A 122082-nucleotide genomic window follows, 5' to 3' on the forward strand; every position below is an offset into this window, starting at 1 on the left:
CCCTGATGTATCAACAGCAATTCTATGCAGATCACATGCTTCGTCAAAGCACTCTCATCTATGCGTTGGTCTCCAGGTGGCATCACATGATAAAGGAAGCAGTAAGAGAGGAACTGCGATTTATTTCACCCTTCATTTGTCCTTTCTAGTCTAATGCACCAAGGGAGGGACATATGAATGTCTTCTGAATGCATGAGCTCTAAAGGCATCTGATTCTGAAACATATCCAACTAACCATGAAACTTAAGAATGTTTGCAAATTGTTCGCAAATAGTATAATACAAGACATCAGTTTCACCAATGAGTGCCGGAGGATATCAGCAAAAAGTCTCTAAGCATAAAAATATTGATAAGCAAAAGGTTTACAGCCTAAGGGAGTTTGGCGCATGCATCTGAGAAAGCATGCATTGTAGCTTTCTTTGACTAGAAGGGAATATCAACATGTTGAAGTGTATTGCAACCTGGACTGTTCCATTTTAACATCTATAGTTAGAACATTTGTTCAAAGGCCATTTTATGTGTCCTCTTCGTAGTTTTAACTTCATTAACAGCATGATCCAAATGAATGTTTACCTGGAGCTTACCCGAGGGACTTACTCCTTGGAGAGTATGTACAGAATTGGAGCCTTTGGGTGCTTCCAGATGGAGGTTTAATATTACAAATGGTTCACTGAGATATTGCAAATGGGTCACTGACAACATTTAAAAAAAATAATTGGATTGTCTGTGGCAGTTAAATGTGGCCTGGTGCTGGGACTGTTGGCTATACCCTCACCACTGTATAGCCAGCAAGGTTACCAACAGCCTTATTATTGGGATTCTCAGCAGTCTACTGAGAAAAGCAGTTGGTAACCTTTACCATAGCGAGGGAGGAACACAAAACAGCAAACAGACTCAGCAAAGTGGGAGAGAAGTAATATCAGGGCTGTGAGAGACACAACTTCAAAGTTCTGGAAAGCAGTGAGGATGGAGAGAGAGGAAGTAGAGGAGGCTTAATATGCAAATAGGCTGGAAAGGGGAAACAACACTATTTAAGCTTGTGGGTTTTAGAAAGGTGAAGAGTAATTGACTTTCTACAGAAAGGAATAAAGAACTCTAAATCAGAGATTGAAACATGGAGTACAGAAGAAACCTGAAAATCACTGATTACCTCTTTAAGGGGAAAAATGCAACACATGAGTTTTTCTCTTATTAAAAAGAACTTGCCAAACTACAGAATTTCATAACTACTTGGGACACATTGCACTTTAATAACAAAAAAAGTGAAGGCTAGTGAAAAGCTGAAAGCCAGAAAGTAAGTGGTAAGTTATCATGATATAAAAAAGTCAGCATGACATAACACAATGTTAGGTGTGCCTATTTTTCAGAAAAGTGTTCACAGTTGCTGACAGATGAGACTTGAGTCACACTATGTCAGACTGAAATTTCAGTATGTGGCTGCAAAAACACCCACTTAACTCAGAGGGGCTCATATATGCATAAATATGCACAATACAGTAAACATGTTTATGAGATGTGCAATTAAAATAATTTTTACCTTGTCAATATTTTCCATCTCAGGATGTAAATTGTTTCCTTCATTGCCTGTAAATGGCACAGCAGGTTTCTCACTGCCAAGAATATTGTCTACCATCTGAACACTGGGTGTCAGGAAGGCAAACTCATTCTTCCTGGTCTCAGAAGACAGACACAGCTGGTAGGAATAGGGCAAAGTCCCATCTTCAAAGTTGGGTGGGAAGATGGCACCATTCTTGGAATGGGGAACAGGACCAAAGCACTGTAGGAACCTGGGATGCCCTGATTGACGGAGCTTCATTGTAACGGCCAGAATCACAGTCAAGAGGAACAAGAAGGAGATCACAGCTAAGGCCAGCACCAAGTAGAACTGCAGGTCAGACTGATACTCCGAGCTGATGGGTTGGCTCTTCATTTCCGGAAGGGCCTCCTGAAAGTTCTCAGCAAACACCAGGTTCAGAGTCATGGTGGCCGAGAGAGACGGCTGCCCGTTATCCTTCACCATAATGACCAGTCTCTGTTTCACAGCGTCTCTCTCCACAAAGGCCCTGGCGGTCCTGATCTCTCCAGTATGAGAGCCAACCGTGAAGAGTGCCGGCTCAGTGGCCTGAGTCAGGTGGTAGGAGAGCCAGGCGTTGTGTCCAGAATCTGCATCCACGGCCACCACCTTGGTGACAAGATAATCTGCCTCGGCCGAACGAGGCACCATCTCAAACAAGGCTGAGCCCTTGGCTTCTTGTGAGGGGGACAGGATACGAGGGCTGTTATCATTCCTGTCAAGAACAAACACCCTGACGCTCACATTGCTGCTGAGAGGCGGAGAACCCCCATCTTGGGCCTTCACTTGCAGCCAGAACTCTCTGAATTGTTCATAGTCAAAGGATCTCTGGGCATAGATGGTGCCGGTCTCAGAATTAATGGAGATATAGGAGGAGATGGGAAGCTCCTCGATGTTGCTGTTGAGGATGGAGTATGTGATCCGTGAGTTCTGGTCCATATCGGGATCAGAGGCTTTGATGGTGAAAATGGAGGCACCTGAAGGATTGTTTTCTGGCACGTAGATATTGAAAGATGATTTCTGAAAGGAAGGGGCATTATCATTGATATCAGATATCTGTAGTAAGATGACTTTATGGGTGTTCAGTGGGGGAGTTCCATTGTCAGTGGCTGTGATTGTAATATTATATGCAGGAGTTTTTTCTCTGTCCAAAGGGCTGTCTGTCAGGAGTTTGAAGTAATTGTTAGACGAGGGAACAATCTTGAAGGGCTGATCGTTTTTCAAATAACAACTAACCTTTCCATTCTCACCAGTGTCTTTGTCTTTTACATTGATCAGAGCAATTAAGGTTCCAGACACAGAATCTTCTGGGACTGGACTAAATAAGGAAACCAGAGTTACCTCTGGGAAATTGTCATTCTCATCAATAATCTGTATTTCTACTTTACAGTGTGTTACTAATCCACCTCCATCTTTTGCCGCAACTGTCATAGTATATTCTCTGGTTTCCTCAAAGTCTAATGGGCTCATAAGAGTGATTGTGCCATTACTAGAATGCAAGTTGAATTTCCCCTGAGCACTTTTTTGGATGTTGCTGAAATGGTAACTGATTTTGGCATTTGTACCTTCATCTTTATCAGAGGCTAAAATCTGGAGCACAAGGGAGCCAACAGGAGCATTTTCCTTCAGACTGACCTTGTAAACCTCTTGGGTGAAGATAGGTGGGTTGTCATTGGCATCTGTGACATTAATCCATATCTGGGCAGTTCCAGTCTTCCTAGGTTCACCCCCATCCAAGGCTGTGAGGATCAAGTGAATGGTCTGTTCACTTTCCCGATCTAGTGGTTTCTGAAGCACCAAGTCTGCAAATTTATTTCCATCCTGACTCTCTTTAACATCAAGGCTGAAATATGAATTGGGGCTGAGATGGTAATTCTGAAGAGAATTTGTCCCAATGTCAGGATCTTCAGCTTCTCCGAGGAGAAATCGTGTGCCTGGTACAGTAAGTTCACTTGTCTCCAAGTTGATTTTTCCATTGAAAAACTGTGGTGCATTATCATTAATGTCCTGGATTGCTATAGTTATGTGGAAAATATTCAAGGGGCTTTCAATTACCATCTCAAAATTAATAAAGCAAAGCGGATTTTTGCCACATATTCCCTCCCGATCTATCCTGTCATTTACATAGAGGTTTCCATTCTCTGCATTCATAGTGAAATATTTCATTTCATCCACTGAGACAGCATGCATGTTGCGTTTCCCTAGTTCTTTGGCATTTAGTCCCAAATCCTTGGCAATATTCCCCACAACTGAACCCTTAGCCATTTCCTCAAGAATTGAATAATGAATCTGCTCTGAAGCAGCCCAGCAGGAGGGCAAGAATATTAAGAGAAGCTGTACTTGCCTTGTGATTGCCCTGCCATTCTTGTTGTGTCTTCTCTCCATTTGGCTCTGTGAAAAATCAGCTGTTTCCTTTTTTTAAGAACCAGATCAAATTTTCACCAGTATGCACTAAGTCTCCATAAAAAAGAATAAACTGTCTTTCTCCTTAATTTGTAAAAATCATTTTTGTATTTTCTTTATGTCAGCAGCAATGCCTTCTCTCTGTTCCCTGATCTGCACAGCACTAAAGAAGCAAGCTCACGGTAGAAAGGATCAGTGGATTTCCATCACTGTATGGCCACTAGATTGGCCAACAGCGGCACTGTGAGGTTCAATAGGAGAACTGCAAGGGATATTTTCAACCTTTCAATTTAAGAGAAAATGCAACGTGGATGTAATTATAGTTTTATACAGTAGGAAAAACATGCAACTGGAAGTTTACACAGGAGCTATTTCTACTGAATTTTGACTTGAGCTGAATACTTGGGGATCTTTGTTTTGGTTTTGGAATCAATAACACTTCAAACCTTTCCATTTGCCTGGGTAAATGGCTTGCAATGTAACAAAGGATTCTTTTCTTGGAATCTTGGAAATAATATTATCAAAGTTACAATCTTGAGCGCCAGAATCTCAACAGTCTCAACATTGTCATCTCGGGTTATATATATATATTTAATCTCCTGTTTCCACAATAAAAAATAATAATCTTGGGGAGTTTACTATATTTCCATGATAACGTTGAAACAATAAAAACAATTTCCGCCCAACCACAGATCTCTTGCAGAACTTTCCCACTCCTTCCTTAGGAGAAAGGCTTGACGAGCGAGGGAGAAGAATTCTCCAAAAGGACTCCAAAGATGTCCCATCCCAGCCAATGAAGGGAATCCCTGTGCAGCTGGCAGCACTTGTGCTCTCCCACTCTTTCTGAAGATATTAGAGGCATGATCGGTCCCTGTTGGGGCTATGTAGGATTATTATTATTATTATTATTATTATTATTATTATTATTACCAAGGCTCTCTGACAGGGCAATTTTTATCTACTGCCAAGTTGGGAGTGGCAAGTTAACAATCTGGCTTTGTCGAGGTACTTAGGTCCTAACTAGGTAGTAGAACAGGCAGGATCAGGGCAGAGTGCAGAGAATAGGCTGGTGAACACACTAAGAAATCAAGGTAGTGAAAAGACGTTTCCCCAAACCATTCATTGAAGGGTCACTGATTAAAGGAGAGCTGGGACTGAGAGTATCTTGAGGCCTGGTTGCATGTGCTAGCTTGCTGTCTGGCCTGGAGGTGGGTGACACTAGCAACAAAATATTAATATATAAGGGCAATAAAAAGCCAAGAACACATATTATACTCTTGCTCTTCAGGTCAAAGGGAGGGAGCAGGAGATGGTTTCTTAAAGTCCCATCTAAGTGGAAGAGAACTCCTCACTGGAGGTGCAGAAGGTAAGACAACTAAGTAGGGACGGAAGACACAGATCAGTCGCTAACAATGTTGTGGCTTTAGTTTATCTCATTTATGTGTCTTGCACTTTTATTCTGGGATCCACAGTTCCAAGACAGGAGCCACTACAAAAAGTATAAGACTCAAACTAATTTCAGGAAGAAATGAAGCCATTACTTAGAAAAGAGAATTATTATACTGTTTTACCGCATTGAAGGTTTTTGGTTTCTTTCAGTTTCTGTAATCTAGAGTCAAGATTTTATACGACAAACTTCCATGTATTCATCTATTTTGTTCACTTTCATTTTGTTCATTTGTAATGTGCGGATACTGCATATAGGATGTGGACATTATTGTCTGATTTCAGAAGCTATTAAGACCATTATGGACAGGTGAAACGGCAGTGGTTCTGCTTTTGCTATACTTTGTTATTTAAGTACTATCATCACCATCAACAAAATTATCAGTATTATTGTTATCTTAATGAACTGATTCATATGATTTCACTGAGGGCTCATTTTTTTGCATTTTTAGACTTTTAAATTGCAAGCTGCTTTGAGGGTATAACCATAAATCATAAATAAAATAACCAGGCAGAGGCTTTTCAAAATAGCAAATAGTTTTGCACTATTGTTCTCTCTGGACATGGGATGTATATACCTTTGTGTTGGTAGCCCTACTTTACTTTTACATTGTTCTTAATTTAAATTATTCTTTCCTGTCCTTTCTAAGTTGGTTTTGCCAATGACTATCCAAATTAAGATACACTAGAATTCATATAGGGGCTGAAGTGTGAGCTGTGAGATTCCTAGTTCTTCAGTTACAAATTTACTAGGCAGCTTTAGAACTCTGACTTGCAGCCTCTGACAAAACCTGGGACCACACTTGACAGGCTTGCTCTTGCAACTGAAAGGCAGATAAAAATGTTTAAAACTAAATACATTTCAGACTACAGACTAAGATAATGTATGTGAACATGTTCTAAATACTTGAAGTAATCTCCGGAAATTACTGATACTATGGGAAAAATATATCAGATGTTTTCTCTTTCATAACATCCAGTTAGCGATTTCATTCTAAGGCCCCACATGTTCATAATTTAAGATTACCAAACCCCCTTTCATTTTATTTTGCCTCAAAGAACCACAGGAAAACACCTTGGCCTGATTTCTCCTGGAAAATGTCTCCTCCACTCAACACGTTTTCATAAACACACAAACACAGAAAACACATAGATATTTTCCAGTAAAATGAAATATATATATAATCTTTAAAAGAACCAATTCCAACAGTTTATGAACCAATCAGACTTGAAAGATTATTCAATCAAGTTGAACCAATTAGTTGGTTAAAGGCAGGTTGAAAAACAATAAATTAAAATATATTAGTTGTATAAAAAAAGATTATGGAATCAGCAACAAATATTCTTAAAAATTTCCATGCTCGAAGCAGCAAGAATGTATAAAGTAGGTACTGCTCAGATTAAAACTCACCATATCAGTTCTATCCATCTCAGAAATTAGGATATTGCCTCCATTGGCAGTCAAAGGTGCATCAGACTGAGTGTTGCATGAAATATTCTCTGCGGTTTGAACATTGGGTGTTGGAAAGGTGAACTCCTGTACCCTGGACTCAGAAGATAAGCACAGCTGATAGGAATATGGCAATGTTCCTTCTTCATAGTTTGGTGGGAAAATGACTGTGTTGTTTGAATGGGGAACAGGAGCAAAACACTGCAGGAATTTGGGGTTCCCTGATCGCCGAATCTTCATGAGAATGGCCAGAATCACTGTCAGGAGGAATAAGAATGAAATCAAAGCTAAGGCCAGCACCAAGAAGAACTGTAGATCCGATTGATACTCGGAGTCACTGGGCTGGTGGCTAATTTCCGGAAGTGCCTCCTGGAAGTTCTCAGCAAACACCAGGTTGAGACTCACAGTAGCAGATAGTGGTGGCTGTCCATTATCCTTGACTAAGATGATGAGCTTCTGCTTCACAGCATCTCTTTCCAGAAAAGCCCGTGAGGTCCTGATCTCCCCAGTATGGGAACCAATTGAGAACAGCCCAGGTTCTGTTGCCTGGAGCAGATAGTAGGAGAGCCAAGCGTTGTGTCCAGAATCAGCATCCACAGCCACCACCTTGGTCACCAGATAACCCTCCTCTGCTGAGCGAGGCACCATCTCAAACAAGGAGGAGCCCTCTACTCCTTGAGAAGGGTAAAGAATCTGAGGGCTTTGGTCATTCTGGTCCAGAATGCACACTCTCACGGTGGCATTGCTGCTGAGGCGGGGGGAGCCTCCATCTTCGGCCCTCACCTCCACTTGAAACTCCCTGACTTGCTCATAGTCAAAGGAGCGCTGAGCATAGATAGTGCCAGTCTCAGAATTAATGGAGAGGAAGGACGAGAGAGGCAGCCCCTCAGTGATGCTGTTGCGAATGGAGTAGGTGATTTGAGCATTCTGGTCCACATCTGGGTCGGAGGCTTTGACCCTGAAAATGGAGGAGCCTGAAGGGTTGTTCTCTGGGACGTAGGCAGTATAATAGGGTTTCTCAAAGGCAGGGCAGTTGTCATTGATGTCTGAGATCTGCAGTGTGATGGTTTTGTATGTGGAAAGAGGGGGGTTGCCTTTGTCTGTGGCTGTGACTGTGATATTGTACTCTGGAGTTCTTTCTCTGTCCAAGGGGGCATCTGTGAGAAGCTTATAATAATTATTGGAGGCTGATACCATCTTGAATGGCAAAGCGTGTTGTATGTCACAAGTAATCTTCCCATTATCTCCAGAGTCTCTATCATTTACATTGATAAGGGCTACCAGGGTTCCTACTGCAGAGTCTTCAGGGATGGGGCTGGATAAAGAGGCCAGAATCACTTCTGGGGCATTGTCATTCTCATCTAGGAGTGTTATTTGAACTTTACAGTGAGCCACTAATCCCCCTCCATCTCTTGCTTCCACTGCCATCACATATCCTTCTGTTTCCTCAAAGTCCAGAACCTCCTTAAGTGTTATTGTCCCATCCTGTGAACCCAAGTGGAACTTCTGACGAGCACTTTCAGGGATGTTACTAAAACTATAGTTGATCTGGGCATTTGAACCATCATCTCTATCTGTGGCTTTCACCTGGACCACTGATGATCCTTTGGGGGCATTTTCTTTCAGCTTGACCGTGTATATTTTTTGAGTGAAGACTGGTGGGTTGTCATTTGCATCAATGACGGTGATCCATATTTTGGCTGTTCCAGTTTTGGCAGGCTTCCCTCCATCCAGCGCCGTAAGGATTAATTGGAAACTGTTCTCACTTTCCCGATCCAACTGTTTATTCAATACTAATTCTGCATATTTATTTCCGCCTTCTATTTCTCTCACTTCCAGAATAAAGTATGGATTTGTGCTAAGGTTGTAATCCTGGAGAGAATTCACCCCAAGATCAGGATCTTCAGCTTGTCCAAGGAGAAATGTGGTGCCTTGTAAAGAGGATTCAATTATCTCCAGTTTTATATCCCCATTTACAAAACGTGGTGCATGATCATTAATGTCTTGAATCTCTACAGTTACATGAAAAATATTCATAGGACTCTCAACCACCACTTCAAAATTGATGGTGCAGAATGCAGTTTGACCACATAATTCTTCTCTATCAATCCTTTCCCTTACATACAGATTTCCATTTTCTGCACTAAGAGTAAAGTATTGCTTTTTACCTAGGGAAAGGATATGCAGATTGTAATTTCCTATTTCTCCATTATTCAGGCTCAGGTCTTTGGCCAGGTTTCCTACAATGGATCCCTTTTCCATTTCCTCAGGGATGGAATAATGAATGTGCTCTGAGGCAATCTGACCACACAGAGAGAATAATAGGAGGAGAGGTACTTGCCTTCTTAGGGATCTGCTGCTATCTTTCTGTCTGCCGGCCATCCCTCTTGCAGAGAAATGTGCTTTATCCTTTCTTTCTGTGATTAGTTAAATTGAGGAGTCTTAAATCCCATTCACTCTGTAGAAGTGTTCAATAAAGAATCATGAACGAAGTCAGTAGCTGCTGCTGGATTTCTATACTTTGCAGTGGTTTTGTTCCTGTGTTCTCCTGTTTCCCAGCTCTGTAGTTTGTTCATGAGCAATCAAATTGCAAAAGCATCTGGTAGTGGATTCTCCACTCCTCCATGAGAACTATATTGGCCAACAGTGACACTCTGAGTCTTAGATGGGGAACTGCAAGATGTCTCTTCTCTTTTAAGTAAATAACATACAAGGGAGTTCTTGCCATTTTTAATCTTATGTACAATGATTCTCAGGTAGAGAATCTTTTGCGGTATGGTAAAAAAAAAAAGAGTTTGGTCTCTGTGTTTTGACATTAGGATAAGCAACAACTCAACTTAATTTGACAAAATTGACCTACCGAAAACAAACAAATTATATATTTTAGAAATTATCCCTTTCCCAAGTAATTTATGTCATTTTCCCTACCTTATTACCCCTGAGTACTTAGGAATGATAGCTTCAAAATACCAGAGAAAATTGATTATTTTGTAATAAACATACAAGGGTCCGGAAAATAATTCCAGTCATTTAATTTGCCCCTACGGTGCTTTCACACTTTCATAGCAGCACATTTGGCATTACTCATGGGGGTGCGCTTCAGAAAATTGAACTGACTGATTAGTGTCCTTGTCTGATAGTACAGTTGTGCGATCGTATTTTTCTGACAGTTAGAAACTATTCATCCATATAGGTACGTGTCAACATATTTAACCCCAGGAAGTTGTTCTAAGACCTAATGAATTCTGAGTTTAAAAGTTATTTTCCCAAAATGTGCAATAAGGCCTTTGGAATCTTTGTGTCACACAACATTTCCCCTCTAAGGTACCACAGTTCTACTTTCTATTGCACCAACTGTCTTGCTGGCAATCGTCTCCTCAACTACTTGACAGTTGAGGCACTTAATCAGTCATGTAAGTAGCTGTGTTAGTTGACAGTGATGTAAGTTATTTGGGATACCTGGAGAAATTCCAAATGTTTGGCAAGTTCTTTTTCTTCTCTTAAGGCATTACTTGACTTATGCAACTCAGTCATATAATGAGAACAGCACTAAAAATACAATGCTTACTCAAGATCATGCTACAGTTTTTCTTGGGAACTTGAATCCTCTCTCCCCACCCCTCAGGCTTTCCGTAGGCTTCCCTCCCTCCCCAGATCACACCCCGCAACCCCTCACTGGCCTTCTTCCATGCCCTCCTCAAGAACTTTTGTTGGCTGCAATGTGTCCTTGAACTAGGATATTGCTGCTTGCCTGGCTGGAGGACTCACAGATCTACAGAAGTGGAGATATTGAAACCTCTGAATACCGCATGCTTGAAATGTGGTCTATTGTACAAAGGTAAGAGTCACAGCAATAAAATATCACGGTTAGAATGCTAAAAAGTGGAATGCTAGATTACGTTGTGGAATACTAAAGCAGCACCTGAAAGGCATCATCTAGCACTGCTATGGCTACCTACATGTCTCATAAAATCACTTACTATACTTTTCCCATGATGTAGAGAGAAGGAGGATGTAGTCTAGAAGACTTGTCTCCGATGTAAACACGTTATTATGAGTAGGAGAGGAAAGCATGCAATATATGTTTTAATCCCTTGCATTGTGAAATGGTACACTCAGAGGAGGACTAGAAGATCTGTGTTTATTTTCTGAACTTCCAGATCAGTATTGTATTCTTTTGATGAAATTCTGAACAATATGGTGACATAGTTCAAGTGTGTGTGTCTTCCTCAGAAGTAGAACCTTTACAGTGCATGCATATATTGCTTCGTTCAGTGAATGGGACCTTCATTTAAAAGCTTTCTCAGGATAGAGAGCTGAGCAAAATAATGCAGCTCCTTCTACACTGGAAGAAAGATTAAACACAAAAGTGACTATTTTGGAGCAGCTCTTAGTCTTCACCAAAATCACAGGTGTTTGGGACAAATATGTGCATGCTTGTGTGTGCAGGTGCACACACAAGTCCAATCCTAAACATTTCTCTGTGTGCACATTCATTTCAGACCTCCTGCATTTGGCACACCTCCTTGGCTGAATTCAGCCCCAAACTCTTAGCCTCAGTAACTTGACATCTACACAAAACATAGCTTTGACATAAAATACAGGCAAATCCACAGTCTCTTCACTTTCTAACAGAACTTCTGTAGATAGAATAAATTAGAAGCACTTATCCATCCACACTTTCCATACAACGCATAATTATACACACCTATACCATGTCTTCACTTAATTGCCTTTTCTCTAAGCTGTATCAAAGTAAACTAAAAGGGTGAATGGCTCCATCCCCTTGCCAATTTTGGTTTATATTTTCCAGCTCCACCTTACCTGTCTTTAGGTAAGTTGACCAGAATTATACACAGTATTCCAAAATTTGTTTTCTTTTTTTCACAGCTGCCTCATGCTATGTCAACATCTTCATCAAACTGTTCACTATGACCCCAAGGTCTCATTCCTGTTTAGTCTCCATGAGCATATATGTGAAACAACAGTTGTTTTGGCCCACTTTACACTTGTTCACATTAAATTGCATTTGCCATCTTACTGCCTATTCACTCGGTGTGGTTTGGAGAGATCCTTTGCGAGCTCTTTGCAACCCCTTCTTGTTTTAACCACTCTGAACTATTTAGAATTAGCAAACTTGGCTACATCATGGCTTACTCCTAATTTTAGATCATTTATGAACAAGTTTAAAAGCTCAATACTGATTCTTGGAGGTTATACCTTCTACATCTCTCCATAAGAAGAATCGTCACTTTTTTATTACACTCCACTTAACCAATCTCCTCTTATTCCATAACTGCTAAAAAAAATGTAGGGAAGGGTATCAAAAGTACAATACAAATATTTCCTAACCATAAAGCTTACCTCTTCATCCTTAGCCTTTTCAGAATGAAAATTGTTTCCACTGTTGCCTGTAAAAGGCACATCAGGTTTCTCACCGCTAACAATATTGTCTACCATCTGAACACTGGGTGTCAGGAAGGCAAACTCATTCTTCCTGGTCTCAGAAGACAGACACAGCTGGTAGGAATAGGGCAAAGTCCCATCTTCAAAGTTGGGTGGGAAGATGGCACCATTCTTGGAATGGGGAACAGGACCAAAGCACTGTAGGAACCTGGGATGCCCTGATTGACGGAGCTTCATTGTAACGGCCAGAATCACAGTCAAGAGGAACAAGAAGGAGATCACAGCTAAGGCCAGCACCAAGTAGAACTGCAGGTCAGACTGATACTCCGAGCTGATGGGTTGGCTCTTCATTTCCGGAAGGGCCTCCTGAAAGTTCTCAGCAAACACCAGGTTCAGAGTCATGGTGGCCGAGAGAGACGGCTGCCCGTTATCCTTCACCATAATGACCAGTCTCTGTTTCACAGCGTCTCTCTCCACAAAGGCCCTGGCGGTCCTGATCTCTCCAGTATGAGAGCCAACCGTGAAGAGTGCCGGCTCAGTGGCCTGAGTCAGGTGGTAGGAGAGCCAGGCGTTGTGTCCGGAATCTGCATCCACGGCCACCACCTTGGTGACAAGATAATCTGCCTCGGCCGAACGAGGCACCATCTCAAACAAGGCTGAGCCCTTGGCTTCTTGTGAGGGGGACAGGATACGAGGGCTGTTATCATTCCTGTCAAGAACAAACACCCTGACGCTCACATTGCTGCTGAGAGGCGGAAAACCCCCATCTTGGGCCTTCACTTCCACCCGGAACTCTCTGAATTGTTCATAGTCAAAGGATCTCTGGGCATAGATGGTGCCGGTCTCAGAATTAATGGAGATATAGGAGGAGATGGGAAGCTCCTCAATGTTGCTGTTGAGGATGGAGTATGTGATCCTTGAGTTCTGATCCATATCGGGATCAGAGGCTTTGATGGTGAAAATGGAGGCACCTGAAGGATTGTTTTCTGGCACATAGATGTTGTAGGATGGTTTCTGAAATGTAGGGGCATTATCATTGATATCTGAGATCTGTAGAGAGATTGTTTTGTGTGTGGAAAGAGGTGGAGTTCCTTTGTCAGTGGCTATGATTGTAATATTATATGCAGGAGCTATTTCTCTGTCCAGGAGACTGTCGGTCTGGAGCTTGAAGTAATTGTTAGATGAGGGAAGAATTTTGAAGGGTAATTCATCCTGTAAATAGCAAGTAACCTTCCCATTATCTCCACTATCTTTGTCATTTACATTGATCAGAGCAATGACAGTTCCCGGCAGCGAATCTTCAGGAACAGGGCTGAACATGGAGGCTAACGTCACTTCTGGGGCATTATCATTCCCATCAAGAACATTTATTTCAATGTTGCAGTGTGTCACCAATCCACCTCCATCCTTTGCTGCTGCTGTCATAGTATATCTTCTTGTTTCCTCAAAATCCAACATCTGCAGAAGTGAGATTATGCCATCAACTGGATCCAGGCCAAATTTCTTTTGTCCATTCACTGGAATGTTGCTGAATTCATATCTGATCTGGGCGTTTAAACCATCATCTTTGTCAGAGGCTACAACTTGGAGCACAAAGGACCCAACAGGAGCTTCTTCATGCACACTGACCTTGTACACTTCTTGAGTGAAAACTGGTGGGTTGTCATTGGCATCTGTGACATTAATCCATATCTGGGCAGTCCCCGTTTTTCTGGGTTCCCCCCCATCCAAGGCTGTAAGGATCAAGTGAAGAGAGTGCTCACTTTCCCGATCCAAATATTTCTGCAACACCAGTTCTGCATTTTTACTTCCATCTTCCATTTCTCTAACTTCCAAAGTGAAGTACCGATTGGTGCTCAACTGGTAATTCTGGAGGGAATTCATCCCAATGTCAGGATCTTCAGCTTTCCCAAGGAGAAAGCGGGCCCCAGGTAAAGTGGATTCAATTATATCCAAGTTGATGTTATCATTGGGAAACAGTGGTGCATTATCATTAATGTCCTGAATTGCTATAGTTAAATGGAAGATATTGAGGGGATTTTCAACCACCACTTCAAAATTTACTACGCAAATGGGAGTTATGTCACATAGCTGCTCCCTATCTATTCTGTCACTTACATAGAGGTTTCCATTCTCTGCATTAATACTGAAAAACTGCATTTTGTTCACAGAGACAGCATGCAGATTGCGCTTTGCAAGATCTCTTGTATTCAGTCCCAAATCCTTGGCCAGATTCCCCACAATCGAACCCTTTGCCATCTCCTCAGGGATAGAATAACGAATCTGCTCTGAGGCAGCCCAGCAGGAAGGCGACAAAAGTAAGAGAAGCAGTACTTGCCTTCTGAATGCTCTGCCATTGTCTTCGTGTCTTCTGTCCATCTGGCTTTACAACAAATTAGCTGCTTCCTTTTGCAGATCAGATCAAAGTCCCATCAAGGTGCAGGATCACCATAAGGAAAAATAAGCTGCCTTTCTTCTTAATGTTTATAGAAAGTAGTTGAATTTTCTTTTCCTTTCTAGCAGGATTGCTCTGTCTTTGTGATGTGCTGCTTGTCCAACTTGCACAGCAATGATTAAACAGTTGCTCCTTAGGAAACACATGCGTGGATCTTTTCTCTTATCAGTCTGGCTGCCACACTGGCCAACAGTGACACCCTGAGGCTCAGATTGAGAACTACAAGGGATTTTGTTCTCATTTACTGTAGTTGAAAATAGAACAGCAGTTTGGGTATTATATTTTGGAATGTGAAGGAGAAACATCCCAATGCTAAGAGCTGTTCAGCAACGGAGCTGCTTTGCTGCAGTTATTCAAGCAGAGTCTGGACAGTCATATATTGGGGATTCTCTCTTTCCTGCAGGGCTTGGCACTGGGGTGGGAATCTCCTCTGATATGATTCTGTGTTTCTCCAAGTGCGATTTTCCTGGTATACAAAGATCTGCTTCCACAAATAATGCGCCAGCATTTCTTTTTTCCTTTCTATTTTTGAATTACCTCTTCAGCGGCTTTTACTTTAAGGGGTTTTACTACAGTGACTGTTGCACTGTGTTGTCTGGAAATAATTTGTACTAAAAGAGACACTTGACTAAGCTTCATAGAATGAATGGAAACTAGAACTACGGCACTGATATCCCAGCATTGATATACCATTGATCTTATTTTGCATTTCCCTGATAGAAACATGGGCAATTGTTACTGATATATGTGATTTCTGCTTTGATGCCAAAGATATAATCTCAAAATGTAACAGATACCCAACCACAGATCTCTTGCTTTTTTTCAGTTTTATTAGAAGGGATATTTCCCTCAAATAAATCAGAATAAACCTATGAGTTGACAATGATCTCAGCTGTCCTATAGAACCCAAACATAAACCAAAGTGTGTCAAACGAAAACAAAACAAACACAGATAGGGTTTTTTAGTGTTTGATTAGAAACCAGAGCTTTTGCTCTCCTATTCTTGTTAGTTTCTTCCTTCCTCCTAAACAACAACAACATTGGCTTTGAGAAAGAAAAGGTGTTAGCAGGTGACAGGAGGATTCCTTGACTGTAGAATGCTGGTCACCTGGTCCTCTAGTGACAAATATTGATATAGTAGCACCCCCAGACTATGAACCTGCTCTTTCAGGAGGACCCCATCCAAAGCAAACAACTGACCAGTTATCCAGCCTCAGGGACACCCACTCAAAGCTCCTCTGTCTTGCCAGGATTCAGAGTTTGTTGGCCATCATTCAGCTGAACACTAAGCCTAGGCACTAGTTCAGGGCTTGCACAACCGCTTCTGATTCAGAAGTTACAGAGAAGTAGAGCTCAGCATCATCAGCATGCTGATGACACATTGCCCCAGATTTCCCACTGACTATCTCCAGAGGCTTCATATATACCGGTAGATGTCAAACAGCACTGAAGACAAAATGGTACCCTGCTGTGGCACCCACCAGCACAACTGCCAGCAGGCTCAAAGACAATCACCTAAGGCTGTTTTCAGAAACCAACTCTGGAAATAGAATCAGAACCATTGTTAAACAGTGTCCCCAGTACCCATCCCATTAAGTCAATTCAGAAAGATATAAAGGTAATTGTGTCAAAAGCCACTAAGAAATCAGGTAAGGTTAACAGGATGATACTTCCCCTGTACTTCTCCTAGTAAAGATCACCCACCAGAGTGACAAAGGTCAATTCAGACCCATAACCAAGGCCTGAAAGCAGATTGAAATGGGTCAAGATAATTTGTTTTGTTCAAGAGTACTTTTATCATCACTTCTGACATTGTGGTCTGACATTGTGTCTCCTCGTGATATTCAAGTCAACTAGCAGTTATGTTATCCTAAAGCAAATCTTTGAAAGACAGGTATGTATCCCTCAGTCAGCATTCCTTCTCCTCTTTCCCCACTCCGTCCCAACACCAGAGCACATTAGTTTCCCCCCCACCTATATTTTATGGATAAGAACAAATCAGTGTGCCTTCTTGACATATCATTTCCAGGATTTAATGATCCCCTGTGGAATTATTTCATGGGCAATATTAGATTACCTTACTGGCGTGCTACAAAGGTTTCCCCTTCTCAGACACTAGATACCATGGGTGGTATCCACTGCTCTAGACCCAAGTAGAGCTAAATAGTATCTACATTATACAATTCCACATATTATACAAAATCTATATGCTACACCATGTTAAACAGAGAATTATGTAGATCCTATGAGAAGTAAATTTGCTATAAAGTACATATCAAGAATTGCACCTATTGTACAACTATTTCGGAAGAAATAATACTGAACTAATCCCTGGATTTGTACCCCAAAATGAGTAAATAGTGGGGATAATTATTGATTCATCAAAGATAGATATATCAGTCCCAACTTTCTTTGGTTTTTGTCTTTATCTGTTTGTCTTTATCTGTGATTGAGTCCCCTGAACTTCAAAAAAGCATGTCACATTTATACCAGCTGTAGAAATTACAGTGGTACCTCGGGTTACATACGCTTCAGGTTACATACGCTTCAGGTTACAGACTCCGCTAACCCAGAAATAGTACCTCGGATTAAGAACCTTGCTTCAGGATGAGAACAGAAATCGTGCAGCGGCGGCACAGCGGCAGCAGGATGCCCTATTAGCTAAAGTGGTGCTTCAGGTTAAGAACAGTTTCAGGTTAGGAACAGACCTCCGGAATGAATTATGTTCTCAGCCTGAGGTACCACTGTATAAGGCACAAAAGAAGACATTAGTTGGAAAAGGGAATAATTACACTTATTTGACTGACTGGATTTTAATTTATAGTCCAATGCTCTAGATTATTAATCTTGTATGATTAATTTTGTTGTACTGGTATATCTTATGTTTAAGATTATTTAAATTTCCTTATTGTTTTGTACCATTTCCTATGTCAACTTGGGGTATGTGGGTTTTATAAAGGTAAAGGTACCCCTGCCCATACGGGCCAGTCTTGACAGACTCTAGGGTTGTGCGCCCATCTCACTCAAAGAGGCCGGGGGCCAGCGCTGTCCGAAGACACTTCCGGGTCACGTGGCCAGCGTGACATCGCTGCTCTGGCGAGCCAGAGCCGCACACGGAAACGCCGTTTACCTTCCCGCTAGTAAGCGGTCCCTATTTATCTACTTGCACCCGGGAGTGCTTTCGAACTGCTAGGTTGGCAGGCACTGGGACCGAACAGCGGGAGCGCACCCCGCCGCGGGGATTCGAACCGCCGACCTTTCGATCGGCAAGCCCTAGGCACTGAGGCTTTAACCCACAGCGCCACCCGCGTCCCTTATGTGGGTTTTATATGGAAGTGCTAATTCACTTTGCTTTTCTTTATATTAAAAGTTTCCTTTCACTACTCTCAATACATTGCTATGGTCTGTGACTATCACAATGCATTCATTCATGACAGGCCGAGGCGTGAGCTTTGGGCTAGTGATGTTCCAGTTCAAAAAGCAGAAAGGTCATAGCTCAGTGGTAAAGAATCTGCTTTTCCTTCAAAAGGCTCAAAGATCAATCCTCAGAATCTTGAAGTAGGAAAGCGAAGGTCTTCTGTCTGAAGACCTGGAGAGCTGTTGCTAAGACCTGGAGAGCTGTGTGGACAGTACTGAGCTTGATGGACCAAGAGTGTCAGTAGTCTTGAGGGAACCTCCAGTTTTACAGAAGTACAAAAAAACAAGAGAAGGTGAAACCCAAACTGACCAAAGACAGCATGCTCAGTAGAAACAGAATGCTCAATGCCTGTTGCAGGAGAAAAATATAAAACAGGGGAGGAGGAAGAATGGGATATTATGGAAAAAGCTGGCTGAAACCAGACCCCACTTGTTAATCTGTAACATTCAAAGCACAAAAAATATTCAGTAAAGACCTCCAAAATTTCAGCTAAAGTTCTGAAGCAAGTCTCCAGACTTACAAATTGCACACACCTCATCCCTTACATATGCCAAGAGACCCCACCATTGTGTTGGTTCTATAGGGACATTCAGATGAATTCATGAAGATCAAGATTAGGGAAAAAGGGTAAAGTGAATACAAATATCCAAATGGGAATCAGAGGGAATGAAATAATTAATTAAACTATATTACCTGTATATACGAAGATGAAAGAGTAAACTGATTATTATTATACAGTTTCAAATATTCAATCTCAGTAAAAAAAATATTGCACCAATTGTGTAGTAGCAGATACTGCTCAAAAGAAAACTCTCCGAGATGAGTGAGCTTAAAATATATTAGTACTCTATTGATATGCAGGGAATGCAGAATCTGTTCACTATGTACAGTTGAAAAAAACAACTCACCATATCAGCTCTATCCATCTCAGAAATTAGGATATTGCCTCCATTGGCAGTCAAAGGTGCATCAGACTGAGTGTTGCATGAAACATTCCCTGCAGTTTGAAGATTGGGTGTTGGAAAGGTGAACTCCTGTACCCTGGACTCAGACGATAAGCACAGCTGATAGGAATATGGCAATGTTCCTTCTTCATAGTTTGGTGGGAAAATGACTGTGTTGTTTGAATGGGGAACAGGAGCAAAACACTGCAGGAATTTGGGGTTCCCTGATCGCCGAATCTTCATGAGAATGGCCAGAATCACTGTCAGGAGGAATAAGAATGAAATCAAAGCTAAGGCAAGCACCAAGAAGAACTGTAGATCTGACTGATACTCAGAGTCACTGGGCTGGTGGCTAATTTCCGGAAGTGCCTCCTGGAAGTTCTCAGCAAACACCAGGTTGAGACTCACGGTAGCAGACAGTGGTGGCTGCCCATTATCCTTGACTAAGATGATGAGCTTCTGCTTCACAGCATCTCTTTCCAGAAAAGCCCGTGAGGTCCTGATCTCCCCAGTATGGGAACCAATTGAGAACAGCCCAGGTTCTGTGGCCTGGAGCAGATAGTAGGAGAGCCAAGCGTTGTGTCCAGAGTCAGCATCCACAGCCACCACCTTGGTCACCAGATAACCCTCCTCTGCTGAGCGAGGCACCATCTCAAACAAGGAGGAGCCCTCTACTCCTTGAGAAGGGTAAAGAATCTGAGGGCTTTGGTCATTCTGGTCCAGAATGCACACTCTCACGGTGGCATTGCTGCTGAGGCGGGGGGAGCCTCCATCTTCAGCCCTCACCTCCACTTGAAACTCACTGACTTGCTCATAGTCGAAGGAGCGCTGAGCATAGATAGTGCCAGTCTCAGAATTAATGGAGAGGAAGGATGAGAGAGGCAGCCCCTCAGTGATGCTGTTGCGAATGGAGTAGGTGATTTGAGCATTCTGGTCCACATCTGGGTCGGAGGCTTTGACCCTGAAAATGGAGGAGCCTGAAGGATTGTTCTCTGGGACATAGGCAGTATAATAGGGTTTCTCAAAGGCAGGGCAGTTGTCATTGATGTCTGAGATCTGCAGTGTGATGGTTTTGTATGTGGAAAGAGGGGGGTTGCCTTTGTCTGTGGCTGTGACTGTGATATTGTACTCTGGAGTTCTTTCTCTGTCCAAGGGGGCATCTGTGAGAAGCTTATAATAATTATTGGAGGCTGACACCATCTTGAATGGCAAATTGTGTTGTATGTCACAAGCAATCTTCCCATTATCTCCAGAGTCTCTATCATTTACATTGATAAGGGCTACCAGGGTTCCTACTGCAGAGTCTTCAGGGATGGGGCTGGATAAAGAGGCCAGAATCACTTCCGGTGCATTGTCATTCTCATCTAGAAGTGTTATTTCAACATTGCAGTGAGCTACTAATCCACCTCCATCTCTTGCTTCCACTGCCATTACATATCCTTCTGTTTCCTCAAAGTCCAGAACCTCCTTAACTATAATTGTCCCATCTTGTGGATCTAAGTAGAAATTCCGGCGAGCAATTTCTGGGATGTTACTAAAACTATAGTTGATCTGGGCATTTGAACCATCATCTCTATCTGTGGCTTTCACCTGGACCACTGATGACCCTTTGGGGGCATTTTCTTTCAGCTTGACCACATATACTTTTTGAGTGAAGACTGGTGGGTTGTCATTTGCATCAATGACGGTGATCCATATTTTGGCTGTTCCAGTTTTGGCAGGCTTCCCTCCATCCAGCGCCGTAAGGATTAATTGGAAACTGCTTTCACTTTCCCGATCCAACTGTTTATTCAACACTAATTCTGCATATTTCTTTCCATCCTTTCTTTCTCTCACTTCCAGAATAAAGTATGGATTTGTGCTAAGGTTGTAATTCTGGAGAGAATTCACCCCAAGATCAGGATCTTCAGCTTGTCCAAGGAGAAATGTGGTGCCTTGTAAAGAGGATTCACTTGTCTCCAGCTTGATATCCCCATTTACAAAATGTGGTGCATGATCATTTATGTCTTGAATCTCTACAGTTATATGAAAAATATTCATAGGACTGCCAACCACCACTTCAAAATTGATGGAGCAGATTGCAGTTTGCCCACATAATTCCTCTCTATCAATCCTTTCCCTTACATACAGATTTCCATTTTCTGGACTGAGAGTAAAGTATTGCTTTTTACCTAGGGAAAGGATATGCAGATTGCCATTTCCCATTTCTCCATTATTCAGGCTCAGGTCTTTAGCTAGGTTTCCCACAATGGATCCCTTTTCCATTTCTTCAGGGATGGAATAATGAATGTGCTCTGAGGCAATCTGACCACACAGAGAGAATAATAGGAGGAGAGGTACTTGCCTTCTTAGGGATCTGCTGTTTTCCTTCTGCCTATCTTCCATCACTCTTGCAGGGCTTTGTGGTTTATTCTTGTTTTCTGTAAGCAGCTGAGCTGATGAGGAGTTTCACATTCCCATTAGGATGCAGAAGTGCTCAATAAAAGATGATAAAACAAGGCTACTGGTTGCTGCCGAATTTCTGTATTTTGCAGTGGTTTTTGTTTCTCAGCAAAACACTTTGGAAGTCCCTGTGTTCTGCTGTTTCCCAGCTCTGTGTGACTGAACAATCGCATTGCAAAAAGCAGCAAATCACTGGATTTTCAGCTCCACTGTGAGAACTATGTTGGCCAACAGCGGCACTCTGAGTCTCAGATGAGGAACTGCAAGAGGTTTTGTCACAGATAACATGGAAGAGATTTGTTTTGTCATTTACATATTGATGTGGATCCATTTTCAGGAACATTTGGGTAAATAACATAGCTTTACAAATTTGTTGATGTCTTTTATCTGTAGGATAGGCCACAACTCACCGGCATCCAAAAAGTAGTAGTAGAAAATAACCAGTAACAATACACTACACACACACACACACACACACACTCTTAATGTAGAATTTATCCCACCTCCTCCTCCCATTTTCTTTACTTTTTTTAGAAAGATCAGGTAGGATATAAATGGGGAGAATAAAAGAATTGCAGCATTCACCACATTTTCATATTGAAATCTGTAACTTTCTCATCTCCTTGAGAAATGTTACCATTTGTGTAGTAAAAAAATGTGCCTAGAAATTTATTTTTTTATGTTCCTAGAATAGTTACACATTAAGAGTAGAAAACCTGGATTTGCTGATAAAGTGCGTGTCAGGGGTTCAGGAGCAGAGTCACAGGAGAGGGAGGAAACGGAGAGCGAGGGGGAGGAGTCTGAAGGAAATGTCAGCGACGACAGTAGTCCGAGGTCTCTGAGTCTCTCCAGTGACTCGGAGGATTCACAGAAAGGGGCCCCCATGGTCAGGGCAAGGGGAGTGCCCAGGGGGACACCTCGGGAAGAAGGGGCCAGAGGAGACTCAGAGAGTAGCAGTTGGAAATCAGGGCCCGCGTCCCCCCCAGAGGGCAGTAGGGGGGAGGAGTCCCAGGCATCGGGATCAGGTGGAGCGCTGCCAGCGGGAGAACATGAGGCAGGATTGACCACACCTCCGTCGGGGAGTGAGGAAACGGTCATCTGGAAAGTTAAACGCGCGCGCGCGCCAAGTTCAAATGTACAGGAGGGAGGCACAGTGGGCAGCCCGGGAAGAGAGCCAGGTCCTAAAGCCCGCAGAAGAGAGCGGGAGGAGTCAGGGGGGTCGTCATCGTCAGCCTCAGAGGAATCCAGGGAGACAGGGGCCCCGGAGGGCAACAGGACCCAGAGGAGAAAGAAGAGGTGGAGTAAAGCTAGAGTCTTAAACTGGTGTACAGGGGGCGGGGACTCAGAGGGAGCTTCGCCGGTCTAAAGTTTAGACGTAGGGATGGAGCGCTGCGGCGTGGAAATGGAAACTGTACTTCAGTAAAGACTTTTGTACATAAATACCAGCCAGCGTTGGTCCTCTGTGAGCTGGGACCAGGAGCCAGCCCTGACAGTGCGCTTCACAGAAATTTGCAGCTCAAATCTGACATCTGCTTTGAAATTGAAGTATGACTAACTTACTACCAATATTTACCCTTCTTGTAGTCTGAGTAGAACATAGTCTTCAAAAACCTCATAAATGTCCATTTACTGAGCTGTCCACTTTACAACAAGTTTGTCTATCAGGAACTCCATTTACTGAGCTTTCCACTTTACAACAATTTTGTCTATTTGGAACTCTGCACTTTAGCATTCTGACCATTGTCTATTCAGCTTATTAAGTTGCACTTGTCAGTATTTTAAAGGGGGATCAAGGATGAAATCTAATTCTGTGGAGCGCTGGATAAAGTAGGGTGATATTGAAGTAGTAATTGTCAAGACATCATACCCTGCCACTATGACAATCTACATGTTTAGAAAAAGCAAATACTATGTGGGGGATCAACAGTTCGTAATTTTACAAAATAGTTCAGTTAAAGTTCATCCAAATAGTAACTTTTTAGTTCATAAAATAATCACCTTGGCATTTCCCCCCACCCCTAATATGCAGAATTCTACATGCTGCTTTGCTTGCATGTATCCTAAAAGTAAACCAGCACCACACAAAAAATATGTAAAAGCCATCAGATAGTAACAGAGCTTGGACAGCGTCTCCTAGTCAGGCTTGAGAACACTGGGCTGGATTCATAATTGACCCTTCCAACTCTACAATTCTACAATTCTCTTAAATAGCTCCTTATATAGAGGAAAGATTAATGCAGACACAAAAGCAATGCTCATATTTGGGAAAGCCCTTAGCTTTCCATGGGTGGCGCTGTGGGTTAAATCACAGAGCCTAGGGCTTGCTGATGAAAAGGTCGGCAGTTAGAATCCCCACGACGGGGTGTGCTCCTGTTGCTAGGTCCCTGCTCCTGCCAACCTAGCAGTTTGAAAGCACGTAAAAGTGCCAGTAGATAAATAGATACCACTCTGGTGGGAAGGTAAACGGCGTTTTGGTGCGCTGCTCTGGTTCACCAGAAGCGGCTTAGTCATGCTGGCCACATGACCCAGAAGCTGTATGCCGGCTCCTTTGGCCAATAAAGCGAGATGAGCACCGCAGCCCCAGAGTCATCCACAACTGGACCTAATGGTTAGGGGTCCCTTTACCTTTACCTTAGCTTCCTACAGACATGTTGACATCTAGGCACACCACAGTCTGGGGCACATTTAGATAAAGTGTGCATAGGACTGGAGTCAGAATTCGCTGAATTCTACTCCAACCTATACACCTCCCACAACCCACCCCAACAGGGAATCAAGAACCACCTGACAGGACTGCCCATGCCAACCATAACAGAAGACGAACAAGAGTTCATTGGACAGTCCTATCATCCCAGTGGAAATAGAGATTGTCCTCAAAAACAAAAAAATACATAAAGCCCCAGGCCTAGATGGTTTCACAACAAAATTCTAGAATTATTCTTCCAAAGAGAGGAGTTGGTTACTGACAGTCAAATTGCTTCTCACCGATATTATCATCATAGTCCTAAAAACACATGACTCATACACTTTATTTCTGAAGCTTCACTTCAGAGACGCAAGAATAATTCAGCTGGTCACCACAAGCGCGCTCTCTCTCTCTCTCTCTCTCTCTCTCTCTCTCGTGTGTGTGTGTGTGTGTGAGAGAGAGAGAGAGAGAGAGAGAGAGAGAGAGAGAGACAGACAGAGAGAGAGAGAGACTAAAGACTTCTGCTCTCAGTAATATTATCTACATCAATTACAAGGGAGAGAACTGATACAAATAAAGGCCAATTTACCATCACCACTTCCCTGTACACACACACACACACACACACAAAGAGAGAGAGAGAGAGAGAGAGAGAGAGAGAGAAGAATTGCCATAGAGCTTATGCTATTTTTCTAAAAAAAAATTGTTAGCCTTCCATCCACTAAGAAAAGGTGGAAAAGGTGTTACTGATTTTGTAACAGTATTGTGTGAATGCTGAGTAAAAAGAAGACAAACTATGGCAATTTCGACAAAAGTATGGAGGCATTCTGTCTGGATTTTGCTCATTGAAAAACACCATGGCTTACACAAATAATTCTGGATAACAATTCTTACCTCTTCATCTTTATTCATCTCAGCTTGACAATTATTTTCTCCGTTGCCTGTAAAAGGCACAGCAGGTTTCTCACTGCCAATAATATTGTCTACCATCTGAACACTGGGTGTCAGGAAGGCAAACTCATTCTTCCTGGTCTCAGAAGACAGACACAGCTGGTAGGAATAGGGCAAAGTCCCATCTTCAAAGTTGGGTGGGAAGATGGCACCATTCTTGGAATGGGGAACAGGACCAAAGCACTGTAGGAACCTGGGATGCCCTGATTGACGGAGCTTCATTGTAACAGCCAGAATGACAGTCAAGAGGAACAAGAAGGAGATCACAGCTAAGGCCAGCACCAAGTAGAACTGCAGGTCAGACTGATACTCCGAGCTGCTGGGTTGGCTCTTCATTTCCGGAAGGGCCTCCTGAAAGTTCTCAGCAAACACCAGGTTCAGAGTCATGGTGGCCGAGAGAGACGGCTGCCCGTTATCCTTCACCATAATGACCAGTCTCTGTTTCACAGCGTCTCTCTCCACAAAGGCCCTGGCGGTCCTGATCTCTCCAGTATGAGAACCAACCGTGAAGAGTGCCGGCTCAGTGGCCTGAGTCAGGTGGTAGGAGAGCCAGGCGTTGTGTCCGGAATCTGCATCCACGGCCACCACCTTGGTGACAAGATAATCTGCCTCGGCCGAACGAGGCACCATCTCAAACAAGGCTGAGCCCTTGGCTTCTTGTGAGGGGGACAGGATACGAGGGCTGTTATCATTCCTGTCAAGAACAAACACCCTGACGCTCACATTGCTGCTGAGAGGCGGAGAACCCCCATCTTGGGCCTTCACTTGCAGCCGGAACTCTCTGAATTGTTCATAGTCAAAGGATCTCTGGGCATAGATGGTGCCGGTCTCTGAATTAATGGAGATATAGGAGGAGATGGGAAGCTCCTCGATGTTGCTGTTGAGGATGGAGTATGTGATCCGTGAGTTCTGGTCCATATCGGGATCAGAGGCTTTGATGGTGAAAATGGAGGCACCTGAAGGATTGTTTTCTGGCACGTAGATGTTGTAGGATGGCTTCTGAAATGTAGGGGCATTATCATTGATATCTGAGATCTGTAGAGAGATTGTTTTGTGTGTGGAAAGAGGTGGAGTTCCTTTATCAATTGCTGTGATTGTAATATTATATGCAGGAGTTCTTTCTCTGTCCAGGAGACTGTCTGTCTGGAGCTTGAAGTAATTGTTTGATGACGGAAGAACTTTGAAGGGTAAATCATCTTGTAGGTAGCAAGTAACCTTTCCATTATCTCCACTATCTCTGTCATTTACATTGATCAGAGCAATGACTGTTCCTGACATAGAATCTTCCGGAACTGGGCTAAACATGGAGGCTAAAGTAACCTCTGGGGCATTATCATTCTCATCACGAACGCTAATTTCAACTTTGCAATGTGTCACTAATCCACCACCATCTTTGGCTGCTACTGATATAGTATATTCACTGATATCCTCAAAGTCCAATAACCCTATAAGTAGGATTGAGCCATTCAATGGATCTAGACTGAATTTCTTGTTGGCATTCTGTGGTATATTACTAAAATAATACCTGATTTGGGCGTATGAACCTTCATCATTATCAGAAGCTGTAACCTGGAGCACAAGCGATCCAACTGCAACACTTTCCCTCAAACTGACCTTGTACACCTCTTGAGTGAAAACTGGGGGGTTGTCATTGGCATCAGTAACATTAATCCATATCTGGGCAGTCCCAGTTTTTCTAGGTTCACCCCCATCCAACGCTGTGAGAATCAAGTGAAGGGTCTGTTCGGTCTCTCGATCTAGTGCTTTCTGCAGCACTAAATCTGCAAATTTACTTCCATCATGAGTCTCTTTAACATCCAGAGTAAAATACTGATTCAAGCTAAGGTGGTAATTCTGGAGAGCATTCATCCCAATGTCAGGATCTTCAGCTTTCCCAAGGAAAAACCGTGTTCCTAACAAAGTTAGTTCGCTTGTTTCTAAGTTGATATTGCCACTGAGAAAGAATGGCGCATTGTCATTTATATCTTGAATTGTAATAGTCACATGAAAAATATTAAGGGGATTTTCCATTACCACCTCAAAATTAACAAGACAGAGTGGAGTTGTGCCACATATTTCCTCTCTGTCAATCCTGTCATTTACATAGAGATTTCCATTTTCTGCATTGATACTGAAATACTGCATTTTGTTCACAGAGACAGCATGCAGATTGCGCCTTCCTAGATCTCTGGCATTCAGTCCCAAATCCTCAGCAAGATTCCCCACAACCGAACCCTTTGGCTTCTCCTCAAGGATAGAATAACGAATCTGCTCTGAGGCAGCCCAGCCGGAGAAAGGCAAAAATAAGAGAAGCAGTACTTGCCTTCTGAGTGCCATTCCATTGTTTTTGTTTCTTCTATCCATACAGCTGTCTCCTTTTCTCAGCTTGTAATGATCAAATTGTCATCTGATCACAAGGAATCTCCACAACAAAGACTAAGCTGGATTTCTGCCTAGGTAAATCAGTTCCTTCTTAAATTTTTACTGTCCTTTCCAGCAAGATTGCTTGGTTGTTGTGATCTGCTGTTTCTGTACAGAAATGGTGAAACAATCCCTTTCTAGAAAACTATCCAGGGGTCTCCTGCATCTTCTCTGTGGCTTCCACACTGGCTGACACTGACATCCTGAGGCTCAGACAGAGAACTGCAAGGGATTCTTTCTCATTCAGCTTATAATTGAAAAGCAACCTGGGTGTGTTCATATTTTGGAGTGTCCAGGACAACCACAAATTGGAAGCATCCAGGAGAGTTGTCTTTGGTCCTCCACCGTTTATGTTGTCAAATTACAGCTGCATGTCAACATCCTTTTATCCATGTTATCAACTTTCAAAATAAAAACAGAATTGTCTTGTGGTGTCTTAAAGCAAATGTGGCACAAGTTTTCATGGACTAAAATAATGACTGTGATATTGCTATTAGTTTAGTGTAAAGAATTGGCACCCACTTTTTTATTTTGAAGAATTATTATTATTATTATTATTATTATTATTATTATTATTATTATTTCACCAAAAGAAGTTTAAAGACTCTCTCAAGGCAAATCTTTAAAAATGTAGTATAAACACCGACAACTAGGAAACACTGGCCTGCGAGTGCTCCAATAGGAGAACAGCCTTTACCAAAGGTGTCATGGGCTTTGAAGACACTTGAACTCAGGACAAAAAGGAGAAATGAGCTAAGAGGAAGGCACACTTGGCAAACCCTCACCATGATCAACTCCCGCCCAGAAATCTGTGTCCCCACTGTGGAAGGATGTGTGGATCCATAATGGACCTCCACAGTGACTTACGGACTCACTGCTAAAACTATGTTTTGGAAGACAACCTAACTCAGCTACGAGTGATCGCCAAAAAAGTAGAAGAAGAAAGAAGAAGAAGAAGAAGAAGAAGAAGAAGAAAGATTATTATTATTATTCCACCCACTTGACTAGGTTGCCCCAGCCACTCTGGGTGACTTCTAACAAATTAAAACACAGTAAGACGTCAAACATTAAAACATTCCCTATACAGGGCTACCTTCAGATGTCTTCTAAAAGTTGTTTATTTGCTTAACATCTGATGGGAGGGCATTCCACAGGGCGGGCATAACTACCGAGAAGGCCTTCCGCCTGGTTCCCTGTAATTTCATTTCTTGCAGCAAGGGAACTGCCAGAAGGCCCTTGGAGCTGTATCTATGTCTTGGCTGAATGATAGGGGTGGAGACGCTACTTCAGGTATGCAGAGCCAAAGCTTTAGGGCTTTAAAGGTCAGCATCACACTTTGAATTGTGCTCGGAAACGTAACAATAACATGCACATTTTTACTTATGTCTTATCAATATGGCTTCAATTTCACTTGGATCCCAGATGCAATTTCAAAACATTTCCAGTAATTTTTACCTACTCATAAATCTCCCACTCACCACTGCTTCTTTCTATGTTACACAAATAGCCTTTCTAAGATATCAGAATAATCTTATCCGAAGGCAAATGACTTCCCACCCCAAATCAAAATATTTGTTCCAATGAAACAAGTGCAAAAATTCAAATGTTTTCTTCTTCTTTTCGATGTTCAATGGCACTCAAACATTTCATTTATGTACTGCTCTCCTTATGCCGGAAAAGGCTGTACTAGGTGGCAGTGAGCTTGTTTGCAGGCTGCTAGTTCAAGAGCCTGGGAGACACACCTATGTTGACTATGATTTTTTTTTTTAATTGCCTCAGTGTGGTTCACTTTGCAACAAATGCAAGGGAGCTCCTGGAAGCCTTCCTGATGGAAATAGGTCACCTCAAGTCATTTTGCACAGCTCACAGCTTCGGCAATGCAATGCCATCAAGCCAACATTTCAATAGGGTGCTCCTGAGGATATGGGTCCATTACTCAAGAGACTAACTTTAATCATGTTAACTGAAGTGTGACTATTGCTCTCCATAAAGGACAAACCTGGACCTGCCCCCATCCTGCTATGAACTGCAGAGCCATAGCTGTTAACTTTCAGATTTGAAAATAAGGGATCAGCAGCCCCGAAAATAAGGGATCACCAGCAGACTGTCCCGGGGACAGTCTATGGGATATCTAACAATCCGGGATAGCAGCGGGAAGCAGTGGGAAACGGCACTGGAATAAGGGAATTTCCCACACAAAAAAGGGAAGGTTGACAGTTATGTGCAGAGCTACACTTGGTATAGGAAAGGAAAGGCTGTTCAGAGATGTCACCTTCCTACATACAATCAATTTTGGAATTTGCTGTGAAGCTTTTGTCCAGAAAGAAATAAAACCAGGCTTCCGAGGGCCCAGTTTGCAGTAAGGTTATTTTGAGAAGGTAGCAGGAGAACCTATTGCTTCAAAGGAAGTGGGGGTGTCTTTCCTTGGAGGAGACCCAAGTGAGTGATAGACTGCCTCTGCTTTACTGCAATGGCTAATTGTTATCTTCTAGATTTAGTTAAGGGACACGGGTGGCACTGTGGGTTAAACCACAGAGCCTAGGACTTGCCAATCAGAAGGTCGGCTGTTCGAATCCCCGTGATGGAGTGAGCTCCCATTGCTCGGTCCCTGCTCTTGCCCACCTAGCAGTTCAAAAGCACATCAAAGTGCAAGTAGATAAATAGGTACCGCTCTGGCAGGAAGGTAAGCGGCGTTTCCGTGCGCTGCTCTGGTTTCACCAGAAGCGGCTTAGTCATACTGCCCACATGACCCAGAAGCTGTACGCCAGCTCCCTCGGCCACTAAAGCAAGATGAGCGCCACAACCCCAGAGTCGGTCACGACTGGACCTAATGGTCAGGGGTCCCTTTACCTTTACTAGATTTAGTTAAAAGTTTAAAAGAATTAGTGATGCAGGTATATTCCCGGGCTATCTTGCTCAGAGTGAGGCAGTTCACCTTCCTCATAGGGAGGCATGGTGATGGGGTGGTTGCTCCAGAAAGCCCAACAAGAGCCAGGTGGTGGGTGGCATAGGCAATGAGACAAGTGTGTGCAAGTTGGCAGTACTAATCTGGCTCTCATTTGGCTGACAAAATACATTTGTTTAAACACCTCAAATGCAACCTCAGCCATATTTGCTACCGTTATTTCTCCAATCACAATCTGAGATATAGTGATTATATGAGGAAGTACCTTGGGGGTTATTCAGAAGCAAGGGGAAATAATACTGAGTTACTATTAAAACGTTTGTGATGCACTTTTCACATTTAAAATGAACTAGAAACATAGGGACGCGGGTGGTGCTGTGGGTTAAACCACAGAGCCCAGGGCTTCCTGATCAGAAGGGCGGCGGTTTGAATCCCCGCGACGGGGTGAGCTCCCATTGCTTGGTCCCTGCTCCTGCCAAACTAGCAGTTCGAAAGCATATCAAAGTGCAAGTAGATAAATAGGCGGGAAGGTAAATGGCGTTTCCGTGCGCTGCTCTGGTTTGCCAGAAGCAGCTTAGTCATGCTGGCCTCATGACCTGGAAGCTGTACGCCAGCTCCCTCGGCCAATAAAGCGAGATGAGCACCGTAACCCCAGAGTCGGCCACGACTGGACCTAATGATCAGGGGTCCCTTTACCTTTACCTTTAGAAACATAAAAGTACTATTAAAGCTGGTTCTACCTTTGGTGAATCATTTTAGGTATTTCCTGAAACATTTTATTCTAAAATTAAGCCATGTAGTTGGGACCCTTCCCTCTAATTTTCACTGCCCTAAAGCAGAACAAAATATACAGCTTTCTGATGGTATAAGGTACATCTCTCTCTCTCTGTCTCTCTCTCTCCCTCCCATTCCTCCCCCTCTCTCATCCCACTCCTTATCTCTATCAAACACATTTTTCATTAAAGGTATGAAGTGGAAGAGCAGAAGTTCATCAGTAAAATGAAGTAATGATAAACTAGATAAAGGTTAGATGGCATACATAGCATTTTCTTTATGCCACATCCACATCCGATGAATGTGTTGAGGGGATGAAGAAAGATCATACTCATCTCCACAAATTCAGTTGAAGATCTGAACATCTAAAAATAGGCCTGTACACATAGCAATAGACCCTTCCATTTGCAAGATTTCTGATGACAAAGAAAAGGCCTATTTGAGAACACCTGTACAGCATGTTCTGTACAGACATTCAGCTTCAAGTACACCTGTGAGGTTCAAGAAGAGGGGGTAGCTGCCCCATCTTCATGTGAACTGAATGCTTATATAAAAAACTCAGATAAATCAGCTTAAAATATACTAGTTGCCTATAGACATAAAGAGAATGCTTAAAATGTTAACCATGCACCGCTGAAAATAAACTCACCATATCAGCATTATCCATCTCAGAATTTAGGATATTGCCTCCATTGGCAGTCAAAGTAACATTAGACTTATCTGCGGTTTGAAGATTGGGTGTTGGAAAGGTGAACTCCTGTACCCTGGACTCAGAAGATAAGCACAGCTGATAGGAATACGGCAATGTTCCTTCTTCATAGTTTGGTGGGAAAATGACCGTGTTGTTTGAATGGGGAACAGGAGCAAAACACTGCAGGAATTTGGGGTTCCCTGATCGCCGAATCTTCATGAGAATGGCCAGAATCACTGTCAGGAGGAATAAGAATGAAATCAAAGCTAAGGCCAGCACCAAGAAGAACTGCAGATCCGATTGATACTCGGAGTCATTGGGCTGGTGGCTAATTTCCGGAAGTGCCTCCTGGAAGTTCTCAGCAAACACCAGGTTGAGACTCACGGTAGCAGACAGTGGTGGCTGCCCATTATCCTTGACTAAGATGATGAGCTTCTGCTTCACAGCATCTCTTTCCAGAAAAGCCCGTGAGGTCCTGATCTCCCCAGTATGGGAACCAATTGAGAACAGCCCAGGTTCTGTTGCCTGGAGCAGATAGTAGGAGAGCCAAGCGTTGTGTCCAGAGTCAGCATCCACAGCCACCACCTTGGTCACCAGATAACCCTCCTCTGCTGAGCGAGGCACCATCTCAAACAAGGAGGAGCCCTCTACTCCTTGAGAAGGGTAAAGAATCTGAGGGCTTTGGTCATTCTGGTCCAGAATGCACACTCTCATAGTGGCATTGCTGCTGAGACGGGGGGAGCCTCCATCTTCGGCCCTCACCTCCACTTGAAACTCCCTGACTTGCTCATAGTCAAAGGAGCGCTGAGCATAGATAGTGCCAGTCTCAGAATTAATGGAGAGGAAGGACGAGAGAGGCAGCCCCTCAGTGATGCTGTTGCGAATAGAGTAGGTGATTTGAGCATTCTGGTCCACATCTGGGTCGGAGGCTTTGACCCTGAAAATGGAGGAGCCTGAAGGGTTGTTCTCTGGGACATAGGCAGTATAATAGGGTTTCTCAAAGGCAGGGCAGTTGTCATTGATGTCTGAGATCTGCAGTGTGATGGTTTTGTATGTGGAAAGAGGGGGGTTGCCTTTGTCTGTGGCTGTGACTGTGATATTGTACTCTGGAGTTCTTTCTCTGTCCAAGGGGGCATCTGTGAGAAGCTTATAATAATTATTGGAGGCTGATACCATCTTGAATGGCAAATTGTGTTGTAAATCACAAGCAATCTTCCCATTGTCTCCAGAGTCTCTATCATTTACATTGATAAGGGCTACCAGGGTTCCTACTGCAGAGTCTTCAGGGATTGGGCTGGATAAAGAGGCCAGAATCACTTCTGGCGCATTGTCATTCTCATCTAGGAGTGAAATTTCAACATTGCATTGAGCGACTAATCCTCCCCCATCTCTTGCTTCCACTGCCATTGCATATTCTTCTATTTCCTCAAAGTCCAGAGCCTCCTTAAGTGTTATTGTCCCATCTTGTGGATCCAAGTAGAATTTCTGGTGAGCAATTTCTGGGATGTTACTAAAACTATAGTTTATCTGGGCATTTGAACCATCATCTCTATCTGTGGCTTTCACCTGGACCACTGATGACCCTTTGGGGGCATTTTCTTTCAGATTGACTGTGTATACTTTTTGAGTGAAGACTGGTGGGTTGTCATTTGCATCAATGACGGTGATCCATATTTTGGCTGTTCCAGTTTTGGCAGGCTTCCCTCCATCCAGCGCCGTAAGGATTAATTGGAAACTACTTTCACTTTCCCGATCCAACTGTTTATTCAATATTAATTCTGCATATTTCTTTCCATCCTTTCTTTCTCTCACTTCCAGGATAAAATACTGATTTGTGCTAAGGTTGTAATTCTTGAGAGAATTCACCCCAAGATCAGGATCTTCAGCTTGTCCAAGGAGAAATGTGGTGCCTTTTAAAGAGGATTCAATTATCTCCAGCTTGATATCCCCTTTTACAAAATATGGTGCATTATCATTAATGTCTTGGATTTCTACAGTTATATGAAAAATATTCATAGGGCTGTCAAGCACCACTTCAAAATTGATGGAGCAGATTGCAGTTTGACCACATAATTCCTCTCTATCAATCCTCTCCCTTACATACAAATTCCCATTTTCTGGACTGAGAGTGAAATATTGCTTTTTACCTAGGGAAAGGATATGCAGATTGCCATTTCCCATTTCTCCATTATTCAGTCTCAGGTCTTTAGCTGGATTTCCCACAATGGATCCCTTTTCCATTTCTTCAGGGATGGAATAATGAATGTGCTCTGAGGCAATCTGACCACACAGAGAGAATAATAGGAGGAGAGGTACTTGCCTTCTTACTGATCTGCTGTTTTCCTTCTGCCTATCTTCCATTCCTCTTGCAGGGATATGTGCTTTATCCTTGTTTTCTGTAATCCGTTGAGCTGATGAGGAGTTTCACATTCCCATTAGGATGCAGAAGAGCTCAATGAGGCATGATAAACAAGGCTACTGGTTGCTGCCGAATTTCTGTATTTTGCAGTGGTTTTTGTTTCTCAGCAAAACACTTTGGAAGTCCCTGTGTTCTGCTGTTTCCCAGCTCTGTGTGACTGAACAATCACATTGCAGAAGCAGCAAATCACTGGATTTTCAGCTCCACTGTGAGAACTATGTTGGTCAACAGCGGCACTCTGAGTCTCAGATGAGGAACTGCAAGAGGTGTCTTATGTCTTCAGCAAATAACATATAAGGCATTTCTTGCCGCTTTCTTGTATATGTGGGTGGCAAGCAAAACACATAATGTCTTTTGTGATTTTGCAAAAGCAACAACCCAGAATGTATTTTTTATATTTTGTCATTACAACCCACAGTAACTCCAATTCTTTAGAGTATCAATAACATAGAGGAGAAGCCATCACATCTCCATCTACCTGCTTATTGTGAGAAACTTGAGATAATGTTACAAAAGGCTTCCAGGACTTGCAACCTTTTTCATTTAAAGAAATATAATGTCTTCAATAAAGCTTCCTTGAGTATGGTAGAGCTATGCATTTTAAATACTTGTGATATGGTTCTACTGTAGAATAAGAATATTAATATTTCAGTTTTGTATACAGGCCTCTCCCCTCCCCATTTACGTGATATCAACCTGCACTCAACCATGTATATGTGTGGTTTTGGGAAACAATTAAATAATTCAATTCAAACCTGGAAATGCCAGAAGAGAGCTGAAATGTCCACGTGGCTCGCAAGAAAACCCTCCCTGGAGCCCAAAAGGGAGGCAATGAGGGCAGAGGAAGCCCAGAAGAGACTAGAGGCACAGAGACGCTTTGTTTAGGCTGCTCAGCTTCCTTGCCTAACAGCTGATATGTGGGGTAGCGCAGCAGCAGCCGCTTTCCCATGCATCCTGCAGCCTCCTGCCAGCCCCATAACTTCAATTCTAGTTGTGGATACTTTTGGATACAGTAGGGTGTTTGGAGGGGGGGGGGGGCACTTTATGCGATTTCAGTTATGCCTGCAGGGGTCAAGAACATAACCCCTGTGTAAGTGGAGGGAGACACCTGTATTTTTCAGAACTATTCCAGATGTTACACATCATGAATCTTTGATTTGCTACAGATGTATGTATGACATTCAGTTAAATCTGGTTGATTTGCATGTAGAGTATCTGTTTGACACACACTTACAGATATGTGTTTATTGACAGCTTCTTGCCAATGTTCCCCACATCTTTTTGTCAGTCAGTGACCTTTAGGGACTATGTACCTAGTTACTTTGGCATATGTATCTGCTTACTGCAACATTTATGAAGTGCTAGTGGTGAGTGAATTTAAGAAACCTGAGCTATGTTATTCTGTCAACTTCTTACAATAAGTATTTAGGTAGACTTGCTAGACGCACATGGATTAGTAACGTATTTCCAGCTACTAAGAATGCTGCAGGTTTATTGACCTGCAGTCCTTCAGTGAGAATGAGAATAAGGTCAGGCTTAGCCTAACAGATATATCTGCCCACCAGCCTGTCCATGAACATATAACCTGTCTTCCATCCTTAGCACTTGTTCCTTTATCTGCAGCCCATCTAGGAGACCTTCTGCCGCTGGTCCTTGCTTGCTTGATTTGGCCGAGATTTCACCAAATTTTAATTTACCACTATAGCCCTAACATGTGACATAATTATAATGGTGATTGTCTGGCACCATTTAATTTTGTTAACTAATATAAGCTTCGCTCTACAAAAAGAAAAAGAAAAAAAGTTGTTGATATTGCAAACTTGGCTACAAAATAATCTTTCTGAGAGCAACCTAAAATAAAGAATATTCTACACCCTCTTAATTGCCAAATGCTGAAAGGTATATAGCAGCTAGAGTAAGCTACATGTAAACAATTAAAATTTCCATTATAGTTATGGTTAAAAATTATTGAAAATACAGCACAAATAATTTTTGAAAAGAAAATTTACCTTGTCATTATTAACTTTGTCCAAATGCAAATTGCTTTCATTTCTCCCTGTGAAAGGAACATCGGATTTCTCACCATCTGAACATTGTTCTGCCATCTGAACATTGGGTGTCAGGAAGGCAAACTCATTCTTCCTGGTCTCAGAAGACAGACACAGCTGGTAGGAATAGGGCAAAGTCCCATCTTCAAAGTTGGGTGGGAAGATGGCACCATTCTTGGAATGGGGAACAGGACCAAAGCACTGTAGGAACCTGGGATGCCCCGAGTGACGGAGCTTCATTGTAACGGCCAGAATCACAGTCAAGAGGAACAAGAAGGAGATCACAGCTAAGGCCAGCACCAAGTAGAACTGCAGGTCAGACTGATACTCCGAGCTGATGGGTTGGCTCTTCATTTCCGGAAGGGCCTCCTGAAAGTTCTCAGCAAACACCAGGTTCAGAGTCATGGTGGCCGAGAGAGACGGCTGCCCATTATCCTTCACCATAATGACCAGTCTCTGTTTCACAGCATCTCTCTCCACAAAGGCCCTGGCTGTCCTGATCTCTCCAGTATGAGAACCAACCGTGAAGAGTGCCGGCTCAGTGGCCTGAGTCAGGTGGTAGGAGAGCCAGGCGTTGTGTCCAGAATCTGCATCCACGGCCACCACTTTGGTGACAAGATAATCTGCCTCGGCCGAACGAGGCACCATCTCAAACGAGGCTGAGCCCTTGGCTTCTTGTGAGGGGGACAGGATACGAGGGCTGTTATCATTCCTGTCAAGAACAAACACCCTGACGCTCACATTGCTGCTGAGAGGCGGAGAACCCCCATCTTGGGCCTTCACTTGCAGCCGGAACTCTCTGAATTGTTCATAGTCAAAGGATCTCTGGGCATAGATGGTGCCGGTCTCAGAATTAATGGAGATATAGGAGGAGATGGGAAGCTCCTCAATGTTGCTGTTGAGGATGGAGTATGTGATCCGTGAGTTCTGATCCATATCGGGATCAGAAGCTTTGATGGTGAAAATGGAGGCACCTGAAGGATTGTTTTCTGGCACATAGATGTTGTAGGATGGCTTCTGAAAGGTAGGGGCATTATCATTGATATCAGCAATCAAAAGTGTGATAGATTTATGTGAGGAGAGAGGGGGAGTGCCATTGTCAGAGGCTGTTACTGAGATATTGTACTCTAGAGCTCTTTCTCTGTCAAGTGGACTATCTGTCAGGAGCTTGTAGTAATTGTTAGATGAGGGAAGAATTCTGAAGGGCAAATCATCCTGTAAATAGCAAGTGACCTTTCCATTATCTCCACTATCTTTGTCATTCAAATTGATCAGAGCTATTAAGGTACCAGGCAGAGAATCTTCAGAGACTGGGCTAAACAAGGAAACCAGGGTTACCTCGGGGTAATTGTCATTCTCATCAATAACTCTTATTTCAACTTTACAATGTGTCTCTAACCCACCCCCATCTTTTGCTGCAACTGTCAAAGTGTATTCTTTGGTTTCCTCAAAATCCAGTAGCCCTATAAGTAGGATTGAGCCATTCAAAGGATCTAGACTGAATTTATTGTTGGCATTCAGTGGTATATTGCTAAAATGATACCTGATTTGGGCGTATGAACCTTCATCATTATCAGAAGCTGTAACCTGGAGCACAAGCGATCCAACTGCAACACTTTCCCTCAAACTGACCTTGTACACTTCTTGTGTGAAAACTGGGGGGTTGTCATTGGCATCTGTGACATTAATCCATATCTGGGCAGTCCCAGTTTTTCTAGGTTCACCCCCATCCAACGCTGTGAGGATCAAGTGAAGGGTCTGTTCGGTCTCTCGATCTAATGGTTTCTGCAGCACTAAATCTGCAAATTTATTTCCATCATGAGTCTCCTTAACATCCAAAGTCAAATATTTATTAGAGCTCAGCTGGTAATTCTGGAGCGAATTCATCCCTATGTCAGGATCTTCAGCTTTCCCAAGGAGAAATCTGGTGCCTGGCAAAGTGGATTCCACAATCTCTAAGTTGATATTAATTTTCAAAAAATGCGGAGTATTGTCATTAATATCCTGAATTTCCACAGTTATATGGAAAACATTTAAGGGATTTTCAATCACCACCTCAAAATTAACCAGGCAGAGTGGAGTTTTGTCACATATTTCCTCTCGATCTATTCTGTCATTTACATAGAGGTTTCCATTTTCTGCATTGATATTGAAATACTGCATTTTATTTACAGAGACAGCATGCAGATTGCGCCTTCCTAGATCTCTGGCATTCAGTCCCAAATCCTTGGCAAGATTTCCCACAATCGAACCCTTTGCCATCTCCTCAGGAATGGAATAGCGAATCTGCTCTGAGGCAGCCCAGCCGGAGAAAGGCAAAAATAAGAGAAGCAGTACTTGCCTTCTGAATGCCTTGCCATCCTCTTCCTTCCTTCTGTCCATTCTGTTTTCTGATAAAACACTTTTCCAGCTTGCTTTGAACAGGTTTCTCAGCAGAACAAGAGACAAACCCGTTAGACAGAATAATTTCGCTTTTTCTTAGTGTATTTAAACCAGTAGTATTTTCAGCTTCTCAGCTAGACTGTCCTTCCTTTGTGCTCTGCTGTTTCCATTATCTGTGCAGTTGCTTTGAGGTATCACAGTATAGGAAGTATCTGTGGATCTGCATCTAGACTGGCTAACAGTGACACTACGAGGTTTAGACAGAGAACTGCATGAGATGCAATCCCAGTTAATGTGAATAAATAGAGATTTTGATTTGGATTGCATACCAATATAAGCCATAGTTTATTTTAAGTTAACTGAACAAGGCACCCCCTGAAGTGTGACCTAGTGGTTTTATTCAATATTAATTGTACAGGTGTAGAAATCTTTTGAAAATTGTTTTTGGAGTCACTTAAACTTTGTATTTTTTCTTTCCTTTTTTTTAATACCAGTTCAATAGCGTCAGGCTGGGACAGTGTTTATAAATCTGTATATTAAATAAATAAAACAAATGAACATGCCTCCTAGCTCTACTGCAGCTTTCTCATGTCCTTGCAGGTGCCACACATGGCACAAAGAAGCCATTCTGTGGCGTGTTGTGTTGTATGGATCTGGGATAGCTAAGTTAGTAGAGCATAAGACTCTTAATCTTAGGGTCATGGGTTTGAGCCCCACATTGGGCAAAAAATTACTGCATTGCAGGGGTTTGGACTAGATGACCCTCATTGTCCCTTCCAACTCAACAATTATATGATTCACAGAAGCCATGAGTGGTAAGACAATAACAAGTTTAGAAGATACGTTGGCTTCACACAACAAATCTTACTATGGCTTGCTTGTGCTGCTCATAGTGCCCACAGCGGCAGGAGTAAGCCATGATTTAAAACAAACTATGGCTTAGCATGATGTGCAAAGCAGCATATTATGTAGATATGTATATTTTAGGTCTGGATCAATGGGGCGCAAAACAGATGACTGCCTAGGGCAGTTTGCAATCTAAGACATCTCCTCAACTATCTTCTGAACAGATGAAACAAATAGTACAAGATGTTTGCCACTTTAAAACCTGGCAACGTTGACCTGCGTGCTCAGTATTGTATTAACATTCCTATTGTTGTTGTGTGTTTTTAATTCACATGAAAAATATATAACATAGGTGCCCATTCAACTAATGTTTTAGATGCAAATGATTGTGATTTCAGTCAAATCCATGCATGTGTATTTGTTGTTTTATATGAAAGCAATGAATCTTGCATCCAACCCTTGCATCAGAGTTCTGAGATGGACTACAAATGCAATAAATATACTCAACAACTGAATAAAAGAATAAACAAGAACTGGAAGTGTAAATGTGTTTCCATAGTGAAATATGAAGATGACACAATTTCATTAGAAGCAGATCAAATGAAGATTAGAAATCACAGAATAGTGTAGTGTGGTAAAATAAGGACGGTGTGTTTTTCCTGTTTGTAAGCAAGAGGTTTCCTGCTCATATGGAAGAACTACATGTCACTGTGGAGGGCGGTAAATGCACTTCCATCAGACTCTTTATTCTACACAATGTCTCCCACCAACATTTCCTAGTTGTCTAAAGTAAAGTTTTGATACACATTGGCACTGTCTATAAAACTTCCAAAACCAAATTTGGATACGCTTTCTCATCTTTACAGTCACATTTTTCTTAGAACATCTCTCCTCCACCAAAGACAACAACAAAATTATAGTAAGGGGAAGGGCAAATCACATTACCCTGGTATCTCCCTAATTACAGAACTCTGGTTTTATTCTGAAGATCTTTTGGTCTCATGGCATTTGGTCTCATGGCAATGTCCCTACATTGCATGGTCAGATAATAATGCTTCATAGGGCTTACAGAGCACAAAGGTAAAGAAAAACAAAGCAACTATCTTGTGAAGAGTTGTAAGATTTGAAGATAAGAGTAGAGAATCTGAACATGCCCCAGCATTGTTACTACTGCTACTGTTAATGCACAATTAGATGTCACAGGCTCCAACGAAAAGCAGCAGTCCCCCCCCCCAAATATATTGTTATGAGTTTGTGGGTGCCAGACTCCCCTAAATTCCTGGACCCAACACAGGTTAAAATGTAATACAGGTGAGCTTCCTTATGAAGTAATCACCTGGAAGATGAGCCATTAAGAAAGAACAAAGGAACGGCAATGGGCCATTAAGAAAGCAAAAGCTCTGGGCCAGAGGGCAATTGGGTGGGCACCTCCCCTCCCTCAACTCAGATTTAGAAGACAAAGCCAGAGTTCTACAGTAGAGTTTAGGACTGGAGTGGAATGACACAAGGCAGGGAGGCTGGTATGGATCTTCCCTATTCCATCTAGTTTTGATAGTCTTAAAAAAATTAAAAACCACCTCCTCATTCAGTGTTCAAAATCTGGAAGGAAAGGGGGCCCTTAATTAATCACACGTCACCACTCCTTCACTCCCAGAAAAATTAGTCAGATAACACCCACACCCATAGAACTAAAACAGTACTAACAGAATAACTGAAGAAGTGTGTGCATGCACACGAAAGCGCATACCAATAACAAACTTAGTTGGTCTCTAAGATGCTACTGGAAGGAAATTTTTTTTATTTTGTTTTGACTATGGCGGACCAACACGGCTACCTAACTGTAACTAGTACTAACAGAGCCATCACAAAAGGTAACAAACCTGACTGCAAAATCAGATGCTCAATAAAGAGACATTGTTAGGACTGGCCAATGTATTGATACATAGCCCAGGACGGGTTTGAGAGCCAGAGCACAAAGGTACCTTCACCTGGTGGTATATATGGCACCTTTACCAGATATACTGAGGCAGTTTCACCCCAGTGCCTCACATGGCTAGGCCTAATGCAGCTCGTTCCTCGCTCCGCTTTTCAACATTGCAATGTATCACTATATTGCAATGTCTGGTTGGTGATACATGGCTATGTTGAAAAGCTGGTAACGCCCAACCCTAGACATTGTATCACCTCCACGTAAGCTTTGTACAAGCAAATCAGATTGAAGAAAGGCATGGATTTTTAATCTTTGTTGGAAGCCGCCCAGAGTGGCTGGGAAAACCCAGCCAGGTGGGTGGGGTATGTATAAATAAATAAATAAATAAATAAATAAATAAATTATTATTATTATTATTATTATTATTATTATTATTATTATTATTATGAGACAGTAACAGTTATTAGGAATTTCTGCAGCTGTGAACCTTGAGCGCAAATAACACAAGAGGAAAGTTAAGAACATGAAACAAAGCCCACTCCAATAACCAGGTAGGATAAGGATCAGCAGGAGCTAAGGTGCTGCTCAGATCTGAAAGGGTGGCAGGGATGGTGTCAGCCAGCAACATAGTCACAGGGGCTGAAACAGAGAGAGGTGGCTGCCAGTAGTCTTATCCTAAGATGATTTATTTAAAATATGTCCTAAATTTAAATACAGTATTTATTTGAAACAATAAAGTAATTGCTTCATTATATATTGAACCCAAAACACCCTATTTCTTTACATCTTTGTGATAAAAAGCATAAACAGGCTTTCTCTAGGTTTTGTCATGCAATAATATAATATTGAATATTGAATAGAGGAAACCAAAGTCTTGACATTTATGTACTCACCTGATGGATTGCTGCCTCCTCCGAAACTGTGTTAGAATCACCTATAACTAACAAAGGGCCTGGCTTATCAGGAGCCTGTTGTGGTGTCAGAGTATTGGTACAACTTCCGATTGGAAAAAGGATTTGACTTTTCCGAGAGCCTGAAGTCAGTGAAACCTCATGACAATAAGACTGAAGAAATGCTCGGACTCCATCAATCCCCACAAACTGGGATATGGGAGCACCATCAAAATGCACACTTCCATTGTCACATAGCTGAGAATTTTTCCACCTGCGAAGTTTGAGTGCCAGTAACACAAGGAGGAAGGCAAGGAACAAGCAGGAGACAAAAGCCACTGCAGTCACCAAGTAGAAGGTGAGATCTGACTGTGGGTCTTCAGATACTGGGACACTGCTCAGATCAGTCAGCATGTCAGGGATGCTGTCAGCCAAGACCACAGTGACAGTGACTGACGCCGACATTGGAGGCTGCCCATTGTCCTTGACTAAAACCACCAGGCTTTGCTTGAGGGCATCTTTCTCCAAAAAGAAGCGGGCCGTCCTGATCTCTCCCGTGTGGAGCCCCAGAGTGAAGAGCCCTGGCTCGGTAGCCTTGATCAGCTGGTAGGAGAGCCAGGCATTCTGGCCAGAGTCCGCATCCACGGCCACCACCTTAGTGACCAGGTAGCCTGGCTCTGAGGAGTGAGGGGCAAGCTCTATCCCCGTGGAGCCGTCGGTGGGAGGGGAGGGGTACAGGATTTGGGGAGCGTTGTCATTCTGGTCCAGGATGAAAAGAGTCACTGAGACGTTGGAGCTGAGTGGTGGAGAGCCTCCATCCTGAGCCTTGACTAGGAACTTAATTTCCTGAAACTCTTCATAATCAAAGGAGCTCAAGGCATAAACAACCCCAGTTTCAGAGTTAATGGAGAGGTATGAGGAGAGAGGGGGTGTACTGATCTGACTTTCAGTGATGGAATATACTATTCTGGAATTCTCTTCCCAGTCTGGATCACTTGCTTTCAGAGAAAAGACTGAGGCACCTCTTGGATTATTTTCTAGGAGATAAGAGGTGTAGGCTGACTGTAAAAAGACTGGGGGGTTGTCATTTGTGTCTAACAGCTGCAGTGAAATAATTGCAGAGGTTGATAATGTTGGAGTACCATTATCAGTTGCTGTAATAGTGATATTATAGGTCGCCACTTGTTCTCTATCAAGGGCTCTGTCAGTCACTAAAGTGTAAAAGCTCTCCATTGTTTTCTTTAGTTGGAAAGGCAGATTATTGGGAATTGAGCATATAACCTCCCCATTGACTCCCGAATCTCTGTCTTGGACATTTAAAATGGCAATGACAGTTCCAGTTCGTGAATTCTCAGGGACAGAGTTGAGTTCAAAAGTTATTGTTATTTCAGGTGCGTTGTCATTCATGTCTGTAACAAGGATCACAACCTTTGATCTGTCACTTAGACCGCCCCCATCCATGGCTTGCACCTCAAATTCATATAAGGATGATTCCTCAAAATCAAGATTCCCAGTAAGGATGATTTCGCCAGTTGTGGAATTTAACAGAAACATTTGGGAGTCCCTTTGCGTGATTTTTTGGATAGAGTATTTTATGTCTCCATGGATTCCTTCATCCATATCAGTGGCTTGCACCGTACAAAGTGTGGACCCCTTGGGAATATTCTCACTGACACTCACTTCATAAAGAGGTTGACTGAAAACAGGTGCATTGTCATTTGCATCAAGAACAATGATGTGGATTTGTACTGTGCCAGACCTGATGGGATCACCTCCATCAGTAGCTGTGAGGAGTAGATCGTAATCTGATTGCTCTTCCCTGTCCAGAGGCTTTTCCAATACCAGCTCTGCATGTCTTGCCCCATTTTCTCCCATTTGAACATCCAGAGAAAAATGGCTACTGCCTGTGAGTTGGTAGCTCTGTATAGAATTTATCCCCAGATCTGGATCCTGAGCTTCAGGAAGAGGGAAGTGGGATCCAGGTGTAGACAATTCACTGATTTTTAGTTCCCATCCCTTCAGCAGAAAGAAGGGAGCATTATCATTTATATCCATGATTTCTACTTCAATGACATAAAGCTTTAAGTTGCTCTCAGCAATAACTTGAAACTTTAAGATGCACATTTCTGCCCTTCCACAGATTTTCTCTCTGTCTATTCTCTCAGAGGTTTGTAAATGGCCAGTATTGAAATTCAGTTCAAAATACTGAATCATACCTGTGCTAGTTACAATGCGGAGTCCATGGTCCAAAAGCTGCTTCCGATCTATCCCCAGGTCCTTTGCAATATTCCCCACAAATGAGCTTTTCTGCATCTCCTCTGGAATGGAGTAGTGGATCTGTCCAGAAACTGCCTTCCAAATATTCACCATTACAAGGCATTGTATGATTATTTCTTTGTAACTCCAAGGCCTCTGTTTTTCTTCCATTTCCTTCCACGAAAAAGAATACTACTAGTTCTTGTTCAAAGAGCTTTTATCTGTCCTTTTTTATTTTTAAAGCAAAACCTGCATCATTTTGTTCCCTGAACTGTCAGTTCCATTCCAGCCTATCTGCAAGAATGGGCAGGCTGGATCGCTCCATGTGTTAGTCCGCTGGATTGGTGAACAGCGACACCCAGAGTCACAGTGAGAAAACGCAGGTGCTTCACACTAGAGTTGTAATCATTCTGCTTTTCATCATGACTTTTTTATTGCTGCTTATGCAGAGGTTATTTGATTCAACATTACAGGACTATATTGCTGCTATTCAATTACCATTATTTTCCAGGACAAACAGTTCTGTGTGCAAGGTGTACAGTAATATATATGAATGGTGATGTTGTTTTCTAAGGTTCAGGTGTCCTCAGATGTTGCCAACATTATAGCGGACTAACAAATTAGTGTCTGTTCCTATATTAAAAATGGGAGAAAATTATTTGCATTTGCATTGATGGGGGAAGCGGATTGCTGATTATCTTACACTTAGGAGGCCTAGGGTTTTCTCTTTTTATTCCTGTTTTTGAACTTAAAACAACAACCCCACACTGGTCACAGTGGTGTGAGGCTCTCTCTCTACAGCTTCTCAGCGGCTGCATTTTTTGGGAGTGATGGAATGCAACATAGCATTGTGCCATTCCCAAGGCATTCCAAGAAGTGCCTCCTGCAAGAAGCTGGAGAGTGTGTTGTGACAATTCCCTCCGGCCACACTTCCTGCAGTGCCATAGGTGATACATAGGTGGTGCCTCCCCAAGGCATTCCAGGAAGAGCAGCTGATGGGAAGTGGAAAAAGAGAGCCTTGCACTATTGCTAGCAGTGTGTAGATTTTTTTAAAAAAGTGAAAAAGCAAGAAAAAATGGGGTGAGAACCTTCAACCACCTCATAAAGTTAAGTAAGGTAAATGAAAACTCCTCTAAACACTTTGGTGAAATTTCCATTCCCTCTACCTTAACAAGAGCAATTTTTCTTTTTGTGGGGTGGGGGCATTGCAGTAATTAAAAGTGGTGAGCAATTAAAGAAAAAGCTTCATAAAATTAAGACTTAATTTGGCACTATATATATATGGGCAAGTCTTCAAGGATTTGTGCCTCTTCTAGAAGCCTTTCTCTTCTGTCACAGCTCACCTGTTCTCTGAAGATGAGGGCATCCAGAGGAGAGCCTCAGAAGCAGATGTCAGTGCTCAGTAGGATCATATAGGATTCCTCTAGACTCCTTTCTCTCTCCAACTTGCATCTGTTTCTCGGACACCTCTGCATTCCCATTTGGTCCCCAGGTTCCTACAGTAAGTCTTCACACTGAAGTGTCTTCATTATTTTCAGAGAAGTGGAATTGCTGTGTCTTATTACTGACAGATGATATTCATTAACTGATTTAAGTTGTCTCTCTTCAACCAAAAAAGTAAAGAACCGAATGTCGATTTAAAGAAAGGCCACAACTGTATGTCACATTCACCCCAGCAGTGTAGGTACCTTCTTCTAAACTGAAAGGAGAGTCCATCTTGCCTTGTCTGCCTCCTTTAGGCAGCTCCACTCCGACTTGGATCTTTGGTTCGGTCCTAAGGCTGATCCATTTGCTGCCCATTTGTGGACCAGAAGAGGCTGCTCTTGCCATTGGTTGTCACAGGCCACTGAACATCTGGGATCAAAACCTCCTCCACTCAGGACCCATGGTTCCTTCATTTCCTTGGTGAGTGTCTCCAATAAGCTTTCTTTCATGGAACACTTCAATTTCTTCCCTTCCTTATCCTGTGGTTGCACATTACAACTCGTTATAATCAGTTCAGTATACCACACTACCAAACGGCACCTAATTGAAGCATCTGCCCCACAGTTAAGGCAGTGCCATGCAGGTAACAAAATCCTTCCACTACAATCAATCTGATCAAACGATTATGTACCTTCCAACATTTCTACGATGAAAATAGGGACGTGCCTCCTGGCCATCCAAAAGACTTACCAGCTAATCCTAGGTGGATGGACTCTCTGACGGGACAGGGAGGAAGTCGGTCCAACAGCCTACTTCAGCCAGATCCAAAGAAGGCTTCCCCACAAGACAGAGCTTGGGCCTAGTCTAAACCGCCTCATCTTCATTCACATGTGGGCAAAGATGCCCTTCCCTTCAGCAAGAGGGGGAATTCAACGGGACTTGCTCCTAGGTAAGTGTGAACAATCTTTCATTTATTTAGGGTGCTACTCAAAGCCGCATTGCAAAAACAAGCTGAAGTTGGCTGAGCATTTTCTTGAGCTTTAAATTTGACCTCCTCAGAGTGGCTGTTGGGACTCCAAACGGTGTAACGGCGAATCTCAAGCATGAAGTTAAAAACATATAATCATCTAGTTATTATAAGTTATTACAGGGGGAAAGGTGTTGGTACTCACCATGAAGTTGTTACAATAAGTGCCACACTTTTAACATTTGACAATAAAAAGGTGCCGGTACTGCATACACTTGAGTATCCCCAGAAAAAAAAGCACTGCCTTTATATATAAAAAATTATCATCAGTGGGCCTGCATCTTGGCTACAATTCTAAGAGCAACTTTAAGTGTTTCCAAAGGCACATCCAACGGAAAGTTTGACCTTTTCTTAGCTGAACAGTCATTCCATTCCATGCCTACCCTGCCCCTTGCTCATGCCATAAACTGTTTATGATACTCCTATCAGGTTGTTTTTTAAAAGAAAGCTTGTCATGTGAGTGATGGGGTGCATCAGAAGCACAAATCCAAACCTCCTTTGGACGGGCAGAACTACCCATGCTCTTACCAAATAAATTAAAGTATATAGAATAGAGTGCATTAGTACCATTCACAATCCACAGGAAAAAAAAATTTAATTATACATATCTAAAGGAAGACAACAAAAACTGTCAAGACTTGCGTGAATAGCACTGGTTAGATTAATTCCGTCTTACACTGCGGAATCAATTCACAAGCATACAAATGTGTCTACTTCAGAAGTGTGTTAAATTCTGTCCTCCAGCTTGATGGAACAATGAAAGTTAATTGCCCACTTTTCGTATTTCAAATTAGGTTTCGTTTTCAACTTTACAAGCATATTGCTTACATAAAATGCAATCCTTTTATCTGATTTTGGCACCGGATTTTATTGAGTTTTCCATATGGCACCTGTCATACCTTTTGTTTGTAAAGTGTCATACACATGTTTTACATTTATTATTATTTTGCAGGATTTATATACCACTTAATTGTGAAAAATTCTAAGCAGTTTACAAAAACATAGATAGCACTATATAAAAATAGTAAATAAATTATATTTTCTATAAATACAGTCAGCCTGAAATTTCTTCATTTTAATAAAATAGTTTCACAACATTCCCCCCCCCCCTTTCCTCAAGCTCTGACTTAGAAGTTATTGAGAGATTGACTGCTGCCTGACTTTAAAACTGCTCACAATACCAACAGCATCATAGTACAGAGAGGGAGGTCCACTGCCAAAGATCCCTTGTGCAGTTGGAGACCTGCCAGAGATGCTATGTGCACAGTATAGGACAAAATACAGTGGTACCCCACAAGACGAATGCCTTGCAAGACGGAAAACCCGCTAGACGAAAGGGTTTTCCGTTTTTCAATGCGCTTCGCAGGACGAATTTCCCTATGGGCTTGCTTCGCAAGACGAAAATGTCTTGTGAGTCTTGAGATTTTTTTCCGCTCCCCACCCCCTTTTTCTAAGCCGCTAAACCGCTAATAGCCTTTTAGCAGCTAATCCGCTAATCCCTTAAGCCTTTAATAGCCGCTAATAGCCGCTAAACTGCTAATAGCGCTAATCCGCTAATAGGGTTGCTTGGCAAGACGAAAAAACCGCTAGACGAAGAGACTCGCGGAACGAATTAATTTCGTCTTGCTAGGCACCACTGTAATCATTCCTACATGTTCTGTGTGACAGGGCCCACAATGATAATTAAAATTTGAATTATTTCTATTGGAAGTGAATTCATATGAACATATGTACCACTTACAGCATATATTAAATATAAAAAAGGATATGTAAACACTATATTTTCTAAATAAAGAGTATTCATTCTGTTATCAGGTAATCACTCACCTTTACTTCTCCTAAATATATGAGCCATATAATGCTACTCAAACACAGCAGAGGAAACTGGATAGAAAAACTCTACCAAAAAAAACCCACTGGTGTATGACACTCTTTAAGTCATACTGTGATTTGACAGCATCTGTTATTATAGAATGATGCTTGCTTGAAATATAATATTCTTAAACTTGCAATAACAGCAAATAAATTTAATAAAATAAACTTATTAGATAGGTCAGCTTACTATATAGTGCAGAAAAAAGAACTCACCATGTCAGCATTTTCCTTTTCAGAAATTAAATTACCTCCATTGACCATCAAAGAAATGTCAGAGTTGCCATTGCAAAGGATGTTCTCTGCTATTTGGACAGTGGGCTGCAGGAAAGTCAACTCATTTCTCCGGGATTCAGAGGACAGACAGACCTGGTAGGAATAAGGCAAAGTTCCGTCCTCATAATTGGGTGGGAATATGGCACCAGCCTTTGAGTGGGGGTCAGGAATAAAGCACTGAAGGAAAGTGGGGTTCCTTGACCTTCGCAGCTTCATCAGAATGGTCAGAATCACCGTCACCAGGAACAGAAAGGACACCAAGGTCAAGGCCAATACCAAATAAAACTGTAGATCAGACTGATACTCTGAGTCATTTGGTTGGGAGTTCATTTCTGGAAGAGCCTCCTGGAAGTTCTCAGCAAACACCAGGCTCAAAGTTGTGGTGGCTGAGAGAGGAGGATGCCCATTGTCCTTCACCAGGATGACCAGCCTCTGCTTCACTGCATCTCTCTCAAGTAATGCTCGGACTGTTTGCACCTCTCCTGTGTGGGAGCCAATGCTGAAGAGTGAGGGCTCTGTGGCCTGCAGGAGATGGAAGGAGAGCCAGGCATTGTGTCCCGAATCAGAGTCCACCGCCACCACCTTCGTCACCAGATAACCCGACTCAGCTGACCGAGGCACCATCTCAAAGAAAGGTGAGCCCTCGGTTGATTGTGAGGGGTACAGGATCTGCGGAGCGTTATCATTTCGATCCAAAACACATACTGTCACTGTGGCACTGCTATTGAGTGGTGGAGAACCTCCATCTTGGGCCTTCACTTGAATCTGAAACTCCCTGAACTGCTCATAGTCAAAGGAGCGTTGGGCATAGATGATCCCAGTCTCAGAGTTAATGGAGACATAGGAGGAGAGAGGCAGATCCTTGATGTTGCTGTGAAGGATGGAGTAAGTGATTCTGGCATTGCGATCCAGATCTGGGTCAGAGGCCTTGATGTGGAAAATTGAAGCTCCAGACGGGTTGTTCTCTGGAACATAGGCAGTGTAGGAAGATTTGTCAAAGGCTGGTGGGTTATCATTGATATCTGAGATCTGTATTGATATGGATTTGTGTGTGGAGAGTGGAGGTGTGCCTTTGTCTGTGGCTGTGATTGTAATATTATACTCTGGAGTCCTTTCTCTGTCAAGGGCACCATCTATCAGGAGCTTGAAGTAATTATCTGAAGATGAGACTATCAGGAAAGGTACAAGTTCCTTCAGGTGACAGGTGACTTCTCCATTATCCCCAGAATCCCTGTCCTGAACTTTAATGAGAGCAATCACAGATCCAGAAGTGACATCTTCTGGAACTGGGCTGGACACGGATGTAAGGATCACATCTGGAGCATTGTCATTTTCATCAAGAACCTCAATCTCCACTTTGCAATGTGCTGCCAAGCCTCCTCCATCACTTGCCTGAATTATCATCACATAATACTGACTCTCTTCAAAATCAACACTTTCTATGAGTGCAATGGTTCCGTCTCTGGGATCCAGATGAAATTTCTGCTCAGCTGTTTTGGAGATGTCACTGAATGTATAAGTGATCTCAGCATTGGACCCTTCATCAGTGTCAGATGCTTTGACTTGAAGCACAGAGGTTCCTTTGGGTGCACTCTCCTTCAGACTCACTTTATAGTTTGTCTGGGTGAAAACAGGAGCATTGTCATTAATATCAATAACTGTTACCAATATTTTGGCCGTTCCGGTTTTTGGAGGTTCTCCACCATCCATGGCTGTAAGGACCATGTGATGCATCTGTTCCTTTTCCCTGTCCAGTTGTTTCTGCAATATTAACTCTGCATATTTGCCACCATCATTGCTGTTTTGAATTTCTAGTTTGAAATATGGAGTTGAGCTCAATTGATAATTCTGGAGGGAGTTTATTCCGATATCATCATCTTCAGCATTTCCAAGAGCAAATCGAGTTCCTGGCAGAGTAGATTCACTAAATTTAAGCTCAATATTTTCATTCCGGAAATGTGGGGCATTGTCATTAATGTCCTGGATAAAAATATTTATGTGGAAAATATTCAAAGGATTTTGTGCCACAACTTCTAATTTGAGGACACAAGTAGATGATTCCCCACAAATCTCTTCCCGGTCTATCCTCTCATTCACATACAGGTTGCCATTTTGTTCATTCAGATCAAAGAATTGCTTTTCTGAAGAAATACCAAGCTTGCGCTTTGACAGCTCTCTGGGATCCAACCCCAGATCTTTAACAAGGTTCCCCACAAAGGAGCCCTGCTCTGCTTCCTCTGGAACTGAATACTGAACCTTCTCAGACCCCACCTGGCAGCAGAACACAGACCAGAATATGAACAGAAACAGTACTTGCCTCTTGGTGATCTCCCTTGTTCTCTCTGCCTGCTTTACTTCCATCACATCCATTGCATTTCCTGATTTCTTCCTTCTTTCAGTATAGTTTGCAAGACTCCCAGTACACTTATGTGAGATAGTACCAATACTCTTCTTTTGAGCTGATTCTTGGGAAACTGAGAGCTTTCCTTTCTTGCGCAGCTTTTAAAATAAAAGCTTTTTCTTTCTGCTCAGCTGAAGTGTTGAGAGAGAGAGAGACTGCTCCAAGAGCCTCAGAAATGCTGAGCCATGGCTGCTCCCACGTTGTCCAACAGTGACACTCTGAGTCCACATGGGGAACTGTATTTGCCATTTCAATAATGGTACATAATATATAATTTCTAATGTAGAGAAATGCTTTTAATTTACCCTTTACCATTGTTTTCAAGTTGTACACCCCTCAATGGATTATTGATCAGACCTTATAGTTATTCATTCCATTAATAACTCTTTTCAGTATGCAGGTCAATGAGACCAGAGTTCCAAATTTCTTTCTTCCATGTTTAATGTGCATTTAAAAAATCTAAATAATATTAGGAAATTATCACAAGTGAATTTTTAATATGTATTCCTGTCAGAGGTTCAGCTTGTGATAATTTTAGGTTGACCCACATAGTGATTGTGTTTTCAGCCAGTATATTTAAACAAAATGTATTTGTGAAGAGGAAAATAGGGATGGGCCTTAAACAACAAACAATTTTGTGGGAATCCAAGCATCCTCCCAGCATACTTTTCATTGTCCAATTTACACATTAGTAGAACTACAGGATAGTCCTTCTAGGACATTGTCAGAAATGGTCACACAAACAACTTCCCCAAATTTCAGCAAGTTACCATTCATTGTTTTCCTTACGGGAACAAAAAACAAAAAACAAAACCCCGACATGCCTCATAAAATGTCTCCCAAATGCATCAATTCTTGCCACTGTAGTGTGTTTATAACACCAACCATGACAGCATATTTTTAATAGAAAAATATAAGCCACATGTCACCAAACAGCACTGGAATCAAAACAGCTTACAGTCATGTGGCAGAGGAGTAAATAAACTTGCAGTCACATTTCCAGTGATGCACCCATTGTAGCAGTGTGGAACTACCTAGAAGAATACACCATCCGCTGAAGCTGTTTTCATTCATTTTACAGAGAGAAGGCAACACACGACACTTTCTCTGGGGTTCAAAATTCTACCCCTACCTTACACTGGAAATCTCATTAAAGTAGAAAATACCCCCGCCCCCCCAAAAAAGCCATTTGTGTGTTGCTGCTGTAGTTCAATAATGGGTGAAGGTTGCAAATTACAACGAGCATTATGCAACCAATCTTACACTACAATTGCTTGTAAGTTTCTTCCCAGAGTCCCCTCACCATTGAATCTCCTCATTTTATCATACTAAAATATACAAACAGCCAAAATAACTCAGCCAATAAAATGCTTAAGTAAATTCATTATTACTTTTTAAAAAAGAAATCTTGTAGCAATGAGAATCTCAGTATCAGCTTGCTGGTGGGCAGCTGGGTATGTAGTGGAAAGAAGTTAATTGGTTGAAAGATGGGAATGAGAACTTGTCATAGGATACTAGGCCCTAGTTTTCATTGATGCGGCAAAACTACAACTTATCAGTACCAAGGCAGGTGAGGGCTCACATTTATATACTTATTTATTGATAGAGGTTTTTTAAACCACCCAATATTTGGAAGTGTAATAAAAATATGATATAAAAGCCAAATACAACATACAAAGCTAAAACAATTTAGAATCAATCTCACAGGAACTCACATGCTGCACATGAAAATAGGATGAGCCTAGCCTTCTCCTACACATGATAGTTTCAATATGTAGTGAACTATGTGTTTTTATAGATGCGCACAAGGTTTTGTGAGCCTCCACCAGCAGTCCAAAGTAAGTGAAAAAGACTGATCATCTGATGCATCAAGATAAAGATTTGTTGAAAGAAGATGCTTCACAGAAGGATCACATATAAAGTAATAACTAAAGAAGGCGGAGCTGAAAGTAATAGAAAGAAGACTGACATAGTTCTGAATATAATGAGAAAGCAGAGGTAGACGGGAAATATATTTTAATATTAAGAAAACAAAAAATCATGTTAATCTAAAATTGTTTGCTCACCTGGACTACGATTAAGCCTTCACTGTTCAAGTTCAAATCTTCACCAGGTAGGATTGGATCCTTTGCCTCACAAGCTTCTTTATTGCTCAGAGTATTGGAATAATTTGCCTTTCTAGAGTCTGTAGTGAGAGAAACCTCCTGACAGTACGAGTGCAGAAATGCTCGGACTCCGTCAATCCCCACAAACTGTGAGATAGGAGCGCCACTGAAATTCACACTCCCCGTCTCAAGCAGCTGAGAATTTCTCCACCTGTGCAACTTGATGGCCAGTAAGACAAGGAGGAAGATGAAGAACAAGCAGGAGACAAAAGCCACTGCAAGGACCAGGTAGAAGGTGAGGTCAGACGGAGGCTCTACAGGAGCTGAGATGCTGCTCAGGTCTGACAGGATTGCAGGGATGGTGTCAGCCAGCACCACAGTCAGAGTGGCTGAAGCAGAGAGAGGTGGCTGCCCATTGTCCTTGACTAAAACCACCAGGCTTTGCTTGAGGGCATCTTTCTCCAGAAAGAAGCGGGCCGTCCTGATCTCTCCCGTGTGGAGCCCCAGAGTGAAGAGCCCTGGCTCGGTGGCCTTCATCAGCTGGTAGGAGAGCCAGGCATTCTGGCCAGAGTCCGCATCCACGGCCACCACCTTAGTGACCAGGTAGCCTGGCTCAGAGGAGCGAGGGGCCAGCTCTATCCCCGTGGAGCCGTCGGTGGGAGGGGAGGGGTACAGGATTTGGGGAGCATTGTCATTCTGGTCCAGAATGAAGAGAGTCACTGAGACGTTGGAGCTGAGGGGTGGAGAACCTCCGTCCTGGGCCTTTACACGGAACCGAATGTCTCGAAACTCTTCATAATCAAAGGAGGTCAGAGCATATATAACCCCCGTCTCAGAGTTAATGGAGAGGTAGGAGGAGAGGCGGGAGTCACTTCTTTGGTCGTCAGTGATGGAATATGTTATTCTGGCATTTTCTTCCCAGTCAAGATCATTTGCTCTTAAGGAAGAGACCATGGCTCCTCTTTGGTTATTCTCAACAAAACAGAAAGTATAGTCTGTTTTTTCAAAGAGGGGTGGGTTGTCATTTGTATCTAAAACATGAAGTGTGATAACTGTGACTGTAGAAAGAGGGGGGACTCCATGGTCAGTAACAGTGACAGTAATATTGAAGACTGACACCTGTTCCCTGTCAAGGGCACCATCAGTCACCAAACTGTAAAAGTTATCCATGGACTTCTTTAACTGGAAAGGGAGGTTGCTAGGGATTGAACATGTGATTTCCCCATTGATTCCTGAATCTCGGTCTTGGACATTTAAAATGGCAATTACCGTTTGGGATGGTGAACTTTCAAGTATGGTGTTGGTGGCAAAGTTAACTGATAATTCAGGTGCATTGTCATTCAGATCCGTAACAGATATCACAACTTTTGATCTGTCACTCAGCCTTCCTCCATCTTTGGCTTGTATCTCAAATGCATATAAAGATGATTCTTCATAATCAAGATTCCCAATAAGGATGATTTCACCTGTTGTGGAATTTAACAGAAACATTTGGGAGTCCCGCTTTGTAATTTGTTGGAAAGAGTATTTAATGTCTCCATAGATTCCTTCATCCATATCAGTCGCTCTCACTGTCAAAAGTGTAGACCACTTGGGGATATTCTCATGAACACTCACTTCATAGAGAGGTTGGCTGAAAACTGGTGCATTGTCATTTGCATCAATAACAACGATGTGGATTTGTAATGTGCCAGATCTGATGGGATCACCTCCATCAGTAGCTGTGAGAAGCAGATCGTAAGCTGATTGTTCCTCTCTGTCCAGTGATTTTTCCAACACAAGTTCAGCAAGTCTGACACCATTTTCTTCTGTTTGCACATGCAAAGCAAAATGGCTGCTGCCTGTGAGGTGATACCTCTGCACTGAATTTATCCCCCAATCTGGATCTTGAGCTTTGGGAAGAGGGATCTGGAATCCAGGTATAGATGCCTCACTGATTTCCAGCTCCTGTTCCCTTAGAGGGAAGTGGGGAGCATTATCATTTATATCTGTAATTTCCACTTCAATTCCATAAAGCTTCAATTTGCTTTCAACAAGAACCTGAAACTTCAACAAACATTTCTCTGCCTCTCCACAAATTTCCTCTCTATCTATTCTCTCAGATATCTGCAAATGGCCATTGTTGGCATTCAAAGAGAAGTACTGAATCATACCTACAGGGTAAACAATGCGGAGTCCATAGTTTGGGAGCTGCTTGCCATCCATTCCCAGGTCCTTTGCAACATTCCCCACGGAAGAGCCTTTGTGCATCTCTTCTGGAATGGAGTAGTGGATCTGCCCAGAAACTGCCCTCCAATAAAACATCATGAAAAGGCACTGGAAGATTCCTTTTCTGCAATTCCACAGCCTCTGAGTTCCTTCCATCCTTGCAGCAGGTTAAAGGCTCTTATGGTCTGGTTCAAATGATGCTGTATCCAATTTTTTTCTAAGGAAAATGCACTTCCATTTCTTCTTTACACTGACAAGCAGCTTGTTCCTTCAGATATTTTGTGCTTGTGTTTAACGGAAAGGCAACTTCAATTGGGCAGGATTTCACATTTCTGCTCCGTTCTGGTGAACAGTGACACCCAGAGGATCAAGCCCAAACTGCAAAAACCTCACTTTTGAAAATTAAATAAACACCATTTCACTGTACTACTGCTATTATATGCAGATATAGCTAGGATAACTATTCTTTTTCCTTAGAATTTACCCACTAAGGCTAAATAAGAGTGAGGACTTTTGTTTCTGTAATTGAAAAGGAGCAGGAAAGACTGCCCTTCCCCATTACTGGAAATTCTGGAATAAAAATGAGAGGCACAAATACAAGATGGGTGACACCTGGCTTGAGAGCAGTACATGTGAAAAGGATCTAGGAGTCTTGGTTGACCACAAACTTGACATGAGCCAACAGTGTGACGCGGCAGCTAAAAAAGCCAATGCAATTCTGGGCTGCATCAATAGGAGTATAGCATCTAGATCAAGGGAAGTAATAGTGCCACTGTATTCTGCTCTGGTCAGACCTCACCTGGAGTACTGTGTCCAGTTCTGGGCACCACAGTTCAAGAAGGACACTGACAAACTGGAACGTGTCCAGAGGAGGGCAACCAAAATGGTCAAAGGTCTGGAAACGATGCCTTATGAGGAACGGCTAAGGGAGCTGGGCATGTTTAGCCTGGAGAAGAGGAAGTTAAGGGGTGATATGATAGCCATGTTCAAATATATAAAAGGATGTCACATAGAGGAGGGAGAAAGGTTGTTTTCTGCTGCTCCAGAGAAGCGGACACGGAGCAATGGATCCAAACTACAAGAAAGAAGATTCCACCTAAACATTAGGAAGAACTTCCTGACAGTAAGAGCTGTTCGACAGTGGAATTTGCTGCCAAGGAGTGTGGTGGAGTCTCCTTCTTTGGAGGTCTTTAAGCAGAGGCTTGACAACCATATGTCAGGAGTGCTCTGATGGCGTTTCCTGCTTGGCAGGGGGTTGGACTCGATGGCCCTTGTGGTCTCTTCCAACTCTATGATTCTATGATTCTATGATTCTATGAAATGTTATGGATCTTTCTCAGCAATGTTTTTGGCTGGCTTTTCTAAGGGAATATTCAATAGATTTTTTCTTGATGGGGTAACAACACTAGTAAACCACCAGTACATCCTTGTTACCTCTGGCACTTCACTCCTCTCAGCTCCTATTTGTTCATTCACATCTCTAGGCTGTTTATCTTCAAACTGAATTTTTATTTTTAGGTAAGTGTTACATAAACCCTACTTGGGCATACACTTTCCGTACATGAGCAAACACCTGAGGAGAAATATGGAGTGCTTCTTAGTCCTTTCCTGTCCAGCATTTCATCTGTACACAATCTAGATCCTTCCATGAATTTGAGGACCAAGGTCTGAGGTGGGGAGCTTGCTCTACTTGTAGGGGCCCCACACATGATTTAGAACTTTGCACCATCATGTTTTCTTTGTTTTCACTTGACGAGATTGTTCATATAGGGCTGTATTGGGTAGTAGATGTATATCATGAATGCTCCAGTTCAAATCAAACTTCAACCATGAGTTCATTAGTTGTCCTTGGGCAAGACTCCCTTCCTCCTCTCTCTCTGGTTGAGTTCACACAGCAGTTTCCTCCATTTCCCTAACTATTAATTTCTGCATTATATTCAAGTTTTCACATGGCATGAAAGCCACTTCATTTCCATGTTATTTAATTGCAGAAACAAATCCATTTGATGCTCCCTTAAACCGGAAAATAGTAGGAGTAAAGTGATGAAATTTGGGGCTGTATACATGGGGGAATGAATACATGCACAGCCATGGGTGCAATAGTGGCAATGTTGTCCAATGATGTTCATTGTTGCGTCACACCACACACACTGGAGTGAATGAAATTTAGTGGAACACAATATATTGCTCATATATTGATATGCTGATATTTTGGTCAAAAATATACACATAACACAACTGGTACTGCAGTGTGAAAGGATCACTGGAAAACAAAACAGAAGCACTAGCGTTCAGCACAGGAAAACTAATGCAATATTTGCCACATCTAAATGTATCCTCTCTCCATCTCATCCACAACATGAGGAAAATAATGCTGATCTATCTTTCTGGGTTATTGAAGAGTTACAAGGGAATGTCTATCAACCATTTTCTACACTAAAGTGCTCTATGAACACCAAGTATGACTGTACAGTGCAAAGAAGTCCATGTCCTCCTTAATTTATTGCTCACATTGTGGCTAGAAGAAAATAAAGCCAAGACGAATGCTATTAAAGCCAATTATTATTACTACACCACTTCACATTACAGAGATAAAAAGAAGCAGGAAGAGATTGGTGGCACATGCAATGGGGTGGAGCTGTGGAGCCACCCTCCAACACTAGTGTTGTTGCTGGGGCTTACCTGGTCAGGGCTGGGCTGACACAACTGTGTGGTTGGGGCTGTGCAGGTGCACCAGCAGCCGTGCTAGATGTTCCCACAGTTAAAAGCACATGACTCCAGCCTCACTGCTTCCCCATCCAGGTAGGCAACAGTGTAAGGGGGTGGGGGTGGGGTGAATTCACCAGCTGTCCATCACCATGCATGTCACTACTGCAGGTGGGTAACTTTCAATGGCAGCTTATGAGCTTATGTGTGACAATCAGTTGTCAAGCTCAGAATATTAAAAAGTAGCATGTGACGACCTGTTAAACAGTAGAGGTAGATGCTTTTCAGTCATCTCTCTTGGAGACCTTGATGCTCTTCTGCTTTTTGTTGCACAAAATCAGCAGGACTCCTAAAACTGCTATACTGAATTTGCTGAATGTTTTCCCCCAGAAGACAGAAAATCAAGCATCCGATCCACTAAGCAATGCCATAAAAGTTTCTTTCAAAATTAGTCTTCATCTTTCACTACAGAATATGCACTGGCAACAAACTTTTTGACACATTAGGCATGATCCAGCATTAATGTACATGAAGCAGTAAATACAGGGGTGTGCAGCTGTATGTCCTTACCAGATTGCCTTTCCATGGGAAAGCTTTCCCAGCCAAAGAGGTGAGAGGTCATCTAACATTGTTATGACTCAATAGTCATTTGTCACCTATGTTACTACAGCATGGAAGCATGACTGGCGATGGTATAGGTAGAAATACTAGCCACATGCACACTCACCTACATACATACTGTTTGCCACAACTGTTCCAACTGGTCATAATTTCTAATCATACATTACAAATGCTCTTAGCTGTTCTGACTGTTAAGCAAAGGGGGAAGGAGATTTTGGGTTCATGATGCACACATATTTGGGTCGGCATATAGGTCAGTACAGGGACCACTGTTTTTCCCTATTGCTCATTGCCTGTGTTTTCTCTTTCTAGTATATGGTTTTTGGCGGTGGGGAATTGATGCATTTTATATATTTATTTAAAATAATTATATAGTCCCTGTCCCACACTCAAAGAGTACCTAGGTTGTGTATAATATTAATTTAAGACCATATAAGCACCAGTTCAATGCAATAGTATGAATAATAAAGTACAGTATATAATACTGTTGTCAGCAACTTAGTGGAGTTGAACACCGATGGCCAGCAAATACTTGGTCACATAGATACGTCTTTAAATGTTGATGAAAACAGTGCACTGTACATTACTATTGAATTCAAAAGGGCAGACTGTTCCACCACAGAGAATGCCATCCTCATGGTTGCCAGAACATGTACTGATGCAGATAATGAGACCACCAGGAATGTCTCCACTGAAGATCTTGGTGAACAGATGAATTGATATGAGAACAATCATTATCTTGAAAAATCTTGAGCTAAGTTTTTTTTAGAAAGGATGAGGTAACATGTTGGAGAATTTAGGAGTGGTTCATTAATCTTTTGTGATATATTGGGAAAGTCTCTGGGAAGTTGTGGACTCTCCTTCCTAAGAGGTTTTTTTAGCAGAAGCTGTATGGCCATCTGCCATGGATGCTCTAGCTGAGATTCCTGCATTGCAGGGGGTTGGACCAGATGACCCTTGGGTCCCTTACAACTCTATGATTCCATGAGAGACAGACTACTTGCCCCACTAATTGGTCAAACAAAGGCTGTGCATGAGCTCTATTCATTCTGCAACCAGCATGCAGTCACAGGACCTGAGGAGTGTTTTACAACTGACAGCTTCCATCAGTGCTTCACCATATCATACACTGTGCTTTTCCAATCAGACCCAACAGTGTATGAGTTTTAATTTGTTTTAATCTATTCTGTTGTGATTTAAACTTTATGTGTGCTTTAAATTACGGTTGTCATTTTTAAATATTATTTTATTCATTTTTAATAATATAACAGTTTAACAATGTAGAACATTTATATACTCCCAATCTGAAAAATACAAAACCACAGATCTCCATTGTTCGTTTAAAACTTTCTTCTCTCAAACCACAAAATAGGCATTTTGTTCTGCCTTCAACCCTTTAATGTTCAATTTCCCTTCACTTTTTCTTGAAGCCAAAAGCAGCTCACACACTGAATGTAAATTATCACCAGCTGATGGACAAATCTCCCTCAGTTATAAATTATAACTGTCCCAAAAATAATTATGAAAGGGAGGCTTTTGCAGATCCCATACCCATCATGGCACTTTCATGGCTTTGGGGCAAGATGTAAATTCCTCAGCTCTCAAGTCGCTTAACCCCCATCCGAGTTCCTAGGAGCTGACTGCTTCTTGGTCTCTTGACAATAGAAAACAGCTTTTTCAAAGCACCAGGGATTAATCTCTTGTTCACTCTTTTTTCCAAAATGAATATGGGAACCAAGACTTATGTCTGGCTATCATCAATCACCATGTAATTATCTCTGTTGGCAGAACGCCAACAAAAGATGTTCAACCCGCTATTTCCTTCCCCACAACACATAAAAAACTCCCCACAAACTCTCTAATATTTAGTTTAACAATAAGGAGAAGTTGGCCAATAAATAGAAAATTTTCAAACTTCTTGAAGAATATACAATGTAATATTTTTTGATGTCTCTTTTTCTTGGTTTTTTTAAGACAGAACATTAAAATAGCTACATATTCAATTTTAGTCATACTACGAAGGAAGGAAGGAAGGAAGGAAGGAAGGAAGGAAGGAAGGAAGGAAGGATAAGCACTGTCTCCACTCAAACATGCTATGCCATCCTGTGGTCCGAGATTCTCACCCTAGGTCAGCATGCAAATATGCATCTGCATAATTCTAACTGAGGCTCCCCCCAACCTGCAATTTTGCTCTTCAACAACTGCTAGAATGCCCATTCCATGAGCTTCATCTGCAGCAGTAGCAGCTCAGTACTACCCCCTACCTACTTCCCTGGTGACATGGCATGAATTGTCTGGAGTGCCAGTTAGATAACATCCACTGTTTACAAATAAACTCTCAAACAAGTGATAACACCAAATTCCCTATAAGGAACATGAAATATAACTCACCGTGCTGTCATTTTCCTTTTCAGAAATTAAATTACCTCCACTGACCATCAAAGAAATGTCAGAGTTGCCATTGCAAAGGATGTTCTCTGCTATTTGGACAGTGGGCTGCAGGAATGTCAACTCATTCCTCCTGGATTCAGAGGACAGACAGACCTGGTAGGAATAAGGCAAAGTTCCGTCCTCATAATTGGGTGGGAATATGGCACCAGCCTTTGAATGGGGGTCAGGAATAAAGCACTGAAGGAAAGTGGGGTTCCTTGACCTTCGAAGCTTCATCAGAATGGTCAGTATCACCGTCACCAGGAACAGAAAGGACACCAAGGTCAAGGCCAATACCAAATAAAACTGTAGATCAGACTGATACTCTGAGTCATTTGGTTGGGAGTTCATTTCCGGAAGAGCCTCCTGGAAGTTCTCAGCAAACACCAGGCTCAAAGTTGTGGTGGCTGAGAGAGGAGGATGCCCATTGTCCTTCACCAGGATGACCAGCCTCTGCTTCACTGCATCTCTCTCAAGTAATGCTCGGACTGTTTGCACCTCTCCTGTGTGGGAGCCAATGCTGAAGAGTGAGGGCTCTGTGGCCTGCAGGAGATGGAAGGAGAGCCAGGCATTGTGTCCCGAATCAGAGTCCACCGCCACCACCTTCGTCACCAGATAACCCGACTCAGCTGACCGAGGCACCATCTCAAAGAAAGGTGAGCCCTCGGTTGATTGTGAGGGGTACAGGATCTGCGGAGCGTTATCATTTCGATCCAAAACACATACTGTCACTGTGGCACTGCTATTGAGTGGTGGAGAACCTCCATCTTGGGCCTTCACTTGAATCTGAAACTCCCTGAATTGCTCATAGTCAAAGGAGCGTTGGGCATAGATGATCCCAGTCTCAGAGTTAATGGAGACATAGGAGGAAAGGGGCAGGTCCTTGATGTTGCTGTTAAGGATGGAGTAAGTGATTCGGGCATTGCGATCCAGATCTGGGTCAGAGGCCTTGATGTGGAAAATTGAAGCTCCAGATGGGTTGTTCTCTGGAATGTAGGCAGTGTAAGAAGATTTTTCAAAGGCTGGTGGATTATCATTGATATCTGAGATCTGTATTGATATGGTTTTGTGTGTGGAGAGTGGAGGGGTCCCTTTGTCTGTGGCTGTGATGGTAATATTATACTCTGGAGTCCTTTCTCTGTCAAGGGCACCATCTATGAGGAGCTTGAAGTAATTGTCCGAAGATGAGACTATTAGGAAAGGTGCAAGTTCCTTCAGGTGACAGGTGACTTCTCCATTATCCCCAGAATCCCTGTCCTGAACTTTAATGAGAGCAATCACAGCTCCAGATGTGACATCTTCCGGAACTGGGCTGGACACGGATGTAAGGATCACATCTGGAGCATTGTCATTCTCATCAAGAACCTCAATCTCCACATTGCAATGTGCTGCCAATCCTCCTCCATCACTTGCCTGAATTTTCATAACATATTTCTGTCTGTCCTCAAAGTCAACACTTTCTATGAGTGTAACTGTTCCATCTCTGGGATCCAGATGAAACTTCTGCTTGGCTGTTTTTGGGATGTCACTGAAAGTATAAGTGATCTCAGCATTGGAACCTTCATCAGTGTCAGATGCTTTGACTTGAAGCACAGAGGTTCCTTTGGGTGCACTCTCCTTCAGGCTCACTTTATATGTTGTCTGGGTGAAAACAGGGGCATTGTCATTAATATCAATAACTGTTACCAATATTTTGGCTGTTCCGGTTTTTGGAGGTTCTCCACCATCCATGGCTGTAAGGACCATGTGATGCATCTGTTCCTTTTCCCTGTCCAGTTGTTTCTGCAATATTAATTCTGCATATTTGCCGCCATCATTGCCAGCTTTAATTTCTAGTTTGAAATATGGAGTTGAGCTCAATTGATAATTCTGGAGGGAGTTCATTCCGATATCATCATCTTCAGCATTTCCAAGAGCAAATCGAGTTCCTGGCAGAGTAGATTCACTAAATTTAAGCTCAATATTTTCATTCTGGAAATGTGGGGCATTGTCATTAATGTCCTGGATAAAAATATTTACGTGGAAAATATTCAAAGGATTGTGTGCCACAACTTCTAATTTGAGGACACAAGTAGATGATTCCCCACAAATCTCTTCCCGGTCTATCCTCTCATTCACATACAGGTTGCCATTTTGTTCATTCAGATCAAAGAATTGCTTTTCTGAAGAAATACCAAGCTTGCGCTTTGACAGCTCTCTGACATCCAACCCCAGATCCTTAGCAAGGTTCCCCACAAAGGAGCCCTGCTCTGCTTCCTCTGGAACTGAATACTGAACCTTCTCAGACCCCACCTGGCAGCAGAACACAGACCAGAATATGAACAGAAACAGTACTTGCCTCCTCATGATCTTCCTTGTTCTCTCTGCCTGCTTTACTTCCATCACATCCATTATTGTTTCTGATTTCCTCCTTCCTTCACTTCAATTTTCAAGACTCCCAGTACACATGTGAGATAATAGAAATATTGTTCTTTTCAGCTGATCCTTGGGAAACTGAGAGCTTTCCTTTCTTGAGCAGCTTTTAAAATAAAAGCTTTTCCTTTCTGCTCAGCTGAAGCGTTAGGAGAGAGAGAGGCTGCTCCAAGAGCTCGCAAATGCTGAGCCATGGCTGCTCCCACGTTGTCCAACAGTGACACTCTGAGTCCATACGGTGAACTGCTTTTACTATTTCTACAATTCTACATGGAATTTTATCTCCTAAGTAGGGAATTGCTTGTAATACAAGTACACCTTTAAATGCAATCAGAAACAAATTTCTTCTCCATCACTTGTGTGCAGCCTCTTCGCTTCCCATCCCCTCACCATTCAGCATCATTGCTTTATTTTCTGTCTTTAAAAAGGAGTGGAAAAAACCAAGAAAACCCAGAAAACCCAGGGGATGCCTGTTGGTGAGGAGGGCTCATCAGATATAGAAGGTTTGTTTCCAGAGGCTTCTAAAGAAATTGTGGTCTTCCAGAGTGTAATTGCTTGTCAGGGTACACAGGGTTTGTCAATGTCTCCTTTACTGGATCAGGAGGCAGAGGGAACTACAATTGACATGCTCTCTGGCAGGAAATTCCACTTCTGTGCATGTTCAGGAACATCATTTCTGATTCGAGGTTAGGACTGTATTACCTCTGCCCACTGACAGTTCCCACCAGCACCCCACACCTTTTCAAAGGTGATTTTTTTTACTTGAAAAGGGGAAGAAATGGCAGGGAGTTTTAGCTAACGGTACTGGCAAAACCCATTTTATGCTTGAAATTAATTCAAAGAAAACTGGGTCCTCGCTGAATTACAGTGATTAAAAAAGATGGGAGAGGTTATATTTAAAATCTTCCCATAGGCCCTGGACTAAAGCTAGCTGCACTCTTTATTTGCTGTCTTTCATCCAGTTTAAACATAGCATTAACATCTCTATACTTTTGCATTATTCTGTTTAAAAAGTTTCTGTAAAGGAATAAAATACTGAAAGACCAAACTAACCAATGTGCATTTGATGAATGTGATCAAAATATTTTACCACTTGTATTTACAATAATGCAATGTAACTATTTCTAGCACCTTTTATTCCCATGTGTTCCCAATATTAAATCATTTCCAGTTTCTCCTTAACCGTCATACAATTTTGTGTGAATCAAAGCATTGCCAACCCACACGCTCCAGTGTAATTTTCATTCTGCAATGAATGTACTTCCAGGACATTGTCACAAATGGTCACCCTTACAACATCTCCAAAGTTCAGCCCCTACCACTTACAGCTGTGTCAATAACTTGGCACAAACCATATAATGTTATTTGGGGACTTCTTTCTAACCAAGGACAGTTTTTTTGTGAGTTTCTTAATGGGGTCAGAAACACATCGAACAAATAAGTGTTTTCCAGCTTGGGATGTCTGGACAATGTCAAGCACTCTTCTTCTGACACCACAGACACATATATTTTCTGGGATTCAAAATTCTACCCTCACCTTATATTGGAAATCTCAATGGGGTAGAAATACACCCCCCGAAAAAGTTAGTGTGTTGCTGTTGTTTTCTGACACAGGGTGAAGGTTCCAAGTTATAAGGAGCATGATGCAACCAATCTTACATACAATTGCTTGCATTTTTAATTTGCTTTAATTTGTTTAATCTATTCTGTTGTGATTTTAAATTTCTGTGTGCTTTGAATTATGGTTGTCATTTTTAAAATATTATTTTTATTCATTTTTAATAATATAAAAGTTTAACAATGTAGAACATTGTTCTACATATATATCTCAATCTAAAAAATATAAAAATACAAAAATACAGATTTCCACGGTTAAAACTGGACAAATCTCCCTCAGTTATAGATTTTAACTGTCCCAAAAATAATTAAGAAAGGGAGGCTTTTGCAGATCCCATACCCATCATGGCTCTTATATGGCTTTAGGGCAAGCTGTAAATTCCTCAGCTCTCAAGTCGCTTAACCCCCATCCGAGTTCCTAGGAGCTGACTGCTTCTTGGTCTCTTGACACAGAAAACAGCTTTTTCAAAGCACCAGAGATCTCTTGTTCACTCTTTTTTTCCAAAATGAATATGGGAACCAAGACTTATGTCTGGCTATTATCAATCACCATGTAATTATCCCTGCGGGCAGAATGCCAACAAAAGATGTTCAATCCTCTATTTCCTTCCCCATAACACATAAAAAGCTCTCCACAAACTTCCTAATATTTAGTTTGATAATAAGGAGAATTTTGCCAATAACTAAAAAAATTGCAAACTTCTTGAAGCGTATACTATGTAGGATGTTTTTGTGTTTGTTCTTGCATATACCGTATATTCTTAAAGAGAGAACATTAAAATAGCTACATATTCAATTTTAGTCATGCTGCAAAGAAAGAAAGAAAGAGAACAATTTAGCACTATCTTCACTCAAACATGCTTTGCTGTGGTCCCAGATCATTACCCTAAGTCAGCATGAAGATAGGCATCTAGATAATTCAGACTGAGGCTTCCACAATTTACAATTATGTCCCTCAACAACTGCCGAAAAATCCATACCATTAGGCTGCTTTGCAGCAATAGCAGTTCAGTACTACTCCCTACCTATCTTCCTGGTAACATGGCATGAATTGTCTGGAGTGCCAGTTTGATAACATCCACTGTTTACAAATAAACTCTCAAAGAAGTGATAACACGCCTAATTCCACAAAAAGAAAATGCAATAGAACTCACCGTGCTGTCATTTTCCTTTTCAGAATTTAAATTACCTCCACTGACCATCAAAGAAATGTCAGAGTTGCCATTGCAAAGGAGGTTCTCTGCTATTTGTACAGTGGGCTGCAGGAAAGTCAGCTCATTCCTCCTGGATTCTGAAGACAGACAGACCTGGTAGGAATAAGGCAAAGTTCCATCCTCATAATTGGGTGGGAATATGGCACCAGCCTTTGAATGGGGGTCAGGAATAAAGCACTGAAGGAAAGTAGGGTTCCTTGACCTTCGAAGCTTCATCAGAATGGTCAGTATCACCGTCACCAGGAACAGAAAGGACACCAAGGTCAAGGCCAATACCAAATAAAACTGTAGATCAGACTGATACTCTGAGTCATTTGGTTGGGAGTTCATTTCCGGAAGAGCCTCCTGGAAGTTCTCAGCAAACACCAGGCTCAAAGTTGTGGTGGCTGAGAGAGGAGGATGCCCATTGTCCTTCACCAGGATGACCAGCCTCTGCTTCACTGCATCTCTCTCAAGTAATGCTCGGACTGTTTGCACCTCTCCTGTGTGGGAGCCAATGCTGAAGAGTGAGGGCTCTGTGGCCTGCAGGAGATGGAAGGAGAGCCAGGCATTGTGTCCCGAATCAGAGTCCACCGCCACCACCTTCGTCACCAGATAACCAGACTCAGCTGACCGAGGCACCATCTCAAAGAAAGGTGAGCCCTCTGTTGGTTGTGAGGGGTACAGGATCTGCGGAGCGTTATCATTTCGATCCAAAACACATACTGTCACTGTGGCACTGCTATTGAGTGGTGGAGAACCTCCATCTTGGGCCTTCACTTGAATCTGAAACTCTCTGAATTGCTCATAGTCAAAGGAGCGTTGGGCATAGATGATCCCAGTCTCAGAGTTAATGGAGACATAGGAGGAAAGGGGCAGGTCCTTGATGTTGCTGTGAAGGATGGAGTAAGTGATTCTGGCATTGCGATCCAGATCTGGGTCAGAGGCCTTGACGTGGAAAATTGAAGCTCCAGATGGGTTGTTCTCTGGAACGTAGGCAGTGTAGGATGATTTTTCAAAGGCTGGTGGATTATCATTGATATCTGAGATCTGTATGGATATGGATTTGTGTGTGGAGAGTGGAGGGGTCCCTTTGTCTGTTGCTGTGATTGTAATATTATACTCGGGAGTCCTTTCTCTGTCAAGGGCACCATCTATGAGGAGCTTGAAATAATTGTCCGAAGATGAGACTATCAGGAAAGGTACAAGTTCCTTCAGGTGACAGGTGACTTCTCCATTATCCCCAGAATCCCTGTCCTGAACTTTAATGAGAGCAATCACAGCTCCAAATGTGACATCTTCTGGAACTGGGCTGGACACGGATGTAAGGATCACCTCTGGAGCATTGTCATTCTCATCAAGAACCTCAATCTCCACTTTGCAATGTGCCGCCAATCCTCCTCCATCACTTGCCTGAATTATCATCACATAATATTGACTTTCTTCAAAATCAACACTTTCTATAAGTGCAATGGTTCCATCTCTGGGATCCAGGTGAAACTTCTGCTTGGCTGTTTTCGGGATGTCACTGAAAGTGTAAGTGATCTCAGCATTTGACCCTTCATCACTGTCAGATGCTTTGACTTGAAACACAGAGGTTCCTTTGGGTGAACTCTCTTTCAGGCTCACTTTATAGATTGTCTGAGTGAAAACAGGGGCATTGTCATTAGCATCAATAACTGTTACCAATATTTTGGCTGTTCCAGTTTTTGAAGGTTCTCCACCATCCATGGCTGTAAGGATCATGTGGTGCATCTGTTCCTTTTCCCTGTCCAGTTGTTTCTGCAATATTAACTCTGCATATTTGCCACCATCATTGCCAGCTTGAATTTCTATTCTGAAATATGGAGTTGAGCTCAGCTGATAATTCTGGAGGGAGTTCATTCCGATATCATCATCTTCAGCATTTCCAAGAGCAAATCGAGTTCCTGGCAGAGTAGATTCACTAAATTTAAGCTCAATATTTTCATTTTGGAAATGTGGGGCATTATCATTGATGTCCTGGATAAAAATATTTACGTGGAAGATATTCAAAGGATTGTGTGCCACAACTTCTAATTTGAGGACACAAGTAGATGATTTACCACAAATGTCTTCCCGGTCTATCCTCTCATTCACATACAGATTCCCATTTTGTTCATTCAAATCAAAGAAATGCTTTTCTGAAGAAATACCAAGCTTGCGCTTTGACAGCTCTCTGGGATCCAACCCCAAGTCTTTAGCAAGGTTGCCCACAAAGGAGCCCTGCTCTGCTTCCTCTGGAACTGAATACTGAACCTTCTCAGACCCCACCTGGCAGCAGAACACAGACCAGAATATGAACAGAAACAGTACTTGCCTCTTGGTGATCTCCCTTGTTCTCTCTGCCTGCTTTACTTCCATCACATCCATTGCATTTCCTGATTTTTTCCTTCTTTCAGTATAGTTTGCAAGACTCCCAGTACACTAATGTGAGATAGTACCAATACTGTTCTTTTGAGCTGATTCTTGGGAAACTGAGAGCTTTCCTTTCTTGCGCAGCTTTTAAAATAAAAGCTTTTTCTTTCTGCTCAGCTGAAGTGTTAAGAGAGAGAGAGACTGCTCCAAGAGTCTCAGAAATGCTGAGCCATGGCTGCTCCCACGTTGTCCAACAGTGACACTCTGAGTCCACATGGGGAACTGTATTTGCCTTTCAATAATGGTACATAGTATATAATTTCTAATGTAGAGAAATGCTTTTAATTTACCCTTTACCATTGTTTTCAAGTTGTACTCCCCTCCATGGATTATTGATGAGACCTTATAGTTATTCACTCCATTAAGAGCTCTTTTCAGTATGCGGGTCAATGAGACCAGAATTCCAAACTTCTTTCTTCCATGTTTAATGTGCATTAAAAAAAACCTAAATAATATTAGGAGATTATCACAAGTGAATTTTTAATACGTATTCCTGTCAGAGGTTCAGCTTGTGATAATTTTAGGTTGACCCACACAGTGATGTGTGCATTTAATTCATGTTATCAAGAGGATTTGCCACTTGTATTTACAATAAGGAAAAGCAACTTTTTTTAGCACTATTTTTGTCTGGTGTTCAAATACTGCAATCCCTAAATAAGTCCCACTTTCTCTTAAATATCAAACAATTTTGTGGCAATCCAAGCATCCTCCCAGCATACTTTGCATTGTCCAATTCACACATTAGTAGAACTTCAGGATAGTCCTTCAAGGACATTGCCAGATATGGTCACCCAAACAACTCCCCCAAATTTCAGCACGTTACCATTCATTGTTTCCTTACAGGAACAAAAAAACCCCACAGGCCTCATAAACTGCATCAATTTTTGCAATTGTAGGGTGTTTACAACTCCAGCAATGATAGCATTTTTTAAAATAGAAAAATGCCAGAAAAATTTCACCAAAGAATTCTGGAATCAAACCAGCTTACAGTTACATTACAAAGGAGTAAATAAACTTGCACTCACATTTCCATTGATGTACCCATTGTAGGAGTGTGGAATTACCTAGAAGAATACACCGTCCGCTGAAGCTGTTTTCATTCATTTTACAGAGAAGGCAACACATGACACCTTATCTGGGGTTCAAAATTCTACCTCTACCTTACACTAGAAATCTCAATAGAGTAGAAAATACAACCACCCAAACCATTTGTTTGTTGCTGCTGTAGTTCAGTAGCGGGTGAAGGTTGCAAGTTACAAAGGAGCATTATGCAACCAATCTTACAATACAATTGCTTGTAAATATATTTCCAGAGTCCCCTCACCATTGAATCTTCTCATTTTATCATACTAAAATATACAAACAGCCAAAATATCTCAGCCAATAAAAAAGTAAATTCATTATTACTTTTCTTAAAAAAATAAGTCTTGTGGCAATGAGAATCTCAGTATCAGCTTATTGGTGAGTAGTTGGGTATGTAGTGGAAAGAGGTTATTGGTTGAAAGATGGGAATGAGAACTTGTCATAGGATACTATGCCCTAGTTTTCATTGAGGCGGCATGACTAAAACTTATCAGTGCCAAGGCAGGTGAGGGCTCACATTTATATACTTATTTATTGATAGAGGTTTTTTAAACCACCCACTATTTGTAAGTGTAGTAAAAATATGAAATAAAAGCCAAATACAACACACAAAGCTAAAAGAATTTAGAATCAATCTCACAGGAACTCACCTACTGTACATGAAAATAGGATGAGCCTAGCCTTCTCCCTATCTCCTTTACATGATAGTTTCAATATGTAGTGAACTATGATTTTTTATAGTTGTGCACAAGGTTTTGTGAGCCTCCACCAGCAGTCCAAAGTAAGAGACAAAGACAGATCATCTGATGCATCAAGATGAAGATTTGTTGAAAGAAGATACTTCACAGAAGGATCACATATAAAGTACAGTGGTGCCCCGCAAGACGAAATTAATTCGTTCCACGAGTCTCTTCGTCTAGCGGTTTTTTCATCTTGCGAAGCAACCCTATTAGCGGCTTAGCGGATTAGCGCTATTAGCAGTTTAGCAGCTATTAGTGGCTATTAGCGGCTTAAGGGATTAGCGGATTAGCTGCTAAAAGGCTATTAGCGGTTTAGCGGCTTAGAAAAGGGGGTGGGGAGCGAAAAAAAATCTCAAAACTCGCAAGACATTTTCGTCTTGCGAAGCAAGCCGATAGGGAAATTCGTCCTGCGAAGCGCATTGAAAAACGGAAAACCCTTTCGTCTAGCGGGTTTTCTGTCTTGCGAGGCATTCGTCTTGCGGGGCACCACTGTAATAACTAAAAGAAGGGGGAGCTGAAAGTAATAGAAAGAAGACTGACATAGTTCTGAATATAATGAGAAAGCAGAGGCAGACGGGAAATATAGTCTAATATTAAGAAAACAAAAAATCATGTTAATCTAAAATTGTTTGCTCACCTGGACTACAGTTAAGGCTTCATTGTTCAAGTTTAAATCTTCACCAGGTAGGATTGGATCCTTTGCTTCACAAGCTTCTTTATTGCTCAGAGTATTGGAATAATTTGCCTTTCTAGAGTCTGTAGTGAGAGAAACCTCCTGGCAGTAGGAGTGCAGAAATGCTCGGACTCCATCAATCCCCACAAACTGTGAGATTGGAGCGCCACTGAAATTCACACTCCCTGACTCAAGCAGCTGAGAATTTCTCCACCTGTGCAACTTGATGGCAAGTAAGACAAGGAGGAAGATAAAAAACAAGCAGGAGACAAAAGCCACTGCAAGGACCAGGTAGAAGGTGAGGTCAGACGGAGGCTCTACAGGAACTGAGATGCTGCTCAAGTCTGAGAGAATTGCAGGGATGGCGTCAGGCAGCACCACGGTCAGAGTGGCTGAAGCAGAGAGAGGTGGTTGCCCATTGTCCTTCACTAAAACCACCAGGCTTTGCTTGAGGGCATCTTTCTCCAGAAAGAAGCGGGCCGTCCTGATCTCTCCCGTGTGGAGCCCCAGAGTGAAGAGCCCTGGCTCGGTGGCCTTGATGAGCTGGTAGGAGAGCCAGGCATTCTGGCCAGAGTCCGCATCCACAGCCACCACCTTAGTGACCAGGTAGCCTGGCTCTGAGGAGCGAGGGGCCAGCTCTATCCCTGTGGAGCCATCGGTGGGAGGGGAGGGGTACAGGATTTGGGGAGCATTGTCATTCTGGTCCAGGATGAAGAGAGTCACTGAGACGTTGGAGCTGAGTGGTGGAGAACCTCCATCCTGAGCCTTTACACGGAACCGAATGTCTCGAAACTCTTCATAATCAAAGGAGGTCAGAGCATATATAACCCCCGTCTCAGAGTTAATGGAGAGGTAGGAGGAGAGGCGGGAGTCACTTCCTTGGTCATCAGTGATGGAATATGTTATTCTGGCATTTTCTTCCCAGTCAAGATCATTTGCTCTTAAGGAAGAGACCATGGCTCCTCTTTGGTTATTCTCAACAAAATAGAAAGTATAGTCTGTTTTTTCAAAGAGGGGTGGGTTGTCATTTGTGTCTAAAACATGGAGTGTGATAACTGTCACTGTAGAAAGAGGGGGGACTCCATGGTCAGTAGCAGTGACAGTAATATTGAAGACTGACACCTGTTCCCTGTCAAGGGCACCATCAGTCACCAAACTGTAAAAGTTATCCATGGACTTCTTTAGCTGGAAAGGGAGATTGCTAGGGATTGAACATGTGATTTCCCCATTGATTCCTGAATCTCGGTCTTGGACATTTAAAATGGCAATTACCGTTTGGGATGGTGAACTTTCAAGTATGGTGTTGGTGGCAAAGTTAACTGATAATTCAGGTGCATTGTCATTCAGATCCGTAACAGATATCACAACTTTTGATCTGTCACTGAGGCCTCCTCCATCTTTGGCTTGTATCTCAAATGCATATAAAGATGATTCCTCATAATCAAGATTCCCAATAAGGATGATTTCACCTCTTGTAGAATTTAACAGAAATATTTGGGAGTCTCTCTTTGTGATTTGTTGGAAAGAGTATTTCATGTCTCCATAGATTCCTTCATCCATATCAGTCGCTCTCGCTGTCAAAACTGTGGACCACTTGGGGATATTCTCACTGACACTCACTTCATAGAGAGGTTGGCTGAAAACTGGTGCATTGTCATTTGTATCAAGGACAACGATTTGAATTTGTAATGTGCCAGACCTGATGGGATCACCTCCATCAGTAGCTATGAGGAGCAGATCGTAAGCTGATTGTTCCTCTCTGTCCAGTGACTTTTCCAACACAAGTTCAGCAAGTCTGACACCATTTTCTTCTGTTTCCACATGCAAAGCAAAATGACTACTGCCTGTGAGTTGGTAGCTCTGCACTGAATTTATCCCCCAATCTGGATCTTGAGCTTTGGGAAGAGGAATTCGGAATCCAGGTATAGATGCCTCACTGATTTCCAGCTCCTGTTCCCATAGAGGGAAGTGGGGAGCATTATCATTTATATCTGTAATTTCCACTTCAATTCCATAAAGCTTCAATTTGCTTTCAACAAGAACCTGAAACTTCAACATACATTTCTCTGCTTCTCCACAAATTTCCTCTCTATCTATTCTCTCAGATATCTGCAAATGGCCATTGTTGGCATTCAAAGAAAAGTACTGAATCATACCTACAGGGTAAACAATGCGGAGTCCATGGTCTGGGAGCTGCTTGCCATCCATTCCCAGGTCCTTTGCAACATTCCCCACGGAAGAGCCTTTGTGCATCTCTTCTGGAATGGAGTAGTGGATCTGCCCAGAAACTGCCTTCCAAGAAAACATCATGAAAAGGCACTGGAAGATTCCCTTTCTGCAATTCCACAGCCTCTGAGTTCCTTCCATCCTTGCAGCAGGTTAAAGGCTCTTATGTTCTGATTCAAATGATGCTGTATCCAATTTTTTTCTAATGAAAATGCACTTCCATTTCTTCTTTGCACTGACAAGCAGCTTGTTCCTTCAGATATTTTGTGTTTGTGTTTAACAGAAAGGCAACTTCAATTGGGCAGGATTTCACATTTCTGCTCCGTTCTGGTGAACAGTGACACCCAGAGGATCAAGCCCAAACTGCAAAAACCTCACTTTTGAAAATTAAATAAACACCATTTCACTGTACTACTGCTATTATATGCAGCTATAGCTAGGATAACTTTACTCTTTCCCCTTAGAATTTACCCACTAAGGCTAAATAAGAGTGAAGACTTTTGTTGCTGTATTTGAAAAGCAGCAGGAAAGACAAGTGTGTTCAGGGTTCCTGCCCTACCCCATTACTGGAAATTCTGGAATAAATGTTATGGATCTTTCTCAGCAATGTTTTCTGCTCGCATTTCTAAGGGAATATTCAATAGATTTTTTTCTTGATTGAGAAACAACACTAGTAAACCACCAGTACATCCTTACTACCTCTGGCACTTCACTCCTCTCCTTAATTTATTGCTCACATTGTGCCTAGAAGACAATAAAGCCAAGACGAATCCTATTAAAGCCAATTATTATTACTACACCACTTCACATTACAGAGATAAAAAGAAGCAGGAAGAGATTGGTGGCACATGCAATGGGGTGGAGTTGTGGAGGCACCCTCAAACACTAGTGTTGTTGCTGGGGCTTACCTGGTCAGGGCTGGGCTGACACAACTGTGTGGTTGGGGCTGTGCAGGTGCACCAGCAGCAGTGCTAGATGTTCCCACAGTTAAAAGCACATGACTCCAGCCTCACTGCTGCCCCATCCAGGTAGGCAAAAGTGTGTGGGGGTGGTGGGGTGAATTCACCAGCTGTCCATCACCATGCATGTCACTACTGCAGGTGGGTAACTTTCAATGGCAGCTTATGAGCTTATGTGTGACAATCAGTTGTCAAGCTCAGAATAAGCATTATTAAAAACTAGCATGTGACGACCTGTTAAACAGTAGAGGTAGATGCTTTTCAGTCATCTCTCTTGGAGACCTTGATGCTCTTCTGCTTCTTGTTGCACAAAATCAGCAGGACTCCTAAAACTGCTATACTGAATTTGCTGAATGTTTTCCCCCAGAAGACAGAAAATCAAGCATCCGATCCACTAAGCAATGCCATAAAAGTTTCTTTCAAAATTAGTTTTCATCTCTCGCTACAGAATATGCACTGGCAACAAACTTTCTGACACATTAGGCACGATCCAGCATTAATGTATATGAAGCAGCAAATACAGGGGTATGCCGCTTGTATGTCCTTGCCAGATTGCCTTTCCATGGGAAAACATTCCCAGCCAAAGAGGTGAGAGGTCATCTAACATTGTTATGACTCAATAGTCATTTGTCACCTATATTACTACAGCATGGAAGCATGACTAGAGATGGTATAGGTAGAAATACTAGCCACATGCACACTCACCTACATACATACTGTTGACCACAACTGTTCCAACTGGTCATAATTTCTAATCATACATTACAAATGCTCTTAGCTGTTTTGACTGTTAAGGAAAGGACGAAAGAGATTTTGGGTTCATGATGCACACATATTTGGGTTGGCATATAGGTCAATACAGGGACCACTGTTTTTCCCCATTGCTCATTGCCTGTGTTTTGTCTTTCTAGTATATGGTTTTTGGAGGTGGGGAATTGATGGATTTTATATATTTATTTATTTAAAATAATTATATAGTCCCTGTCCCACACTCAAAGAATATCTAGGTTGTGTATAATATTAATTGCAATAATATGCATAATAAAATACAGTATATAATACTGTTGTCAGCAACTTAGTGGAGTTGAACATCGATTGCCAGCAAATACTTGGTCACATAGATACGTCTTTAAATGTTGATGAAAACACTGCACTGTACATTACTATTGAATTCAAAAGGGCCGACTATTCCACCACAGAGAATGCCATCTTCATGGTTGCCAGAACATGTACTGATGCAGGTAATGAGACCACCGGGAATGTCTCCACTGAAGATCTTGGTGAACAGATGAAATGATATGAGAACAATCATTATCTTGAACAATCGAGCTAAGTTTTTTTTAGAAAGGATGAGGTAACATGTTGTAGAATTTAGGAGTGCTTCATTAATTTGATATATATTGGGACAGTTTTCTTTGGGAAGTTGTGGACTCTCCATCCTTGGAGGTTTTTTTAGCAGAGGTTGTATGGCCATCTGCCATGGATGCTCTAGCTGAGATTCCTGCATTGCAGGTCGCTGGACCAGATGACCCTTGGGTCCCTTGCAACTCTATAATTCCATGAGAGACAGACTACTTGCTCCACTCATTGATCACATACAGGCTGTGCATGAGCTCTTTTCATTCTGCAACCAGCATGCAGTCAAGGATCTGAGGGGTGCTTGTACAATTGACAGCGTCCACCAATACTTCACCATATCATACATTGTGCTTTTCCAATCAGACCCAACTGTGTATGAGTTTTAATTTGTTTTAATCTATTCTGTTGTGTTTTAAACTTTCTGTGTGCTTTAAATTATGGTTGTCATTTTTAAATATTATTTTTATTCATTTTAATAATATAACACTTTAAAAATGTAGAACATTTATATGCTCTCAATCTGAAAAATACAAATATACAGATCTCCATTGTTAAAAGTGGACAAATGACCATCAGTTATAAAATATATCTGTCCCAAAAATAATTAGGAAAGGGAGACTTTTGCAGATCCCATACCCGTCACGGCTCTTACATGGCTCTGCGGCAAGATGTAAATTCCTCAGCTCTCAAGTCGCTTAACCCCCATCCGAGTTCCCAGGAGCTGACTGCTTCTTGGTCTCTTGACACAGAAAACAGTTTTTTCAAAGCACCAGAGATTAATCTCTTGTTCACACTTTTTCCCAAAATGAATATGGGAACCAAGACTTATGTCTGGCTATTATCAATCACCATGTAATTATATCTGTTGGCAGAAAGCCAACAAAATATGTTGATTCTGCTATTTCCTTCCCCACAGCACATAAAAACTTCCTAATATTTAGTTTAATAGTTTAATAATAAGGAGAATTTTGCCAATAACTAAAAAAATTGCAAACTTCTTGAAGAATATACTATGTAGGATGTTTTGGTGTTTGTTCTTCCATATATATTTTTAAAGAGAGAACATTAAAACAGCTACATATTCAATATTAGTTATGTTGCAAAAGAAAGAAAGAAAGAAAGAAAGAAAGAAAGAAAGAAAGAAAGAAAGAAGGAAGGAAGGACGGCCTCCACTCAAACATGCTATGCTGTGTATGAAGAATGGCAGACAAAATTAATGGAGTACGCAGAATTAGAAAAAAATGACGGGAAGGATTCGAAACCTGTGTTGCCAGAGACTCACAGAAGACTGGAAGAAATATAAAAGCTATTTGAAGAGCAACTGTAATAAACAAATTATGCTATACAAGAAGTTTTGTAAGGAGAAATATATGAAACATTGCAAAGTAGAGAAAGAATACAGATATTTTGAGAGTTAAATGTAATAGTGGAAGTAAGTGAATATTAAGTGAATAGATTGGAAAAGTTTCAGATGTGATTGATTGAAGTAAAAAAATGGTGTAAGAAATGAAAGTATGTTTAATTACTGTTAAAATGATATGTTGAAAAATTAATAAAGAATTATATTAAAAAAACAAACAAACATGCTATGCTGTGGTCCCAGCTCATCACCCTAAGTCAGCATGATGATAGGCATCTAGATAATTTTGACAGAGCCTCCTCCATACTGAAATGGTGCCCCTCAACAATTGCTGGAAAGGCCATTCTACTAACACAGTACTACTCCCTACCTACTTCCTTGGTGACATGGCCTAAATAGTCTAGGAAGCCACTTTGATAACATCCACTGTTAACAACTAAACTCTCAAACAAGTGATAACACACCTAAATCCCCCCCTCAAATAAAGCAATATAACTCACCGTGCTGTCATTTTCCTTTTCAGAATTTAAATTACCTCCACTGACCATCAAAGAAATGTCAGAGTTGCCATTGCAAAGGATGTTCTCTGCTATTTGGACAGTGGGCTGCAGGAAAGTCAGCTCATTCCTCCTGGATTCAGAAGACAGACAGACCTGGTAGGAATAAGGCAAAGTTCCATCCTCATAATTGGGTGGGAAGATGGCACCAGCCTTTGAATGGGGGCCAGGAATAAAGCACTGAAGGAAAGTGGGGTTCCTTGACCTTCGAAGCTTCATGAGAATGGTCAGAATCACCGTCACCAGGAACAGAAAGGACACCAAGGTCAAGGCCAATACCAAATAAAACTGTAGATCAGACTGATACTCTGAGTCATTTGGTTGGGAGTTCATTTCCGGAAGAGCCTCCTGGAAGTTCTCAGCAAACACCAGGCTCAAAGTTGTGGTGGCTGAGAGAGGAGGATGCCCATTGTCCTTCACCAGGATGACCAGCCTCTGCTTCACTGCATCTCTCTCAAGTAATGCTCGGACTGTTTGCACCTCTCCTGTGTGGGAGCCAATGCTGAAGAGTGAGGGCTCTGTGGCCTGCAGGAGATGGAAGGAGAGCCAGGCATTGTGTCCCGAATCAGAGTCCACGGCCACCACCTTTGTCACCAGATAACCCGACTCAGCTGACCGAGGCACCATCTCAAAGAAAGGTGAGCCCTCTGTTGATTGTGAGGGGTACAGGATCTGCGGAGCGTTATCATTTCGATCCAAAACACATACTGTCACTGTGGCACTGCTATTGAGTGGTGGAGAACCTCCATCTTGGGCCTTCAGTTGAATCTGAAACACCCTGAATTGCTCATAGTCAAAGGAGCGTTGGGCATAGATGATTCCAGTCTCAGAGTTAATGGAGACATAGGAGGAGAGAGGCAGGTCCTTGATGTTGCTGTGAAGGATGGAGTAAGTAATTCGGGCATTGCGATCCAGATCTGGGTCAGAGGCCTTGATGTGGAAAATTGAAGCTCCAGACGGGTTGTTCTCTGGAACGTAGGCAGTGTAGGAAGATTTTTCAAAGGCTGGTGGGTTATCATTGATATCTGAGATCTGTATTGATATGGTTTTGTGTGTGGAGAGTGGAGGTATGCCTTTGTCTGTGGCTGTGATTGTAATATTATACTCTGGAGTCCTTTCTCTGTCAAGGGCACCATCTATCAGGAGCTTGAAGTAATTATCTGAAGATGAGACTATCAGGAAAGGTACAAGTTCCTTCAGGTGACAGGTGACTTCTCCATTATTCCCAGAATCCCTGTCCTGAACTTTAATGAGAGCAATCACAGCTCCAGAAGTGACATCTTCTGGAACTGGGCTGGACACGGATGTAAGGATCACATCTGGAGCATTGTCATTCTCATCAAGAACCTCAACCTCCACTTTGCAATGTGCCGCCAATCCTCCTCCATCACTTGCCTGAATTATCATCACATAATACTGACTCTCTTCAAAATCAACACTTTCTATGAGTGCAATGGTTCCATCTCTGGGATCCAGATGAAATTTCTGCTCAGCTGTTTTTGATATGTCACTGAATGTATAAGTGATCTCAGCATATGACCCTTCATCACTGTCAGATGCTTTGACTTGAAGCACAGAGGTTCCTTTGGGTGCACTCTCCTTCAGACTCACTTTATATGTTGTCTGGGTGAAAACAGGGACATTGTCATTAATATCAATAACTGTTACCAATATTTTGGCTGTTCCGGTTTTTGGAGGTTCTCCACCATCCATGGCTGTAAGGACCATGTGATGCATCTGTTCCTTTTCCCTGTCCAGTTGTTTCTGCAATATTAATTCTGCATATTTGCCACCATCATTGCCAGCTTGAATTTCTAGTTTGAAATATGGAGTTGAGCTCAATTGATAATTCTGGAGGGAGTTCATTCCGATATCATCATCTTCAGCATTTCCAAGAGCAAATCGAGTTCCTGGCAGAGTAGATTCACTAAATTTAAGCTCAATATTTTCATTCCGGAAATGTGGGGCATTGTCATTAATGTCCTGGATAAAAATATTTACGTGGAAAATATTCAAAGGATTGTGTGCCACAACTTCTAATTTGAGGACACAAGTAGATGATTTACCACAAATGTCTTCCCGGTCTATCCTCCCATTCACATACAGGTTGCCATTTTGTTCATTCAAATCAAAGAAGTGCTTTTCTGATGAAATACCAAGCTTGCGCTTTGACAGCTCTCTGGGATCCAACCCCAGATCTTTAACAAGGTTCCCCACAAAGGAGCCCTGCTCTGCTTCCTCTGGAACTGAATACTGAACCTTCTCAGACCCCACCTGGTAGCAGAACACAGACCAGAATATGAACAGAAACAGTACTTGCCTCTTGGTGATCTCCCTTGTTCTCTCTGCCTGCTTTACTTCCATCACATCCATTGCATTTCCTGATTTCTTCCTTCTTTCAGTATAGTTTGCAAGACTCCCAGTACACTAATGTGAGATAGTACCAATAACGTTCTTTTGAGCTGATTCTTGGGAAACTGAGAGCTTTCCTTCTTGCGCAGCTTTTAAAATAAAAGCTTTTCCTTTCTGCTCAGCTGAAGAAAGAGAGACTGCTCCAAGAGCCTCACAAATGCTGAGCCATGGCTGCTCCCACGTTGTCCAACAGTGACACTCTGAGTCCACATGGGGAACTGTATTTGCCATTTCAATAATGGTACATAGTATATAATTTCTAATGTAGAGAACTGCTTTTAATTTATCCCTTTACCATTGTTTTCAAGTTGTACCCCCCTCAATGGATTATTGATGATACCTTATAGTTATTCACTCCATTAAGAACTCTTTTCAGTATGCAGGGCAATGAGACCAGAGTTCCAAATTTCTTTCTTCCATGTTTAATGTGCATTTAAAAAATCTAAATAATATTAGGAAATTATCACAAGTGAATTTTTAATATGTATTCCTGTCAGAGGTTCAGCTTGTGATAATTTTAGGTTGACCCACATAGTGATTGTGTTTTCAGCCAGTACATTTAAACAAAATGTATTTGTGAACAGGAAAATAGGGATGGGCCTTAAACGTCAAACAATTTTTGGAAATCCAAGCATCCTCCCAGCATACTTTTCATTGTCCAATTCACAAATTAGTAGAACTACAGGATAGTCCTTCTAGGACATTGTCAGAAATGGTCACCCAAACAACTTCCCCAAATTTCAGCAAGTTACCATTCATTGTTTTCCTTACGGGAACAAACAAAAAACAAAAAAAACCCCACATGCCTCATAAAATGTCCCCCAAATGCATCAATTCTTGCCACTGTAGTGTGTTTACAACACCAACCATGACAACATATTTTAAATAGAAAAATATAAGCCACATGTCACCAAACGGCACTGGAATCAAAACAGCTTACAGTCATGTGACAGAGGAGTAAATAAACTTGCAGTCACATTTCCAGTGATGCACCCATTGTAGCAGTGTGGAACTACCTAGAAGAACACACCTTCGGCTGAAACTGTTTTCATTCATATTACAGGGAGAAGGGAACACACAACACCTTCTCCGGGGTTCAAAATTCTACGCATACCTTACACTGGAAATCTCATTAAAGTAGAAAATACCCCCCCCCCCAAAGCCATTTGTGTGTTTGCTGTAGTTCAATAATGGGTGAAGGTTGCAAGTTACAACGAGCATTATGCAACCAATCTTACACTACAATTGCTTGTAAGTTTCTTCCCAGAGTCCCCTCACCATTAAATCTCCTCATTTTATCATGCTAAAATATAACAACAGCCAAAATAACTCAGCCAATAAAAGGGTTAAGTAAATTCATTATTACTTTTTAAAACAGAAATCTTGTAGCAATGAGAATCTCATTATCAGCTTATTGGTGGTCAGCAGGGTGCGTAGTGGAAAGAAGTTATTGGTTGAAAGTTGGGAATGAGCACTTGTCATAGGATACTAGGCCCTAGTTTTCATTGAGGCGGCATAACTACAACATACCAGTACCAAGGCAGGTGAGGGCTCACATTTATATACTTATTTATTGATAGAGGTTTTTTAAACCACCCACTATTTGGAAGTGTAATAAAAATATGAAATAAAAGCCAAATACAACATACAAAGCTAAAACAATTTAGAATCAATCTCACAGGATCTCACCTACTGCACATGAAAATAGGATGAGCCTAGCCTTCTCCCTATCTCCATTACATGATAGTTTCAATATGTAGTGAACTATGTGTTTTTATAGATGTGCACAAGGTTTTGTGAGCCTCCACCAGCAGTCCAAAGTAAGCGAAAAAGACTGATCATCGGATGCATCAAGATAAAGATTTGTTGTAAGAAGATACTTCACAGAAGGATCACATATAAAGTAATAACTAAAAGAAGGCGGAGCTGAAAGTAATAGAAAGAAGACTGACATAGTTCTGAATATAATGAGAAAGCAGAGGTAGACGGGAAATATAGTCTAATATTAAGAAAACAAAAAAGCATGTTAATCTAAAATTGTTTGCTCACCTGGACTACGATTAAGCCTTCATTGTTCAAGTTTAAATCTTCACCAGGTAGGATTGGATCCTTTGCCTCACAAGCTTCTTTATTGCTCAGAGTATTGGAATAATTTGCCTTTCTAGAGTCTGTAGTGAGAGAAACCTCCTGGCAGTAGGAGTGCAGAAATGCTCGGACTCCATCAATCCCCACAAACTGTGAGATAGGAGCGCCACTGAAATTTACACTCCCCGTCTCAAGCAGCTGAGAATTTCTCCACCTGTGCAACTTGATGGCCAGTAACACAAGGAGGAAAGTGAAGAACAAGCAAGAGACAAAAGCCACTGCAAGGACTAGGTAGAAGGTGAGGTCAGACGGAGGCTCTACAGGAGCTGAGATGCTGCTCAGATCCGACAGGATTGCAGGGATGGTGTCAGCCAGCACAACGGTCAGAGTGGCTGAAGCAGAGAGAGGTGGCTGCCCATTGTCCTTCACTAAAACCACCAGGCTTTGCTTGAGGGCATCTTTCTCCAGAAAGAAGCGGGCCGTCCTGATCTCTCCTGTGTGGAGCCCCAGAGTAAAGAGCCCTGGCTCAGTGGCCTTGATCAGCTGGTAGGAAAGCCAGGCATTCTGGCCAGAGTCCGCATCCACCGCCACCACCTTAGTGACCAGGTAGCCTGGCTCTGAGGAGCGAGGGGCCAGCTCTATCCCTGTGGAACCATCAGTGGGAGGGGAGGGGTATAGGATTTGGGGAGCATTGTCATTCTGGTCCAGGATGAAGAGAGTCACTGAGACATTGGAGCTGAGTGATGGAGAACCTCCATCTTGGGCCTTTACATGGAACCGAATGTCTCGAAAGTCTTCATAATCAAAGGAGGTCAGAGCATATATAACCCCCGTCTCAGAGTTAATGGAGAGGTAGGAGGAGAGGCGGGAGTCACTTCCTTGGTCATCAGTGATGGAATATGTTATTCTGGCATTTTCTTCCCAGTCAAGATCATTTGCTCTTAAGGAAGAGACCATGGCTCCTCTTTGGTTATTCTCAACAAAATAGAAAGTATAGTCTGTTTTTTCAAAGAGGGGTGGGTTGTCATTTGTGTCTAAAACATGAAGTGTGATAACTGTGACTGTAGAAAGAGGGGGGACTCCATGGTCGGTAACAGTGACAGTAATATTGAAGACAGACACCTGTTCCCTGTCAAGGACACCATCAGTCACCAAACTGTAAAAGTTATCCATGGACTTCTTCAGCTGAAAAGGGAGATTGCTAGGGATTGAACATGTGATTTCCCCATTGATTCCTGAATCTCGGTCTTGGACATTTAAAATGGCAATTACCGTTTGGGATGGTGAACTTTCAAGTATGGTGTTGGTGGCAAAGGTAACTGATAATTGAGGTGCATTGTCATTCAGATCCGTAACAGATATCACAACTTTTGATCTGTCACTCAGGCCTCCTCCATCTTTGGCTTGTATCTCAAATGCATATAAAGATGATTCTTCATAATCAAGATTCCCAATAAGGATGATTTCACCTCTTGTGGAATTTAACAGAAACATTTGGGAGTCTTTCTTTGTAATTTCTTGGAAAGAGTATTTAATGTCTCCATTGATTCCTTCATCCATATCAGTCGCTCTCACTGTCAAAAGTGTGGACCACTTGGGAATATTCTCATTCACACTTACTTCATAGAGAGGTTGGTTGAAAACTGGTGCATTGTCATTTGCATCAAGGACAACAATGTGGATTTGTAATGTGCCAGACCTGATGGGATCACCTCCATCAGTAGCTGTGAGAAGCAGATCGTATGCTGATTGTTCCTCTCTGTCCAGTGACTTTTCCAACACAAGTTCAACAAGTTTGACACCATTTTCTTTTGTTTGCACATGCAAAGCAAAATGGCTACTGCCTGTGAGTTGATAGCTCTGCACTGAATTTATCCCCCAATCTGGATCTTGAGCTTTGGGAAGAGGCATTCGGAATCCAGGTATAGATGCCTCACTGATTTCCAGCTCCTGTTCCCATAGAGGGAAGTGGGGAGCATTATCATTTATATCTGTAATTTCCACTTCAATTCCATAAAGCTTCAATTTGCTTTCAACAAGAACCTGAAACTTCAACATACATTTCTCTGCCTCTCCACAAATTTCCTCTCTATCTATTCTCTCAGATATCTGCAAATGGCCATTGTTGGCATTCAAAGAAAAGTACTGAATCATACCTACAGGGGAAACAATGCGCAGTCCATAGTTTGGGAGCTGCTTGCCATCCATTCCCAGGTCCTTTGCAACATTCCCCACGGAAGAGCCTTTGTGCATCTCTTCTGGAATGGAGTAGTGGATCTGCCCAGAAACTGCCTTCCAAGAAAACATCATGAAAAGGCACTGGAAGATTCCCTTTCTGCAGTTCCACAGCCTCTGAGTTCCTTCCATCCTTGCAGCAGGTTAAAGGCCCTTAGATTCTGATTCAAATGATGCTGTATCCAATTTTTTTAAAGAAAAATGCACTTCTGTTTCTTCTTTACACTGACAAGCAGCTTGTTCCTTCAGATATTTTTGTTTGTGTTTAACCGAAAGGCAACTTCGATTGGGCAGGATTTCACATTTCTCCTCTGTTCTGGTGAACAGTGACACCCAGAGGATCAAGCCCAAACTGCAAAAACCTCACTTTTGAAAATTAAATAAACACCATTTCACTGTACTACTGCTATTATGTGCAGCTATAGCTAGGATAACTTTATTCTTTTCCCTTAGAATTTACCCACTAAGGATAAATAAGACTTGCTGTAATCAACTTGAAAAGGAGCAGGAAAGACAAGTGTGTTTAGGGTTCCTGCCCTACCCCATTACTGGAAATTCTGGAATAAATGTTATGGATCTTTCTCAGCAATGTTTTCGACTGGCTTTTCTAAGGGAATATTCAATAGATTTTTTTCTTGATGGAGAAACAACACTAGTAAACCACCAGTACATTCTTGTTACCTCTGGCACTTCACTCCTCTCAGCTCCTATTTGTTCATTCACATCTCTACGCTGTTCATCTTCAAACTGAATTTTTATTTTTAGGTACGTGTTACATAAGCCCTACTCGGGCATACACTTTCTGTACATGAGCAAACACCTGAGGAGAAATATGGAGTGCTTCTTAGTCCTTTCCTGGCCAGCATTTCAGCTGTACACAATCTAGATCCTTCCATGAATTTGAGGACCAAGGTCTGAGGTGGGGAGCTTACTCTACTTGTAGGGGCCCCACACAAGATTCAGAACGTTGCACCATCAGGTTTTCTTTGTTTACACTTGAGGAGATTGTTCATATAGGGCTGTCCTGGGTAGTAGATGTATATCAGGAGTGCCCCAGTTCAAATCAAACTTCAACCATGAGCTCATTAGTTGTCCTTGGGAAGACTCCCTCCCTCCTCACTCTCTGGTTGAGTTCACACAGCAGTTTCCTCAGTTTCCCTGATGTTTCCCTAACTATTATTTTCTGCATTATATTCAAGTTTTCACATGGCATGAAAGCCACATCATTTCCATGTTATTTAATTTCAGAAAAAAATCCATTTGCTGCTCCCTTAAACCGGAAAATCGCAGGAGTAAACTGATGAAATTTGGGGCCATATACATGGGGGAATGAATACATGCACAGCCATGGGTGGAATAGTGGCAATGTTGTCCAATGATGTTCATTGTTGCGTCACACCACGCACACTGGTGTGAATGAAATTTAGTGGAACACGATATATTGCTCATATATTGATATGCTGATATATTGGTCAAAAATATACACATAACGCAAATGGTACTGCCGGGTGAAAGGATCACTGGAAAACCAGAATAGAAGCACTAGCGTTCTAGTCAGGAAAACTAATGCAATAACTGCCACATCTAAATGAATCCTCTCTCCATCTCATCCACAACATGAGGAAAATAATGCTGATCTATCTTTCTGGGTTATTGAAGAGTTACAAGGGAATGTATGTCAACCATTTTCTACACTAAAGTGCTATATAAACACCAAGTATGACTGCACAGTGCAAAGAAGTCCATGTCCTCCTTAATTTATTGCTCACATTGTGCCTAGAAGACAATAAAGCCAAGACGAATGCAATTAAAGCCAATTATTATTACTACACCACTTCACATTACAGAGATAAAAAGAAGCAGGAAGAGATTGGTGGCACATGCAATGGGGTGGAGTTGTGGAGCCACCCTCCAACACTAGTGTTGTTGCTGGGGCTTACCTGCTCAGGGCTGGGCTGACACAACTGTGTGGTTGGGGCTGTGCAGGTGCACCAGCAGCCGTGCTAGATGTTCCCACAGTTAAAAGCACATGACTCCAGCCTCACTGCTGCCCCATCCAGGTAGGCAACAGTGCGTGGGGGTGGGGTGGGGTGAATTTACCAGCTGCCCACCACCATGCATGTCACTACTGCAGGTGGGTAACTTTCAATGTCAGCTTATGAGCTTATGTGCGACAATCAGTTGTCAAGCTCAGAACAAACATCATTAAAAACTAGCATGTGATGACCTGTTAAACAGTAGAGGTAGATGGTTCTCAGTCATCTTTCTTGGAGATCTTTATGCTCTTCTGCTTCTTGTTGCACAAAATCAGCAGGACTACTAAAACTGCTATACTGAATTTGCTGAATGCTTTCCCCCAGAAGACAGAAAATCAAGCATCTGATCCACTAAGCAATGCCATAAAAGTTTCTTTCAAAATTAGTCTTCATCTTTCACTACAGAATATGCACTGGCAACAAACTTTTTGACACATTAGGCATGATCCAGCATTAATGTACATGAAGCAGCAAATACAGGGGTGTGCAGCTGTATGTCCTTACCAGATTGCCTTTCCATGGGAAAGCATTCCCAGCCAAAGAGGTGAGAGGTCATCTAACATTGTTATGACTCAATAGTCATTTGTCACCTATGTTACTACAGCATGGAAGCATGACTGGCAATGGTATAGGTAGAAATACTAGCCACATGCACACTCACCTACATACATACTGTTTGAATAAACTTGTGTTAAGTTGTTTTAGAAAGGATGAGGTAAAATGTTGAGAATTTAGGAGTGCTTCATTAATCTTCATTAATCTTTTGTGATATATTGGGACAGTCTCCTTTGGGAAGTTGTGGACTCTCCTTCCTAAGAGGTTTTTTTAGCAGAGGTTGTATGGCCATCTGCCATGGATGCTCTAGCTGAGATTCCTGCATTGCAGGGGGTTGGACCAGATGACCCTTGGGTCCCTTACAACTCTATGATTCCATGAGAGACAGACTACTTGCCCCACTAATTGGTCAAACAAAGGCTGTGCATGAGCTCTATTCATTCTGCAACCAGCATGCAGTCACAGGACCTGAGGAGTGTTTTACAACTGACAGCTTCCATCAATGCTTCACCATATCATACACTGTGCTTTTCCAATCAGACCCAACAGTGTATGATTTTTAATTTGTTTTAATCTATTCTGTTGTGATTTAAACTTTATGTGTGCTTTAAATTACGGTTGTCATTTTTAAATATTATTTTATTCATTTTTAATAATATAACAGTTTAACAATGTAGAACATTTATATACTCCCAATCAGAAAAATACAAAACCACAGATCTCCATTGTTCGTTTAAAACTTTCTTCTCTCAAACCACAAAATAGGCATTTTGTTCTGCCTTCAACCCTTTAATGTTCAATTTCCCTTCCCTTTTTCTTGAAGCCAAAAGCAGCTCACACACTGAATGTAAATTATCACCAGCTGATGGACAAATCTCCCTCAGTTATAAATTATAACTGTCCCAAAAATAATTATGAAAGGGAGGCTTTTGCAGATCCCATACCCATCATGGCTCTTTCATGGCTTTGGGGCAAGATGTAAATGCCTCAGCTCTCAAGTCGCTTAACCCCCATCCGAGTTCCTAGGAGCTGACTGCTTCTTGGTCTCTTGACAATACAAAACAGCTTTTTCAAAGCACCAGGGATTAATCTCTTGTTCACTCTTTTTTCCAAAATGAATATGGGAACCAAGACTTATGTCTGGCTATCATCAATCACCATGTAATTATCTCTGTTGGCAGAAAGCCAACAAAAGATGTTCAACCCGCTATTTCCTTCCCCACAACACATAAAAAACTCCCCACAAACTCTCTAATATTTAGTTTAACAACAAGGAGAAGTTGGCCAATAAGTAGAAAATTTTCAAACTTCTTGAAGAATATACAATGTAATATTTTTTGATGTCTGTTTTTCTTGGTTTTTTAAAGACAGAACATTAAAATAGCTACATATTCAATTTTAGTCATACTACGAAGGAAGGAAGGAAGGAAGGAAGGAAGGAAGGAAGGAAGGAAGGATAAGCACTGTCTCCACTCAAACATGCTATGCCATCCTGTGGTCCGAGATTCTCACCCTAGGTCTGCATGCTAATATGCATCTGCATAATTCTAACTGAGGCTCCCCCCAACCTGCAATTTTGCCCTTCAACAACTGCTAGAAGGCCCATTCCATGAGCTTCATCTGCAGCAGTAGCAGCTCAGTACTACCCCCTACCTACTTCCCTGGTGACATGGCATGAATTGTCTGGAGTGCCAGTTTGATAACATCCACTGTTTACAATTAAACTCTCAAACAAGTGATAACACCAAATTCCCTATAAGGAACATGAAATATAACTCACCGTGCTGTCATTTTCCTTTTCAGAAATTAAATTACATCCACTGACCATCAAAGAAATGTCAGAGTTGCCATTGCAAAGGATGTTCTCTGCTATTTGGACAGTGGGCTGCAGGAATGTCAACTCATTCCTCCTGGATTCAGAGGACAGACAGACCTGGTAGGAATAAGGCAAAGTTCCGTCCTCATAATTGGGTGGGAATATGGCACCAGCCTTTGAATGGGGGTCAGGTATAAAGCACTGAAGGAAAGTGGGGTTCCTTGACCTTCGAAGCTTCATCAGAATGGTCAGTATCACCGTCACCAGGAACAGAAAGGACACCAAGGTCAAGGCCAATACCAAATAAAACTGTAGATCAGACTGATACTCTGAGTCATTTGGTTGGGAGTTCATTTCCGGAAGAGCCTCCTGGAAGTTCTCAGCAAACACCAGGCTCAAAGTTGTGGTGGCTGAGAGAGGAGGATGCCCATTGTCCTTCACCAGGATGACCAGCCTCTGCTTCACTGCATCTCTCTCAAGTAATGCTCGGACTGTTTGCACCTCTCCTGTGTGGGAGCCAATGCTGAAGAGTGAGGGCTCTGTGGCCTGCAGGAGATGGAAGGAGAGCCAGGCATTGTGTCCCGAATCAGAGTCCACCGCCACCACCTTCGTCACCAGATAACCCGACTCAGCTGACCGAGGCACCATCTCAAAGAAAGGTGAGCCCTCGGTTGATTGTGAGGGGTACAGGATCTGCGGAGCGTTATCATTTCGATCCAAAACACATACTGTCACTGTGGCACTGCTATTGAGTGGTGGAGAACCTCCATCTTGGGCCTTCACTTGAATCTGAAACTCCCTGAATTGCTCATAGTCAAAGGAGCGTTGGGCATAGATGATTCCAGTCTCAGAGTTAATGGAGACATAGGAGGAGAGAGGCAGGTCCTTGATGTTGCTGTGAAGGATGGAGTAAGTGATTCTGGCATTGCGATCCAGATCTGGGTCAGAGGCCTTGACGTGGAAAATTGAAGCTCCAGATGGGTTGTTCTCTGGAACGTAGGCAGTGTAGGAAGATTTTTCAAAGGCTGGTGGGTTATCATTGATATCTGAGATCTGTATTGATATGGTTTTGTGTGTGGAGAGTGGAGGTGTGCCTTTGTCTGTGGCTGTGATGGTAATATTATACTCGGGAGTCCTTTCTCTGTCAAGGGCACCATCTATGAGGAGCTTGAAGTAATTGTCCGAAGATGAGACTATTAGGAAAGGTACAAGTTCCTTCAGGTGACAGGTGACTTCTCCATTATCCCCAGAATCCCTGTCCTGAACTTTAATGAGAGCAATCACAGCTCCAGATGTGACATCTTCCGGGACTGGGCTGGACACGGATGTAAGGATCACATCTGGAGCATTGTCATTCTCATCAAGAACCTCAATCTCCACATTGCAATGTGCTGCCAAGCCTCCTCCATCACTTGCCTGAATTTTCATAACATATTTCTGTCTGTCCTCAAAGTCAACACTTTCTATGAGTGTAACTGTTCCATCTCTGGGATCCAGATGAAACTTCTGCTTGGCTGTTTTTGGGATGTCACTGAAAGTATAAGTGATCTCAGCATTGGACCCTTCATCAGTGTCAGATGCTTTGACTTGAAGCACAGAGGTTCCTTTGGGTGCACTCTCCTTCAGACTCACTTTATATGTTGTCTGGGTGAAAACAGGGGCATTGTCATTAATATCAATAACTGTTACCAATATTTTGGCTGTTCCGGTTTTTGGAGGTTCTCCACCATCCATGGCTGTAAGGACCATGTGATGCATCTGTTCCTTTTCCCTGTCCAGTTGTTTCTGCAATATTAATTCTGCATATTTGCCACCATCATTGCCAGCTTGAATTTCTAGTTTGAAATATGGAGTTGAGCTCAATTGATAATTCTGGAGGGAGTTCATTCCGATATCATCATCTTCAGCATTTCCAAGAGCAAATCGAGTTCCTGGCAGAGTAGATTCACTAAATTTAAGCTCAATATTTTCATTCTGGAAATGTGGGGCATTATCATTAATGTCCTGGATAAAAATATTTATGTGGAAAATATTCAAAGGATTGTGTGCCACAACTTCTAATTTGAGGACACAAGTGGATGATTCCCCACAAATCTCTTCCCGGTCTATCCTCTCATTCACATACAGGTTGCCATTTTGTTCATTCAGATCAAAGAATTGCTTTTCTGAAGAAATACCAAGCTTGCGCTTTGACAGCTCTCTGACATCCAACCCCAGATCTTTAACAAGGTTCCCCACAAAGGAGCCCTGCTCTGCTTCCTCTGGAACTGAATATTGAACCTGATCAGACCCCACCTGGCAGAAGAACACAGACCAGAATATGAACAGAAATAGTACTTGCCTCCTGATGATCTTCCTTGTTCTCTCTGCCTGCTTTACTTCCATCACATCCATTGTTGTTTCTGATTTCCTCCTTCCTTCACTTCAGTTTTCAAGACTCCCAGTACACATGTGAGATAATAGAAATATTGTTCTTTTCAGCTGATCTTTGGGAAACTGAGAGCTTTCCTTTCTTGAGCAGCTTTTAAAATAAAAGCTTTTCCTTTCTGTTCAGCTGAAGTGTTAAGAGAGAGAAACTGCTCCAAGAGTCTCAGAAATGCTGAGCCATGGCTGCTCCCACGTTGTCCAACAGTGACACTCTGAGTCCATACGGTGAACTGCTTTTACTATTTCTACAATTCTACATGGAATTTTATCTCTTAAGTAGGGAATTGCTTGTAATACAAGTACACCTTTAAATGCAATCTGAAACAAATTTCTTCTCCATCACTTGTGTGCAGCCTCTTCGCTTCCCAGCCCCTCACCATTCAGCATCATTGCTTTATTTTATTTCTTTAAAAAGAAGTGGAAAAAAAACAAGAAAACCCAGAAAACCCAGGGGATGCCTGTTGGTGAGGAGGGCTCATCAGATATAGAAGGTTTGTTTCCAGAGGCTTCTAAAGAAATTGTGGTCTTCCAGAGTGTAATTCCTTGTCAGGGTACACAGGGTTTGTCAATGTCTCCTTTACTGGATCAGGAGGCAGAGGGAACTACAATTGACATGCTCTCTGGCAGGAAATTCCTCTTCTGTGCATGTTCAGGAACATCATTTCTGGTTTGAGGTTAGATAGGACTCTCCTACCTCTGCCCACTGACAGTTCCCACCAGCACCCCACACGTTTTCAAACATGATTTTTTTTTACTTGAAAAGGGGAAGAAATGGCAGGGAGCTTTAGCTAACGGTACTGGTAAAACCCATTTTATGCTTGAAATTAATTCAAAGAAAACTGGGTCCTCGCTGAATTAAAGTGATTAAAAAAGATGGGAGAGATTATATTTAAAATCTTCCCATAGGCCCTGGGCTAAAGCTAGCTGCACTCTTTATTTGCTGTCTTTCATTCAGTTTAAACATAGCATTGATATCTCTATACATTTGCATTATTCTGTTAAAAAAGTTTCTGTAAAGGAATAAAATACTGAAAGACCAAACTAACCAATGTGCATTTGATGAATGTGATCAAAATATTTTACCACTTGTATTTACAATAATGCAATGCAACTATTTCTAGCACCATTTATTCCCATGTGTTCCCAATATTAAATCATTTCCAGTTTCTCTTTAACCATCATACAATTTTGTGTGAATCAAAGCATTGCCACCCCACACGCTCCAGTGAAATTTTCATTCTGCAATGAACGGACTTCCAGGACATTGTCACAAATGGTCACCCTTACAACATCTCCAAAGTTCAGCCCCTACCACTTACAGCTGCGTCAATAACTTGGCACAAACCATATAATGTTATTTGGGGACTTCTTTCTAACCAAGGACAGTTTTCTTGTGAGTTTCTTAATAGGGTCAGAAACACATCCAACAAGTAAGTGTTTTCCGGCTTGGGATGTCTGGACAATGTCAAGCACTCTTCTTCTGACACCACAGACACATATATTTTCTGGGATTCAAAATTCTACCCTCACCTTATATTGGAAATCTCAATGGGGTAGAAATACAGCCCCCCCCCCCCAAGAAGTTAGTGTGTTGCTGTTGTTTTCTGACACAGGGTGAAGGTTCCAAGTTATAAGGAGCATGATGCAACCAATCTTATATACAATTGCTTGCATTTTTAATTTGCTTTAATTTGTTTAATCTATTCTGTTGTGATTTTAAATTTCTGTGTGCTTTGAATTATGGTTGTCATTTTTAAAATATTATTTTTATTCATTTTTAATAATGTAAAAGTTTAACAATGTAGAACATTTATATATCTCAATCTAAAAAATGCAAAAATACAGATTTCCATCGTTAAAACTGGACAAATCTCCCTCAGTTATAGATTTTAACTGTCCCAAAAATAATTTATTAAGAAAGGGGGGCTTTTGCATATCCCATACCCATCACGGCTCTTACATGGCTTTAGGGCAAGCTGTAAATTCCTCAGCTCTCAAGTCGCTTAACCCCCATCCGAATTCCTAGGAGCTGACTGCTTCTTGGTCTCTTGAACACAGAAAACAGTTTTTTCAAAGCACCAGAGATCTCTTGTTCACTCTTTTTTCCAAAATGAATATGGGAACCAAGACTTATGTCTGGCTATTATCAATCACCATGTAATTATCCCTGCGGGCAGACTGCCAACAAAAGATGTTCAATCCGCTATTTCCTTCCCCATAACACATAAAAAGCTCTCCACAAACTTCCTAATATTTAGTTTGATAATAAGGAGAATTTTGCCAATAACTAAAAAAATTGCAAACTTCTTGAAGCATATACTATGTAGGATGTTTTTGTGTTTGTTCTTGCATATACCGTATATTCTTAAAGAGAGAACATTAAAATAGCTACATATTCAATTTTAGTCATGCTGCAAAGAAAGAAAGAAAGAGAACAATTTAGCACTATCTCCACTCAAACATGCTTTGCTGTGGTCCCAGATCATTACCCTAAGTCAGCATGAAGATAGGTATCTAGATAATTCAGACTGAGGCTTCGACAATTTACAGTTATGTCCCCCAACAACTGCTGAAAAATCCATCCCATTAGGTTGCTCTGCAGCAATAGGAGTTCAGTATTACTCCCTACCTATCTTCCTGGTAACATGGCATGAATTGTCTGGAGTGCCAGTTTGATAACATCCACTGTTTACAAATAAACTCTCAAACAAGTGATAACACACCGAATTCCCTATAAGGAACATGAAATATAACTCACCGTGCTGTCATTTTCCTTTTCAGAATTTAAATTACCTCCACTGACCATCAAAGAAATGTCAGAGTTGCCATTGCAAAGGATGTTCTCTCCTATTTGGACTGTGGGCTGCAGGAAAGTCAGCTCATTCCTCCTGGATTCAGAAGACAGACAGACCTGGTAGGAATAAGGCAAAGTTCCGTCCTCATAATTGGGTGGGAATATGGCACCAGCCTTTGAATGGGGGTCAGGAATAAAGCACTGAAGGAAAGTGGGGTTCCTTGACCTTCGAAGCTTCATCAGAATGGTCAGTATCACTGTCACCAGGAACAAAAAGGACACCAAGGTCAAGGCCAATACCAAATAAAACTGTAGGTCAGACTGATACTCCGAGTCATTTGGTTGGGAGTTCATTTCTGGAAGAGCCTCCTGGAAGTTCTCAGCAAACACCAGGCTCAAAGTCGTGGTGGCTGAGAGAGGAGGATGCCCATTGTCCTTTACCAGGATGACCAGCCTCTGCTTCACTGCATCTCTCTCAAGTAATGCTCGGACTGTTTGCACCTCTCCTGTGTGGGAGCCAATGCTGAAGAGTGAGGGCTCTGTGGCCTGCAGGAGATGGAAGGAGAGCCAGGCATTGTGTCCCGAATCAGAGTCCACCGCCACCACCTTCGTCACCAGATAACCCGACTCAGCTGACCGAGGCACCATCTCAAAGAAAGGTGAGCCCTCTGTTGGTTGTGAGGGGTACAGGATCTGCGGAGCGTTATCATTTCGATCCAAAACACATACTGTCACTGTGGCACTGCTATTGAGTGGTGGAGAACCTCCATCTTGGGCCTTCACTTGAATCTGAAACTCCCTGAATTGCTCATAGTCAAAGGAGCGTTGGGCATAGATGATCCCAGTCTCAGAGTTAATGGAGACATAGGAGGAAAGAGGCAGGTCCTTGATGTTGCTGTGAAGGATGGAGTAAGTGATTCTGGCATTGCGATCCAGATCTGGGTCAGAGGCCTTGACGTGGAAAATTGAAGCTCCAGATGGGTTGTTCTCTGGAACGTTGGCAGTGTAGGATGATTTTTCAAAGGCTGGTGGGTTATCATTTATATCTGAGATCTGTATTGATATGGTTTTGTGTGTGGAGAGTGGAGGGGTCCCTTTGTCTGTGGCTGTGATTGTAATATTATACTCTGGAGTCCTTTCTCTGTCAAGGGCACCATCTATAAGGAGCTTGAAATAATTATCCGAAGATGAGACTATCAGGAAAGGTACAAGTTCCTTCAGGTGACAGGTGACTTCTCCATTATCCCCAGAATCCCTGTCCTGAACTTTAATGAGAGCAATCACAGCTCCAGATGTGACATCTTCCGGGACTGGGCTGGACACGGATTTAAGGATCACCTCTGGAGCATTGTCATTCTCATCAAGAACTTCAATCTCCACTTTGCAATGTGCCGCCACGCCTCCTCCATCACTTGCCTGAATTATCATCACATAATATTGACTGTCTTCAAAATCAACACTTTCTATAAGTGCAATGGTTCCATCTCTGGGATCCAGATGAAACTTCTGCTTGGCTGTTTTCGGGATGTCACTGAAAGTGTAAGTGATCTCAGCATTTGAACCTTCATCACTGTCAGATGCTTTGACTTGAAGCACAGAGGTTCCTTTGGGTGCACTTTCCTTCAGGCTCACTTTATAGATTGTCTGGGTGAAAACAGGAGCATTGTCATTAATATCAATAACTGTTACCAATATTTTGGCTGTTCCGGTTTTTGGAGGTTCTCCACCATCCATGGCTGTAAGGACCATGTTGTGCATCTGTTCCTTTTCCCTGTCCAGTTGTTTCTGCAATATTAATTCTGCATATTTGCCACCATCATTGCCAGCTTGAATTTCTAGTTTGAAATATGGAGTTGAGCTCAATTGATAATTCTGGAGGGAGTTCATTCCGATATCATCATCTTCAGCATTTCCAAGAGCAAATCGAGTTCCTGGCAGAGTAGATTCACTAAATTTAAGCTCAATATTTTCATTCTGAAAATGTGGAGCATTATCATTGATGTCCTGGATAAAAATATTTACGTGGAAGATATTCAAAGGATTGTGTGCCACAACTTCTAATTTGAGGACACAAGTAGATGATTTACCACAAATGTCTTCCCGGTCTATCCTCTCATTCACATACAGGTTCCCATTTTGTTCATTCAAATCAAAGAATTGCTTTTCTGAAGAAATACCAAGCTTGCGCTTTGACAGCTCTCTGACGTCCAACCCCAGATCTTTAACAAGGTTCCCCACAAAGGAGCCCTGCTCTGCTTCCTCTGGAACTGAATATTGAACCTTCTCAGACCCCACCTGGCAGAAGAACACAGACCAGAATATGAACAGAAACAGTACTTGCCTCTTGGTGATCTCCCTTGTTCTCTCTGCCTGCTTTACTTCCATCACATCCATTGCATTTCCTGATTTCTTCCTTCTTTCAGTATAGTTTGCAAGACTCCCAGTACACTTATGTGAGATAGTACCAATAACGTTCTTTTCAGCTGATTCTTGGGAAACTGAGAGCTTTCCTTTCTTGAGCAGCTTTTAAAAGAAAAGCTTTTCCTTTCTGCTCAGCTGATGTGTTAAAAGAGAGACTGCTCCAAGAGCCTCACAAATGCTGAGCCATGGCTGCTCCCACGTTGTCCAACAGTGACACTCTGAGTCCACATGGGGAACTGTATTTGCCATTTCAATAATGGTACAATGTATATAATTTCTAATGTAAAGAACTGCTTTTAATTTACCCTTTACCAGTGTTTTCAAGTTGTACACCCCCAATGGATTGTTGATCAGACCTTATAATTGTTCACTCCATTAAGAACTCTTTTCAGAATGCAGGTCAATGAGACTAGAGTTCCAAACTTCTTTCTTCCATGTTTAATGTGCATTAAAAAAAATCTAAATAATATTAGGAAATTATCACAAGTGAATTTTTAATACGTATTCCTTTCAGAGGTTCAGCTTGTGATAATTTTAGGTTGACTCACATAGTGATTGTGTTTTCAGCCAGTACATTTAAACAAAATGTATTTGTGAACAGGAAAATAGGGATGGGCCTTAAACGTCAAACAATTTTGTGGGAATCCAAGCATCCTCCCAGCATACTTTGCATTGTCCAATTCACACATTAGTAGAACTACAGGATAGTCCTTCTAGGACATTGTCAGAAATGGTCACACAAACAACTTCCCCAAATTTCAGCAAGTTACCATGCATTGTTTTCCTTACGGGAACAAAAAACAAAACCCCCACATGCCTCATAAAATGTCCCCCAAATGCATCAATTCTTGCCACTGTAGTGTGTTTACAACACCAACCATGACAGCATATTTTAAATAGAAAAATATAAGGCACATGTCACCAAACAGCACTGGAATCAAAACAGCTTACAGTCATGTGACAGAGGAGTAAATAAACTTGCAGTCACATTTCCAGTGATGCACCCATTGTAGCAGTGTGGAACTACCTAGAAGAACACACCTTCGGCTGAAGCTGTTTTCATTCATATTACAGGGAGAAGGCAACACACGACACCTTCTCTGGGGTTCAAAATTCTACCCCTACCTTACACTGGAAATCTCATTAAAGTAGAAAATACGCCCCCACACACAAAAAAACCCCATTTGTGTGTTGCTGCTGTAGTTCAATAGCGGGTGAAGGTTGCAAATTACAAGGAGCATTATGCAACCAATCTTAGACTACAATTACTTGTAAATTTCTTCCCAGAGTCCCCTCACCATTGAATCTCCTCATTTTATCATGCTAAAATATACCAACAGCCAAAATAACTCAGCCAATAAAAGAGTTAAGTAAATTCATTATTACTTTTTAAAAAAAGAAATCTTGTAGCAATGAGAATCCCAGTATCAGCTTACTGGTGGGCAGTTGGGTATGTAGTGGAAAGAGGTTATTGGTTGAAAGATGGGAATGAACACTTACTTGTCATAGGATACTTGGCTCTAGTTTTTATGGAGGCAGCATAACTAAACTTACCAGTAGCAAGGCAGGTGAGGGCTCACATTTATATACTTATTTACTGATACAGGTTTTTTAAAGAGTCTTAAAAATATGAAATAAAAGCCAAATACTACATATTAAGTTAAAACAATTAAGAATGCATTAAATCCATCTCACAGGAACTCACATGCTGAAGCATTGTTCAAAGAGGGAGGAGATGAATACACCTCCACATGAAAATAGGATGATAGCCTAGCCTTCTCCCCATCTTCCATACATGATAGTTTTCAATTTGTAGGGAACTATGTTTTTTATAGATGTGCACAAGGTTTTGTGAGCCTCCACCAGCAGTCCAAAATAAGAGACAAGGACAGATCATCTGATGCATCAAGATGAAGATTTGATGAAAGAAGATACTTCACAGAAGGATCACATACCCAGTGATGACTAAAGGAAGGCGGGCTGAAAGGAACTGAAAGAAGACTGGCATAGTTCTGAATATAATGAGAAAGCAGAGACAGATGGGAAATATATTCTGATATTAACAAAACAAAAAATCATGTTAATCTAAAATTGTTTGCTCACCTGGACTACGATTAAGCCTTCATTGTTCAAGTTTAAATCTTCACCAGGTAGGATTGGATCCTTTGCTTCACAAGCTTCTTTATTGCTCAGAGTATTGGAATAATTTGCCTTCCTAGAGTCTGTAGTGAGAGAAACCTCCTGGCAGTAGGAGTGCAGAAATGCTTGGACTCCATCGATCCCCACAAACTGTGAGATAGGAGCGCCACTGAAATTCACACTCCCTGACTCAAGCAGCTGAGAATTTCTCCACCTGTGCAACTTGATGGCCAGTAACACAAGGAGGAAAGTGAAGAACAAGCAAGAGACAAAAGCCACTGCAAGGACCAGGTAGAAGGTGAGGTCAGACGGAGGCTCTACAGGAGCTGAGATGCTGCTCAAGTCTGACAGGATTGCAGGGATGGTGTCAGCCAGCACCACAGTCAGAGTGGCTGAAGCAGAGAGAGGTGGCTGCCCATTGTCCTTCACTAAAACCACCAGGCTTTGCTTGAGGGCATCTTTCTCCAAAAAGAAGCGGGCCGTCCTGATCTCTCCCGTGTGGAGCCCCAGAGTGAAGAGCCCTGGCTCGGTGGCCTTGATGAGCTGGTAGGAGAGCCAGGCATTCTGGCCAGAGTCCGCATCCACAGCCACCACCTTAGTGACCAGGTAGCCTGGCTCAGAGGAGCGAGGGGCCAGCTCTATCCCTGTGGAGCCGTCGGTGGGAGGGGAGGGGTACAGGATTTGGGGAGCATTGTCATTCTGGTCCAGGATGAAGAGAGTCACTGAGACGTTGGAGCTGAGTGGTGGAGAACCTCCATCCTGAGCCTTTACACAGAACCGAATGTCTCGAAACTCTTCATAATCAAAGGAGGTCAGAGCGTATATAACCCCCGTCTCAGAGTTAATGGAGAGGTAGGAGGAGAGGCGGGAGTCACTTCTTTGGTCATCAGTGATGGAATATGTTATTCTGGCATTTTCTTCCCAGTCAAGATCATTTGCTCTTAAGGAAGAGACCATGGCTCCTCTTTGGTTATTCTCAACAAAATAGAAAGTATAGTCTGTTTTTTCAAAGAGGGGTGGGTTGTCATTTGTATCTAAAACATGAAGTGTGATAACTGTCACTGCAGAAAGAGCGGGGACTCCATGGTCAGTAACAGTGACAGTAATATTGAAGATTGACACCTGTTCCCTGTCAAGGGCACCATCAGTCACCAAAGTGTAAAAGCTATCCATGGACTTCTTTAGCTGGAAAGGGAGGTTGCTAGGGATTGAACATGTGATTTCCCCATTGATTCCTGAATCTCGGTCTTGGACATTTAAAATGGCAATTACCGTTTGGGATGGTGAACTTTCAAGTATGGTGTTGGTGGCAAAGGTAACTGATAATTCAGGTGCATTGTCATTCATATCCGTAACAGATATCACAACTTTTGATTTGTCACTCAGGCCTCCTCCATCTTTGGCTTGTATCTCAAATGCATATAAAGATGATTCCTCATAATCAAGATTCCCAATAAGGATGATTTCACCTGTTGTGGAATTTAACAGAAACATTTGGGAGTCTCTCTTTGTGATTTGTTGGAAAGAGTATTTAATGTCTCCATAGATTCCTTCATCCATATCAGTCGCTCTCGCTGTCAAAACTGTGGACCACTTGGGGATATTCTCACTGACACTCACTTCATAGAGAGGTTGGCTGAAAACTGGTGCATTGTCATTTGCATCAAGGACAGCGATGTGGATTTGTAATGTGCCAGACCTGATAGGATCACCTCCATCAGTAGCTATGAGGAGCAGATCGTAAGCTGATTGTTCCTCTCTGTCCAGTGACTTTTCCAACACAAGTTCAGCAAGTCTGACACCATTTTCTTCTGTTTGCACATGCAAAGCAAAATGGCTACTGCCTGTGAGTTGATAGCTCTGCACGGAATTTATCCCCCAATCTGGATCTTGAGCTTTGGGAAGAGAGATCTGGAATCCAGGTATAGATGCCTCACTGATTTCCAGCTCCTGTTCCCATAGAGGGAAGTGGGGAGCATTATCATTTATATCTGTAATTTCCACTTCAATTCCATAAAGCTTCAATTTGCTTTCAAGAAGAACCTGAAACTTCAACATACATTTCTCTGCTTCTCCACAAATTTCCTCTCTATCTATTCTCTCAGATATCTGCAAATGGCCATTGTTGGCATTCAAAGAAAAGTACTGAATCATACCTACAGGAGAAACAATGCGGAGTCCATGGTCTGGGAGCTGCTTGCCATCCATTCCCAGGTCCTTTGCAACATTTCCCACGGAAGAGCCTTTGTGCATCTCTTCTGGAATGGAGTAGTGGATCTGCCCAGAAATTGCCTTCCAAGAAAACATCATGAAAAGGCACTGGAAGATTCCCTTTCTGCAATTCCACAGCCTTTGAATTCCTTCCATCCTTGCAGCAGGTTATAGACTCTTATGTTCTGGTTCAAATGATGCTGTATCCAACTCTTTTCTAAGGAAAATGCACTTCCATTTCTTCTTTACACTGACAAGCAGCTTGTTCCTTCAGATATTTTGTGTTTGTGTTTAACGGAAACGCAACTTCAATTGGGCAGGATTTCACATTTCTCCTCTGTTCTGGTGAACAGTGACACCCAGAGGATCAAGCCCAAACTGCAAAAACCTCACTTTTGAAAATTAAATAAACACAATTTCACTGTACTACTGCTATTATATGCAGATATAGCTAGGATAACTTTACTCTTTTCCCTTAGAATTTACCCACTAAGGCTAAATAAGAGTGAGGACTTTTGTTTCTGTAATTGAAAAGCAGCAGGAAAGACAAGTGTGTTCAGGGTTCCTGCCCTACCCCATTACTGGAAATTCTGGAATAAATGTTATGGATCTTTCTCAGCAATGTTTTCTGCTCGCTTTTCTAAGGGAATATTCAATAGATTTTTTTCTTGATGGAGAAACAACACTAGTAAACCACCAGTACATCCTTACTACCTCTGGCACTTCACTCCTCTCCTTAATTTATTGCTCACATTGTGCCTAGAAGAAAATAAAGCGAAGACGAATGCAATTAAAGCCAATTATTATTACTACACCACTTCACATTACAGAGATAAGAAGCAGGAAGAGATTGGTGGCACATGCAATGGGGTGGAGTTGTGGAGCCACCCTCAAACACTAGTGTTGTTGCTGGGGCTTACCTGGTCAGGGCTGGGCTGACACAACTGTGTGGTTGGGGCTGTGCAGGTGCACCAGCAGCCGTGCTAGATGTTCCCACAGTTAAATGCACATGACTCCAGCCTCACTGCTGCCCCATCCAGGTAGGCAACAGTGTAAGGGGGTGGGGGTGGGGTGAATTCACCAGCTGTCCATCACCATGCATGTCACTACTGCAGGTGGGTAACTTTCAATGTCAGCTTATGAGCTTATGTGCGACAATCAGTTGTCAAGCTCAGAAGAAACATCATTAAAAACTAGCATGTGATGACCTGTTAAACAGTAGAGGTAGATGGTTTTCAGTCATCTTTCTTGGAGACCCTGATGCTCTTCTGCTTCTTGTTGCACAAAATCAGCAGGACTACTAAAACTGCTATACTGAATTTGCTGAATGCTTTCCCCCAGAAGACAGAAAATCAAGCATCTGATCCACTAAGCAATGCCATAAAAGTTTCTTTCAAAATTAGTCTTCATCTCTCACTACAGAATATGCACTGGCAACAAACTTTTTGACACATTAGGCATGATCCAGCATTAATGTATATGAAGCAGCAAATACAGGGGTGTGCAGCTGTATGTCCTGGCCAGATTGCCTTTCCATGGGAAAGCATTCCCAGCCAAAGAGGTGAGAGGGCATCTAACATTGTTATGACTCAATAGTCATTTGTCACCTATGTTACTACAGCATGGAAGCATGACTGGCGATGGCATAGGTAGAAATACTAACCACATGCACACTCATACATACAGTTCGCCACAACTGTTCCAACTGGTCATAATTTCTAATCATACATTGCAAATGCTCTTAGCTGTTCTGACTGTTAAGCAAAGGGGGAAGGAGATTTTGGGTTCATGATGCAGACATATTTGGGTCTGCATATAGGTCAGTACAGGGACCACTGTTTTTCCCTATTGCTCATTGCCTGTGTTTTGTCTTTCTAGTATATGTTTTTGGAGGTGGGGAATTTTTAAATTTATTTAAAATAATTATATAGTCCCTGTCCCACACTCAAAGAATATCTAGGTTATGTATAATATCACATATAAGCACCAGTTCAATGCAATAAAATGCATAATAAAGTACAGTATATAATACTGTTGTCAGCAACTTAGTGGAGTTGAACACCGATGGCCAGCAAATACTTGGTCACATAGATACGTCTTTAAATGTTGATGAAAACACTGCACTGTACATAATATTGAATTCAAAAGGGCAGACTGTTCCGTCACAGAGAATGCCATTCTCATGGTTGCCAGAACATGTACTGATGCAGGTAATGAGACCACCAGGAATGTTCCCACTGAAGATCTTGGTGAACAGATGAAATGATATGAGAACAATCATTATCTTGAACAATCTCTCCTTCCTTGGAGGTTTTTTTAGCAGAGGTTGTATGGCCATCTGCCATGGATGCTCTAGCTGAGATTCCTGCATTGCAGGTGGCTGGACCAGATGACCCTTGGGTCCCTTGCAACTCTATGATTCCATGAGAGACAGACTACTTGCTCCACTCATTGATCACATACAGGCTGTGCATGAGCTCTTTTCATTCTGCAACCAGCATGCAGTCACAGGACCTGAGGAGTGTTTTACAACTGACAGCTTCCATCAATGCTTCACCATATCATACACTGTGCTTTTCCAATCAGACCCAACTGTGTATGAGTTTTAATTTTGTTTTAATCTATTCTGTTGTGATTTAAACTTTCTGTGTGCTTTAAATTATGGTTGTCATTTTTAAATATTATTTTATTCATTTTTAATAATATAACAGTTTGACAGTGTAGAACGTTTATATACTCTCAATCTGAAAAATACAAAACCACAGATCTCCATTGTTCGTTTAAAACTTTCTTGTCTCAAACCACAAAATAGGCATTTTGTTCTGCCTTCAACCCTTTAATGTTCAATTTCCCTTCCCTTCTTCTTGAAGCCAAAAGCAGCTCACACACTGAATGTAAATTATCACCAGCTGATGGACAAATCTCCCTCAGTTATAAATTATAACTGTCCCAAAAATAAGAAAGGGAGGCTTTTGCAGATCCCATACCCATCACAGCTCTTTCATGGCTTTAGGGCAAGATGTAAATTCCTCAGCTCTCAAGTCGCTTAACCCCCATCCGAGTTCCTAGGAGCTGACTGCTTCTTGGTCTCTTGACAATACAAAACAGCTTTTTCAAAGCACCAGGGATTAATCTCTTGTTCACTCTTTTTTCCAAAATGAATATGGGAACCAAGACTTATGTCTGGCTATCATCAATCACCGTGTAATTATCTCTGTTGGCAGACCGCCAACAAAAGATGTTCAACCTGCTATTTCCTTCCCCACAACACATAAAAAACTTCCCACAAACTCTCTAATATTTAGTTTAACAATAAGGAGAAGTTGGCCAATAAATAGAAAATTTTCAAACTTCTTGAAGAATATACAATGTAATATATTTTTACGTCTGTTTTTTAAGACAGAACATTAAAATAGCTACATATTCAATTTTAGTCATACTACGAAGGAAGGAAGGAAGGAAGGAAGGAAGGAAGGAAGGAAGAATAAGCACTGTCTCCACTCAAACATGCTATGCCATCCTCTGGTCCGAGATTCTAACCCTAAGTCAGCATGCAAATGTGCATCTACATAATTTTAACTGAGGCTGCCCCCAACTTGCAATTTTGCCCTTCAACAACTGCTAGAACGCCCATTCCATTAGCTTGATCTGCAGCAGTAGCAGCTAAGTACTACCCCCTACCTACATCCCTGGTGACATGGCATGAATTGTCTGGAGTGCCAGTTTGATAACATCCACTGTTTACAAATAAACTCTCAAACAAGTGACAACACCAAATTCCCTATAAGGAACATGAAATATAACTCACCGTGCTGTCATTTTCCTTTTCAGAAATTAAATTGCCTCCACTGACCATCAAAGAAATGTCAGAGTTGCCATTGCAAAGGATGTTCTCTGCTATTTGGACTGTGGGCTGCAGGAATGTCAACTCATTCCTCCTGGATTCAGAGGACAGACAGACCTGGTAGGAATAAGGCAAAGTTCCGTCCTCATAATTGGGTGGGAATATGGCACCAGCCTTTGAATGGGGATCAGGAATAAAGCACTGAAGGAAAGTGGGGTTTCTTGACCTTCGAAGCTTCATCAGAATGGTCAGAATCACCGTCACCAGGAACAGGAAGGACACCAAGGTCAAGGCCAATACCAAATAAAACTGTAGATCAGACTGATACTCTGAGTCATTTGGTTGGGAGTTCATTTCTGGAAGAGCCTCCTGGAAGTTCTCAGCAAACACCAGGCTCAAAGTCGTGGTGGCTGAGAGAGGAGGATGCCCATTGTCCTTCACCAGGATGACCAGCCTCTGCTTCACTGCATCTCTCTCAAGTAATGCTCGGACTGTTTGCACCTCTCCTGTGTGGGAGCCAATGCTGAAGAGTGAGGGCTCTGTGGCCTGCAGGAGATGGAAGGAGAGCCAGGCATTGTGTCCCGAATCAGAGTCCACAGCCACCACCTTCGTCACCAGATAACCCGACTCAGCTGACCGAGGCACCATTTCAAAGAAAGGTGAGCCCTCAGTTGATTGTGAGGGGTACAGGATCTGCGGAGCGTTATCATTTCGATCTAAAACACATACTGTCACTGTGGCACTGCTGTTAAGTGGTGGAGAACCTCCATCTTGGGCCTTCACTTGAATCTGAAACTCCCTGAAATGCTCATAGTCAAAGGAGCGTTGGGCGTAGATGATCCCAGTCTCAGAGTTAATGGAGACATAGGAGGAAAGAGGCAAGTCCTTGATGTTGCTCTTAAGGATGGAGTAAGAGATTCTGGCATTGTGATCCAGATCTGGGTCAGAGGCCTTGACGTGGAAAATTGAAGCTCCAGATGGGTTGTTCTCTGGAACGTAGGCAGTGTAGGATGATTTTTCAAAGGCTGGTGGGTTATCATTGATATCTGAGATCTGTATTGATATGGTTTTGTGTGTGGAGAGTGGAGGTGTGCCTTTGTCTGTGGCTATGATTGTAATATTATACTCGGGAGTCCTTTCTCTGTCAAGGGCACCATCTATGAGAAGCTTGAAATAATTATCTGAAGATGAGACTATCAGGAAAGGTACAAGTTCCTTCAGGTGACAGGTGACTTCTCCATTATCCCCAGAATCCCTGTCCTGAACTTTAATGAGAGCAATCACAGCTCCAGATGTGACATCTTCTGGAACTGGGCTGGACACGGATGTAAGGATCACATCTGGAGCATTGTCGTTCTCATCAAGAACCTCAATCTCCACATTGCAATGTGCCGCCAATCCTCCTCCATCACTTGCCTGAATTATCATCACATAATATTGACTTTCTTCAAAATCAACACTTTCTATGAGTGTAACTGTTCCGTCTCTGGGATCCAGATGAAACTTCTGCTTGGCTGTTTTCGGGATGTCACTGAAAGTATAAGTGATCTCAGCATTTGACCCTTCATCACTGTCAGATGCTTTGACTTGAAGCACAGAGGTTCCTTTGGGTGCACTCTCCTTCAGGCTCACTTTATAGATTGCCTGGGTGAAAACAGGGACATTGTCATTAATATCAATAACTGTTACCAATATTTTGGCTGTTCCGGTTTTTGGAGGTTCTCCACCATCCATGGCTATAAGGACCATGTGATGCATCTGTTCTTTTTCCCTGTCCAGTTGTTTCTGCAATATTAACTCTGCATATTTGCCACCATCATTGCCAGCTTTCATTTCTAGTTTGAAATATGGAGTTGAGCTCAGCTGATAATTCTGGAGGGAGTTCATTCCGATATCATCATCTTCAGCATTTCCAAGAGCAAATCGAGTTCCTGGCAGAGTAGATTCACTAAATTTAAGCTCAATATTTTCATTCTGAAAATGTGGAGCATTATCATTGATGTCCTGGATAAAAATATTTACATGGAAAATATTCAAAGGATTGTGTGCCACAACTTCTAATTTGAGGACACAAGTAGTTGATTTACCACAAATCTCTTCCCGGTCTATTCTCTCATTCACATACAGGTTGCCATTTTGTTCATTCAGATCAAAGAATTGCTTTTCTGATGAAATACCAAGCTTGCGCTTTGACAGCTGTCTGACATCCAACCCCAGATCTTTAACAAGGTTCCCCACAAAGGAGCCCTGCTCTGCTTCCTCTGGAACTGAATACTGAACCTTCTCAGACCCCACCTGGCAGAAGAACACAGACCAGAATATGAACAGAAACAGTACTTGCCTCTTGGTGATCTTCCTTGTTCTCTCTGCCTGCTTTACTTCCATTACATCCATTGCATTTCCTGATTTCTTCCTTCTTTCAGTATAGTTTGCAAGACTCCCAGCACACTAATGTGAGATAGTACCAATACCGTTCTTTTGAGCTGATTCTTGGGAAACTGAGAGCTTTCCTTTCTTGAGCAGCTTTTAAAATAAAAGCTTTTCCTTTCTGCTCAGCTGAAGTGTTAAGAGAGAGAGAGAGATTGCTCCAAGAGTCTCAGAAATGCTGAGCCATGGCTGCTCCCACGTTGTCCAACAGTGACACTCTGAGTCCACATGGGGAACTGTATTTGCCATTTCAATAATGGTACATAGTATATAATTTCTAATGTAGAGAACTGCTTTTCATTTACCCTTTACCATTGTTTTCAAGTTGTACCCCCCCCAATGGATTATTGATCAGACCTTATAGTTATTCATTCCATTAAGAACTCTTTTCAGTATGCAGTCAATGAGACCAGAGTTCCAAATTTCTTTCTTCCATGTTTAATGTGCATTAAAAAAATCTAAACAATATTAAGAAATTATCACAAGTGAATTTTTAATACGTATTCCCATCAGAGGTTCAGCTTGTGATAATTTTAGGTTGACCCACACAGTGATGTCTGCATTTCATTAATGTTATCAAGAGGATTTGCCACTTGTATTTACAATAAGGAAAAGCAACCTTTTTTAGCACTATTTTTGTCTGGTGTTCAAATACTGTAATCCCTAAATAAGTCCCACTTTCGCTTAAATATCAAACAATTTTGTGGCAATCCAAGCATCCTCCCAGCATACTTTGCATTGTCCAATTCACACATTAGTAGAACTTCAGGATAGTCCTTCAAGGACATTGCCAGATATAGTCACCCAAACAACTCCCCCAAATTTCAGCACGGTACCATTCATTGTTTCCTTACAGGAACAAAAAAACCCCACATGCCTCATAAACTGCATCAATTTTTGCAATTGTAGGGTGTTTACAACTCCAGCAATGATAGCATTTTTTTAAAATAGAAAAATGCCAGCAAAATTTCACCAAAGAGCTCTGGAATCAAACCAGCTTACAGTTACATTACAAAGGAGTAAATAAACTTGCACTCACATTTCCATTGATGTACCCATTGTAGGAATGTGGAACTACCTAGAAGAATACACCGTCCGCTGAAGCTGTTTTCATTCATTTTACAGAGAAGGCAACACATGACACCTTATCTGGGGTTCAAAATTCTACCTCTACCTTACACTAGAAATCTCAATAGAGTAGAAAACACAACCCCCCAAACCATTTGTTTGTTGCTTCTGTAGTTCAATAGCGGGTGAAGGTTGCAAGTTACAAAGGAGCATTATGCAACCAAACTTACAATACAATTGCTTGTAAATATATTTCCAGAGTCCCCTCACCATTGAATCTTCTCATTTTATCATACTAAAATATACAAACAGCCAAAATATCTCAGCCAATAAAAGAATTAAGTAAATTCATTATTACTCTTCTTAAAAAAAGAAGTCTTGTAGCAATGAGAATCTCAGTATCAGCTTATTGGTGGGCAGCTGGGTATGTAGTGGATAGAAGTTATTGGTTGAAAGATGGGAATGAGAACTTGTCATAGGATACTAGGCCCTAGTTTTCATTGAGGCGGCATGACTAAAACTTATCAGTACCAAGGCAGGTGAGGGCTCACATTTATATACTTATTTATTGATAGAGGTTTTTTAAACCACCCACTATTTGGAAGTGTAATAAAAATATGAAATAAAAGCCAAATACAACACACAAAGCTAAAACAATTTAGAATCAATCTCACAGGAACTCACCTACTGCACATGAAAATAGGATGAGCCTAGCCTTCTCCCTATCTCCTTTACATGATAGTTTCAATATGTAGTGAACTATGTGTTTTTATAGATGTGCACAAGGTTTTGTGAGCCTCCACCAGCAGTCCAAAGTAAGAGACAAAGACAGATCATCTGATGCATCAAGATGAAGATTTGTTGAAAGAAGATACTTCACAGAAGGATCACATATAAAGTACAGTGGTGCCCCGCAAGACGAAATTAATTCGTTCCACGAGTCTCTTCGTCTAGCGGTTTTTTCATCTTGCGAAGCAACCCTATTAGCGGCTTAGCGGATTAGCGCTATTAGCGGTTTAGCACCTATTAGTGGCTATTAGCGGCTTAAGGGATTAGCGGATTAGCTGCTAAAAGGCTATTAGCGGTTTAGCAGCTTAGAAAAAGGGGGTGGGGAGCGAAAAAAAATCTCAAAACTCGCAAGACATTTTCGTCTTGCGAAGCAAGCCGATAGGGAAATTCGTCCTGCGAAGCGCATTGAAAAACGGAAAACCCTTTCGTCTAGCGGGTTTTCCGTCTTGCGAGGCATTCGTCTTGCGGGGCACCACTGTAATAACTAAAAGAAGGGGGAGCTGAAAGTAATAGAAAGAAGACTGACATAGTTCTGAATACAATGAGAAAGCAGAGGCAGACGGGAAATATAGTCTGATATTAACAAAACAAAAAATCATGTTAATCTAAAATTGTTTGCTCACCTGGACTACAATTAAGGCTTCATTGTTCAAGTTTAAATCTTCACCAGGTATGATAGGATCCTTTGCTTCACAAGCTTCTTTATTGCTCAGAGTATTGGAATAATTTGCCTTTCTAGAGTCTGTAGTGAGAGAAACCTCCTGGCAGTAGGAGTGCAGAAATGCTCGGACTCCGTCAATCCCCACAAACTGTGAGATAGGAGCGCCACTGAAATTCACACTCCCCGTCTCAAGCAGCTGAGAATTTCTCCACCTGTGCAACTTGATGGCCAGTAAGACAAGGAGGAAGATAAAGAACAAGCAGGAGACAAAAGCCACTGCAAGGACCAGGTAGAAGGTGAGGTCAGACGGAGGCTCTACAGGAACTGAGATGCTGCTCAGGTCTGAGAGGATTGCAGGGATAGCGTCAGCCAGCACCACGGTCAGAGTGGCTGAAGCAGAGAGAGGTGGCTGCCCAATGTCCTTGACTAAAACCACCAGGCTTTGCTTGAAGGCATCTTTCTCCAGAAAGAAGCGGGCTGTCCTGATCTCTCCTGTGTGGAGCCCCAGAGTGAAGAGCCCTGGCTCGGTGGCCTTGATCAGCTGGTAGGAGAGCCAGGCATTCTGGCCAGAGTCCGCATCCACAGCCACCACCTTAGTGACCAGGTAGCCTGGCTCTGAGGAGCGAGGGGCCAGCTCTATCCCCGTGGAGCCGTCGGTGGGAGGGGAGGGGTACAGGATTTGGGGAGCATTGTCATTCTGGTCCAGGATGAAGAGAGTCACTGAGACGTTGGAGCTGAGTGATGGAGAACCTCCATCCTGGGCCTTTACACGGAACCGAATGTCTCGAAACTCTTCATAATCAAAGGAGTTCAGAGCATATATAACCCCCGTCTCAGAGTTAATGGAGAGGTAGGAGGAGAGGCGGGAGTCACTTCTTTGGTCGTCAGTGATGGAATATGTTATTCTGGCATTTTCTTCCCAGTCAAGATCATTTGCTCTTAAGGAAGAGACCATAGCTCCTCTTTGGTTATTCTCAACAAAATAGAAAGTATAGTCTGTTTTTTCAAAGAGGGGTGGGTTGTCATTTGTGTCTAAAACATGGAGTGTGATAACTGTGACTGTAGAAAGAGGGGGGACTCCATGGTCAGTAACAGTGACAGTAATATTGAAGACTGACACCTGTTCCCTGTCAAGGGCACCATCAGTCACCAAACTGTAAAAGTTATCCATGGACTTCTTTAGCTGGAAAGGGAGGTTGCTAGGGATTGAACATGTGATTTCCCCATTGATTCCTGAATCTCGGTCTTGGACATTTAAAATGGCAATTACCGTTTGGGATGGTGAACTTTCAAGTATGGTGTTGGTGGCAAAGTTAACTGATAATTCAGGTGCATTGTCATTCAGATCCGTGACAGATATCACAACTTTTGATCTGTCACTCAGCCTTCCTCCATCTTTGGCTTGTATCTCAAATGCATATAAAGATGATTCTTCATAATCAAGATTCCCAATAAGGATGATTTCACCTGTTGTGGAATTTAACAGAAACATTTGGGAGTCTCGCTTTGTAATTTGTTGGAAAGAGTATTTGATGTCTCCATTGATTCCTTCATCCATATCAGTCGCTCTCACTGTCAAAAGTGTAGACCACTTGGGGATATTCTCATGAACACTCACTTCATAGAGAGGTTGGCTGAAAACTGGTGCATTGTCATTTGCATCAATAACAATGATGTGGATTTGTAATGTGCCAGATCTGATGGGATCACCTCCATCAGTAGCTGTGAGAAGCAGATCGTAAGCTGATTGTTCCTCTCTGTCCAGTGATTTTTCCAACACAAGTTCAGCAAGTCTGACACCATTTTCTTCTGTTTCCACATGCAAAGCAAAATGGCTGCTGCCTGTGAGGTGATACCTCTGCACTGAGTTTATCCCCCAATCTGGATCTTGAGCTTTGGGAAGAGGGATCTGGAATCCAGGTGTAGATGCCTCACTGATTTCCAGCTCCTGTTCCCTTATAGGGAAGTGGGGAGCATTATCATTTATATCTGTAATTTCCACTTCAATTCCATAAAGCTTCAATTTGCTTTCAACAAGAACCTGAAACTTCAACAAACATTTCTCTGCCTCTCCACAAATTTCCTCTCTATCTATTCTCTCAGATATCTGCAAATGGCCATTGTTGGCATTCAAAGAGAAGTACTGAATCATACCTACAGGGTAAACAATGCGGAGTCCATGGTCTGGGAGCTGCTTGCCATCCATTCCCAGGTCCTTTGCAACATTCCCCACGGAAGAGCCTTTGTGCATCTCTTCTGGAATGGAGTAGTGGATCTGCCCAGAAACTGCCCTCCAATAAAACATCATGAAAAGGCACTGGAAGATTCCTTTTCTGCAATTCCACAGCCTCTGAGTTCCTTCCATCCTTGCAGCAGGTTAAAGGCTCTTAGATTCTGGTTCAAATGATGCTGTATCCAATTTTTTTCTAAGGAAAATGCACTTGCATTTCTTCTTTACACTGACAAGCAGCTTGTTCCTTCAGATATTTTGTGCTTGTGTTTAACGGAAAGGCAACTTCAATTGGGCAGGATTTCACATTTCTGCTCCGTTCTGGTGAACAGTGACACCCAGAGGATCAAGCCCAAACTGCAAAAACCTCACTTTTGAAAATTAAATAAACACCATTTCACTGTACTACTGCTATTATATGCAGATATAGCTAGGATAACTATTCTTTTTCCTTAGAATTTACCCACTAAGGCTAAATAAGAGTGAGGACTTTTGTTTCTGTAATTGAAAAGGAGCAGGAAAGACTGCCCTTCCCCATTACTGGAAATTCTGGAATAAATGTTATGAATCTTTCTCAGCAATGTTTTCTGCTGGCTTTTCTAAGGGAATATTCAATAGATTTTTTCTTGATGGAGTAACAACACTAGTAAACCACCAGTACATCCTTGTTACCTCTGGCTCTTCACTCCTCTCAGCTCCTATTTGTTCATTCACATCTCTAGGCTGTTTATCTTCAAACTGAATTTTTATTTTTAGGTAAGTGTTACATAAGCCCTACTTGGGCATACACTTTCCGTACATGAGCAAACACCTGAGGAGAAATATGGAGTGCTTCTTAGTCCTTTCCTGTCCAGCATTTCAGCTGTACACAATCTAGATCCTTCCATGAATTTGAGGACCAAGGTATGAGGTGGGGAGCTTGCTCTACTTGTAGGGGCCCCACACATGATTTAGAACTTTGCACCATCATGTTTTCTTTGTTTTCACTTGACGAGATTGTTCATATAGGGCTGTACTGGGAAGGAGATGTATATCATGAATGCCCCAGTTCAAATCAAACTTCAACCATGAGTTCATTAGTTGTCCTTGGGCAAGACTCCCTTCCTCCTCTCTCTCTGGTTGAGTTCACACAGCAGTTTCCTCCATTTCCCTAACTATTAACTTCTGCATTATATTCAAGTTTTCACATGGCATGAAAGCCACTTCATTTCCATGTTATTTAATTGCAGAAAAAAAATCCATTTGCTGCTCCCTTAAACCAGAAAATAGCAGGAGTAAAGTGATGAAATTTGGGGCCGTATACATGGGGGACTGAATACATACACAGCTAAGGGTGGAATAGTGGCAATGTTCTCCAGTGATGTTCATTGTTGCATCACACCACACACACTGGAGTGAATGAAATTTAGTGGAACACAATATATTGCTCATATATTGATATGCTGATATATAGGTCAACAATATACACATAACACAACTGGTACTGCAGTGTGAAAGCATCACTGGAAAACAGAAAAGAAGCACTAGCGTTCTGGACAGGAAAACTAATGCAATATTTGCCATATCTAAATGCATCCTCTCTCCATCTCATCCACAACATGAGGAAAATATTGCTGATCTATCTTTCTGGGTTATTGAAGAGTTACAAGGGAATATATATCAACCATTTTCGACACTAAAGTGCCCTATGAACACCAAGGATGACTGTACAGTGCAAAGAAGTCCATGTCCTCCCTAATTTATTGCTCACATTGTGCCTAGAAGACAATAAAGCCAAGATGAATGCTATTAAAGCCAATTATTATTACTACACCACTTCACATTACAGAGATAAAAAGAAGCAGGAAGAGATTGGTGGCACATGCAATGGGGTGGAGCTGTGGAGCCACCCTCCAACACTAGTGTTGTTGCTGGGGCTTACCTGGTCAGGGCTGGGCTGACACAACTGTGTGGTTGGGGCTGTGCAGGTGCACCAGCAGCCGTGCTAGATGTTCCCACAGTTAAAAGCACATGACTCCAGCCTCACTGCTGCCCCATCCAGGTAGGCAACAGTGCGTGGGGGTGGGGGGTGGGGTGAATTTACCAGCTGTCCATCACCATGCATGTCACTACTGCAGGTGGGTAACTTTCAATGGCAGCTTATGAGCTTATGTGTGACAATCAGTTGTCAAGCTCAGAACAAGCATTATTAAAAACTAGCATGTGATGACCTGTTAAACAGTAGAGGTAGATGGTTGTCAGTCATCTTTCTTGGAGAGCTTGATGGTCTTCTGCTTCTTGTTGCACAAAATCAGCAGGACTACTAAAACTGCTATACTGAATTTGCTGAATGCTTTCCCCCAGAAGAAGAAAATCAAGAATCCGATCCACTAAGCAATGCCATAAAAGTTTCTTTCATCTTTCACTACAGAATATGCACTGGCAACAAACTTTTTGACACATTAGGCACAATCCAGCATTAATGTATATGAAGCAGCAAATACAGGGGTATGCCGCTTGTATGTCCTTGCCAGATTGCCTTTCCATGGGAAAGCATTCCCAGCCAAAGAGGTGAGAGGTCATCTAACATTGTTATGACTCAATAGTCATTTGTCACCTATATTACTACAGCATGGAAGCATGACTAGAGATGGTATAGGTAGAAATACTAGCCACATGCACACTCACCTACATACATACTGTTGACCACAACTGTTCCAACTGGTCATAATTTCTAATCATACATTACAAATGCTCTTAGCTGTTCTGACTGTTAAGCAAAGGGGGAAGGAGATTTTGGGTTCATGATGCAGACATATTTGGGTCAGCATATAAGTCAATGCAGGGACCACTGTTTTTCCCTAATGCTCATTGCCTGTGTTTTGTCTTTCTAGTATATAGTTTTTGGAGGGGGGGAACTGATGCATTTTTAATTTATTTAAAATAATTATATAGTCCCTGTCCCACACTCAGAGAATATCTAGGTTGTGTATAATATCACATATAAGCACCAGTTCAATGCAATAAAATGCATAATAAAATACAGTATATAATACTGTTGTCAGGAACTTAGTGCAGTTGAACATCGATTGCCAGCACATACTAGGTCACATAGATACATTTTTAAATGTTGATGGAAACACTGCGCCGCACATTGCTATTGAATTCAAAAGGGCAGACTGTTGCACCACAGAGAATGCCATCCTCATGGTTGCCAGAACATGTACTGATGCAGGTAATGAGACCACCAGGAATGTCCCCACTGAAGATCTTGGTGAACAGATGAATTGATATGAGAACAATCATTATCTTGAACAATCTTGCGCTAAGTTATTTTAGAAAGGATGAGGTAAAATGTTGGAGAATTTAGGAGTGCTTCATTAATCTTTTGTGATATATTGGGACAGTTTCCTTTGGGAGGTTGTGGACTCTCTTTCCTTGGAGGTTTTTTAAGCAGAGGTTGTATGGCCATCTGCCATGGATGCTCTAGCTGAGATTCCTGCATTGCAGGGGGTTGGACAAGATGACCCTTGGGTCCCTTGCAACTCTATGATTCCATGAGAGACAGACTACTTGCTCCACTCATTGATCACATACAGGCTGTGCACGAGCTCTTTTCATTCTGCAACCAGCATGCAGTCACAGGACCTGAGGGGTGCTTGTACAATTGACAGCTTCCACCAATACTTCACCATATAATACATTGTGCTTTTCAAATCAGACCCAACTTTGTATGAGCTTTAATTTGTTTTAATCTATTCTGTTATGATTTTAACTTTCTATGTGCTTTAAATTATGGTTGTCATTTAAAAAATATTATTTTATTCATATTTAATAATATAAACGTTTAACAATGTAGAACATTTCTATACTCTCAATCTGAAAAATACAAAAATACAGTTCTCCATTGTTAAAACTGGACAAATGTCCATCAGTTATAAATTATAACTGTCCCAAAAATAATTAGGAAAGGGAGACTTTTGCAGATCCCATACCCGTCATGGCTCTTACATGGCTTTGCGGCAAGATGTAAATTCCTCAGCTCTCAAGTCGCTTAACCCCCATCCGAGTTCCCAGGAGCTGACTGCTTCTTGGTCTCTTGACACAGAAAACAGCTTTTTCAAAGCAGCAGAGATTGATCTCTTGTTCACTCATTTTTCCAAGATGAATATGGAACCAAGACTTATGTCTGGCTATCATCAATCACCATGTAATTATATCTGTTGGCAGAAAGCCAACAAAATACGTTGATTCCGCTATTTCCTTCCCCACAGCACATAAAAAAGCCATTTCCTTCCCCACAACACATAAAAACTTCCTAATATTTAATTTAATAGTTTAATAATAAGGAGAATTATGCCAATAACTAAAAAAATTGCAAAAAATATTGAAGAATATACTATGTAGGATGTTTTGGTGTTTGCTCTTCCATATATATTTTTAAAGAGAGAACATTAAAACAGCTACATATTCAATATTAGTTATGTTGCAAAAGAAAGAAAGAAAGAAAGAAAGAAAGAAGCACTGACTCCACTCAAACATGCTATGCTGTGTATGAAGAATGGCAGACAAAATTAATGGAGTACGCAGAATTGGAAAAAAAATGACGGGAAGGATTCGAAACCTGTGTTACCAGATACTCACAGAAGATTGGAAGAACTATAAAAGCTATTTGAAGAGCAACTGTAATCAACAAATTACGCTAGTAGGACTACAAAAGGTTTTGTAAGGAGAAATATATGAAATATTGCAAAGTAGAGAAAGAATAGAGATATTATGCTGTGGTCCCAGCTCATCACCCGAAGTCAGCATGACAATAGGCATCTAGATAATTTTGACAGAGCCTCCTCCATACTGAAATGGTGCCCCTCAACAATTGCTGGAAAGGCCATTCTATTAGCTCAGTACTACTCACTACCTACTTCCTTCGTGACATGGCCTAAATTGTCTAGGAAGCCACTTTGATAACATCCACTATTAACAAATAAACTCTCAAACAAGTGATAACACACCTAATCCCCCCCCCCCAAATCATGCAATATAACTCACCGTGCTGTCATTTTCTTTTTCAGAAATTAAATTGCCTCCACTAACCATCAAAGAAATGTCAGAGCTGCCATTGCAAAGGATGTTCTCTCCTATTTGGACTGTGGGCTGCAGGAAAGTCAGCTCATTCCTCCTGGATTCAGAAGACAGACAGACCTGGTAGGAATAAGGCAAAGTTCCGTCCTCATAATTGGGTGGGAATATGGCACCAGCCTTTGAATGGGGGTCAGGAATAAAGCACTGAAGGAAAGTGGGGTTTCTTGACCTTCGAAGCTTCATCAGAATGGTCAGTATCACCGTCACCAGGAACAGAAAGGACACCAAGGTCAAGGCCAATACCAAATAAAACTGTAGATCAGACTGATACTCTGAGTCATTTGGTTGGGAGTTCATTTCCGGAAGAGCCTCCTGGAAGTTCTCAGCAAACACCAGGCTCAAAGTCGTGGTGGCTGAGAGAGGAGGATGCCCATTGTCCTTCACCAGGATGACCAGCCTCTGCTTCACTGCATCTCTCTCAAGTAATGCTCGGACTGTTTGCACCTCTCCTGTGTGGGAGCCAATGCTGAAGAGTGAGGGCTCTGTGGCCTGCAAGAGATGGAAGGAGAGCCAGGCATTGTGTCCCGAATCAGAGTCCACAGCCACCACCTTCGTCACAAGATAACCTGACTCAGCTGACCGAGGCACCATCTCAAAGAAAGGTGAGCCCTCGGTTGATTGTGAGGGGTACAGGATCTGCGGAGCGTTATCATTTCGATCCAAAACACATACTGTCACTGTGGCACTGCTATTGAGTGGTGGAGAACCTCCATCTTGGGCCTTCACTTGAATCTGAAACTCCCTGAATTGCTCATAGTCAAAGGAGCGTTGGGCATAGATGATCCCGCTCTCAGAATTAATGGAGACATATGAGGAGAGAGGCAGGTCCTTGATGTTGCTGTTAAGGATGGAGTAAGTGATTCTGGCATTGCGATCCAGATCTGGGTCAGAGGCCTTGACGTGGAAAATTGAAGCTCCAGATGGGTTGTTTTCTGGAACGTAGGCAGTGTAGGTTGATGTGTCAAAGGCTGGTGGGTTATCATTGATATCTGAAATCTGTATTGATATGGATTTGTGTGTGGAGAGTGGAGGTGTGCCTTTGTCTGTGGCTGTGATTGTAATATTATACTCGGGAGTCCTTTCCCTGTCAAGGGCACCATCTATGAGGAGCTTGAAGTAATTACTCGAAGATGAGACTATCAGGAAAGGTACAAGTTCCTTCAGGTGACAGGTGACTTCTCCATTATCCCCAGAATCCCTGTCCTGAACTTTAATAAGAGCAATCACAGCTCCAGATGTGACATCTTCCGGAACTGGGCTGGACACGGATGTAAGGATCACATCTGGAGCATTGTCATTCTCATCAAGAACCTCAATCTCCACATTGCAATGTGCCACCAAGCCTCCTCCATCACTTGCCTGAATTTTCATCATATATTTTTGTCTGTCCTCAAAATCAACACTTTCTATGAGTGCTATTGTTCCGTCTCTGGGATCCAGATGAAACTTCTGCTCGGCTGTTTTTGGGATGTCTCTGAAAGTGTAAATGATCTCAGCATATGACCCTTCATCACTGTCAGATGCTTTGACTTGAAGCACAGAGGTTCCTTTGGGTGCACTCTCCTTCAGGCTCACTTTATAGATTGTCTGGGTGAAAACAGGGGCATTGTCATTAATATCAACAACTGTTACCAATATGTTGGCTGTTCCAGTTTTTGAAGGTTCTCCACCATCCATGGCTGTAAGGACCATGTTATGCATCTGTTCCTTTTCCCTGTCCAGTTGTTTCTGCAATATTAGCTCTGCATATTTGCCACCATCATTGCTGTTTTGAATTTCTAGTTTGAAATATGGAGTGGAGCTCAATTGATAATTCTGGAGGGCGTTCATTCCGATATCATCATCTTCAGCATTTCCAAGAGCAAATCGAGTTCCTGGCAGAGTAGATTCACTCAATTTAAGCTCAATATTTTCATTCCGGAAATGTGGGGCATTGTCATTGATGTCCTGGATTAAAATATTTACGTGGAAAATATTCAAAGGATTGTGTGCCACAACTTCTAATTCGAGGACACAAGTGGATGATTCCCCACAAATCTCTTCCCGGTCCATCCTCTCATTCACATACAGGTTGCCATTTTGTTCATTCAGATCAAAGAATTGCTTTTCTGATGAAATACTAAGTTTGCGCTTTGACAGCTCTCTGACATCCAACCCCAAGTCTTTAGCAAGGTTCCCCACAAAGGAGCCCTGCTCTGCTTCCTCTGGAACTGAATATTGAACCTGCTCAGACCCCACCTGGCAGCAGAACACAGACCAGAATATGAACAGAAACAGTACTTGCCTCCTGGTGATCTCCCTTGTTCTCTCTGCTTGTTTTACTTCCATCACATCCATTGCCTTTCCTGATTTCTTCCTGCTTTCAGTATAGTTTGCAAGACTCCCAGTACACTTATGTCAGATAATAGAAATATTCTTCTTTTCAGCTGATCCTTGGGAAACTGAGAGCTTTCCTTTCTTGAGCAGCTTTTAAAATAAAAGCATTTCCTTTCTGCTCAGCTGAAGTGTTAAGAGAGAGAGAGACTGCTCCAAGAGTCTCAGAAATGCTGAGCCATGGCTGCTCCCACGTTGTCCAACAGTGACACTCTGAGTCCACACGGGGAACTGTTTTTGCTATTTCTATAATTCTACATGGAATTTTATCTCTAAAGTAGGCAATTGTTTGTTATATAAGTTCACCTTTAAATGCAATCAGAAACAAATTTCTTCTCCATCACTTGTGTGCATCCTCTTCACTTCCCAGTCCCTCACCATTCAGCATCATTACTTTATTTTCTTTCCTTAAAAAGAAGTGAAGAAAAACCATAGGAGTAGTAGAGACGGGATGCCTGTTGGTGAGGAGGGCTCATGAGATATAGAAGGTTTGTTTCCAGAGGCTTCTAATAGTGGTCTTCTAGATCATTTAAGGAGTGCAATTCCTTGTAATGGTACACAGGGTTTGTCAATGTCTCCTTTTTGGATAAGGAGGCAAAGGGAACTACACTTGACAATCTCTCTGGCAGGAAATTCCACTTCTGTGCATGCTCAGGAACATTATTTCTGGTTCAAGGTTAGGACTTTCCTACCTCTGCCCATTGACGGTTACTACCAGCACCCCACACAAAAGTGATTTTTTTTCACTTGAAAAGGGGAAGAAATGGCAGGGAGGTTTAGCTAACGGTACTGATGAACCCCATTTATACTTGAAATTAATTCAAAGAAAACTGGGTCCTCACTGAACTAAAGTGATTAAAAAACATGGGAGAGCTTATATTTAAAAACTTATGGGACCTGAACTAAAGCTAGCTGCACTCTTTATAAAAGAGTTAACTATTTCTAGCACCATTTCCCCAGAAATGTTCCTAAGTGATAAATCATTTCCAGTTTCTCTCATACAATTTTGTATGAATCAAAGCATCCCCACCTCCGCTCCAGTGTAGTTTTCATTCTGCAATGAATGGACTTCCAGGACATTGTCACAAATGGTCACCCCAACAATATCTCCAAAGTTCAGCCCCTACCACTTACAGCTGTGTCAATAACTTGGCACAAACCATATAATGTTGTTTGGGGACATCTCTCCATCCCAGGACAGTTTTCTTGTGAGTTTCTTAATGGGGTCAGAAACACATCCCACAAATAAGTGTTGTCCAGCTTGGGATGTTTGGACATTGTCAAGCACTCTTCTTTTGACACCACAGACTCATATATTTTCTGGGATTCAAAATTCTACCCTCAGCTTATATTGCAAATCTCATTGGGGCAGAACCCCCCCCCCCAAAAAAAAAGTTAGTGTGTTGCTGTTTTTTTCTGACACAGGGTGAAGGTTCCAAGTTATAAGGAGCATAACGCAACCAATCTTATATGCAATTGCTTGCATTTTTTCTTTTTTATTCCCAGAGTCCCCTCCCCAATTAGGTCTCCTTATCTTATCATTCTAAAATATACAAACATCAATAATATCTCAGTCAATAAAGAGTTAAGTAAAAGCATAACTGCTTTTGGAAAATGACATAATAAGCCTTTTGGCAATGGGAATATCAATATCAGCTTTCTGGAGGGAGTGCAGTGGAAAGGGGTTATTTACTATCAGAGAAGTCCCTATGAAGTACCATGGACATGCAAACAAGTCCACCAAAGTTACTTGCTGACTAGATGTTTGACTATCCTATCTGTCCATACAGACCACAGTAGGTATTTGTAGTGTACAAACTGCTTGAAAGAAAAAGAAAAATGAATCAGTTTGCTTCCAGCTTAAGAGCTTGTCTGCCTGAATGACTGGAGTGGACACTGACTTGTCATAGGCCTCTAGTTTCTAGTGCTCACGGAGCTAGTAAACGTATGTCTTGCCAGTACCGAGATAGGTGGCTGCTCACATTTATTGATATACTAGCTGTCTATCCATCCATC

General features: G+C 42.0%; 10 protein-coding genes and 1 long non-coding RNA gene across 12 annotated transcripts; 1 reads left to right on the top strand and 10 right to left on the bottom strand.

Moving 5' to 3' along the window:
• Nucleotides 1-1543: 1543 nt before the first annotated feature.
• LOC310681148 (protocadherin gamma-B5-like) lies at nucleotides 1544-34278 on the bottom strand. 2 transcript variants are annotated; one of them, XM_083448663.1, is made up of 2 exons: nucleotides 31924-34278; nucleotides 1544-4258 (listed from the first exon to the last, which is right to left on the bottom strand). In XM_083448663.1, exons 1-2 carry the CDS (start codon nucleotides 34204-34206, stop codon nucleotides 4169-4171), a joined length of 2373 nt encoding a protein of 790 aa, XP_083304789.1. In that variant the 5' UTR covers nucleotides 34207-34278; the 3' UTR covers nucleotides 1544-4168. The 2 variants fall into 2 exon arrangements, with proteins under 2 accessions (XP_083304789.1, XP_083304790.1); XM_083448664.1 differs by lacking the exon at nucleotides 1544-4258 and adding an exon at nucleotides 19235-19355.
• On the top strand, nucleotides 14617-23164 carry LOC310681276. Its single transcript, XR_014513195.1, has 4 exons — nucleotides 14617-15803; nucleotides 15854-17692; nucleotides 18070-22283; nucleotides 23043-23164. It is a non-coding gene; the product is annotated as an uncharacterized lncRNA (long non-coding RNA).
• Nucleotides 34279-36142: 1864 nt separating the features above from the next.
• LOC310682078 (protocadherin gamma-B5-like) lies at nucleotides 36143-38814 on the bottom strand (the record flags this gene model as incomplete). The annotated part of the gene is made up of 2 exons (XM_083450320.1): nucleotides 36143-36163; nucleotides 36394-38814. The coding sequence occupies 2 exons, from the start codon at nucleotides 38812-38814 to the stop codon at nucleotides 36143-36145; spliced, it is 2442 nt and encodes an 813-aa protein (XP_083306446.1).
• Nucleotides 38815-53785: 14971 nt separating this feature from the next.
• LOC310681142 (protocadherin gamma-A6-like) lies at nucleotides 53786-56582 on the bottom strand (the record flags this gene model as incomplete). Its single annotated transcript, XM_083448658.1, has 1 exon — nucleotides 53786-56582. Exon 1 carries the CDS (start codon nucleotides 56204-56206, stop codon nucleotides 53786-53788), a length of 2421 nt encoding a protein of 806 aa, XP_083304784.1. The 5' UTR covers nucleotides 56207-56582.
• A 5159-nt stretch (nucleotides 56583-61741) lies between these two features.
• On the bottom strand, nucleotides 61742-64540 carry LOC310681129 (protocadherin gamma-B1-like; the record flags this gene model as incomplete). The annotated part of the gene is made up of 1 exon (XM_083448645.1): nucleotides 61742-64540. The coding sequence occupies exon 1, from the start codon at nucleotides 64196-64198 to the stop codon at nucleotides 61742-61744; it is 2457 nt and encodes an 818-aa protein (XP_083304771.1). The 5' UTR covers nucleotides 64199-64540.
• Nucleotides 64541-66634: 2094 nt separating this feature from the next.
• LOC310682079 (uncharacterized protein) lies at nucleotides 66635-80899 on the bottom strand (the record flags this gene model as incomplete). The annotated part of the gene is made up of 4 exons (XM_083450321.1): nucleotides 78348-80899; nucleotides 71926-74340; nucleotides 66991-69321; nucleotides 66635-66643 (listed from the first exon to the last, which is right to left on the bottom strand). Exons 1-4 carry the CDS (start codon nucleotides 80793-80795, stop codon nucleotides 66635-66637), a joined length of 7203 nt encoding a protein of 2400 aa, XP_083306447.1. The 5' UTR covers nucleotides 80796-80899.
• A 1966-nt stretch (nucleotides 80900-82865) lies between these two features.
• LOC310681143 (protocadherin gamma-A6-like) lies at nucleotides 82866-85537 on the bottom strand (the record flags this gene model as incomplete). The annotated part of the gene is made up of 1 exon (XM_083448659.1): nucleotides 82866-85537. The coding sequence occupies exon 1, from the start codon at nucleotides 85284-85286 to the stop codon at nucleotides 82866-82868; it is 2421 nt and encodes an 806-aa protein (XP_083304785.1). The 5' UTR covers nucleotides 85287-85537.
• Nucleotides 85538-89194: 3657 nt separating this feature from the next.
• Nucleotides 89195-92339, bottom strand: LOC310681130 (protocadherin gamma-B1-like). Its single transcript, XM_083448646.1, has one exon. It carries the CDS (start codon nucleotides 91953-91955, stop codon nucleotides 89499-89501), a length of 2457 nt encoding a protein of 818 aa, XP_083304772.1. The 5' UTR covers nucleotides 91956-92339; the 3' UTR covers nucleotides 89195-89498.
• Nucleotides 92340-94390: 2051 nt separating this feature from the next.
• Nucleotides 94391-108996, bottom strand: LOC310682080 (uncharacterized protein; the record flags this gene model as incomplete). The annotated part of the gene is made up of 4 exons (XM_083450322.1): nucleotides 105362-108996; nucleotides 99307-101721; nucleotides 94747-97077; nucleotides 94391-94399 (listed from the first exon to the last, which is right to left on the bottom strand). Exons 1-4 carry the CDS (start codon nucleotides 107789-107791, stop codon nucleotides 94391-94393), a joined length of 7185 nt encoding a protein of 2394 aa, XP_083306448.1. The 5' UTR covers nucleotides 107792-108996.
• A 1168-nt stretch (nucleotides 108997-110164) lies between these two features.
• LOC310681144 (protocadherin gamma-A6-like) lies at nucleotides 110165-113009 on the bottom strand. Its single transcript, XM_083448660.1, has one exon. It carries the CDS (start codon nucleotides 112705-112707, stop codon nucleotides 110287-110289), a length of 2421 nt encoding a protein of 806 aa, XP_083304786.1. The 5' UTR covers nucleotides 112708-113009; the 3' UTR covers nucleotides 110165-110286.
• A 4573-nt stretch (nucleotides 113010-117582) lies between these two features.
• LOC310681134 (protocadherin gamma-B1-like) lies at nucleotides 117583-120491 on the bottom strand (the record flags this gene model as incomplete). Its single annotated transcript, XM_083448650.1, has 1 exon — nucleotides 117583-120491. The coding sequence occupies exon 1, from the start codon at nucleotides 120028-120030 to the stop codon at nucleotides 117583-117585; it is 2448 nt and encodes an 815-aa protein (XP_083304776.1). The 5' UTR covers nucleotides 120031-120491.
• Nucleotides 120492-122082: the final 1591 nt, after the last annotated feature.

This window comes from Podarcis tiliguerta (assembly GCF_965153285.1).
Source record: "Podarcis tiliguerta genome assembly, chromosome: 7".
NCBI classification, from domain to species: domain Eukaryota; kingdom Metazoa; phylum Chordata; class Lepidosauria; order Squamata; family Lacertidae; genus Podarcis; species Podarcis tiliguerta.

Excerpts from the sequence above, each read along its gene's own strand:
- LOC310681148 (XM_083448663.1), bottom strand. The coding sequence starts at position 34,206 with ATGGAAAAGGGATCCATTGTGGGAAATCCAGCTAAAGACCTGAGACTG. Across the intron at positions 4,259-31,923 it reads AGATGGATAATGCTGATATG|GTTGAAAATATCCCTTGCAG; the intron begins GTGAGTTTATTT and ends TTAAATTGAAAG.
- LOC310681144 (XM_083448660.1), bottom strand. The coding sequence starts at position 112,707 with ATGGAAGGAACTCAGAGGCTGTGGAATTGCAGAAAAGGAATCTTCCAG.
- LOC310681130 (XM_083448646.1), bottom strand. The coding sequence starts at position 91,955 with ATGGATGTGATGGAAGTAAAGCAGGCAGAGAGAACAAGGAAGATCATC.